Source organism: Amblyraja radiata, chromosome 10 (genome assembly GCF_010909765.2).
Source record: "Amblyraja radiata isolate CabotCenter1 chromosome 10, sAmbRad1.1.pri, whole genome shotgun sequence".
NCBI lineage: Eukaryota > Metazoa > Chordata > Chondrichthyes > Rajiformes > Rajidae > Amblyraja > Amblyraja radiata.
In genome coordinates this window covers 55,042,112-55,186,290 of record NC_045965.1, presented here as the reverse complement: position 1 = coordinate 55,186,290, position 144,179 = coordinate 55,042,112, and the positions used below count along the sequence as shown (strand labels likewise).

Below are 144,179 nucleotides of genomic sequence, written 5' to 3'. Positions count from 1 at the left end.
GCTGTTTAAAATGCAGAACCAATTTTCCAATTCAGTGTAGGAAGTAACTTCACTCCACCATTAAAATAAAAAATTCCCACGACTATCTTACACTCGACAATTAACCGACCATACATAATGTCTATTCAGAGCAATTCCAAAATTGGTTCTTTTCTTTTCCAAAACTGGTTATTAATATGTGCAGGCTGGTATTGCTGCAAGCTCTGTCTATTTTTAGATTTATAGCAATTCTTAAAGGGATATCTGGAAACCATAGATTTACTAGTAAACTTTTCATCTACTGCAATGTAGCTTCAAAAGGAGCAAGAGCGCTCCTTCCTTTGTTTTAGTAACAGAGGGAATTTTATTTTGAGCTCACCCTCCCCCTCTGAACTTCACCCATCCTTCCGACACTTACCTCTCTGTTTTAATTAGTTTCAACACTGAGTGAAATTCAAATACCCTTGTCAAGTAAGCCGATGAGGCTGGAAGTTAAAAGTAGGATTGTCTTCCTTGCCTCTGCACAGCATACTTTTCACCTCCATTTCTAGGGTGTAATGAATTTAGGGGTGAAATTGCTAATAGCACATTTTAAAATGATATATATCACTGAACCTTAGTGTGTCTTTACTGGGCAGATTTTTTTCTGTCATTTTAACTTCCTCTTGTTAGGGAAATCCCCAATGGTCCTGCAGTTCGTGCACAGGGAAGAATGTAGTCGTTTTATTTCCGTGCAGAAACAGGTCTGCGGATTTTCACGCACATTTAGTAAATGGATGGTGATGGCGTGTCAGTTTCTCATTCTGGGCTACAGCCCATTACCCTTTTTAATCAAATATAAATCAGTCTCGGTCTTCACTTCCATTTATCAATAAATTTATTCATCTTATGTGACCCTTGACCTACCACATGATGTTTTCCAAAACTGATCCACAATCCAAGATTCCTCGGATGCTGTTTGCAAAAATTTAAACTAATACCAAACCAAACGGGTTCCTGGATATACCATGGCTACATATCTGAGAGACATGAACTCCTAAATTTATGAATTATTAAGTGTATCTAATGGTCCTTGTGCTAAACTACATAGAAAATTACATGACTAATCCCACTGCAGGAATAAAAGGGTTAAAAAGAGCAAATGATTGTACTTTTTACTTTGCTATGATAATGCATAATTTCATTACAAACTAGAAACATCACAATCCAGTTTTTTTTATCCCTACTGACTATAATTTGCTGCCACCTCTTTCAGATGTTACAGCAATTTATTGTCTCCATGCCAACACACTCCCAGTATTACGACCGAGTCAGAATGATCAGCATCTGGACAATGTCAGTGTGAATGCTTGGCCTTCATATTGAACGTACAGCATATGAGGTTTTTGCCGCTGATCAGTCAAGTACGTCAAAAAAAAAAGTTACGCCTTGAAAATGGTATTTTTCACTACATTGCGGATCCTTTCCATTAGAGCCTAGACCCAAAGAAAATGTAACAATAAAAATGTCCTTTCTACTGAGTTGGAAAATTTCTGCCTTCTGGCTTTGTAGCCATGGAAACAAATGCCAATATGTTCCATATGTACAACATTGCCTGTGAAGTGGGAATTATTGGCACTCTCTGCCTGTGTAAAGCCTCCAGAAAACGGCTTAATATGAACCAGCCAAAGAACCATGAAAAAAAAATTACAGTAACCACTAACTCTATTTCCTTTTGATTCTTACTGTTTTAAGGCTTCTAATCAAATAAGCCTGTTATCAGCAAAGAAAATGACACAATCTTAAAAAAAAAAGTGCTATTCCTATATTTAATCTCGGATGTTTCCAATTCATTCCTTCAAAGCTTATTTTTTTAGCATGCATGCAAATCTGATATAAGGTCCCAGGGCAGTAACAGTGTCTGGACTACCGAACATACCTCAATTACATTTGTGCACAGATGTTAACTGAGGGGATTACACAGCATGGTTTAACCGAAAGTATGTTTGAGCCACCATGTCTGAGCATCCCTGCTAAAAAGAAATCACTGGCAGGATACTGCATTGAATCCAAGATTGAGCATAAAAATGGGTTTGCTTTGCATCTGTGCTTTGCCATTATATTGCGATATTGATTCGCGCTGCAGGACTGATACAAATGCAACGGCACAGCAAACCCATAGGGACTTGAGCATGTCTGGTGAAACTTGGAAATCAATAGGAGTCTATAATCACAAGCAAACTGCACTGTTCTCATTGTGAAGAAAGATGACAGGCTTCACTTGTCAAAGCTCTCGCTGTTACGTTGGGTGTTTTATGAAACCTTTATAGTTTACCCCGGGCAATACACCACCCTTAGTAAGATCTGTTACCTCATGTGCGATGCTTTGAATAATATATATGATTACCTTAAATAAATTGAATACTAAACGAAACATTGGAACAAAAGGGATTGCCATTGCAAGCAGACGCTTATGTATCAAGAGTCATGCAGTTTTAGTATCACCAAAAGACACGAAAACACAAATATTTTAATTCCGATCTCACCAGAAGCGAGCTACTCCCTGCATTTCCCACCTATGCCTCTCCCTACACCAATCTGTGGTTCCCACTGGCTTTAAGAAGACCACTATCATACTTCTGCCAAAGGGAAACAAGGCATTGTGCCTAATCTCTACTGTCCAGTGGCTCTGACATCCAACATCATGATGTACTTCTAGAGGCTGGTCATGGGATATATCAGTTCAGTCTTCCAGATAGTCTTGGTCCATTTAATTCACCTACTGCCACAGCAGGTCAATGGCAGGCATCATCCTCCTGGTCACATACTCTTTCCAGATATCACTATGTAACAAGGGTATCTAAGTCAAACTCTCACGTAGGAAGGAACTGCTGAAGATAGACACAAAAAGCTGGAGTAACTCAGCGGGTCAGGCAGCATCTTTGGAGAAAAAGAATATGTGACGTTTCGACTCGAGACTCAAAACATCACCTATTCCTTTTTCCAGAGATGCTGCCTGACCCGCTGAGATACTCCACTTTGAATGTCAAACTCCTATTTATTAACTATAGCTCTGCCTTCAACATCACAATTCCAACCAAATTGATCTCCAAGCTCCTGGATGTAAGACCCCCCTCTGCAACTGGATCCTTGAGATCCTGACCCATAGAACACAATTGGTAAGGATAGGCAACAAAACATATCCACAATATGGAGGTCTCTGACCTTGCCGGAGATGCGATTATTTTCTGGATCGTAGCTCCGGTCGTTCTGCGGCCTAACATCGATGGTGCTGGAGGCCTCCTCGGACTGACTTTGAGCCTCACCATGGGGCGTGGACTTAACATTGGAGCAGATGCCTTGCCTGGGATCGCTCCAACCGCGGCCTGCGGGCTTTACCATCGAGAACTCGCAGTCTGAGTAGAGGCCGAGTCGGGAACTCCAACGACACAGAGGTTCGTCCAGCCCCGACCCGGGGTTCGATCGCTCAGCGCAGGGGAGCTGACATCCTCCCGATGCAGGAGCTGATCGCTCCTATATGGAGGGCCCAAACACTGCCAGCAGGAGCAGGAGAGCAAAGAAGGGAAGAGATTGAACTTTTTTTCACCTTCCATCACAGTGAGGAATGTGGAAGAGTCACTGTGGTGGATGTTTATGTTAAAATGTATTTTGTGTGTTCAGTTGCTTTTTATTTGTATGACTGACTTGACAAATTAAATTCCTTGTTTGTTACAAAACATACTTGGCTAATAAAGTATTATTGTGATTATTATTGTGATTGTGATTCTCCCATTTCCTGGCAAGCAGAAGATACAAACGCTTGAAAGCACACACTATCAGATTCTGGAACATCTTCCCCACAGTTATCAGACTCTCGGATGTCAATATTCCTATCAACCTCATTGCTCCCGTTGCACTTTTATTTATCTGCCCTTCCTCTCCAGCTATAATGCTCTATTCTGCACTCTGTTTATTTTCCATTTTGGCATTACCTGAGGTACTCATGTACAGAATGATGTTCTTGGATAGCACGCAACCAGAGCTTCTCACTGTATCATCGTTTACATGAGAATAATAAACTAATACCAATAACAGACACAACCAAGTTCAGGTTTCCCATCCATACATTAAAATAACTATTCTGCCACTCTTAACTGATGACTTTGAAACTGCACTCCGACTGACATGGAGTGGTGTGGTGCGGAATTCCAAAATTCCCCAGCACTTCATCTGGAAAGTCTGACCTCTGAATGTGGCAATGGGAGTGCCATCAATAGAGCATAGGACATGGAAAAGTACAGCACAGAATAGGCCGTTCAGCCCACAATGCCTGTGCTGAACATAATGCCAAGGTAAATCTGTCTACGCAAGATCCATACCCCTCTTGTTTCTGTACCTCGGCTTTTCACTGTACCCCGATACACGTGACAATAAACTAAACGGCTCAAACAGTTCGATTCTCTGCGCACCATTCTTTGGAATGGAGAGGAACGGCTGCGGCCAAACAAGACGGGTGTTTTGAATTAATTAATGTATTTAATTTGCTTCAAGTATTCATACGCGTCAGTGTTACATTTTTAGTTTATGTTTTGAATTACTTGAGACTTTTAGAAATATCGAATAGATTTGACAGCTAGCTATTCGAGGCACTGCGGCTTAGTTATGAATTCAGATACTTCACGGGTAAGCCTGTTCTGAGCAAGGCCCTACTGTCACAGGATTTGTCCAGTACCCAATAACAGGGGGCAATATGCAAAAGGTAAGTTCAGACTTTTCCATGGAGAGTTACTACTACCACTGATGGAGTATTCAATCTCAATTTGTGTTATCTTTCTCCCTGTCTAAAATTATTTAGGGATGTTAGATTAAGAGAAAAATGACATTTTTTTCAGATTTGGTGTCTTCTCTGTAGCTTGCCTCCTGCAAGCTACAGAGGAATGCTAACCAATGATTTAATTGTGTTTGATATCCCACATGCATTGTTAAGCTATTCATTGTCACACTGCATTATGAGAAAATGCTTTAGAAACATGATACTCTTACCAAATATCAATCCATTGGCTTTTTTATAAAGTACACTAAATCCGCACAGAGTTTATATGGTGAACATTTAGGTTAATGTTTAAAGGTGAATAGAAATTGTTAAAGTATTATTAACTGTGGAGTAAATTCTGTCAAACTACAACAATACCTGAATAATGTTAAATCAAATTCTTTCAGAGTGTTATGAATTGATAAATAACAATCGTAAAGTGTAATTAATTATAGGAGACATCGGCTGGTCAGCATATTTTAAATTGGGACCTTACACTTATAAACTATTAATCTAACATTTGAAACCCTGAATTTGTGGTGATGTGTTTTTAAGGTGAATCATAATAAACCAAAATATAATAATGCAACATATTATAAATTCTGACTATACACATATAAATTATTCATCTAATATTTGAAACTCTAAATTTGTGGTAATGTGATTTTAAGGTGAATCACAATAAACCAATCCAACTAGGGTTTTGTATAGTTGTTCCCCTTTCCCCTTTTATTCTGGCCTTCTTAATATGAATGCTAATATTTTATGTTTTTTTAATTGTTTGTACTTGGCTATAAATTTCAGGCTCCATACTACCTCTGCTACCAATCAATGTCATTGGCAAACTTAGAATCATGGCGCTTCATAGTGTTATTTCCATAGTTCTTACTGTCTGTGGTCCTTCCCCAACTAGTCTCCAAACTTACTTTGTCTTCAACTATATGAGCTTAAATTTTACCCCACTGTGTTATCTTAATTAGAAATGTTTATAAATCCTTATAAACTACATTTGTAAATATTACACAGCCACGTAGAAACATAGAAACATAGAAAATAGGTGCAGGAGGACGCCATTCGGCCCCTCGAGCCAGCACCGCCATTAATTGTGATCATGGCTGATCGTCCCCTATCAATAACCCGTGCCTGCCTTCTTCCCATATCCCTTGACTCCACTAGCCCCTAGAACTCTATCTAACTCTCTCTTAAATCCATCCAGTGACTTGGCCTCCACTGCCCTCTGTGGCAGGGAATTCCATAAATTCACAACTCCCTGGGTGAAAAGTTTTTTCTCAACTCAGTCTTAAATGGCCTCCCCTTTATTCTAAGACTGTGGCCCCTGGTTCTGGACTCGCCCAACATTGGGAACATTTTTCCTGCATCTAGCTTGTCCAGTCCTTTTATAATTTTATATGTTTCTATAAGATAACCCCTCATCCTTCTAAACTCCAGTGAATACAAGCCTAGTCTTTTCAATCTTTCCTCATATGACAGTCCCGCCATCCCAGGGATCAATCTTGTGAACCTACGCTGCACTGCCTCAATCACAAGGATGTCCTTCCTCAAATTAGGAGACCAAAACTGTACACAATACTCTAGATGTGGTCTCACCAGAGCCCTATACAACTGCAGAAGAAACGTACTTCAGCTTCTGTCACAGAAGTTGCAATTAGGTTTCTTAGTCTTGATTGTTTATGATATATATAAACAACTTGGACGAAAATTTACATGGGTTGGTTAGTACGTTTGTAGATGTCACCAAAACTCGTGGAGTTGCCTACAGTGAGGAGGGCAGCCAAAGGAAACAGGATTTAAATCATTTATAGATATGGGCGGAGTGCCATCATAAATTCCAAACTTTCATTCGTTATTAGATTAGAAGATTTTTAGGGATTGGATGATTCTTAGAGATAGGAGGTACTCACATTTTGAAAGAACTTGGACTTATTGGGGATAGTTTCAATGGCTTTGTGAGTTAGAGATCATCCCTTAAGAAACTGATTGAGTATTTTGAGGAGGTGAAGAAGATGATGGATGAGAGTAGGGCAGTGGATGTTGTCTACGTGGACTTTAGTAAAGCATTCAACAAGGTGCCTCATGGTTGCCTGATTCAGAAAATGAAAGCACTTGAAACACTTTTCCTGAAATATCAGGTACATCATCCTATTGCACTATTGCAAAGAATGTCTCAAACTCTCCAAGCTTCCAGCATCTGCAGTTCCTTTTGTCTCTCCACTCCAAGGCACCTCTTTCCGCTACATTTTTCAGTATCCTGATATTATCTGAGTATTCATCTGTTATATTTCCCTCTCACATTTCTCGATTAAGTTCATTTTACTGGTTCTCTGCTCAACTATCTATATCTTCTTGAAGTTAAAAGCTTTTTGCCTTCCAATATTTTGTACCATCCACCACCTTCTTTCTCCTGCTGTGTATGTTTATATCTCAATAATTAATACATGTGAGGAAAAGCAAGAGGGAGGATATGGTAACAGCTTCTCTCATTCATAACTACTCATCACTACCTGCTTCCTTCCCCAGACAATTTTGGATTCATTTTGTAATTCTCCCTCAGATCCCAGGCAATGCTACTTTTTTTGGCCTTCCTGCCATCTTCCCTTCTAGCTTATCTGAAAAGTCTGCGACTAGGGATATTAAGTGATCAAACCTGCTGTTCTTTGAGCCGTGTTTTTGTGGCACGGAGGATAATGGGATGACTGCGGGATTTGGCAGACTGGGCTGGCAGCAACTAGTTCAAAGCGACCCCACCCCAATTTGCAGTCTATAGTGAACTCTAGCAAACCCATGCTTGGATGCTGCAGGACAACCACCTCATAAACGCCAGGACAGGCAACCTACCATTGTAAATATGTCAAATGTAGAACTACACATGCTTCACATAGCACGCTAGGCACTGAAGCTTGATACTGCAAATAGATTACCTCACTCTACGTATCCACAGAGCATGTAGGGCAAAGATAAGGATGGAAAAGTAGGTACAAGAAATTTTAAAAGTAATAGAAACTTTGGTTCAGTGAGTATTCATTCGAGGACGAGTGACTTCCCTGTTGACATCAACTTATAATAAAGAGTTTGTTCCGCAGGTATCCTCAGGCTGCGTGTGAATTCTTTCCTGGATAATTTTCATACGCCCATCCCTTATTTATATAGTTTAGTTTGGAGATACATCAGGAAACAAGGGAATTAAATGTGACATCTCCAAGTTTGCGGATGAGATGAAGCTGGGTGACAGTTGGAGATGCGAGGATGCTATGAGGCTGCAGGGTGACTTGCATAGACTGGGTGAGTGGGCAGATGCATGGCAGATGCAGTATAATGTGGATAAATGCAAGGTTATCCACTTTGGGGGCAAGAACAGGAAGGCAGGTTATTATCTGAATGGTGTCAGATTAGGAAAAGGGAAGGTGCAATGAGACCTGGGTGTGCTTGTACATCAGTCACTGAAAGTAAGCATGCAGGTACAGCAGGCAGCGAATAAAGCTAATGGCATGTTGGCCTACATTGCGAGAGGATTTGAGTTTAGGAGCAAGGAGGTCCTACTGCAGTTGTACAGGGTCCTGGTGAGACTGCACCTGGAGTATTATGTGCAATTTTGGTCTCCTAATTTGAGGAAGGACATTATTGCTATTGAAGGAGTGCACCGTATGTTCACCAGGTTAATTGCCAGGATGGCGAGGCTGACATACAGTGCATTCAGAAAGTAATCAGACCCCTTCAATTTTTCCACATTTTATTATGTTACAGCCTTATTTTACAATGGATTAAATTCATATTTTTTAATCATCAATTTACACACAATACCCCCAAATGAAGAACCGAAAACAGGTGTTTAGAAATTTTTGCAAAGTAAAAAGAAATAACTGAAATATCACTTTTACATAAGTGTTCAGACCCTTTGATATGGCACTCAAAATTGAGCTTATGTTCATCCTGTTTCCATTGATTATCCTCGAGATGTTTCTACAACTTAATTGGAGTCCACCAGTGGTAAATTAAATTGATTGTACATGATTTGGAAAGGCACACACCTGTCTATATAAGGTCCCACAGTTGACTGTGCGTGTCAGAGCAAAAACCAAGCCGTGAAGATGAAGGAATTGTCTGTAGACCTCTGAGACAGGATTGTGTCGAGACACAGATCTGGGAAAGGGTATAAAACAATTTCTGCAGCATTGCAGGTCCCGAAGAACACAGAGGCCTCCGTCATTATTAAATGGAAGAAATTTGGAACCACCAGGACTCTTCATAGAGCTGGCCGCCCGGCCAAACTGAGCAATCGGGGGTGAAGGGCCTTCGTCAGGGAGGTGACCAAGAACCCGATGGTCACTCCGACAGAGCTGCAGAGTTTCTCTGTGGAGATGGGAGAATCTTCCAGAAGGACAACTATATCTGCATCCCTCCATCAATCAGGCCTTTATGGTAGAGTGGCCAGATGGAAGCCACTCCTCAGTAAAAGGCACATGACAGCCCACTTGGAGTTTGCCAAAAGGCATAAGAAACAAGACTTTCCGGTCTGATGAAACCAAGATTGAACTCTTTGGCCTGAATGCCAAGCGTCATGTCTGGTATATCATACCTACGGTGAAGCATGGTGGTGGCAGCATCGTGCTGTGGGGATATTTTTCAGTGGCAGGAACTGAGAGACTAGTCAGGATCAAGGGAAAGATGAACAGAGCAAAGTACAGAGAGATCCTTGATGAAAACCTGCTCCAGAGCGTTCTGGACTTCAGACTAGGGCGGTGGTTCATCTCCCAACAGGACAACGACCCTAAGCACACAGCCCATACAATGCAGGAATGGCTTCATGAAAGTACTGAGTAAAGGGTCTGAATACATATGTGAATGTGATATTTCAGTTATTTCTTTTTAATTACTTTGCAAAAATTTCTAAACACCTGTTTTTGCTTTTTTATTATGGGGTATTGTGTGTAGATTGATGATTTAAAAAAAAAAGAATTTAATCCATTTTAGAATTAAGCTGTAACGTAACCAACCACCACCAACAACCATTTGCAGGGCATTATTTCGAACCAACCACCACCAACAGCCATTTGCTGTGCATTATTTCGAACCAACCACCACCAACAGCCATTTGCTGTGCTTTATTTCCAACCAACCACCACCAACAGCCGTTTGCTGTGCTTTATTTCGAACCAACCACCACCAACAACCATTTGCTGTGCTTTATTTCAAGCCAACCACATTTTCATTTTCATACCACATTAAGGGAATTCAAGGTCAGTAAAACCACATTCACAGTTTAGTAGACATGTTCAGTGTTATTCCCACCTCAGTCGTGGCCCTCTCGCTTCCCCCATCTTGCAGAGACTGACTGAGGCACTCAACACTTCCGGGTTTTATAGTCCCTCCAGAAGGGGCGTGGCCTTCAGGAGAGAGAATCTCAACATTTTTTAAACACTAATAACTCTTTTATTTTTCATCGATGGGAAAAATCCTCTTGTCCTGCACAGCGGAGGGGAGTAAGATGGCCAAAAATCACAGGCGTAAGTAGCAGTGTTTTTTCTAAAAGCAATATACAGAACAACAAGAAGTGGTCAAGATCAGACTTTTTGTAATATAGATAATAAAGTTTAGCGGGCATTTTACCTACTGGTCGGTTTTCCTTGGTCCTGAAAACTCCATGAGCCAATCCATGAGCTCGGTCAGCGAAGGAGATTGCCTACGGCTGCCCTTGACTGCCTGCAACTAAATAGCGACCCCATCCCCAAATTTTTCAACATGCTGAAATTTTTTCTGCGACCGAGCTGAGGCCACAGGTATTCGGGAACTTCCATCGAGCATGAAGGAGAGTTCCAGCGAGCTCATAGGACCTCCTAGGACCACGTGTCAACCATGCTGCGAGTTTGAAGGTCGAAGACACTCTTCTAAACTCGCAGATTAGGTCGCCCAAGTGGACAGCCCCTTTAGGGATAAAGGGATATGGGGGAAAAACAGGAATGGGGTACCGATTTTGGATGATCAGCCATGATGATATTGAATGATGGTGCAGGCTCGAAGTGCCGAATGGCCTACTCCTGCACCTATTTTTCTATGTTTCTATTGTTTTCATACCTCTAGTTTCTCTCTCCCCTGACTCTCAGTCTGAATAAGGGTTTCGACCCGAAACATCACCTATTCCCTTTCTCCAGAGATGCCGCCTGACCCATTGAGTTACCCCCGCATTTGGTGTCTATCTTCTGTGTAAACCGGCATCGGCAGTACCTTTCTGTACAACTTCTTCCCTGCTACTATCAGACTACTGAATGGACCTTTCATAAGCTAACAGTGTAACCCAATCTCCCTACCTACCCCATTGCGGCCCTTGCACTTTAAAAAAAAAATCTGACCTTTCTTTGTACCTGAAGTTGCGGTGTCCAGCACGATGTTTCTTTTTACCAACATAATATCTATGTATTTTGAAACCCACCCACTCTCAAGGGTTAAAATCCACCACATTGAATATTTCTGTTGGACAGTACCAGGGTCCACAGGATCACCTCCTCTATCTTTCACTATCCTGTTTTCAATCACCTGCTCTCACCTTCCTGTATCTAAGCTTTCCTCCGAGACCTTGCTTTGCTCGTGGTGAACACATTTAACCTTTACTCATTAATTTAATGGTCAGAATGCCTCCAACTGACATTCTGCGGCTGTGATCTAGGCTGTCTCAAGACTGCAACATTTCATACAGATATATTGCAATCCAGGCCAGCCTCACTGTACTAAGTGATAATGTTAATGCAGATCATAGTCCTTGCACACAGACCTAGAAATTCATTGGTGCCTAGAACTGCCTGAGGGTTGTGAGCATGCAAAGGGAAGATTAGATTTGGTTGAAGGATGTAGCCTGATTCTAACTAGTTGGCTTTGCGTTTTGTTGATTAGCCTTCAAATTTACTATTCCTATTTTTGCTACACTTTTTAATCCCTTTAATTTTATTACCTCTCATTTAATTAGCTATTCTGAAAATGTATATTTACTTATTTGCCTCTTGCTTTATATTGTTATATTTATATACGTCACCTTTCCCACCCATGACAAAGGTCACATCCTTGACCTGGTCTGCTCCACAAATCAACCGGTACTCGACCTCCATCCATGCCTCTTCCCCCTCTCTGATCATAAGCTTATACGGTTCACCATCCCTTCTCCGACACCTCGCCCCCGCTTCCTCCGAGAAATCACCTTCCGTAATCTAAAATCCATCGATCCCCACCATCTCTCTGACCTGCTCTCCACCACTCACCCCCTGGACTCAACCCATATCTCACCTGATGATCTCACAAACCATCTCAACTCCACCTTGTCTACCTCCCTTAACATTCTGGCCCCCCTCAAAACAAGAACCGTAACTTTTAACACATCTTCACCCTGGTACACACCTGCACTTCGTAAGCTGAAACAGACTGGTCGCCGACTTGAACGACTCACAAAGAGATAATCTCTCACAGTCCACCATGAAGCTTACAAACTCCACCTCACTGTCTACAAAGATGCCTTCATTGCTGCAAAATCTGCCTACCTCTCCTCCATATTCACCGACCCCTGCCTAAACCACAGAACCCTCTTCTCCACAGTGGGCAACCTCCTCAAGCCTCGAGCCAACACTCTCCCTACCTCTACTCCGGGTCTCTGCAACTCATTCCTCCACTTTTTCGCTGATAAAATCAGCACCATCTATCAATCTTTATCCCCTGTACCCGACAACCCAGCATCTACTCCACCACCTACCAAGGCCCCTCCTTTCAACATCTCCACTGACCTCCTTACCCCTCCTCCACACTGCTTCCTCTCCCAGTTTGACCTGGTCACCCCTACTGAAATCTCCAAACTCATCAGCTCTTCCAAACCCACTACCTGCTCCCTCGACCCTCTCCCCACTCCCCTGCTGAAGTCCTGCCTCCCCGTTCTCTGCCCCTACCTCACTAATCTCTTCAACTCCTCATTGTCCCAAGGAATTGTCCCCTCCACTTTCAAAACTGCTGCCGTTACACCAATCTTGAAGAAACCTGGTCTTGATCCCTCCTCTCTCATTAACTACCGCCCAATCTCAAACCTCCCCTTTCTTTCAAAAACCCTGGAGCGTATCGTTGCGTCATAACTTCATTCCCACCTCCTTGCGTATAACCTATTCGAACCCCTCCAATCTGGCTTTCGCCCCTTCCATAGCACAGAAACTGCTCTCCTCAAAGTCCTCAATGACCTCCTCACCTCTGCTGACACTGGTTCCCTCAACATCCTCATCCTCCTCGACCTGAGTGCAGCCTTCGATACAGTGAACCATAACATCCTGCTTACCAGACTTGGGGAACTTGGCATTGAAGGTTCTGCACTCAGCTGGCTCTGTTCCTACCTTTCCAACAGATCCCACTTCATCTCTCTCCATAACCACACCTCTGCTACAGCCACAGTCACTCAAGGCGTTCCCCAAGGCTCCGTACTCGGCCCCCTCCTCTTCATCATCTACATCCTCCCCCTTGGTCAGATACTCCGCCACTTCAACCTGGACTTCCACTGTTACGCCGATGACACCCCGATCTACCTCGGCACCAAATACCCCCACAACCCCCCCTCCTCTCCCATATCAACTCCTGTTTGCCAGCTATAAAAACCTGGATGCAACATAACTTCCTCAAACTCAACAGCGATAAAACAGAATTCCTCCTCATAGGCTCCAAATCCACACTCAGTAAAATCAATAACCCCACTCTCACCATCGACGGCACCACTGTCTCCCCATCTCCCCAGGCCCGCAACCTTGGCGTGATCTTTGATTCCACCCTCTCCCTTGAGCCTCACATCCACCATGTCATTAAAACCTCCTTCTTTCACCTCCGCAACATCGCCAAAATCAGACCCTCTCTCACACCTCCCGCTGCTGAAAGACTCATCCATGCCTTCATCTCCTCCCGACTGGACTACTGCAACTCACTTCTCCTTGGCATCAGCTCCACCTACATCAACCGACTCCAACTGGTCCAGAACGCAGCCGCCCGACTCATCACCCACACCAAATCCTGGCATCACATCACTCCAGTCCTCAAACAACTCCACTGGCTTCCCATCTCCCACCGGATCACCTACAAAATCCTGGTACTCACCTACAAAGCCCTACACCATCTGGCCCCCCCATATCTCACTGACCTCCTCTCCCCCTACCAACCCTCACGGTCCCTCAGATCCACATCAGCCGGTCTCCTCTCCATCCACAAATCCAACCTCCGCAGTTTTGGGGACAGAGCCTTCTCCAGGGCAGCTCCCAGGCTCTGGAACTCCCTCCCCCAACTGATCCGCAATTCCGTGTCCCTCACCATCTTCCAGTCCCGCCTCAAGACCCATCTCTTCACCTCTGCCTATCCTTAGCCCCACGTCCCCCTCCCTTTTCATCTGTGCTTGAATTGCCTCATATTGTGTTTTGAATTGAATTCTGTCCTTAATTTGTGTACTAATATCTCTACTATTTATTTCATTCCGCTTACATGTTTTTCCTCTACTTGCTAAATTTTTGTAAGGTGTCCTTGAGACTCTTGAAAGGCATCCATAAATAAAATTTATTATTATTATTATTATTATTATTATTGTTGAACATCCCTTTCTGTTTCTGCATTGAAATCTATTGCCACCAGGAGGAATTGTTAAATGTGTATACCATGGGTAAAACCTGGTCTTATAGCAGAGCATGGATGGAGGAAGGTACTCCATCAGTGCATGTAACAGATTCCCCCAATTCTCTAACTATGGCAGTCAGTTCAGAATACAGCTAATCCAGATGTATAGGCATGTAGTATATTTATCATGAAAACCTTCGAGAGTGATGCTCTCGTTGATGTATATCAATATATAAGACTTCACTCCCTCTTCTCCCCTCATCCATTAGGCAAGAGGTACAGAGGTTTGAAAACGCATATCTCCAGATTCAGGTACAGTTTCTTCCCAGCTGTTAACAGGCAACTGAACCAGCTAGAGAGTGGTCCTGACCTCCCATCTACCTCATTGGAGACCTTTGAATGGAGTTGATCTAGCACTAAATGTTATACACTTTATCCTGTACACTGTAGACGGCTCGATGATAATCATGTAGTCATTGAGTCATAGAGTCTGGAAACAGGCCCTTTGACCCAACATGCCCACACCGACCAACATATACCATCTACACTAGTCCTACCTGCCTGTGTTTTGCCCATATCCCTCTAAACCTATCCTATCCATGTATCTATCTAAATGTTACTTAAGTGTTGTGATAGTGTCTGCAAATATTGTAATTTTGACTGGATATCATGCTACAAAAAGCTTTTCACTGTACTTCTGTGCACCTGACAATAATAAACTAAACTAAATCATTTTAGCATCCATGTTAATTTTAAATATAGGTCCTCCCAATAGTTTTGATTAGTTTATTGGCACACGTACCGAGGTGCAGTGAAAGGCTTTTGTTGCGTGCTAGTCAGCTGAAAGTCAATACATTATTACAATCGAGCCATTTACAGTGATACATGATATGGGAATAACGCTTAGTTCAATGTAAAGTCCGCTCAAAGATTTTCCAAGGATCACCAATGAGGTAGATAGTTGTTCAGGGTTAGTTCTCTAGTTGTGGTAGGATGATTCAGTTGCCTGATATTAGCTGGGAAGAAACTGTCCCTGAATCTGGAGGTGTGCGTTTACATACTTTTATACCTTTTTGCCTGATGGGAGAAGAGGGAGTGGCCAGGTTTCAACTCATCCTTGATTATGCTGCTGGCCTTGCCGAGGCAGCATGAGGTATAAATGGAATCAATAGAAGGGAAGTAGACAAAAATGCTGGAGAAACTCAGCGGGTGCAGCAGCATCTATGGAGCGAAGGAAATAGGCAACGTTTCGGGCCGAAACCCTTCTTCAGACATTCGGCCCAAAACATTGCCTATTTCCTTCGCTTCATAGATGCTGCTGCACCCGCTGAGTTTCTCCAGCACTTTTGTCTACCTTCGATTTTCCAGCATCTGCAGTTCCTTCTTAAACATCAATAAAAGGGAGGTTGGTCTGGGCTGCATGCACAATTCACTGCAATTTCTTGCGGTCTTGGATGGAGCTGAGCCCAAACCAAGCTGTGATGCATGCTGATAAAATGCCTTCTGTGGTACAACTGTATGTGCTTTCTTGGTCATTGCTTCAATAAGGGTGGTTCAGGCGTTGTTGGTGATATTGAGTCCTAGGAACTTAAAGTTTTCAACCTTCTCTACTTCGGCGACGTCAATGCAAACTGGGGTCTGTGTACCGCTTCATTTCCTGAGGTCGATCACTATCTCCTTGGATCTTGCATGGCAAGAATATCTGCACCTTGGATCAGATGATTCAAATGAGATTCACAATAAGTGCAGTTCTGCCGAGAATGATTTGGCTGTGATTTCCCACTCTAGCATTCCGCTGTTTTCCACAATGCAAACAACCACTGTAATGATAAAATTAGCCTTCTATAACATACTACCCATCAGAATCTCAGTTATCAGCAATAAATTGTAGACATCCAGCTGTAGTGTCCACCTTGATGGCTAATTCATGGTCATGTTTAAAAATCTGCAATAATTATGTTAATATGTCATCCTTGATAAAGCAATAAGGCTAGAGTTTATGTATTCTAAATTAGAGCCTGATGTTTAGCGAAAAACAAGTAACATTGCTGCTGTAATCACTTTTGTCCTTTTAGATATTTTTATATCTATTGAAATTTAGGGGCATGGTAATCACAAATATTCATTCATTAGTCAGTCATGTTTGACAGTTTATTTCATGCATGCTTACAGCTTTTCTTGACAAGTGAATTTGCATAATGCATTATTATGTCTAAATGGAAAAATAAAAGCCTCTATGTGGTCTATAAATGGCAACTGCTTGTCAGCTTCATATAATATTCAGCAACTAATGGACCCAAATACAGTAACAAGTGAATCTTGATAATTAACCTTTTGAGCACAGAATGTTCACTGCAGTTGTATTTTATCACATCCAGAACATTTTTGTGTGTATTGCTTAGGAAGTTGGCTCCTATTGTTCTCAATGTTCAGAGCCTTGTGTGAAATCTTGCAGTTCATATCAAACGCAATTAAATTCTGTATGATTTTCAAGGTAATTGTTAACTTGCGATGGACTGCAACACAGTTTATAATTAATTACTGAAATCCTTGAGCAATTTGCAAGCCTTTTAATCCCCAAAATGAATTCCCACTATTCATTTGATATCCAATCAGTTCAGTTTGTATTATTAAAAAAGATATTATAATTTGCCAATGTTATTAATACCAAGTGTAGACATAAAATGGTGCCGGTTCTTGGTTAGATTACAATTAATATTGAAGATAGACACAAAATGCTGGAGTAACTCAGTGGGTCAAGCAGCTTCACTGGAGAAAAGGAACAGGTGATGTTTTGGTTCGAGACCCTTCTTCTGAAGAAGGGCATTTGTAGTTTCCTCCTCACATTTCATATTGACTGATTTACATAGAAACATAGAAAATATGTGCAGGAATAGTGCCATTCGGCCCTATACATGGATTTATTTTCCATTGTTCAAAACCTTGTGCTAGACAATGGAACATTTCACTCTGGATTCAAATTTCAATACCAAGTAACTCCAAATGGAATTTGCGGCACGGTGACGCAGGGGTAGAGTTGCAGCCTTACAACGCCAGGAACCCGGGTTTGATCCTGAATACAGGTTCTGCCTGTACAGAGTTTGTATGTTGGCCGCGTGTGTTTTCTCCGGGTGCTCCGGTTCCCATCCACATTCCAAGGACATAGTCTTGTAGGTTAATTTTGTTTGGTATAGATTATAAATTGCCCCTGGTGTGTAGAATAGTGGTGGCGTATTGGGATCACTCGCCGGCGTGAATTCAGTGGGCCAAAGGATCTATTTCCACATTGTATCTCTAAACTAAAATAAACTAACAACATGTTTAAATCCAGAGTACACCACCATTAATTTCATTCTAAACCTATACATTGATCCATGCCTCAGAGGATGATCTCTTGGTGCAGAAGGGTGATGTTTTAAATATATATTTATAGTACTGTGAAAGGCAGCGTTCACCTGGTTTTGGTCAGTGCCGAAACAGATTCTGCATAGGATATGCTCAGTCAGCTGAGTACTGTCACTATCTCTGCAGTGAATTCAAATCCAGACACATAAAATAGATTACAGGTTGTGATATTAAAAATAAATTCATTACCCTTGCCACAGTATGAGGTAATTCCATTCAAATGTCATTTTACTATTCATATTCAATGGATCACAGGTAATTCCAGGCTATAATAAAAGTGTAAAACTTAATTTGGTCCTCAGCTTACAATGAGTTAAAGTCTTAAAATTCATGTAACAGTTCACTTGACATTGAGATGCAGTACATCTCGAAAGGATTCACTATAGCTTGCTATTAAATTGTTCCTATTCTCTGAGAAGAGCCATTTCTCTTCATTACCTGGCAATTCCCCATAGAGCTTTCATTTTCCAATATGTCATTTCAAAGTAACAGCTTCCCACTAATTTTTTTTGTTGTTGTTATTTTAATTCCAGTCTTTCAAAGGTCCTCGTGTTTCCCTAGAAACTGAAAGCCTTGTGAAATTTTTGTCATGGAAAATGTACTGCCAGGGACTGAGGTCGGTCGTGGGATGGTACAGGAAGCGAGAACTGGTGGTTGTAGTCCATAGATCATGAGCTTGAGTCAGGTCAACACGCCATGTAAGTGTCTGGGTGAGAAGGGTCATCGCAAGAAACATCAGTACATGACAAGAATAAACCTAAACCTAATGTCTAGAGTATACTTTCTGTTATCTTACACAATAGAGTCATAGGGTCATACAGTGTGGAAACAGGCCCCATCCGCCCAACTTACCCACAACGGCTAACATGCCCCATCTACACTGGTCCCACCTGCCTGCATTTGGTCCACATCCCTCTAAACCTGTCCTATCCATGTACCTGTCTATATGTTTCTTAAACATTGCGATAGTATATGCCTCAACTACCGCCTCCAGCAGTTCGTTCCATGCAGCGACCGCCCTTTGCATGTAAAAGTAACCACTCGGGCTACTATTAAATCTTTCCCCCCTCACTTAAACCTATGTCCTCTGGTTCTTGATTCCCCTAACCTGGGCAAGAAACGCTGAGCATCTACCCGATCTATTCCTCTCATGACTTTGTACACCTCAAGAAGTTCACCCCTCATCCTCCTGCGCTCCAAGGAACAGAGTCCTAGCCCGCTCAACCTCTCCCCATAGCTCAATTCCTCGAGTCCTAGCAACATCCATGCAAATCCTTTCTGCACCCTTTCCAGCTTAGGTTTCGATTTATTATTGTCACATGGATTCAATGGATATTTAAGGCAGAGATAGACAGATTCTATCTGTTTGTACTTTGCTTCGTCAGTATTGGCCTCGCTCATGTTGCTTCATTTTCTCCTTCACTTGCCACAAAATCCACGGTTAGATCTGTATGCAGGGCATTTTTTCTCTTGTCGATTCTTGTAGTTGAACTGAAAGTGCTAATAGTCAAATCTAATAGTCAAATCTAAAATGGTCGTTCTTCTACAAAAGCATGGACTAGTAGAACAAAAGAATGGCTCGGTGCCAAGTCTGAATTACATCTATATAATTAAAAGTGTCATCTTGACCACTTCCTGTCTGCGCTGTATATTGATTTTAGAAAAAACGCTGACGTGACTCAGTCACTCTGCAAGATCACGAGGGAGAGGCCACGACTCTCATTCTAAGCTGTGAATCAACTGAACTGTGAGTCTGCAATGTACTTGCAATAATGATTTGTTAGCCCTTAATGAAAACGAGATGAGTTGTTTGGCCTGCCCTGTGCTTGCAACTGAGATGGAAATGGAAATGAAATGAAATGCAAATTAGGTGTGTTGTTTAGCCTCACCTGTGCTTGAAACTGAAATGGCAATGGAAACAAAATGAAATGCAAATGAGATGAGTTGTTTGGCCTGCCCTGTGCTTAAAACTGAAATGGCAATGGAAATGAAATTAAATGCAAATGAGATGAGTTGTTTGGCCTGCCCTGTGCTTGAAACTGAAATAGCAAAGGAAATGAAATGAAATGCAAATGAGGTGAGTTGTTTGACTTGCCCTGTGCTTGAAACTGAAATGGCAATGGAAATTAAATGAAATACAAATGAGATGAGTTGTTTGGCCTGCCCTGTGCTTGAAACTGAAATGGCAATGGAAATGAAATGAGTTGTTTAGCCTGAATGAGATGAGTTGTCTGAAACTACTCATTTTGGCCCACAAGGCCCCTATTAGCCAAGAAACCAGTCCTTTTTGCCCAAAATGCCCGTATTAGCCCAGGAAGAGCATTTTGGCCCAAAAGGCCCATACCAGGCCAGGAAAAGTCCAGAAAAAGGGCCTTTCACTGAGATTTCATTAAGATTGGGGTTTTTTTTTTTAAACAGTCCCTTCAGCCCATCAGGCCTGTACTAGCCTAGGATAAGTCCCTTCGGCCCATCAGTAAGTATTCCCCCTTTAAGTATTAAACCTCACCCCAGTATTTTCCCCCTCCCTTCATTGACTCCCTGTGAGATCCAGGCCAGGATAGACTTTCTTCCTTCATTTCTATGATCTGCAGCGTTGAGGGACCAGCCTCCCATGTGAACATGGGACCCAATGGGTCCCACTTAGTCTAGTTGTAAATTATATGGAACACAATATGGAGGACAGGTTGTCTTTTCAATAAAGACATTAAGATGGCAGCCTGCAGTAATAACATGTGCTTCTTTTCATGGCCATAAAGAAGCCAAGATTGAAAAAAATAGCTGACGCTCCAGAGATACGTAATAACTTGTTATTGGATGAGCTTGATTTGGACCCAGCTTTTCTTATATTCTGAAAGGTTGCAGAATCTTTCAGTCATGCCTTATTCAGACTCGATAGAAGTGTTTAATGATAAGAAAAATTTATAATTGTGCTAACTGAGTGGGAGCCCGAGAAGCACCGAGCAACGTTTGTGCTCATTGTAGATCGCCACTCCCATCTGATGAGTCAATTAACGATTGCCATGGTCTACCTTTAACAGTTTTTGTTGCTAACTGCTTTTAAGAAACAAACTTTCACAGAACACAGTTGCTACAATAAGATAATTATGGTCTGGTTCTCCTATTTTTGTTGCTGGTGTCCAACTGCATTGATCACGTTCATCTTCCTGGATTGAAACAAGACTGTTTGATTATTCCAAATTTTGGCCTGCCTATTTGTAGCCTCCTGTACTCTGGCTGAACTGCAGTAACGGGCACACTCCTGATCAAAGTCATTCCTATTTTCATTATGTTGATCCCAAATGGATTGGTTCACTCATCTTTCGTTAAATCTATACTTACCAGTTTTATTTCTAAACTCTGTAAAGAAATCTTCACCCGTCTCACTTGTTTCCTGCCATTGACTTTGGAATTTGTCTCAGTGGATATAATGACTTGTTTTCTGCTACATGTATCCTGACTTTTCCAAGGACTTTTACTTTCATTCTCACATATCACTGTTAAAAAAGATTCAATCCTTTCTCACTTCTCCACAAAAGGATTTTATGGAGGTTTGCTATATTGTGTGTCTTCCAGGAACCAACAATGTTTGTTTACTTTCTGTTTACTTTTTCTACATGTCTTTGGACTGTCACATTCTGTTCACCATGAGCTGAAACCGTGCAGTGGCCATGTTCCTCACACTGAGGCAAACAATCACTTCAAGCTAAGATAGACACAAAATGCTGGAGTAACTCAGCGGGACAGGCAGCATCTCTGGAGAGAAGGAATGGGTGATGTTTCGGGTCGAGTCCCTTCTTCAGACCTACTAATCACTTCAAGCTAACTGAGAAACAAACTGCTGGAGGAACTCAGAAGACCAGGGTAGCATCTGTGGAGGGAAATAGAAAGACAACATTTCGTGTCAGGACATTTCGTCAGACATTCAGATCTTCAATTGTCTCCACAGATGCTGCCTCATCCACTGAGTTCCCCCAGTAGTTTGATTTTTACTCTGGATTCCTACATCTGCAGTATCTTGTGTCTCCATCATGTCAAGCTCATGGCTTTCTTTACATATTCACTACTTGCACCTTAAAATAACATAGCTCTTGTTTCACCTAATTAATTGCTGACACCATGTTATGCTTTGTTTGTTTTCCAGAGCATTCTTTATTAATTAGACCCATGGACTATGTTCTGTGGCTCAACAACGTGTTATTCTTACAGATAGGACTTCTCATAAGTAATAGTGTTCTCTATATACAGAATCTAGTACACTGGTAAGAAATATGTAAATGAAAATGGTATAATCACAAAATAGTTCTCCCATTATTCTTACAATTTGTAATACTAGGTCTAAAACAGGTTAAGGTAGAAAAATAATTGGTGACAGAAATGGAGAACAGCTAGTATAAGAGGAGCTATGAGTTTTTAGGAGTTGTAGACAGACAATATCCCAGAGCAGATGTAATGGTTGCTCATAATTGCTTGGCCTTGGACTTCATACTGATGAAATATAAAGCACAGAGGGTGGTGAGTGCCTGGAACATGCTGCCGAGATTGGTGGTTGATGCAGTTATGATAGTGGCATTTAAGAGGCTTTTGAATAGGTTTATAGATATGCAGAGTGGAGGAATATGGATTATACACAGGTCGATGAGAGATGGTCTTGGCATCATGTTTGGCACAGACATTGTGGGCCGAAGGGCCTGTTCTTGTGCTGTACTGTTCTATGCATCTGAGAACCAATGGCATTTTCTTTTTATCACAAGGTATTCTATGTCACTCTGCACATCCACAGCTGGAGAGAGTGGAATAGTCCTCACTTTAGCAAACAATTTGTAGATAAAAAATTCTCTTATCCCTTTATAAATTGCAAGAGATTACCATATGACAGAACTAAGATATGGGAATGCTCAATGAATAATTCTTCAAAAGCACTCAATAAAAAAGTCACTGTTTTGAGGGAGGGAAGAATGCAAGTGGAACTGTTTGGACCCCTGGAGCGGGAGAAAACGGAATTTAATCCTGATTTGGATGTTGTCATTATGGAGTTTGCACGTTCTCCATGTGACTGCATGGGTTTCCCCTGGGTGCTCCAGCATCATCCCATGTCCCAAACATGTACAGGTTGGTAGGTTAATTGGCTGCTGCAAATTGCCCTTAATGATAGTGAGTGGTCGGATTTGGGGGGAGAATAAAAATGGGATCAATGTAATGGGCTGTTGATGGTTGGCATGGACTCAGTGGATCGAAAGGCCTGTTTCTGTGTTCTGAGTATGTTCCCAAAGAACTAATTAATTAACAAAACTCGATAGTCTGTAATATCAGGATGCCAACATTCAAAGTTGCATGTGTTATTCAAACTATGTATTTTGTTACGATTGGCACAGTGGCACAGTGATACAACGAGTGGGACGCTGAGCTGGTAACCCAGTTAACTGGAATATAAGCCTGAGAATGATTGGGGCAATCTCTCTCCTAATATGCTATATTTACCAATACAGGTCTAATATTAGAATTGCTAATAATTAGATAAACTGATTCAAACATTTTGGATAATTAAAATGATATATTGTGTTAAACTCTTAACTACACTGTACTTCATTTTATTCCAGATTGCTTGAACCCCTAAAAGTAAATGTGCTACGCTGTTATCAAGGATAAAATTAAATTTGATGTCTACAATCTAGCATCTAGTTGCTGTTTAGTAGAACTTCGAATTATATTATATCAGTAAAAATAAATTATCTTGATAGTTGGAGTTTGCAGTGTTTTATTTTACCTTTTATGATTTGTGCTAGCTTTTTGCTTGCGTTTGGAAGGAAATGGGTTCGGTACCAACAATCGGGAGAGTGCACCTGAACACCAGCCATGAAAGTACGTGTCCATTGCTGCCAACAGCCTGGTTTCCATGCAGTCAGCATTTCTGAGATCCTGTTCGCCAGCCAAGTACTGGCTGATGACAAGTAGCTTTTTAAGAATTCATCCAACAGCATTTCACGCTGAGCTGAAACGGAATGCACCAACTATCAGCCAGAAAAAAAACAGCAAGAAGATGGTGTGTAGCAGCTTGCAGCTATGGCAGTACCTGGAGCGCACGATTACACACCTGCCAGCCATCAGCGTGATGCGTTTGAGCCAGCTATACCTTGTTAGCATTCACTGACTGAAGCCAATGCAAAATGTAAGCTTGTCACACCCAGCTTATGTGCAACATGCATCTCAACAGAGCTTTATTGTGTTGCGTTGGTGGTTTGAACAATATTAACACACATCACAAACTGAGTTTAAGTAGGAGTAGTTTCAGTTGCAAGTTGTGTCTCCCTTAGTAATCCAACAATGAAGAATTCATTTTAATATTAAAATATTAGGATCCTCATTGAGTCATCAAGCATAGAAACAGGCCCTTTGGCCCAACTTGCCCAGGCTGACCAACATGACCCATCTACACTAGTCCCACCTGACCACATTTGCCCATATCCCTCTAACCTGTCCTACCCATGTACCCGCCTAAACCTATATTACTAAAAGTCTGATCTTGACCACTTCCTTTTGTTCTGTATATTGATTTTAGAAAACCTATGGCTGTGATTTTTGGCCATCTTACTCAGAGTCCCCCTCCGCTGTGCAGCAAAAGAGGATTTTTCCCATTGATGAAAAATAAAAGAGTTATTAGTGTTTAAAAAATGTTGAGATTCTCTCTCCTGAAGGCCACGCCCTTTCCGGAGGGACTACAAAACCCAGAAATGTTGAGTGCCTCAGTCAGCCTCTGCAAGATGGGGGAGCGAGAGGGTCACGTCTCTCAGTCTCAGCTGTGAATAACACTGAACACATGTCTACTGAACTGTGAGTGTGGTTTACTGACCTTGAGTGCTCTTAATGGGGTTTGAAAATGAAAATGTGGTTGGTTTGAAATAAAGCAAAGCAAATGGTGGTTGGTGGTGGAGTGATTGATATTGATTTTAGATAAAACGCTACCACTTACGGTAGTGATTTTTGGCCATCTTACTCAGTCCCCCTCCGTCCATCAGGTGCAGCAGATTCTTCCCATCAATGAAAAATAAAGGTGTTATTAGTGTTTAAAAAATGTTGAGAATCTCGTTCCTGTCAATCACGCCATGAAGGCCACGCCTCTTCTGGTGGGAGGGGGGAGGGATTATAAAACCCAGAAGTGTGGGTGTGGCTCACTCTCTGCAAGATGGGGGAGGGAGAGGTCACTCCTCTCTCTGAGCTGTGAATCAACTGAAAATACTGAATGTCTACTGAAATGTGAGTGTGGTGTTTATGTGGTGTTTTGTGTAGTGGTGGTTTTATGGTGCTTTCACTCTGCTTGAAATGGTATGAAACTGCATTTGAATGTGGTGGCCTTGCACCCTGCATGAAATGGTATGAAACTGCATTTGAATTAGGTGGCCTTGCACCCTGCTTGAAATGGTATGAAACTGCATTTGAATTTGGTGGCCTTGCACCCTGCATGAAATGGTATGAAACTGCATTTGAATTAGGTGGCCTTGCACCCTGCTTGAAATGGTATGAAACTGCACTTGAATTTGGTGGCCCTGCACCCTGCTTGAAGTGGTAGGAAACTGCACTTGAATTTGGTGGACTTTAACACTGCTTGAAGTGGTATGAAACTGCACTTGAGTTTGGTAGACTTGCACCCTGCTTGAAGTGGTATGAATGCACTTGAATTTGGTGGCCTTGCACCCTGCTTGAAATGGTAGGAAACTGCATTTGAATTTGGTGGCCTTGCACCCTGCTTGAAATGGAATTTCAAGGAATAGCCGTGAGTCAACCGCCAGCCCACCAGCCGTGAGTGAGCTGCCAGCACATCAGGCTTGAGTGACTGAGCTGCCACCCCAAGAATCCATTTGGCCCACAATGTCCCTACTAGCCCTCTGGAAACCAGTCCGTTCAGCCCACAACACCCATACTAGCTCTCCAGAAAGCCCCCACTGGCCACCAATATTGGAGTTGGCGGAGACGTGGAATATTGCTTTGGGGGACCAGCCCTCCCGTGTGAACATAGGACCCAACGGGTCCCACTTAGTCTAGTATCTCTTAAATGTTATAGAAACATGGAAAATAGGTGCAGGAGTAGGCCATTCGGCCCTTCGAGCCTGATCATGATGATGTGATCATGGCTGATCATCCAACTCAGTATCCTGTACCTGCCTTCTCTCCATACCCCCTGATCCCTTTAGCCACAAGGGCCACATCTAACTCCCTCTTAAATATAGCCAATGAACTGGCCTCAACTACCTTCTGTGGCAGAGAATTCCAGAGATTCACCACTCTCTGTGTGAAAAATGTTTTTCTCATCTCGGTGCTAAAAGATTTCCCCCTTATCCTTAAACTGTGACCCCTTGTTCTGGACTTCCCCGACATCGGGAACAATTTTCCTGCATCTAGGTACCATTATGATGGTACCTGCCTCAAGTATCTCATCCAGCACCACCCTTTGTGTAAAAGAAGGTATCGCTCGGGCACCTATTAAATCTTTTTTACCTCACCTTATTCTCTTCCAAAATTACGTGTCATTATTCATACCTGTAATCATGATATGCTTTATCCATTTTGCATATGTTTGAATATGACAATAAACTCGATTTGACACATTCTTGAAGCCCTCTATGGTTGCCAAGTAACCTACAGAGTGAAAAACACATTTCTCCTGCTGTGGCATGGATGCTCGAAGACCAGAAATACATCAAAGACTGGTCAGGGATTTAATCTTTAAAGAACCATCATGGTATGAGAGGGCTCATTCCTTTACTAGTGAAATAAAATAGGAAATGTTCCAGGGTTGTATGGGGATGAATGAGGCTGGGATTAGTGATTAGCTCAGTTCAAACCAATTATAGCCAGTCCAAAGGCAACCCAAGCCTGAGGACATATAATTGATTTTGATACCCAACCAGAAATTGATACATGTAGTTTGGTTGTGTTGTTATAATCATTGAGAAATACAGCACGGTATCAGACCCTTTGGCCTATTGAGTCTGCACCAACCATCGACTACCCTAAACTTAACTAAACACCTATTTTACACTAATTGCACATTAATCACTTTTTTATTTTTTATTCAATCTCTTCAACATTTCCATGAATCTAAAATTCCCCCACTTTCTTGGGGCAACTTATAGCGACCAGTTAAACTACCGACATGCACAACTGGAATGTGGGAAGAGACTGGAGTACTCAGTGGAGACCCATTCAGTCACAAAGAAAGCATGCAAACTCCACACCTGAGGTCAGGATTGAAGCTGAGTCTATGGCACTGCTATTCTTCCTATCTGCTCCATTATGCCACCCGTTACTCAGGTCAGGAAGGCAGATTGAGAAACTAAAAGGCTAATTTATCCAAATCTTTCAATTAAGATGTGACAATCAACTTTCATCTAAGACACAAAGTGCTGGTGTAACTCAGTGGGTCAGGCAGCATCTCTGTAGAAGATGGATAGGTGACATTTCGGGTCGGTACCCTTCTCCAGACTGATTACGGAGGGGTTGGGGGGGGAAAAAGCTGGAAAAGAGGTGGGAGGCAGGACAAAGCCTGGCTGATAGGAGTAGCAAGGAACAGCAGATGCTGGTTTAAACAAAAGATAGACACAAAATGCTGGAGTAAATCAGCAGGACCAGGCAGCATCTCTGGAGAGAAGGAATGGGTGACATTTCGGGTTGAGACCCTTCTTCAGACTGAAAGTCAGGGGATTGGGAGACATATAGATATGGAAGGGTAGGTTGTAGAAAAACAGATCAAAGCAGACGGCGATCAAGGAAATATATAATGGTTCATTGTTAGCTGAGGGGAAGGTGACAAAGGGACATACAATCAGTAAAATATAATCAGGACAGTGAAACTAGTCAGAGAACTAGGATGGTTGCTAAACACTTTAACTTCCCCTCCCATTCTGACCTTTCTGTCCTGGGCCACCTCCACAGTCAGAGTGAGGCCCAATGCAAATTGGAGGAACAGCACCTAATATTTCGCTTGGGCAGCTCAGCCCAGCGGCATGAATTTTGATTTCTCTAACTTCAAGTAACCCTTGCTCTCCCTCTTTCACCGTCCCACCCCCAACCTAGTTCTCCTCGTTTCACTGTTTGGATCTGGATCTGGATGTAGTACGCTGAAAAGCTCTAGGTAGAGCATAACTCAGCATTATGATGGTGGTGGATGTGCTAGTGGAGGTGGAGATGCTTTTGGAGTGCATCCTTGTATGTGTTGATGCTTTGGAGATCTCTGATGCTGGCTGGTAGGGTATTCCAATCCCTTGCTGTCTTGAAGAAAAACGAGTTAGAAAGTGCTAATGAAGTGCCGTGCGGAAGAAATAATTTCCAGATTGATAGCTTCTGGTTGACATGCCCATGGGTGCTTGGGTTAACTGGATGTGGTCCTCCATTTTTAAATCAATAGTGGTATTCTTGATCTTGTGGAATGTTGTCACTCTGATGAACTTGCAACGAGTAATAGGTGGATGGAGTTTAAGGTCCTTTATCATGCTGGAGACTGAGCTCTGCCATTTGTAGTTGTTAGATATGAACCTTGCTGCTCTGTTTTGCATTGTCTGGATCTTATTGATGTTCCCTTGAGTGAAAGGATTCCACACTGAGCAGCAATATCCAACATGTGGACATACAAGGCTTTTATATGCTTGGATCTTAACGTCCTCCTGATTAGGCCAGGAGAGGCCAAATCCCAGTAACTGCTGGGTCCAATTAGCTAATATTGGTTTAGCCACCTGAACCGACTCTTTATAAAACCCAGACCGCAGTTTCCAAAGTCCAAGGCCCCGCTGGACGGAGCTCCAACACTGGCCATTCTCCGCAAAAGATCCCAGGCCTCTGCGATTTAAAGCCAGCGTCGCGCCGGCAGCTAGAAGCTCCGCAGACCACAGCTCCATGATGTTACATTCAGCAAGCTCCACTGGACGAAGCTCTGGCGATCCTCGACAGGATCCCAGGCTCCGCGATGATAATTCAGTGGTGTGCCTGCTGCTGAAGCTCTGAGCTCTGGGCCGGTCTCCGGTCGGAAAGGCTGCGCCAGTCCAGTTGGTTGGCCTCAAGGGGGGGTGAAGATGCGACATGGAGAAAAGACGCATCTCCGTCCAGGTAAGTGACTGAAAAATGGTTTCCGCCTATTTCCCCCCCCCCCCCCCCCCCACCACTCCCCACATAAGACATACTGAGAAACATTGAAACATACATTTAGATGCACTAAAAATAGCGCAAAAAAAGGCGCTACCCGATGGAGAGGGAGGGGGAGGGGGAAATGGAAAGAGGGGAGCCTCACTGCTAGCTGTGTTTCCCTGTTGCAGGTTTGAGGATGTCTGAACCAATGGGACAAACCTGAGACCACCAGCGCCACTGTGTGGTCAAGACCGGGCTGCCAGGAAGAAGCCCAAGAGCACCAGAGCCTCAACTAAGGCCAAGACTGAGTGTCTGGGGTAAGCCTGAGACGCCAGTGCCTATTCATGCCCACGAACAATGAGGGACTGCGCCCACACACAGAGGCAAAGATTGAGCTGCCAGGATAATCCAGAGACCGCCGGTGCCACCTCTGTAAGACCCAAAGCTGAGCCGACAGGGTAAACCTGAGACTGCTAGATGCTCTTCTCAAGGCAAAGGTGAACTGCAAGGTGAAGCCTGAGATTGACACATCTCCTCCTTGGAAGACCAGGACTGAGCTTCCAGGATAAATATGAGACCACCGCACATGTTGCTTGATGACGAAGGACAGCACCCCCCCCCCCCCCAACCGGTCCTGGACTTTCTTACCACTGTAAATAAAATATATAGATGAGTTCACCCTACCGTGAGTGTCCGTGTGGTCACTGATGTACCCAGTTCATCCCCGACGCCGCAGTTGTCACCTTTTATTTTATCATAGAGATTCGGATGGCACAACAGAATGCGGCAGAATAAAGGCAACATAACTTCAGCCAGGATTCAGGGCATTAACTGTGTGATGTTTGTTGCTTGGCTGCTCACCAGCTGGATAATAAGGGACTGAAATCTCTTTAGGTTGCAGTACATTTGCAATACAATAAGCATGCAATTATGGGTCCCTTGCACTACGAGAAAGCTCACAAATCCTCATGCTTACCCAACTTCCTGCTGCTTAGTCAGGGAAAATGGTATGCATTCATCTTTCTTGGAATGGATTTTTCTTGCGAAACATTAAAGCAGGATATGCTGAAGATATTTTCAAGTCTGGAGGGAGCCTGGTATGTAATGGTTTATAGTCTTCATGCCCTTGATAGTCATGAGCAAAGTGATCCTCTACTGTTAGAATGCTGACAAAAGTTTTATGACATGACTCAGTGAGAAAATCTTTACTGAGTCATAGAAACATAGAAAATAATGCAGGACTAAGCCATTCGGCCCTTCGTGCCAGCACCGTCATTCAATATGATCAAGGCTGATCATCCAAAATCAGGACCCCGTTCCTGCTTTCTCCCCATATCCCTTGATTCCGTTAGCCCTAAGAGCTATATCTAACTCTCTCTTGAAAATATCCAATGAATTGGCCTCCACTGCCTTCTGTGGCAGAGAATTCCACAGATTCACAACTCTCTGTGTGAAAAAGTATTTCCTCATCTCAGTCCTAAATGGCCTACCCCTTATTCTTGAACTCTGACTCCTGGTTTTGGACTCCCCCAAAATCGGGAACATTTTTCCTGCAATTGTCACAGACAATGTGCTATCCCTTGATGAGGTGCACGAGGATGTGTATCTTGTGATGCCCTTTTCCTCCTCCCTCTTTCAGAGGCTCATGCTGCCCTGCATGTCATCATTCTTCCTCTGCATACACCTAACTGAGGCTGCTGAAGGACTCGTATGGTCACCTTATAGGAGCAGAACTATCAAGTCTACTCTGCCATTCAATCATGGCTAATCTATCTTTCCCCCTTGACCTCATTCTCCTGCCTTCTTCCCATAACCCCTGACACCTGTACTAATCAAGAATCTGTCAATTTCTGCCTTAAAAATATCCATTGACTTGGCCTCCACAGCCTTTTGTGGCAATAAATTCCACAGATGCACCACCCTCTGACTAAAGAAATTCCTCCTCATCTCTTTTTTAAAGGTACGTCCTTATATTCTGAGGCTATGGCCTTTGGTCCTGCACACTCTCACTCGTGGAAACATCCTCTCCACATCCACTCTACCCAGGCCTTTCACTATTTGGTAAGTTGCAATGAAGTCCCCCCTCATTCTTCTAAACTCCAGCGAGTGCGGGGCCCAGTGCTCGGGATTATTGCCCCTATCATGGGGTTTTGCAGAAACCTTGAATTAAAGCAAAACTCTTTAGTTCCTGGCACTCCAAGCAAACTATAATGAGTTGAAAGAAATCTAATAGCACCATCACTAGTTGATTTTATAGAGTGTTTTCTTGATTTAGTAATCTGTGAACTGGCAAGCAGATGATCACTTTAAATAGCGCTGGGTGGGTTGAGTTCCTTATGGTTGCTGAACATGTGCTCAACTATGCAAAATGTTTACTACACACGGCATATAGCTGAGGTACAATTTGCCAGTTCTGGCGTTTAATCAGTGTTAGAGCTCCTATCACTTTTCTTCAGCAGCTATTAGTATTGCACCTGATATCAGCTTCCCCAAAGACGTGTGGGTTTGTAGATATAGTTTTTTAGTTTTAGAGATGCAGCGCGCAAACAGGCCCTTCGGTCCACCCACACCAACCAGCGATCCCCGCACATTAACACTATCCTGAACAGGTGATCAAGGGTCAGCACGGACTCAATGGGCCAAAAGGCCTGTTTCCAAGCTGCATCTCTAAACTAAAAATACGGTGGGCAAAGGGGACAAATGTGCACACATGCATTGAATGCCATATTAGCAAGAAATCATAAATCATGGTGCTTAACATTGGTCTTGCGGATATTCAAGAACTTGCATTTGTGGAATTCTGTGGAATTCTCTGCCACAGAAGGTAGTTGAGGCCAGTTCATTGGCTATATTTACGAGGGAGTTAGATGTGGCCCTTGTGGCTAAAGGGATCAGGGGGTATGGAGAGAAGGCAGGTACAGGATACTGAGTTGGATGATCAGCCATGATCATATTGAATGGCGGTGCAGGCTCGAAGAGCCGAATGGCCTACTCCTGCACCTATTTTCTATGTTTCTATGTATGTATAGGAAAAAAGGCTCTTTTCTCCAACCACTTCCTTGTCAGCTCTTTTCCATGCTACCCTAGGAGATGTGACACGTTCTTTTGTCTCATTCTTTGGCACCATCCAGGGACCACATTCAGTGCCCTCAATGTGGCCTCCTATACACTGGAGACACCAAATACAAATTGGGTAATTATTTTATGGGGCACCACTGTCAAGTCAGTATAGTTGCCTGTTACTTTAATTCTGACCTATGTTGTGGCTTCTTGCACAGTTCTAACGAGGTCCACTAAGTTTCGAACAGCACCTCATTTTCCATCTGACCACAAGACAGACTCCGGGTTTCAATACTGAATTCAACAATTTGCGTTTGTCAAATGTATCAAAACTGAACAATTCTATAGGGTTGCTGATCTGTAATATAGATATTTCCAGAAGTCTTCTATTGGTTTCAACTTCAACATTACCTCTAACTTGCCACTTTCACGGAACTGCATACATGTAGCCCCTAGATCCCTACAACATTCTCTGGGACCCCAACATTGACTGTGTATTGCTGTGCCATTAATTATGAAATGCTGCTGTGCCCACACACAAAATCCCAAGCATATTGGCTACTTGTTGCTAATTATGTCCTGATAGCATGCCATTGTTGGATTTCTCATGGTTATCACTGCACCATCAGGAGAGTGTCTGCAATTTGTTCTGATGATTTGTTTTGACAATCAATTTCTTTGCTTTATGGTGCGATTTTTTTCTCTTCATGGCATTAATGTTAAAGTAGCTAAAAAGATAGTGTCATAGGATGAGAAGACATTCATCAGGAATAAGAATACAAAGTATTTTGGTCCATTTCGTTCCAAAGCACTTTACCTGCAGTCCCCATTGATCCTTCATTGCATCAGTATCAGCGCTGGGTGGCACCAGCAAGCCGGTTTGTTTACATAACCCAAGGGAATATGGCCCGAGGAGTTTTTTCAGTGGGTCTTTCATGTTAGATTCAGATCAAGCAGTGAACCTTTGAAGTTGTCGAATCTTGCTATAAATAGATATTATGATTTACCATTAATGCTGATTGTGTCAGATAGATATTAAAATAAAATGTAAAATGACCAAAAAGGTAACGATTTCAACCAACTTTACAATTTACATGAAATTATTATATTTGTAATTCAAAAGGTGTTTGAAATCTTTGTTGCTTTAGTCCAAAGAGATGACCCGTGTATTGTAATCAGAACATGTGATACACGAGTGGCTGTGTTAAAAAATGGTATGTTTAATTTCAATTTTGAAACTAATTAAAGGAAGTAAAAGGTATTTGTTCTTGTTTAGATCAGCTTTGAAATATGCACTGCTAAAGACAGCATAATATTGTTGCTTTATGAAGAGCAAAATTTTAAATGAAGCCTAATGTGGTGGCAACAAGATTAATTTACCTATACAATCACTCCCAGATGAATTATGCCACAAATCATTTTACAAGTGGATAATTCCTAATTAACAACTCACACATTTTTGTATCTACATGCAAACTGGAGGTATTATTGCCAGAACTTAATCAAATTGGTCTTTAAATGTTGTCAGTGTTTAAACTACTTGCTGCAGGTTGGGATGTCCTAGGTTGCAGTTTGGATCTAACAGTCCAAAAGCATTCAAAGGCTTCATGAATACCTTCCCAGGTTTCCATATTTAGAACTGTTTTTGCTTGGTGTTTCTAATATTCAGGAAAAGAGTCAAGAGTGTTTTATTGTCATATAATATGACAATAAAACACTCTTGACTCTTTTCATATTGTCCCAGATAGAACAATGAAATTCTTATGGGCCTGTCCCACTTAGGCGACTTTTTAGGCGACTGCAGGAGACTATGCAGTCGTCACATATTCGCGGGTGGTTGCCGGGGAGTCGCCTTCATAGTCGTGAGGAGTTCCTGCATTCTGGGAACTAGTTGCGGCCTAATTATGGTCGCGACTGTTTCAACATGTTGAAGAATTAGCGGCGACTAGAATGAAGCTGCCATGGAGAGTAGCGAGAATTTTCGTACGGTAGGTGGGTCGCCAGGAGTTCCTAGTGGGTTGCCACGAGGTCGAATGTTCTCATACGTTCTTCTAGATTGTAGCCGCTGGTGACCGGTGAATTGGGGGGAAAAAACTTGATAGTCGCCGGCAGTCACCTGAAAAATCGCCTAAGTGGGACAGGCCCATTACTTCAGCAGCACAACATCAAACACTGTAAACAATATAATAAACGAGAAAACAACATCAACACATATATATATGAGTGCAGTTTCAAAGCAAACAGATCAACAGACTTGATGAGGATGGAATGAATATTCCACGTCACATCTATGTACACTGAATGAAACAAATGTGGACAAAATGCTTTGTTGGTATTTTTATTTGCTCTGCTGGCTTATCATATATTTCTTTCATTTTTCCCCCCCAGATGGCTTTGTTTTTCCATTTCATTCCTTTTAATCTTTGAGTTGCAGGTGATGTTTTTGAATTTCTTGCACGGAGTCAAATTTTAGTTTGTCAAGTTGGATTCTTATCTAATGGCCAGAATGACTTTTATAATGGCCAAGAAACTGCTGTGTGCCCAATCCAAGCGTGCCAATGCCCGAAGCAGAGTAGAGAAAGCAGGAGCACTCTGTGGACTGAAATGGTGTAAGCACACCAAACAGTCTTAGAAATTGATGTGTTTGAAGACCTGTTGCAGAGTAGTGATTGTAGAAACTAAAATATATGGTTATTTTGTAAGGGTAGCACGTGACATGGTTGCAGATCACTCATTGATGGGCCATAACTCGTATAAGTAGTTGCTCCGTGAGACTCCATTGGTAAGCTGCAGCACTATTTTGGGGGTTTGTTCCAGGGAGATCAAGCAGAGACTTGGTGAATTGTCAAGCATTATCCAGGAAAAAGACATGCTGGGAAAGCTGCAATTTAAAATTGATGGGAAAGGAATGGGTAGATGCAATGCATGTTCTTGGATGGAGGGCTGAGGTACTGGGAAGTTTGGGATCCACCGAGCGTGGCCCCGAAGACAAGGGGGTTGAGGAGGATGGAGCCGCTAATGACAATAGACGGATGGAGTGGATCGTTCTTAGAAGGGCCAAGGTATTGCCTCCAGCGCCTAATAGGTTGGCTGTAGGAAGCGTCCCCGGCAGTCAGGTGAGGAGAGGGACATTGGTTCACAGGCCAAGCCGGTCAAGGGCGACGAGGAGGCCCTGCAGCAGCCAGGGGCTCACCAAGATTGGGAGCCATCCAGCACATCGAGTCAGTAGTGTGTAAATGGTGCCAAAATATGGCGACTTACTCATGCGTGATCAATGCAAAAAGAATTTCACTGTGCAGTGCACATGGGATAATAAAGCACCATTGAACCACTTAAGTAGATAAAAACTGGCATGACGGTAGGAAACAGATTGTGGTGCGGCACTTGTTATAGGCCAGATGGTAATAATGTGACTAACATGTTGAGCTATCTCATTGTGACATCTGGATTATTCCATTGAGTCTATTGTGAGATTCATCACAGCTTAGTATGACAACTGTTCTTCCCAAGAACGCAAGAAATTGCAGAGTTGTGGTAACAGATCAGTATATCACCGTAAACCAACCTCCTCAACCCCCCCCCATCCCCATCCCATTGACTCCATCTATACATTACTGTGCTATGGGAATGCAGCCAACATTATCAAGGACTACACATTGTTTCTTCTTGCCTCTTCTTCCCTTGAGTCTGAAGAAGGCTTCCGACCAGAGTTATCTTCTCTTTCAGAATTAGATTTTTCCTAATAAATCTATATGGTGCAATACTCCAAAAGGCTGCAATATGTAATAGTAATTCCAAGTCTAACGCTTTTCCTTAAAACAAATTACAAGGCCAGACCAGATTATGCCTCGAAGATGCTGCTTGCATACATTGTCATTCCAAGCACAACTAAATTATCAATAGGAGAATAAATCCGATACTCAGTTAGGGTCTCATGTACAAACTGGTAATATGCTCAAAATGATACACTTTAGTCCCAATATATCTATAACGGCAATCATTATGCAACCAAATGTATAACGCTCCAGTACCAAGTAAAATAAATGACAAAAGAATCGTATTCAATTGGCCAAATTACTTATCTGAATTTCTTTACATCTCCCTATCTAACCCAAAAATTAGACTGTTTGCAGGTGTTTTCTGTGTTGCTAAAACATGTTTGGCAATAGATTATATTGGCAATACATGCTAGGTTAATTTGATTTACCAATTAATGCAACATTTTGATTTCTAAACACAAAAGTGTGTTTAGAAAAACCTTGTGAATCACACAATCTACACCATGTTCTTGAAAACAGCTAACATTTTATCTAACCTTATAAAAGCATCTAGTGAACCTTTCAAGATTCCACAGCAGACTCTTCACACCATCCACCACTGATTGTCCTGAGTGTCTGAAAATTACTTTCGCATAGCATTCAACGCTTTCACTATTCCTTTACTTATTTATAATATAGATTCAACCTTGCCTCTGAACCAAAATCAAACTGCACTGCAATGTCGTTAGATATCACATTATTGCTTGTGCTTTTTATTTGGAAACAAATTTCATAGGGAACATAAAGCTAATCTATCCTACGGATGCAGAGAGAGTTAGAATTCCATCTGTTTTCCCTTAACATTTGCAATGTAATCATACCCAAGTTGATTTAAAAGCTCCTTCTATGCATTCTCAGCATTCAACCTTCTAGTCATCTTCACTAATTCAATCAACTGAGTCTGAAATATATTTACTTGTCATTATGTACCTGGTTACTTTTTAAGTGACAAAATTTCCAAAAAGGGTGTTACAGCTAATACTTTAATAGCAATTATGTAATTTTTCCACTGTAATCTTTTTAAGCAATGCTTTCTGTTAAAACATTCATTCATTCACCATTCATCCATTAACTCTCCATGTTGATAGGAATCGAGTGTCTACACAACAGGGAGTCTAGGACTTTATTCCGAGCAGCATAGGAGGCTCAAGGGTAACCTAACAGAAGTATATAAAATCAAGAGGGGAAAAGATAGGGAGAATCCAGAGTCTTTTCCCCAGGATAAGGGAATCACGCACTAGAGGGCATATATTTAAGGTCGGAGGGGAAAGATTTAATGGGACCCCTAGGGGCAACATTTTCATACAGAGGATGGTAGGTAAATGGAGTGACATGCCAGAGGAAGTAGTTGAGACAGGTACAATAACAACATTTTAAAGACATTTGTACAAGTACATGCATTGGATAGGTATAGGTGGATATGGTCCAAATGTGGGCAAATGGTCCAAGCTTAGATAAGTAATTTTGGCCAGCTGCAATGGGTGGAAGAATGGCAAACGGAATTTAATCCAAGCAAATGTGAGGTGTTGCACTTTTGGAGATTGAATGTAAGGGGAATGTAATTAATGGCAAGACCCTTCACCGCATTGATATACAGATAGATCTTGGGGTCCAAGTCCAGTTCCTTGAAAGTGGCAAAACAAGTAGGTAGAGTGGTAAGGAAGGCATATGCAGAGCTGCCAAGTTTTGTCAGAGCATTTCAATATTCTATTACCTGAAAATCAGTATTTTGCTGAGTAAATCAGTATTTTTACGCGGTGCCATTCTGCTGAAAAAAATGTGCAGACATACCCATGTAAGAGTACAAGAATGCATAACTTTACTACCAATTGACATGTCTTCTACGCACCTTACTTGACAATGCATTCATTGCCATCTCCTTGTATACTTCTGTTTGAACGGCTGCTTCCTGCTTTTAGCACCAGATGATGATGTAGAAGCCATTTTGGAAGCCTCCCTCTCCCTCCCTCGCTCTCTCTCCCTCCTTCCTCTCTTTCCCTCCCTCCCTCCCGCTCTCTATCTCCCTCCCCGTTTCCCTCCCTCTCCCCTTCCTTTTTTTCTCCCTCCCTCTCTTATTCCCTTCCTCCCTCTCCGCGAACAGTCTCTGACCCATAGTGCTGTGGCTATAGTGCTATGTGTAGAGCCCATAGTGCTATGTGTAAAGGCAATAGCGCTCCAGCTGGTGGCGCTATAATTAGAACCCATAGCGCTGTTCATTTAAATTACCACGCGCTAAACTGACAGCGCTGTTTAAACCTGTAGTGGGACAGGCAGATCACAGCTTATAAAAATAATCATCAGATCTTGAAATTTAAAATACTAATAGATTTAATCTGCTATAATTTTTAGAGGTACAGTATGACTTTTTATATCCTTGCATTTTTTAAGCAGCAAGATGAAACAGGAAGTCGGGCCGATTTTTAAAAAATCCGTATTTTACAAAGCAAAATCGTACATCTGTATTCTTATCGCATTTCCGTACAAAATACGGAAATTCCGTACTACTTGGCAGCTCTGCATATGGTATGCTTGCCTTCATCAGTGGGGGAATTGAGTATGTCAGTAAGCCAAACAATTTTCTCATATGTTGCAAAACATACTTGGCGAATGAAGTGTGATTCGGATTCGGATTCTAAGTCATCTAGCAGCTTTATTGGGCTGCATTTAGAGAATAGTGTGCAACTCTGGTCTCCCCATTACAGGAAGGATAGTTGCAGACGTTTACCAGAATGCTAGCTGGACTGGAGGGTTTTAGCTCTAAGAAGAGGTTGGACAAACTTGGATTGGGATTTCTGAAACATCAGAGACTGAGGTGAGATCTGATAGAAGTTTGTAAAATTTTGAGAGGCAATCAGTCACAATCTTTTTTTTCTCCAGGGTGGAAATGTCAAAGACTAAAAGGTATAGCTTTACGAAGAGAGGGGCAAGGTTTAATTGACCTGCTTTTTATTTGCAATGTTATTTTTTTTTAATTGTCTACATTCATCCTTTTTTTTCTTTAATCCATAGAATTGATCAGGCATGCCTATAATGCATAAGCAGCATGCAACAATGGGATAGAATAGAATCGAATAGAATCTTTAATTGCCACGCAACCAGGATAGGATCCATACCTCTATGACATATTCAAAGTCTCTGAAGAAGGAGGTACAGTTTTTTAACTCGTTTTTCTGCCTCTTCATAAGCATTGAGAATAACCAGGAACTCTATTAGGTGTGCAACATTATGGAAGAATACATCACCTGCAGTGCAGCAAGCTTCCTTTTAAAAATGAATCACTAACTTGCTGTGCTGTATTCATTTCTACAGTAGTACCCTGATTACCCTAACTGGAGAAAGTGTTAAATTGAGCATGCTATTCATATCACACAAGTTTATTTGAAGTTTTCTTGTATTAACATGATTTTCTTATGACTTTTGTGCCACTTCCGTAGCTAATCATTGTTTTCTTGTTATCGCAGCGCAGGATTACCTGGTCAAACATCATGCAGGCAGACTTCCAGCGCGTCCGGTTCCTTGTCCAAGCTGTCTACGATGCCCTGCCTAGCCCAGCAAACCTCCACGTCTGGGGCAAGAGCGAGACACCTTCCTGCCCACTTTGCTCTGGAAGAGGATCATTAGATCATCTCCTCAGCAGCTCCCCAATCTCTTGGGGAAGGTCGCTATCGGTGGCGCCATGAACAGGTGCTCAAGGTAGTTGCTGAGAGCATAGCCACTGCCATCGGTAACATCAAACACCACCACGCTACAAAGAAATCAATCACTTTTGTCAAAGCTGGAGAGAAGCCCCGACCACAACCAAAAACAAGGACGGGCCTCCTCTACACAGCCACTGACTGGAAGCTGCACGTCGATCTGGGCAAACAGCTGAAATTTCCACAGCACATCACTCCGGCCAGACATGATCATCACCTCCGAAGTGACAAAACAGCTGATCATTCTGGAGCTGACAGTGCCCTGGGAAGAGCATATTAAGAGGAAACGCGCGAAGTACCAGGAACTGGTGGAGATGTGCCAGGACAGAGGCTGGAAGACATACTATGAGCCCATAGAGGTGGGCTGTAGAGGCTTTGCAGGATGCTCACTCTGCAAAGTCCTCAACCAGTTGGGTATTATGGGGCTGGCAAAGAAGAGGACCATTCAATCCGCAAGCGAAGCCGCAGAGAAAGCCACTAGGTGGCTTTGGATTAAGAGGGCTGATCCGTGGCAGTTGCTACTGGGACGCAAGTCGGGGCTTGATCAACCCCGGCTGGGTCACCTGGGCGAGGGTGTCTGATGTTGTGAGACCCGAAACACCCGATGACCCCAGGTCACATCACTGAGGATGCATCCCAACGCATCTAGAAGATGTATCTTTCACACACTGCATCCCTAGTGATGGCATTTCATTAATAATTAATGGAATGGGCTGGGAAACATTAAAATATTTCTTATTTTGCAAGCTGGTAGATGATTGTCAGGTGATTATTTAATAATTTGGACATATAAAAAAAGTTACAGGCCAATTAAAATGTTTTTAAACAATTTACTGAGCAATCCTTCAAGCTTTACTAAAGACTATCCTTAATCAGACTTTACTGGCTTTATCGTGAATTAAATGTTATTCCCTTATCGTGTATCTGTACACTGTAAATGGCTCGATTCTAATCATGCATTGTCTTTCCGCTGACAGGTTAGCAACAAAAGCTTTTCACTGTACCTCAGCACATGTGACAATAAACTGAACTGACATCAAAAGCAGTAAATATACAAGGGAACCGATATTTAGAAATAATTAACAACTATCAGACGTTAGATGAAGAATATGTACTTTACCATCCTGTAGCCATTGCTGCAATCTCCATGATGAGAAAATCTTAATTAGTCAGTCCTCATTATGGAGTTTACAGTGTGAGTATAGAAAACATAGCTTCTTTGATATCAGAAGGATGCATAATTTGCATTGTCTTAATCACTGCCCCTCGAATTGTGAATTAATGTTGGCGGGATTTCAATAAACAGAACAGCTGTGTGAATTGCAGGAATGTTGCCAGAAGAAGACTGGACAAGAAGTTGTTTTGCACCAGGAATATTAAGCTGCCAGAAACCTTAGCACATTTGCATAATTTAAAATTTTATCAGGGTTTCTAAATATTCAGATTGTAATTATTCAGCGATGCAGGAAAAAGAGAACAATGATGCACAACTTAAGAATTTATTGGACTCCTCAGCAAAGAAGTTTCATAAAATGGGGAAAAAAACTGTTTGAAAGGCCACACTTAGAACAGATTTGCTTTGATGCTTTCACTGTAACTTGACATGGATGAAGAACATGATTTATTTTCAATAAAATAAATCCATTTGGTTTCTGGAATACATCATGTAACTGTCATCAACAATTGATACACAATACTCAAAATAGTTCAGTATTCTGTGCTTTTCTCTGTCTTGGTTAAGATTCAACTATCTAGTCTCACCGTGGAATAAAAAGCCTTTGTATCTTTGATTAAAATCAATAAGGAGGTTATAAAAATAGCTTGAAATACATGAATTCAGTGCAGTAAGTGAGGAACAAAAGCAAAGGTGTTCAGTTGTGTAGGGAAATTACAGCAGGCCAACATTGGAAAGAAAGACTGTTTATCAGGTGGAAGCAAATGCACACATATAAATATATATATGCCTATATCCATAAAATGTGACCTCTCAAGAGTACTGTTGCAGCTTTTACCAAACATCTCTTTTGCTCACAGTTACAGTTCAATTCCATAAACAAAACACGCTCCTTATAAATCAAAAGGTTTATCTTCACACTCTGCATGCCAGATCTGAATTGCAATAAGTTGCTTAATGGAAAATACATGCAATGTAAACCATGCCCACCTTTCATCTAAAAGAATTGGGGAAACAATCCAGTATAACAAAACAAATTAAAATTACCTCCCCAGAGAAAAAAATTAGGGCCTTTTTGGGAGGTTTAACTAAAAAGGCAAAACACCTTTCAAAGATCTAGTTAGAAATTATTTTCTATTTTTATCACTGACATAACACTGCATTGACAATATATTTTATAATGTCAAGCACATATTGTGTTTGATGAATACAGCTTTCAAAGTGCAGATATTAACAAATCACATTTGTCTGTGGATATGTAATCAAACATACTGATCAATGGTATGACTGAATAACTGGGTTCTTAATAGCAAAAACACAGGCAGCGATGAATGACTGTGAATGTGTGGGATTATCATTTTCATTTCCAACGTGATTGCAATTTATTATAGAAATAGAAAGTTGGTGTATTTGCCTGGAGTTTGATTTTAATAATAAAAAATACCCGACCTTACCAACCAATGACAACAAGCAAAATAGCATTCTGAATGGAACTATAAACAAAAAGAATTCAAGACCCAAATATAATTTATAGAAAATATGCTTCTAGTATATCCATTTTAAAACACTTGTAAACAAATGTATTGCCCATAAATGTTTTACCTGGTCTGAGAAAAACAAGAAATTATTTGAGCTATCAGGCAAGTGGCCAGCTGTGGCAAGAAAAACTAGCTGATAAATCCCTCTGCAGTATGCTTATTCCACTTTATGTGTGACCTCAATGTTCCAGTGATAAACTGCACACCTCAAATTTCCCATTCCAGATCCTTAATTGCAGGCAAGTACAATAACAAACAGCCAGCAGGCAATTTGGTCTTTGACCTGAAATATATAACTTCCATTTCTCATTCTATTGGCACTGTTTGATCTTCCTAATGTATCAAGGATTTTCTGTCTTGTTTTTCAGATTTTCAGCATATGCAGATTTTTGATTTTTCTCAACTGAATCGGTAGATCCATTAAATAGTGCCTTAACATATTCAAATATTTTGACATCAACATTGCTGCTCTGAGTGAGATATAAGAGCAGGAGATTTTCTGTCGAAAGAGCAAAGTAGTGGCATCACCTTCTCTGAAGTGGTGAACATGAAAAGCAATGCTATCTTCATGGAGAATGAACTAGTCTGAAGTCTCAATGATTCCCCTCATGGAATTAATTAATAATTTCTACTTATTTTAATATGGAATAGGCACACCACAGTCATCAGCAATGATAAACCAGCTCATAAAATTATGGATACAATCACGAAGGACTTCCATTCCAACCATTTTGGGGGTGGATGGGGAGAAACAGGCGTGGGAGAAACAAACCTCCTCCTGAAACATTTTGCATGTGTGGAAAAAAGTGTAACTCTCTGGTAAGTCGTGATAGGCAATGACAATGTAGTGAAGACCAACTCCAGGAGGTTTCTTTGTACAAAGTGCTTGGAGAAGTGCAATAGTGAATATGTTGCTCTATCAGAGGGGCAAGAACAAGAGCTTGTGACAAGAATCCCTATTCAAGAAATGGCACCTATCATAATATACCATTATCAAGGAAGGGACTACAAAGATATGCATCGGTTACAAAGATATGCATGTTGTGTGTGCCATGATAAGATCAATAATTCCCAAACTGATCACTGCTTAATCCATTCCATTATCCACTCCAACCTGGCCCCAAAAATCAGCACCATTAAAAATACTACCACAGGAGAGATCCATGTTAAATATTTTAAGGACCACACAAAGGCAGCTTTTCTCCAAAAACTCCTTATAGATGACCTAGTCGTTCCCAGCAAATAAGAGTTGCAGGGCGCAGACTTGCAATCTGCCATAATTCACACCTGTGAAAAGGCCTTTGACTTCTCCACCAAAACATATCAGGACTGGTTTGCTGAGAATAACCAGGAGATCAAGGGCCTAATTAATCGCAGCTCCACTATTCTTCAAGGGAAAATAAGCAAACAGCACAGCAGTCACATGAAGTCAGAGGTCCAAGAGGAAACCCACCAAAATTAATAAATAAAGGATGGAAAGAGTGCAGGAGGCTGTCGTGATTATATATCTTCAATCTATCTGCAGCTCAGATATATGAGGCTACACCCCACTGAGAGTCAAAGATGAATTTATGGGTGAATGTATCAAGGACGAGGAAACAGGAAACAGGAAACTCCTGCTAAAGGAACCTTTGGAAGGTGTCCACTACCATGACCCTGTCTTTGACATGTGTACCCTTTAATCTATCCCACCAAAATTTAGCACTTGCCACCATTCCTGACCGCGTGGTCCTTCCCAACGCACCATAACAGGTGCCTCATTGACAGAGATCACACACCCGCCCCCATTCCCCCAAATCCCCCCCAATTCGGCTTGAAGCCTGCGATATGCATAGATGGCAATTCTTTATTTTCTTCAATGCACCAGCACAGCATTTGGTTAAATGGTGAAAGACATTTTGAATATCAAGATATTGCAAACCTCGTGGGCTATCAGGCAACAGTGATTCCTATCCTTCCATATGATTCTGAAACTTGGACTCTCTACAGCAAGCACCACCTGGCACTGGAAAGTTAACTCCCACCAATATTATCTCCACAAATTCCTACACATTTACGGGAAAGTTAGGTGATCAATGTCATGTTTTCTCCCAGGTCAACATCTCCAGTACTTAGAACATAATTTTTGTCAATCAACTCAATCAGATCTGCTTGATGTCAAAAGTCCCAAATAAAGTCTATTCAGACCAATTTCATGGAAATAAATTACCTGGTGGAGAAAGGTAATGATTCCCGAGAGTATAGCAAGGACATGGTGGCCCATGTAGGCAAGTTGGGCTGAAGGGCCTATTTCCACACTGTATGATTCTATGACTCTCTATGACTCTATGCTGCCTGCCCCGCTGAGTTACTCCAGCACTCTGTGTCTCTCTTTATTATTTTAAAGATCCTGAAATTTGCTGCCTTTTGCTGACTTATTTCAAAATGAAGCTGAAATAGAACGGCCACCATTTTGACCTTGGTTACTTAACCAAGTAATCAAAACTGAAAATCTGATGTTCATGCCAGACATTACACCTCATAATCTACTCTGAAGAAAAAAAATCAGGTGTAAAAATCACCGTCTGCTGTTAATTACTGATTGATTGAAGTGTCTCATTGACTAAATGTAATCAGAAATCACTTCCATTCACTGGAAGAGTGAGGAAGACTAATAGCAATGAGCAAAAGCAGGAGACTACTTCATCAAATCCATTTTTTTTCAAACTCAGTCATCAAGAATGAACAACTATCCCCAATTAATTTTAGAAAGTCTTCAGTTTTTGAAATTGTTTTTCTTTCTTTATCACCCATTGGCATTTGGTAACAACAAGAAATTTTAAAAAAGTGATATCAAAATGTATTTTTTAAAAAACAGTGTTCTGATAAGAAAATGCCTGCAAGATGTTTGCCCTCCGTAGACTAATCCTTCATATGGGTCCTAGGGTGTGAGTTTTCTTTACATCCCAAAGCTGGAGATTTTACCTGTGTCTTGGGTTGGTCAATATCAGTAATAAATGTTGTTACAGAGAGGGAGAAAATATGTTTAAGTCATAAAGGATTTAATTTCTCACACTGCTTCCAAACAGCCAAAACCCATGAGTAGTTTTGTTGATTACTACCACTAAGACAGACATAATAGCAATTGAATTTACCATCTCAGTTGAAAGTCAGTTTCCACATCCCTTTCAACAACCATGCCACCTCTCACTCAAGCCTTCACAACTAAGCCATTCATGGCTATTTCAAAATGTTCTTTGTGTGGTGAATCTCTGGAACTCTCTGCCACAGAAGGTAGTTGAGGCCAGTTCATTGGCTATATTTAAGAGGGAGTTAGATGTGGCCCTTGTGGCTGAAGGGATCAGGGGGTATGGAGAGAAGGCAGGTATGGGATACTAAGTTGGATGATCAGCCATGATCATATTGAATGGCGGTGCAGGCTCGAAGGGCCGAATAGCCTACTCCTGCACCTATTTTCTATGTACCTGTATCTATGTATCTATGTGTGAATAAAATTGTAACACAACATCTCTGTTGCTTTTGTTCTCTAGATCAATTGCTAATTTCTTCTGTAAAATCAAGCCGTTAGCAGTTCACAGGATGAAGTTAATTCCTAAAACTTCTGACCGCAAAAATAATTCTCCCGACTACAAAGAAAAATACAGGAGTGACCCTGAGGCGCTGGCATTTTAAATTAATAATACAATTCAATTTTATTTGGTTGTTTGTCATGTGACTGGAGCCAGTACGAAGTAGAGGCAAAGCTTAAATCAACTTGAAATGTCTGAGTTTACCAAGGCAATGTAATGGCTTCTGAAGCAGAAGATTTCAAATTCTGCTTCTATGGTATAGATTTGACACTTCATATTTGAAAGCAAGCATTAGCAGAGTTCAATTCTGCGGCTGAATATCTGTCAGAGAAAAGACTTGGGTTGAATCAGAGCTAGATGACAGACTCAAAACAATAATCTGATGATACTTGGAAAATCACCAAATACATCAGATAAAAATACAATTCACCCACATAACTTGGAAATAAATGTTCCACTTTGCAGAGGAACAAATCACACAACATCAGCTTTGAAAGTTTTGTATACTTTGAGTAGACTGTTTGATTTGTTCTATCATAAAATTCAAAGATAAATAGACTGCCAATGTTTTTTTGTGGGTGGTAGCAGGATATATACATTACTGAAATAACATCTAGAGGTCTATTTATTTTGATACATTAATTAAAATCCTGCCATTATAGAATTAAAAAAATAGTAGCAAAAATAGACAGCACTAAACCACTGCTCCATTCAAGATAGGAAATCTGTCCACATCTAGTTTTAGCCCATGGTGACACCATACCCATCAAGTCTGTGAAAGGATCCTGTAAGCCCCTAAATTCAGCAGACAAATAAGAATAGATCATGTAGCTAGGCCACATTCCACAAGAGAATTAAAAGCCTACCTCATCGGATTTTTCTCCGGATCTGTAATGCTACAAAAGCTGCAAAACTATAGTCTGTCCTCTGGTATTTTTCTCTTTGCACCATCTGTTGCACTTGTGCATGACTTGGTGGTACCCTGGTGTAGTATTATCTGATTTAATTGGAGAACACACTAATAAAAGCTTTTCACTGAATCTCTGTACATGTAACAATAGTAAACCAATACTAGAACCAAGCCATGTAGCTGATAATTTTCATTTCCCTCACTCCCAGGACAATGGCATATTATTGATTCAATGTTTGTGCCACATATTCCCTTGCCCCATCACTGCAATATTATCTTAATTGTAACTTAACTGGTTAGCTAAGACGTCTCTGGAAATAGGTGGGAATCTCATTATTCAAAGATAGTACAGTAGGTGAATTGGTTCATGTAAATCAGTTACATAGAAACATAGAAAATAGGTGCAGGAGGAGGCCATTCGGCCCTTCGAGCCAGCACCGCCATTCATTGTGATCATGGCTGATCGTCCCCTATCAATAACCCGTGCCTGCCTTCTCCCCATATCCCTTGACTCCACTAGCCCCTAGAACTCTATATGTTAATTGAGTTAATTGAGTTAATTTACTAGATTGGTTTTACCCCACAATTATTTTAGCTTAGATAGACGCAGGAGTATCAGTAGTAGCTGATAAGGCATGTGAGAGAGAATAGGTTACAGCAAAATAAGTGGGAATTGACAATGTTTAAAGGAGATGCGTGGGCAAGTTTTTTTTAGAGTGGTGGAAGCAGTGGCATTTAAGCACATAAAATGTGTAAAGAATGGAGAGATATGGATCATGTGCACGCAGATGCGATGAGTTTATCTTGGTATTATGTTCAACACAGACTTTGTGGGCCGAAGTGCCTGTTCCTGTGCTGTACAATTCTATGTTCTATGATGGGATAATTCTGGAAACCTTAGACTAGCCATACCTAATGGCTTCCTCTATATTGTAAAATAAAAGTCAGAATAATTCAGTACAAGAATCTCACAAAGGTTACAACATGAAATTAGAACTTTTGCCCCATCAAATCTGTGTCGGCTTTGTGTAAAAGCTATTGAACTGAACACACTCCTCCACCTTCTCCCTACAATCCACAAATGATTTCCTTTTGGATATTTATCCAGTTGTCTTTTGAATGCTGGTACCGATAGTTCTATTGATTCACTAAGAGCTGCGGGTCTTTTGTGAAATCAGGGAAGGTCGAGGTTTTCATGAATAATTTTATTCCTGGGTTGGAACACCAACTTTACGCCAATGTATTGTTATAGAGCCAAACAAAGGCCTCCATGGTATTATTATTTACTCATAGTGATACGGCATGGAAACCAGCTATGCAGATGAAATACCTATCTGTATTATTTGCAGTTGCCAGCATTTAGTTTGTAGTCTCATGTGCATTTAGTGCAAGTGCACTTGCAGATACTTTGGTCTTCTGTTTGATCCCTTTACACTCTTGATGACGGTGCTTATCTTACTATAAAAGACACAGCAAAATTTTAGCTCTCCCCAATTGTTATTTCAATGATTGAATAGAAAATCAACTGGCAATTTTAAAATGACGTGTTCTCTCCCATTTTCCATATGTGACAATGAGTCCCAACTAACCAGAGCTATGCATTTGTTTGATATATGGAAGCACTTCCTTCCCCAGGCTTCAAGAATGTGAATATAAGGAGGATACGGTATATGTATCTGCAAATAATAAAATGAGAATTGCAGAAAATAGTCTATTGAGGCATTGGGGAAATGGGCTTGTGACTAGTGAATGATCTTTATTAACAAATGTAGTGTTATATAAAATGGACAAGGGGAAAGATGAGCATAAATTCTTCAATGAAAATATTAATGGTTAGAATATGAAGGCTTTGGTCTTTCAAATGATAGGTAATATTGAAACTTTGAGAAAGGATGGAGCGATGACCTGATAAGCTAATTTCCAAACTGGAGAGTCTTAGTGCCCAAAGAAAGCCACAGCTCTATATTGTGGAGAACCAAAGTGATTTGATCAAAACTTAGGAGATGATGAAGGAAATGGATTGTAGTTAGGTGGAAAGTTAACTTCATCTAAAAAAGTTTAAGATGTGCCATGGGTCACAATTGCAAGTTGTATAAAACCAAAATTAAGTTAGATGTTACATGGCAGTTCTTTTCCAAGAATACAGTGGATATGCGAAACAGGTTGCTGGCTTGTGATAAATGCTGGTTTGCTAAATTTCTTCAAATGAGGTCTGATACTATTTCTGCCTGGTGATTACTTTGTAGAAAAGATGTGTGCTGCATGACATTAATCTGAGCCAGACTGATGATCTGGTCTAGTTTTGATAATCTAAGAGGGTTGTTGAAGAATTTTGTCAATTTCTTTTCTCCAATCGGGCCTGAGTTTATGGTTTTTGCCTTCCTAAGATTGCATGCCTTTCAGAGACAAAGAACAAATATATATTACGATGCACAGGATATAGCCATTGTGAAGAGCAGGATGAATGAACCAGTAATTCCTTTCTTGCCCACCATTGTTCATTTGTTACAATCAGCAAAAAATAATGGCACACGTTTTATAAACCCTAATCTGATCTGGTTTAATATTAAGACTATCAATAATGTTGGTTTAAATATATTAAAGCTTTTCCAAATTAGTTAGTAATGGATTCCTGTTAACAAACTGCCTCTATCCTGCTGGAATTACTGTGTGTGTCCTTGCTTTGTGTATTCTAAGTACATAAAACGAAGAATGGTACAGCTCAGAAGCAGACCCTTCGGCCAACTAGTCTGTGCCGAAAATTAGGACAAGTTAAACTAATCTCCTCTGTTTGTACATGATCCATATCTCTTCATTTCCAGCATGACAAGATGCCTATCTAAAAAGCTCTTAAATGCTACTGTGGTATCAGCCTCCACCACCCGCTCTCAGTGTAAAATGTTTGCCCTGTGTATCTCCTTTAAACTTTGCTCCTCTCAACTTAAAGCTATCCCTCTAGTCTTTGAGACTAACCCGTGGAAAGGGTTCTAATTAGTTTTTTCACTATTTTCTATACTTCTATCAGATCCCTCAACATCCAATGCTCAAGGGAAGATCCAGGTTGGTCCAACCTCTTCAAATAGCTAATATCCTCGATTCCAGGCAACATTCTGGTAAACCTCTCCTGCACCTTCCCCATAGCCTCCACATCCCAGAGCACATTCAGGTGAAATTTCGTATGCAGGAATATGAATTTGTGAATGGGTAAGGTATCTGAGGACACCACAAGAGAGGAAAATCAAGTTGGGGAAAATCAAGGGTGGGAGGGGGAGTGAATAGTGGAGGATGTGAAAAAGAAAATTTGTCGTATCTCCGGTGACACTTACCAATTTCTACAGATACACCAAAGTATCCTATGCGGATGCTTCACAGTTTGGTATGGCGATTGTTGTGCCCAAGACTACAAAAAATTGCGGAATCGTGAAGTAGCCCACAACCGACCTCCTCCCTATCGACTCCCTCCATACTTCACACTGCCTCGGGAAAGCCGCTAACATAATCAAGGACTACTCACATCACGTTCATTCTCTCTTCACCCCTCTCCCGTTGGGCAGAAGATAAAAAAGCTTGAAATCACATTCCGCCAGATTCTTCCCTGCTTCTTCCCCACTGTTATCCAACTCTTGAGCAGGCCTCTCATATACAATAAATGATTTCCTGATCTTCCTATCTATCTGGTTGCATTCCTTACAAGTTTTTTGTTCATCTGCACTTTCTCCGTAGCTGCAACACTATTTTCTGTACACTATTTATTTTCTCTTTTAGCATGCAAAACAAAGTTAATCACTATACTTAGGTACATGTGACAATAATAAACCAATATTAATATATGAGCAATACCTTGGAGAGAGGTGTGTTGCCAATTTCAATATGCTAATTTTGGACACTTCTTTTGCAAATTAAGAGTGTGTTCACAGACTTCTGGTTTTCCTGAAACTCATCTGTGGAAGCAAGGTGAGAACATAGCAGAAATTGAGGGAGATGCGAGAATGAAATGCAAGACTAAGTAAGTACTGATATCACACAGCTGTTTTAATGGCTGGTTCTGTTATAGATTGCATTCAAGGTACTTCTGCTGAGATATTACCTTGACAATTCTTTAAGTTATATCAAGAACATTGGAGGTTTGTATATCTGATCTCCATTTACACACTTGTACTGTATTTGTTCAAGTCTCAAATATGAACGGCATTGACCAATAGCAGTCGGGGCAACTCCAGTACTAATAGTACAGCCACCAGGAGGAGCATGAACAGTGGGAGCACCATTAGCCTGATTATCACAGATCACCATTATGTGGGAAAGAAGGGATCGACTGCATTGCATCTCCCATTTACTTTACAGAAGGCTCATATATTGGAACATCCGTGTCTTGGGTGATTCAAGGTCTTTATTAAGTGTTAGTAAACATTACTAGCACACTGGAACAAGACTTGCGGCCAAGTGAACATTATGGCCAGGCTTTATTATTGGCTCTCAAAGTCATCGCTGCCGTCAACGTTCATGCATCTGGACCCTTCGAAGTCACTGCCCAGAATTGTGCATTATCTCATGGTCAACAATTCACAAATATGTAAGGCAGGTGAATAGAGAATTATTTGCTTGGTACCCAATCATATACACTTCTCCTGCAAACCCACTAGAATTATTTGCAGCTTTAGTTGTCTTCCCATGGGTGCAGGATGCCATCAGCTATCCACATAATCTAATGAAGCATTCTCTGCCCCACCCAAATACCCAGGATTATTGACTAACATCAAATACAGACACTTAATCAATTCATATTGAACACTTAGCTGAAAGTGTAAAAAATTCGGCAGTGAGGGTCAAACATTTAATCTGACCTTTACTGTTGGCCACACAAAGTTAATCATCATAGTGTTAAATAGTTCATTGCACAAAATCAAACATTAACTTTTGTTACCTCTTTCGATGTAGGGTAGGGATTGTGTATGCAGTGATGTTTATCAAAATTGCATTTTGCAAATGCATTCTGACTGACCCAGCAAGCATTCACTTCTTTTATATGAGATTAAGCTTGGCTTCAATCTACACGGAGACCTTCGGAGAACAGCAGATTGCTTTCATTCATAACTACAATAAAAGTAAAATTTCTACTGATAATTTAACATTTTGCTGAAATAAGCTAAATAATTGAAAATATGTTTATTCCCACAATTCAAATAAACATGATTATATCATATATATATTTTTGTCAATAATTTTCCTCACTCATTCTGTAAAAAACATGTATTGTATAGCTGGGTCTTTGCTATGAATACATTCCTTATCTGCCTGTCGCCGCAAGCAGTCTTATTCTCACAACCTTCAATCCAAAGTCTGAACATTTTCGGTTTTAGACTCTTTTCCCGTTATTCCTTTTAGCAGTTTGCCATTTGTGGCCATATGATTCTAGCTTGCAGGGATATTCTTATAAAGACCATTGGTGACTGTATAGATGGCGATATGAGACCTTCCAGGGAGAGCCAGGAATACCTGCAAGGTAAACTGAAGATTGATATGCTGAACTAACCTTGAGAGAGCAGAGCAGAGTGAAAGGGATAATGCAACAGGATGTTGCAGTCAACCTGGGCCTGCACTTCGTCCTCCAGCATCTAGACCGCCAGGGGACCTATGCGAGGATTTTGTTTGCTGATTTTAGCTGTGCATTCAACACCATTGTGCCAGAGCTACTACACTCCAAACTTTCCGAGTAGACTGTGCCTGAACCCCTCTGTCAGTGGATCACCAGCTTCCTGACAGACAGGAAGCAGCATGTGAGGCTGGGAAAGCACATCTCGGACTCTCAAACCCTCAGTATAGAAGCACCGTAAGGCTGTGTACTCTCCCCTCTCCTCTACACCAATGACTGCACCTCTACAGACCCCTCTGTCAAGCTTCTCAAGTTTACGGACGACACAACCCTGATTTTACTGATTCAGGATGGGGAAGAATCTGCCTACAGACAGGAAGTGTCACAGCTGGTGTCTTGGTTTCATCGCAACAACCTGAAGCTCAATGCTCTTAAGACAGTGAAATTGATAGTAGACTTTAAGAGAGCTCCCCCTCACCTCACCCCACTCACCATTAACAATACCACAATCACATCTGTGGAGTCTTTTAAGTTCCTGGGAACCATCATCTCCAGGGACCTTAGACCTAGGTATTATTCCAGGCTACCATCGACTCCACAGTCAAAAAGGCACAACAGAGGATGTACTTCCTGCTGCAGCTGAGGAAGCACAATCTACCACAGGCAATGATGGTCCAATTCTATACGGCCATTGTCGTCTGTCCTTCTCCATCATGGTCTGGTTTGGCTCAGCCACCAAGCACGACAGCTGGAGGCTGCAGCGAATTGTCCGATCAACTGAGAAGGTTATTAGCTGCAACCTTCCCTCCATTGACGAGATGTGCACCGCAAGGGCCAAGAAGCGAGCGGGTAAGATCATCTCTGACCCCTCTCACCCTGGCCACAATCTCTTTGAATCACTTCCCTCTGGAATGTGACTCCGGACTGTCATAGCTGCCACAGCCAGACATAAAAACAGCTTTTTTCCACGAGTAGTAACTCTACTCAATAACCAAAAATCTGTAGCTTCCTTTTGCTCTGGTATTTTATTTAAGTCACATGTTTAATCTATGTTTTATTATTAATGTTTAATGTTTTGTGTGTCGTTGTCACTTGTGTGCGGAGCACCAAGGCAAACTCCTTGTATGTGAATACTTGGCCAATAAACTTATTAATTATTTCATGTAGGTGACCATGCTACTGCATTCACTCTACTTTGTTTGTCTCAATAAATAGCTGTAAACATTAGATTCATAAGAGTAGTACTATGTTGACCCCATTGGCAAACTCAAACCATAGCGCCTTTATTTCACCTGTAGAATTTTCCCCTGGCCAGAGGAAAGGGCTATCTTTCTGATATCCAACAGGTATCCTCTCGAGTGGCTTTATTGAATCGAAGTCTGTGAATCGAAGATAAACACAAAATGCTGGAGTAACTCAGCCGACAGGCAGCATCTCTGGAGAGAAGGAATGGGTGACATTTTGGGTCGAGATCCTTCTTCAGATCAGTTAGATGAGTTACTCCAGCGTTTTGTGTCTATCTTCGATTTAAAACAGCATCTGCAGTTCTTTCCTACACATATGGTCTAACATAACCAAATCTGCACACAAAATGCCAAACGTAGCTGAAGCAAGGTTTTATGCAGCTGCCACATTATTTGCCACTTTTATACAATGCACTAACTGATTGAAATATACTACATGCCTTCTTTACTGCACTGTCTACTTGTGTTGCCATTTTTGCTGAGCTTTAGGTAAAATGCTGATTTTAAGAATTAATGAATTTCTCTGGTCTCTCGGAATAATTATTTGCTCTGGGAAATGAATCAGGGAGCCATTAGGATTATCAGATCAAAGATGATAGTTATTGATCATGCCACAACATTAGCCTTTAGCAATCATCGCTAAAGTCTGCATTTTTAGGCCATGGTTTGCTGAGCATGGAGATCAAAGCTTATAACCTGTGAACATTATTAATTGTAATAGATAACATATGATTGTCAGTATTGAATTCATAAACTACAGAATCATGCTTTTCATCTTATAAAATGCTTAAAGGAATTTACTGTGAAAAACATCATTAGAATTTGTTATATTAATGTTAGTGTTAGTTTATTTTAGATACAGTGTGGAAACAGGCCCTTCGGCCTATCGAGTCCGCACCGACCAGTGATCCCCGCACACTAACACTATCTGCACACACTAGGGACAATTTTCGCTTATACCAAGTAGCCAATTAACCTACAAACCTGTACGTCTTTGCAGTGTGGGAGGAAACCAAAGATCTCAGAGAAAGCCCACGTGGTCATGGAGAGAACGTACAAACTCGGTACCCACAGCACCCATAGTCGGGGTCAAACCCTCGTCTCTGGCGCGGCAAGCGCTGTACGGCATCAGCTCTACCGCTGCTCCACCGTGCCACCCAATGCTTTATGGTATTGTAGTTAATTTGTGATGGTCAAGCTGAATGCAAAGAAAATGGACACCGGGAAATATATCAGCACTGCAGCTTCAGCAGACCTCAATATCTTAAGTCTGTGTTTATGCTGTCCAATTAACTTTAAAAAACATATATCTGGGATATGCGAGGAAACCAGAGCATGTGGAGGAACCCCAAGCTATCACAAGGAGAACGTGCAAACTCCACACAGACAGCACCTGATGTCTGGATCAAACCCGGATTTCTAGCGCTGTGTGGCAGCAGCACTACCAGCTAAACCACTGTGCGCAATGTCCAAATGCTCTTATGTATCAGCCAACTTGTGTAAACACTTCCATTTGGGCTGGGCACTGTTTTGGCAGGAACTTGGTTGAAATCGCTGCATCTAAGTTGATGTATGCTGATGTGGCAGTAACCTTCTTAACAATAACCTAGAAGATAGCAAAAGATGCACTTCAGCATTTGTACATGAGGGGTTCACTTAAGCTTCATAGTTCTGCAATAACTTGTGTCCTGCCCATATGTGAATGTCCAGTGGCTCAATATGACGTTAGCAATGCTTCTCAGAGCACCAATTTATTTACCATGCACAGCCATTATCAGATCTAATGATACTTTATTGCATAATCAAATGAAAATCCCATGAGAATAATTGAAATAGCATGCAACAAAATGTAATATATTAAGTAGGTATGTTGCAAAGCGTACCTGAAGCGTCGCTGAAAATCTGTCCCAGCCCGTGTGCGCGATTTTGGCGCCGTTTAGAGGGGGGCGGGTTTAAAACGCAATTTTCACTAGGCTGTTCAAATCGAGGATGTTCAGCCTAGTTAATTATTAACGAAAAATCGCTGGAAGATTCCGTCGCTTTAGCTATTATTAGTTTTAAGGGCTTTATCAAATTGTTATAGTAGTTTAAAAATTAACCTCTAAACCCCCGACCACCGGCAACCGGCCGGATCTCATACAGGGGACAACAGAAGGTAGGCTGTTTATTTTTACATTAAAAAGGGCTTCTTAAGATCCCTTTATACAAAGTTTTATGTTGCGAGTAGCTAATTTTGGGCCCATTATATCCCGCAGTATTTTTCTGGGCATTTGAGGGCACAAATCTACCGCAATGTGAACGTTCTAAACCAGTGCGTTCACAGGATCCCACTAGAAAGCTGATTTAAATGGACTTTAATTTACAGCAATTAAACACTAAATTCCTTTCATTTGGCCTATAAATTAATGTAAATGAGATTTAAAAATCATGTTTTATTGTGAATTATTTGTGAATATTATTTGGACACTTAGGCTATTTAAAAATGTTAATCATTTATTAAGAAATGGATAGATGTTTAGATCTAGTAATTGAAGTTTGAAATTAGCTACAATTGGGTAACTAACTAATTATATGCTTTAATTTCAGGTCATCCAAGTAAGATTATTTTATATTTGTTTCAGAATGCTTCAATCTATGATAACTGAAAATTTCATTCAGTTCTCTTTTTTTTTAAAGAAAGTTATGTGCTTTTGACTGTCCACGATCACAGCTTTTTTGTTATGTCCATAGAAAATCAATAGGGAACAAGATGCTAATTTCCGAGTATGAAAATCAATAGGGAACAAGATGCTAATTTCCGAGTATGAAACTTTTTAAATACTTGAGATATGAAAGTGAATTGGGTGTCAAATTAAACTTATTTTTATGCTTTATCTGATGGGATAAATTGCAGACTTGATTTTTAAAATCTCAAAATTTTGTAACATTGCTATCTTAAGGGCCTGACAGCATATATTATTCCTATGCTATTTATTCTCCTTGCTATATCTTTTCTTGAACTTGGTGACCTCAAAATTGTACTACGTTGGAAAAATGTGTGATAAAATGATGCTCTGCAGAGTCATTGAAGGAGTCCATGGCTCAGTAAGCACACAGGTTCAGTCGAAAATAGGCTGTGAGGAGAAACAGTTTAATGGATGTGTACTTTGACTATCTACATTGCATAATAATTTAATCGTTACAGTAGAATGCTGAGGGATTACAGTGGTATGCTGGTTTAGGTTTAAGTTTATTATTATTGTTACATGTAACAAGGTACAACTTCAACATATCCAAGGAAGTGATTGTTGATTTGATGACTGTTGAATCATGGCCTTGCATGGCAATTCCAACGCACAGGTGCGCAAGAGGCTGCAAACAATGGTGCACCCTTTAGACTCGAAACTTCATCAATCCATGTCTTCCAGAGATGCTGCCTGACCCGCTGAGTTACTCCAGCACTTTATTGTTTTGTAACTAGCATCTACAGTTCCTTGTGTCTACATATTACTGTACAACCTTAATCCTACCTCAACAACTAAACACTACGGACCATCCCTTCCACTGCCGATAGACACAAAATAGCAATGTTACAACATTTTGAGATTTTAAAAATCAAGTCTGCAATTTATCCCATCAGATAAAGCATAAAAATAAGTTTAATTTGACACCTAATTCACTTTCATATCTCAAGTATTTAAAAAGTTATGGCCATTTTCATACTCGGAAATGAGCATCTTGTTCCCTATTGATTTTCCATGGACATAACAAAAAAGCTGTGATCGTGAACAGTCAAAAGCCCATAACTTTCTTAAAAATTGAGAGAACTGAATGAAATTTTCAGTTATCATAGATTGAAGCATTCTGAAACAAATATAAAATAATCTTACTTGGATGACCTGAAATTAAAGCATATAATTAGTTAGTTACCTAATTGTAGCTAATTTCAGACTTCAATTACTAGATCTAAACATCTATCCATTTCTTAATAAATGATTAACATTTTTAAATAGCCTAAATGTCCAAATAATATTCATAAATAATTCACAATGAAACATGATTTTAAAATCTCATTTACATTAATTTATAGGCCAAATGGAAGGAATTCAGTGTTCAATTGCTGTAAATAAATGCCCATTTTAAATCAGCTTTCCAGTGGGTCCCTGTGGAACGCGCTGGTTTAGAACGTTCACATTGCGGTAGATTTGTGCCCCCAAATGCCCAGAAAAATACTGCGGGATATAATGGGCCCAAAATGAGCTACTCGCAATATTAAACTTTGTATAAAGGATCTTAAGAAGCCCTTTTTAATGTAAAAATATACAGGTTACCTTCAATTGTCTGCTTTATGAGACCCTGCGGTTGCTGGTGGTCGCGGGTTTAGAGATTGATTTTTAAACTACTATAACTATTATACGAGGCCTTTAAAACTAATAATAGCTTTTGCGACGGGGTCTTCCAGCGATTTTTCGTTAATAATTAACTAGGCTGAACATCTTTGATTTGAACAGCCTAGAGAAAATCGCGTTTTAAACCCGCCCCCCTCTAAACGGCGCCAAAATCGCGCACACCCGCAGCGACAGATTTTCAGCGACGCTTCAGGTAGGCTTTGCAACATACCTACACAAAAGGCTGGAGTAACACAGCGGCGTCTGGAGGGAAGGATTGGGTGAAATTTCGAGTCGAGACCCTTCTTCAAACTGGATGGGTCTGGAGAAGGGTCTCGACCCGAAAAGTCACCCATCCATTCTCTCCAAAGATGCTGCTACTTTTTGTGTCTGGCCTCAGTTTAAACCAGCATCTGTAGTTCCTTCCTACACATCTCTTCCACTGCCATGGACGTGTTCTAATTATCTTTTGAAGATAGACACAAAATCCTGGATTAAATCAGTGGGTCAGGCAGCATCTTATTCCAGTATTTTTGTGTCTATCTTCGGTGTAAACCAGCATCTGCAGTTCCTTCTTACACATGTAATCATGTATTGTTTTTTAACACGCAACAAAAGCTTTTCACTGTGCCTCGGTAGACATGACAATAAACTAAACTGAACTATTGATAAGGTTCACTTCTTAATAAACAGACAATTCACAAAAACGTTAGGTAGACCAACTCAAGCTTTTACTTATCATCTGCCGGCGGTAGTGACGGGGATGCGCCTGTCCAGTAAGCTACAGACACTGACTTCCCCGCGCCACGACTTCCATGAACAAAGCTTTGAATGGTGTTTTTATACAGTGTGTCACTTAATCATATTCCAAAGAGGTTAGTCATCGTCACAAGACTTAATCACATTCCAAAGAGCTTACAAGATTCAGTCAATACACATCACTACACGATGAGTCTGAGCCTGTCTCTCTTATCAATTGGTAGACACATTTCAACGGCACCGGTCATTGTCTCAATACACATCAACCTGAGGGCTTGTCTCTCTCTCTCTTATCAATCCACTGGAGAAGGCCTGCTTGAGACGAAATATAAGTTACAACCTAGTCAAGTATTCCACTATGTATATTTTATATATTTAAAAGCATTTAAACTTTTCATTCCTTCCTCTTTATCGTTTTAATGTTAACAATTACAGTCCACGCCGAGTACATAGAAAAGACCATAAGCATCGCAACAGACAAATTAAAGTACAATTAGTAATACAATCAATCCATGGTGGACAATAATTTGCCACGTCCTTCCAAACATATTAAATGGCCACCAACTGCCCCCGGAGCTATAATCATGGAATTCAGCTCCTACCTTCTTTATTTTAGCCACTTCTGATATGGGCGGCCAAGTCGGTAATGTTGGAGGAAGCATCGGGGATAAAAGTACAACATTCCCGGCCAATTATGGCGCACGTCCCTCCTTTTACTGCTTGGATAAGATATAGGGCCATTCTGTTCTGTAATACTACAGTTCTCATAGCTACTATCTCAGCTGTTACCCCATCTATCTCATTTTGGGTTGCACTCAAGGAGGCGGCAAAGGCATTCGCAATCGTCTCCATAACGGAGGCCATGTTAACGAGTTCCCGTGAGACTACGATACAACCATAGGACGGGAAGAGGATCATAGAAAATTGCTCTTCGTTAGGCTTCGCTTGGAAATCCCCGTGTGCTGGTGTAACTGGTTCATGGTTCTCATGTGTGGGACCACATATGCTACATAACAGTACCCTGTCCAGTGATGGGGTCCTTTTAGTCGTTCCCAAGTTGCCCTGTCTGCCGGCGGCATTCCTGGTAACCATGGGTAGGCCCAGGACCCAAATACAAAATATGTGCCATTAACCGGTCGGGGTAGGCCAGCAATGGTGCCTGACATTGCCATTGTCATACACATACTGTTTCCCAAAAATACACCAGTGCCTTGGTTGTGGCAAAAACAGGTAGTATTAACTGGTCTGTGCGGATCTCTTACTATCTGCAGTCGGGGTATATCTGCTGTGCTAGTCATGTTTAATTTCCGATCTTGTTTAAAGGGAGTGGTGTACCATCCTTTATATATGGGTTAGTCCTCATATTAACCATATGAGTTTGCCATTCTGAAGGCACCCATTAGTTACTGTTTTATTGCGAAAACAATGCAGGCCAGAATCTCAATTTAGTGCAAGGCCAGAATCTCAATAAGATAAAGAGATATTGTTAAGAGGGGTATTCCACCTTCATCATTATATGGGATGTGCGTACACACCCAGCATACACTTATATTATCGAGAAGGGCAAATTCAAAACTCATAGAAAGAAACAAGTTCTTTCCCCAAGTCCAGTCCATCTGGGCCGATCCCAGATTAAAAGGAGGGTCAATAGCCCCATTGTCCTTTCTTGGTTCTCTGAACCGTTTACAGTCAATGAGATGTATCCAACGGGGGTGATCTTCAATCTTCACGGCGGTTGATGTTGTTGGTAGCACTTGGTACAGTTCCTTTCAACACAGTATCAATTTCTTCTGGTCCCAGTACCTTATCAGTACGTAGTCAGACAGTATGGACTTGTCCCTGTGTTCAACTGGTAGTGGCTTCTGTGCCTCTCGTACCTGGGAATGCAGATTGCTGTGCATACATAATTAGTTAATCACTGAGGGCCTGTAGGTGTAACTTTCACAACTTCTGGTAGGTTCATAGCTTATCCTGTTATCAATTCACGAGGCTTTAATCCTGTCTTTCGAGCTGGGGTTGTTCTGAATCATCAGAATGACTGGGAATACCTTAACCTGTTCCTGTCCCGTCTCGGTCAAGGCTATACTTAAACTCTTTAGTGTCCTATTCATTCCCTCCACTAATCCAACACTTTGCAGGTGGTTTGGAAATGTGAAATCAGTCTTTAACTACTGACAGGACAGAAGCCTCCTTCATCACCTTCCCTATGAATGTGTTCCCTGATCTATCTGAACAGGGACCCCCGCCTAAAAATTATCTCTTCAATAGTCCAAATATGTTTCTCCTCCCCAATCTACTTTATCTCTCACCTTTTACCCCTCATAGTAAGGTCCCTCAAACCCCCTTTTGTAAGCTACGGTCTGATGTAATCAACTAACACAATACTGCATGGACCTTCATTTGTCCCTTACACAGCGCATGCTTCAAGCCTCCACACATTTACTTCCCTGTAAACAGGAACCTGGCTGCTCATTTGCATTCTAAAAGACAAAAACCATTATCACATCAAAACAAGCTTTCCCAAAAGAACTCAAAAACTCAAAATCAGTAATCCATAACTTCGCCAATATCCTTAAACCCGTTAAAAAAAAAGATCATTATTAAGAAAATACAATTTAAAAAAATTATTTCCATTTGTTCCAATCTAACTTCGCAAATTCACAATTTCAAATTCCTAGTATAAATGTATGCTAAACACAATTTTCCCAAATCAATATTTTATTTTTCTTTGCGATATTGGCATTTCCAATTTCATCTAACACTTTAAGCAGGATGCCAAAAGCATCCAGGTCTCTTTTGAACTCAGCTCAAAAGATTAGAAATAGGGAAAAAACAACTTAAAACATCGATAAGACAACACAAACAGCGATTTTTGCATCTCTCCTCTGTTTAAGTCAAAAGAAAACAAAGAATAAGCAGTTAATTTCCACATAAATGGATAAGCATATCCAAAGAACAAAGGAAAAGAAAATAACTGTGTGCGGCTCAACCCCTTTATCCAGATTATTCCCCGTAGCCGCGAGTCTCTTCTCAGCCCGGCTACTTTTAGTTTGCGGAGCCAATTGCCAACTACTTTCCCAGTAGCAAAATACACATTTGCGCCAAACCTTTTCAGTTTGCCATGCCCAATCGCCGACTACTCTCCTAGTAGCAAAACCCCTTACCAACTACTTTCCTAGTAACACAAATCTCTTAACAACTACTTTCCTAGTAGCAAAAATACATTAATTTACGACAAACCTTTTTAGTTTGCTCTATCCAATCGCCGACTACTCTCTTAGTAGCAAAATACATACACAATTGGTCCTACCATTGTCTGTATTAAGGATCTCGGCGGAGAACCAGATCAACCTCTGACGAAGGACCACAGATGTTCCCGGGAGTTTCTACGGGAGTCGGTCTCAAGGGGTCTGATTAGAGCTCAGTTTTCTCCCTGTCCGATCCCGGTCACTCTGTAGCCTCTTGCACAGTCATCAGTTGACGGTTCCAGCGATATCCTGCCGACTATATGCCAATGATAGGGTTCACTTCTTAATAAGTGTGTGTATAAAATATGTGTATTTGCGGGTATGTGACACACACTAAGTTTTTTTTCTAATTTATTACATAGTGTACTATGTTTACATATTCTGTTGCGCTGCTGCAAATAAGAATTTGATTGTTCAACCTGGAACATATGACAGCTCACGGAACTGGGCCTCTGCGCATCCCTCTGCAATTGGATCCTCGACTTCCTCATCCACAGGCCAGTCTGTCCGATTTGACGGAAATTCCTCATCCTCAGTAACAATCAGTACGAGTGCACCTCAAGGTTGCGTGCTCTGCCCCCTGCTTCACTCACTATACTCATGACTATGTAGCCAGACATAGGGCGAACTCCATCATCATTTTCGCCGGCAACACCACTGTTGTTGGACGAATTACAGATGGTGCTGAATCAAAGGATAGAAGTGAGATCGACCGATTGACCGGTGCCACACAACAACCTGGCTCTCAAGACCAGTAAAACTAATGAACTGATTGTGGACTTTGGGTGAGGAAGGATGAGGACCCTTAACCCTGTTTATATCAATGGAACGATGGTGGAGAAGGTCAAAAACTTTAAATTCCTGGGTGTGCATATTTCCGAAGATCTTTCCTGGACCCAGCACACCTCAGCGCCTCTACTTTCTGAGAAGATTACGGAGAGTCGGTATGTCAAGGAGGATTCTCTTGAACTTCTACAGGTGCACAGTAGAGAGCATATTGACTGGCTGCATTGTGGCCTGGATCGGCAACTTGAATGTCCAGGAGCAGAAGACTGCAAAAAGTTGTGACCATTGCCCAGTCCATCACCGGCTCTGACCTCCCCACCATCGAAGGGATCTATCGAAGTCGCTGCCTCAAAAAGGCGGCCAACATCATCAAAGACCCACACCATTCTGTCCACACACTAATTTCACCGTTGACATCAGGAAGAAGGTACAGGAGCCTGAAAACTGTAACGACCAGGTTCAGGAACAGCTACTTCCCTACAGCCATCAGGCTATTAAACATGACAGCAAAAAAGCTCTGAACTATAACAGTCTATTATTATTATTGCACTATATTTGTGTATTTATTGAGTATGTGTGAATGTATATATATACACACTGTACTTTTTTTTCTCCCGTTATGTAGCGATGTTACAAAACTTACCTTCAGGAGCGCTGCAGATCTGCCACTGGCCGTGTGCACGACTTTGGCGCCTTTGAAGGGGGGGCGGGATTAAAATCCAGGTTTTGTACTGCTTGTCGGAGGCAGATTTCCTCGGGCTGGTAGCTGCTGAAGAAAAATCGATTGGACTTCCGTTCCCGTTTTTTTTTTTTTTTTTTTTTAAATCGCAAGACAATTTAATAATTGGATTAAAATAAAAAGCGACTTCTAACGCCCTCAATGCCTATGTTGCAAAACTTACCTTCAGCTGCGCTGCAGATTTGTCACTGCCCGTGTGCGCGACTTTGGCGCCTTTGAGAGGGGGGCGGGTTTAAAATGCCGTTTCCTCCAGGCTGTTTAAATCGATGTTCATCAGCCTGTTTAATTGTTCAAGAGAAATCGCTGCGACTGCCATTCTCTGCACTTATTTTTAAGTTAAGTTAGATAATTTAATTGTTATAGTAAATTAAAAATCATCTTCTAAAGCCGTGAACGCCGACAACGGGACGATCTCACGTAGGGGACAAGGCAAGGTAGGCTGTTTATTTTTACATTAAAAAGTGCTTCTTAAGTTCCCTTTAATCAAAATTTTAAGTTGCGAGAAGGTGACTTGGAGCCCCTCCGAACCGGCAGTATTTTTCCTGCCGATATGGGGCTCAACGTTCCAAATGATCGCGTTCCAGAATCACCCATTCGCAAGATGATTTAAATGGCCATTAATTTGCAGGTACCTGTATTAAACACTAGATTCCTCCCGTTTGGCCTATAAATCCATGACAGTTAGATTAAAAAATCATGTTATATTGTGAATTCTTGTGTGTATGTTATTTGGACACTTAGGCTATTTAAAAATGTTGATCTTTTCTTAAGGAATGGATAGATGTTTAGGTCTAGTAATTAAATTATGTAATTAGCTACAATTGGGTAACTAACTAATTATATGCTTTAATTTCAGGTCATCCAAGTAAGATTGTTTCATATTTGTTTCAGAATGCTTCAATCTATAATAACTGAAAATTTCTTTCAGTTTTCTTAATTCTTAATAAAGTTATGGGCTTTTGACTGTCCTCGATCACAGCTTTTGTGTTAAGTCAATGGAAAAGCAATAGGGTGATTTCACGAAAGGTCACTGGAGCGTAGATCCGCACCCACGTGACCGCAAAATTTAGCTGGGGGACAAGCGTCACTTCCGGTACATGTTAGTGAATGGGAAAACACGCACTTTCACACCCGTTAAAAACATCGAAAACGGCCAGTTTTTGAGCTGCAATATACTGTACCAGTCGGGGTGACCGTGAGGCACAGCTACCTAAATTTACAGTTTAAAAAAAAGATAGAAACCAAGGTAAATTCAAGAGGGAGCTGAAGGTGCAAAAACAGCGGAAGTTGTTAGCGGACATTTGTCGTGGAGATTTAAAGATCCAAAATATCGGGAATTATCGTGTTTGCTCGCTGCATTTCATCAAAAGTAAGGCATTATTGGCTTTGTTATCTTTATTCATTTGTTAGATGAAAAGTATTAAAAGTTAGAAATCCTTCAGTAAAATTGCAAAATCGCCCATTGTTCTCAAGTGAGTTTTGACATGCAAAATGAAAACGCTTCTGAAGCTCCATTTACCATTTAAATAATCGTAGACTCTCAATGCGTTTGGAAATAAATTTGACTCAGATGCAAGCTAAGGAATGGGATAATTGTCAGCTGTTAGTTGGACAAAATCAGGAGATTTTTTATTTGCCAAAATATATTTCTCAATGTTTCTTGTTTAAAGCCTGCACAATCACCCAAACTACTTATTTATTTATCATCTAATAACAGACAAGCCTGCAGCATGGAATGATGTCAACAATCCTGATTGGGCACCCACTGTGAGCAGGATAGACAATGTGCACAAGAACGCCATGCACGTGCAACAAGAAGAGAGTATTAAAGCAGATTTGGTCGCAGCTCAAGCATCTATAGCTCTGCAAGTTGATGCTGAACTTTGAAAGATTATTTAAATGGTAAATGGAGCTTCAGAAGCGTTTTCATTTTGCATGTTAAAACCCACCTGAGAACCATGGGCGATTTTGCAATTTTACTGACGGATTTTTCACTTTTAAAACTTTTCATCTAACAAATGAATAAAGATAACAAAGCCAATAATGCCTTACTTTTGATGAAATGCAGCGAGCAAACGCGATAATTCCCGATATTTTGGATCTTTAAATCTCCACGACAAATGTCCGCTAACAACTTCCGCTGTTTTTGCACCTTCAGCTCCCTCTTGAATTTACCTTAGTTTCTATCTTTTTTTTTAACTGTAAATTTAGGTAGCTGTGCCTCACGGTCACCCCGACTGGTACAGTAAATTGCAGCTCAAAAACTGGCCGTTTTCGATGTTTTTAACGGGTGTGAAAGTGCGTGTTTTCCCATTCACTAACATGTACCGGAAGTGACGCTTGTCCCCCAGTTAAATTTTGCAATCACGTGGGTGCGGATCTACGCTCCAGTGACCTTTCGTGAAATCACCCTATAGGGAACAAGATGCTAATTTCCGAGTATGAAAATGGCCATAACTTTTTTAATACTGAAGATATGAAAATGAATTAGGTGTCAAATTAAACTTTTTATGCTTTATCTGATGGGATAAATTGCAGACCTGATTTTTAAAATCTCAAAATTTTGTAACACTGCTATACAACGTGACGGATCGCAGGAACGGGACAAAACAAAGGGTAAGTCGTCTATTTTACATTTAATCTTGCTTCTTGAGATGGATTTAATCTAATTTTACGTTGCGAAGTATTTCCGAGTATGAAAATGGCCACAACCTTTATAATACTGAAGATATGAAAGTGAATTAGGTGTCAAATTAAACTTTTTATGCTCTATCTGATGGGATAAATTGCAGACTTGATTTTTTTAAATCTCAAAATGTTGTAACATTGCTACGTTATGTACTATGTTCACATATTCTGTTGTGCTGCAGCAAGTAAGAATTCCATTGTCCTATCTGGGACATATGACAATAAAACACTCTTGTCTTGACTCTTATAAGACTATAAGTTACTCTAGCATTTTTGTGGCTCTTCCGTGTAAACCAGCATGTGCATGTCCTTCCTACACATTTAGGACAAGACAAGTCATGGTTTGCACATCTGAATGACAACAAAAAAAGCACGTTTTTGTTTTTTTGTTTTTTTATCATTTGTCAAAGAAGTAGTGCAGAGATGTTTCCGGCGATTGAGGATTTAATATCTCACCCACCACTCCTCTCGCTTCTTCTCCGCCGCCTCTTTCACAATCAAAAAGCTCCTCTAGTATCTTTAAGATAAGATATAAGATCTTTGCTCACAACGACACGACGCCGTCTGGAAATTTCCACGCCGCCCACCCACCCTCCCCAGGGGAACGAAGCTTCGGCCGGCGGTTCGGCCGCACTCGGCTGTTTCCGGATGATCTCGCTCCCCTCCCCTCCTCCGGAGAACGAAGCTTCGGCCGGCGGTTCGGCTGTTTCCGGAGGATCCCGGCGACGGAGCGAGCGGGGCCGGGGAGGGGAAGGAGAGCCAGCGGCACACGGCGCCATTTTGCGTGTTCCCGGTCGGCGGCGGTTCGCTCGCAAACCTCTGCTAATTCGGCAATGGACGGGTAAGTTCAGGTGATATCGGCCGGGGGGGGGAAATCGATTGCACCAGAACGGGAGTGCTTATTCCTTTAACCCGGGGCGGATCTTGAGGCGTCCAGACCGCCCGCAAGACACAGACACACTTAAACACAGAGTGTATGTATGTCATGGGCGCTCTCACGTCAGACGCGAGCGGTCAGTTGAAGCTGGCCGTGGGGTTACAGCTACCGCGGATCTCACCCGGCCTAGTTCCACGTGGGGAAGACCTCGGCTTTTCCGGGGAGTTGTTATCAGTCCGACTCCGAGCTGGTTGACCGGGGGTGGGGAGATTGTGCAGCGGACCCTGCAATGGGGAAAAGTGGGCAGAGAGGCATCGCGTTTCATTGTTTAGCTTGGGCTTGGGTCCCGGGAGGGCTCACATTTACATTCATTCAGCTGCTCGCCCCCTCCCCTTTTTCCTAATCTCCCTTTCCCTTTTCCCACTCCCCCTTTCACTCTCCTCATCTTCCCCTTTCCCACCTCCCTCTCCCTACTACTTTCCCTCTCACCACTACTTTCCCTCTCACCACTACTTTCTCTCTCCCCACTACTTTCTCTCTTCACACTGCCTCTTTTCCCACTCTCCCTTTCCCTCCCACTTTCCTTCCTCCCACTTTCCCTCCTCCCACTACCCCTTTCCCTCCCAATCCCGCACGTCTCCAGTTTCACCTGTTCCCTCCAGCCTACTCTCAGCCTCTGGCTGCCTGATCACTTTAGCCCACCCACTTCCCTTATCAGCTGCCTGTTCCATCCATGCCACCCTTTGCCCTCCAGTTACCTGCTCCCTCCAGCATGCCCTCTTTCCTCCTGTCTTTCATTTCCTCTGTTTTCAAGAGAGTTGGAGGCTAAAGGAATTAAGGGATATGAGAAAAAGTAGGAACAAGGTACTGATGTTAGATGATCAGCCATGATCATATTGAATGGCGAATGGCCTACTCCTGCACCTATTGTTCTATGTCTTTATGTCTGCCTGCTCCCTCAGCTTTCCTCTGCCTCCTTGGGTACCAGTTCTCTCCAATCTGCCCCACAACCTTTCTTTCTTTCCAGCCTGCTCCCCTTCCTTCCCCACTCTCCCTTCATCCTTCCTTCCCACTCTCCCTTCATCCCTTGTTGCTCAAGCCAACTCCTATCCACCTCCTCACCCAGAATCCCTTTTCCATAAACCTCCAAAATAAAGTTTACCACCTCTGCTTCTCGGAAGACTTGAACCTTTCATTGTGTTTAGATTCAATAACAAAATGCTAGACGTAAGATGAATTACTAGAAAATGAAAACAAGCATGGGTGCAGCTACTTCAGCAGTGGCACTGTGCCAAATTTTGTGATTAGCAGACAGCTTGCTGATATTTTATGTAGCACCTTTTAAAAGAACAATATACTCATTGCAGATAGACACAAAAAGCTGGAGTAACTCAGCGGGACAGGCAGCATCTCTGGAGAGAAGGAATGGGTGACGATTTAGGTCGAGACCCTTCAGACTGCAATGGTCATTGCAGATACCGATTATGTGGTGAATTTATGAAAGTACTTATGATCGTTTCCTTATGTTTTTTTATTTCCTTTCCTAGCATTCTCACTGAGGTTGCAGTTGGCATTAAGGTAGGTCTTATGCCTCCATTGGATGCAGTTTGGTTGCAGTTGGATGTAGTTTGGTATGTGCTTGATGCAGGGAGCAGAAATCCCGGAGGGACCAGGGTGGACACGTCCCCCCTTCCTGTTTTGAGAGGTGGGGGTCGATCCCCCCCATTTTTTGTAATCCGGATTATAAAACCCGATGAAATCTCCGCTTTCCACGAGACGGTGGGGGTGGGACTGAGGATACAGCGCGGTAATTGGAGGAGGGAGACATCCTGGTGGAGCAAAGATCATAGAGCGGAGCTTGAATTGCATGCCCAGGTCATAGGGTCACAAGCGAAAAACACTCGGCAGCCCTGGACACAGACCTGTCCCTCATCCGCAGCCAGAATCGATCCCGGGTCTCAGGCGCTGCAATCGCTGCCGAACTGCCACTGGACCATCGCCGTGCCCACCCGAGTACCCCCCACACTCACGGGGGTGGACAGAGACGTCGGGAGTCAGACGGGAGCGGTGCCCCCAGGCCCACAGCCAGCGCAGAGAAGCAGCGCAACTCCACGGTTCCGGGCTGGTCTCCCGTCAATCCAGGCAGGGCTGTAGGTTATCCCGGCGAGACAGGCAGAGTTGAGTTGGATTTAGCGCTGCTTCTCCGTGCTGGCCGTTAGCCAGGGTCGCCGTTCCCGTAATTACCGTCCGCAGGGCCCACTTCTGAGCCTCCGAAGCCTCGTGTATGAGTGTGCGCTTGCGCCGCGGCCCCCAAGAAATTGTGTCGTCCCCCCCCCCCCCCCCCCCCCCCCCCATGTTTTGATAGCGATTTCCGTGCTACAAAATACTGTAATACATTTCCGTGCTACAAAATACTGTAATACAAAACTTTGTATTGAAAGGCTTGATTTTTCTGAAGTTATTGATGTTTGTTTATTTCAAAATAAGTATTGTTAAAACATCTATTTTCTACTTCATTCCATACTCAAATAATTATAAATGTCATTTTTGTATAATTGAGCATAAAGAATGACTCGCAATAGATTTGGCATTAAAATGAAAAGATGCAGATCAATTTATTTGTGACAAGCTTCAAACACTATGTGTTGTAGGTAGACAAAATTGCTGGAGAAACTCAGCGGGTGCAGCAGCATCTATGGAGCGAAGGAAATAGGCGACGTTTTGGGCCGAAACCCTTCTTCAGAAGGGTTTGAAGAAGGGTTTTGGCCCGAAACGTCGCCTATTTCCTTCGCTCCATAGATGCAGCTGCACCCGCTGAGTTTCTCCAGCAATTTTGTGTACCTTCGATCTTCCAGCATCTGCAGTTCCTTCTTGAAAACAACGTGTTGTAGGTAGAGCCTGGGGATCCACCAAGTCATTCTTTTGTCGTCAAAAACTTGAAGAAAACTTGGTGTATGTTTAAATTGCTGGTGATGGAATTGAGTGGTTTCGACAAAGGCTAAAGTATATAATTGGGGTAATATTGCTGTTGTTTATGCAAATACTTTAGAATTTGTAGGAATAGATCAACGTGTGCTATTGGGTTAAAATTTAGGGATATTACAGTAAAGAGTAAATGCAGACATGTAAAAGAAAACCTGGATGAACCTATGTGCCAAAAGGCTTATATCTGCCCTGACTACAGTATGAAATATTACAAAAAGAGTTAATAAATTGAACTCTGAAAGTTTAGGTGATCTAGGCTTTGATTTGCATCATGGCCTTTCAATGAAAATTGGAAATTCTGAACATTTAATTAACACCGTGTACATTGCTGTACCTTTTTTATCCTATCATTCCACAGCAAACTGTATTGTGAGCAAGAAAAAACATCTTATGATAACTGTTTCACCTCTTTTACCATACTAGACTAAAGCTAGAGCAGTGTAAAAACAATATGGCAAATATGGCATTAAATCCTACATCATTTATTTTTCACACGACTCTATGGGAACTGGAAGAACAAACTTTGATTGGAATTAGGTTGCAGTGGAATGGCGAGACGAAATGTTCAGGGAAATTATTGTGTCATTTGAAGTGAGTGACTTATTGACAATTCCTTGAAAACAATCCCAAACGTATGGAAAATTTGTGATTTAGCCTCCAGTGATACATATTAAAAGATGATATATAAACGTTACCACTGAATTGTAGCTGTTTTTCATTACTTTCATTTTGAGGGACTATTATGTCTGTATGGAGATCAATTCAATTAACAATTTGCAGCTGTTTTCAGCAATTCAAAAATTTTGGCAATTACTAGAATCTATACATAACTAAAACTCTGATCTTGTTATCTCTGGTTTGGCTGTCTTTCTATTTGCGCAAAAACGGTTTGCGATAGCGCTATGATTTTTCACCAGTTCACTCACCGTTCTCCTGTGCTGTGAATCCACCAAGTTTCGTTCCAATTGGTTGAATGTCGTAAAAGTTAGCGAGGTTTAAAAATCTTAAAAACCGCGCGTGCGCAGATAGAAACATAGAAAATAAGTGCAGGAGTAGGCCATTCGGCCCTTCGAGCCTGCACCGCCATTCAATATGATCATGGCTGATCATCCAACTCAGTATCCTGTACCTGCCTTCTCTCCATACCCCCTGACACAATACAGCTGTGGTCTCACCAATACCCTGTACAACTGCAGTAGAACCTCCCTGCTCCTATACTCAAATGCTTTTGCTATGAATGCTAACATACCATTTGCTTTCTTCACTGCCTGCTGCACCTGCATGCCTACTTTCAATGACTGGTGTACCATGACACCCAGGTCTCGTTGATTCTCCCCTTTTCCTAATCGGCCACCATTCAGATAATAATCTACTTTCCTGTTTTTGCCAGCAAAGTGGATAGCCTCACATTTATCCAAATTATACTGCATCTGCCATGCATTTGCCCACTCACCCAGCCTATCCAAGTCACATTGCAGCCTCCTAGCATCCTCCTCACAGCTAACACTGCCCCCCCAGCTTCGTGTCATCCGCAAACTTGGAGATGTTGCATTCAATTCCCTCGTCCAAATCGATCTCTTCTGCCAGTCGGCGCCGCGTGGATTAGTCGCATCCCCTGTCACTCCCCGGGACAGTCTGCCCCTTCCTGCGCCACCTCGTCTTTACTGGAGCTGAGGATGGCCGGTGGAGGTTTCCAACCGGACCTTTGGAGGGAACGCATGCAGCCCAGCCCCAAGCAGCAGCCCAGTGTCAGAGACCCGACCCAGCCCAGCGTGGGAGACCCAGCCCAGCCCAGAGTCGAAGATGCCGCCAAACGGAAAGAGGAGACTCTGATCCCGGCGGAGGAGAACGACCAGCAACCAGCGTCCGCTGTGAGTCCCCATCGCACTGACAATTCCAGCCACTACCCCTCTGGTCCCCCTCGCTGGCTCCTCCCCCGTGATTCCCACCTCTCCCCCATGGGTCTTCCCCTGTCTTTTCTCCGAGCTCACTCCACCCTTCCCCCGCCCACACACCCCTCTCCCCCCACGCCCCCCCTGCCCACCCCCCCTGCCCACACACACCCGCCCAGACACATCCCTGCCCACACAGACCCATTGCCCCACCCACATACACCCTGCCGCTCAACAACCCCCAGCCCACACACCCCCTCCAGCCCACAACCACCCCCTATCCCCCACACAACCACCCCCTATCCCCCACACACACCCCTCCCCCACGAGCCCCCTCCGCAACCCCCCTCCCCCACAACCCTCCCCCACAACCCCTCCCCTCCCCCACAACCCCCCCTCCCCCACAACCCCCCCTCCCCCACAACCCCCCCTCCCCCACAAGCCTCCTCCTCCCATAAGCCCCCCCCCCTCCTTGTGGGGGAAGAGGGGAGCATGTGGGGGAGGGGGGCTATCAACAGCGTGGTGGAATATTGCGTTGGGGAATGGTTTGCGTTGGGGGATCAGGCCTCCCATGTGACAGATATAGACGTGGTGGGGGGGGGGTAGGGGGAAGATGGAGCAAGTTTAACGTTTCAGTCTAAAGTACTATGCATTAAACGTCTGATATTTCAGCGCTGTACCTAAAGTGTTTAGGATAAGATATTGAAGCCATTCCAATATGACAAGGATGCAATGGATCCTTGATCTTTTTGAGTAAAATAGCTTTTCTTTTAATATGCAGGCTAAGTTCGATCTTAATCAGCTTTGCTTCTTTTAAAACAAAGCACTTATGAATAATTGTACTCTGAATAATTGGGGAATAGTTTTCAAGTGTTTATTTTTGTATGGACATTTTCCAAAAACTGAATTGGCTTTGATTGGTGTTCATTGTCCTTAGCTGTACTTGAACGGTTTACCATCTATGTGCAGGTCATCTCGATGCAGGAGTCATTCTTGGTTCCTCTTGTATTGAGCAAAACTTTCAAATACAGCTCGCCTTCCTTGACTTGAACTAGGGAGATGCCACATGGATGATTTCGTTTTAACTTACAATGTTACATTCTGTAAAGAAATGGCATTTTATTCAGGTTATTGAATTTAACTTATCCATGCCATATTTTGTTATATTTGAGTGGTTATTAATTTTGTTTATTATTGTCACGTGTACCAAGGTACAGTGAAAAGATTTTCCAGTCAGCGAAAAGACTATACATGATAATAACTTTACAGACACTGGATAAAGGGTATAATATTTAGTGCAAGACAAAGTCCGATTAAAGGTAGTTCAGAGGTCTCCAATGAGGTAGATGGGAGGTCAGAACACTCTCTTTGGTGAATGGATGCTTCAGTGGCCTGATAACAGCTGGGAAGAAACTGTCCCTGAATCTGTTTTCAAACTTCTGTAGAAGATGGTGAGGGTTGTTGGGGACATACCAAACTTCCTAATCCTTCTAAGCAAAAGCATTGGTGTGCTTTCTTGACCAGCGCTTCGATGTAGCTGGTACAGGACAAAGTGCTATTGATATTTACTCCTAAGAGATTGATGTCTTGGCACTAGATTACGAGGTTCTCAATCTCCTTCCTGCACTTCATCTTGTCATTATTTTATATTTTGTCCTATATATGGTGTTGTCTGCAAACTTGTAATTGGGTTGGTAATTGGCTGCACAGTCCTGAGTGTATAAGGAGTATAGTAGGGGGCTGAGAACACAGCCAGGGTTGAGAATTATCATAGAGGGTGATATATCGAGGGGATCTATCGCAGTCGCTGCCTCAAAAAGGCTGGCAGTATCATGAAAGACCCACACCATCCTGGCCACACACTCATCTCCCTGCTACCTTCAGGTAGAAGGTACAGGAGCCTGAAGACTGCAACAACCAGGTTCAGGAATAGTTACTTCCCCTCAGCCATCAGGCTATTAAACCTGGCTCGGACAAAACTCTGATTATTACCAACCACTTTCTGTTATTTGCACTATCAGTTTATTTATTCATGTGTGTATATATTTATATCATGGTATATGGACACATTTATCTGTTTTGTAGTAAATGCCTACTATTTTCTGTGTGCTTAAGCAAAGCAAGAATTTCATTGTCCTATACAGGGACACATGACAATAAACTAACTTGAACTTGAACTTGAACTTGAATATCCCCTATTCTCACTGATTTTGGTTAGGTGGTCGAGGATCCAGTTGCAGAGGGGAGTGCTTACTCCCAAGTCCCACGGGTTTGCAGATGAGCCTGGTTGGGATAATGGTATTGAAAGCAGAGCTGTAGTCTTTAAATAGGAGTCTGACATAGATGTCCTTATCCAGGTGTTCCAGGGATGAGGCATCAGTCGTGGACCTGTTGTGATGGTAGGCGAACTGCAATGGATCAAGTTTGCTTGGTCAGCTGGAATTAATATGTGCCATAATCAGCCTCTTGAAGCAATTCATGTTGGTGAATATCAAGACAACTGCACAGTAGTCATCTAGGCATGAGATCTTGTTTTTCTTTGACATTGGGATGATAGTAGTCTTGAAGCAGCTGGGTACTTCTGAACGGAGGAGAGAGAAATTAAAGAAGTCCGTGAACACTCTCGCTAGTTGATCTGTGCTGTTCCAACGAACGCGCCTGGTGCTTCCCGTAGGTTCACCCTGAGGAACTGATGTCATCACAACATATTAATTGGAAAAGTGGCACTGGACTGACATGATGAGCAAATAAGGTAGCACTCTGAATCATTGGTTCTTAATGATAGGGGGCGCCGTTGAGTATGCAGCCTCACCTGCAGCTGTTGTTCCTACGAGCCGCATCTTCGCCTCTTCCTGGCGGCCTACTATCTGTATTGGCGCGGCCTTTCCTGCCGGAGACCGGCCAGAGCTTCAGCTTCAGCGGCGGCGCAGCACTGAAGTACCATCGCGGAGCGGGCGATGCCTTACTGGGGTCGCCGAGTGGAGTTCCAGAGTGTTGGGACTGCCGACTTTAACACCGTGGAGCTGTGGTCTACGGAGCTTCCAGCCGCGGGCGGCACTGACTTTAACATCGCGGAGTCCTGAGCCGAGGGTCGCCAGTGTTGAATCTCCGCCCAGCTCGGCCTGTAGACATCGGGAGCCGCGGTCTCCGGTAAGAATTGGCCGATTCGGAAACTCCAAGCCGCTGAGAATGTTCTGACGTCGGAGTTTCGATCATCCCGGCGAGAGGGCCTGAACATCGGGCCGCTGTAGCGGCGACTGCGGAAGGTACAAAGGCCCGACCATGGGTGAACAAAGAGGAAGTTGACTGAACTTTATTGCCTTCCTTCACAGTGGGAAACGGTGATTCCGCTGTGTGGGGATATTCAGGTTAAATTCTATCGTGTGTTGTGTTCTTTTTATTCGTATGGTAACTCAAATTTCACTGTACCAATTGGTGCATTTGACAATAAATGTAATGTAAAAGAGACAATGTGATATGCTGGACTTTATGGCCCAAAGGACTTGCTCGGCCGGTTTGGATACTGCTGCTGGCCCTGTTCCCTCTGGACTATGGCAGGAAACTTGTAATCTGCCTAGTCATGATAAATATCCAGGATGTCTTGAAAATCATATGAGGAAAGGACAGACAATCATATGGCCAAGTAGTGTAATAATATTATTTTGGGTTGCCAATGCACAGTGAAACCAGAGCATTTCAGAACATTGGAAACAAAGATATTGGAAAAATACATAAATGTACTACAAGACAACACAATTGGAGCTTCCATAATTTCAATGAAAACATCAATGAATTAGCAAAATAATATGGATATTTAATGTCTGTAGTTTTGCCCTAATGATTTCGAAGGTCTGTTTAAAATTGAAATAAAAGATCAAGATATTGGAATATATAAAACATTTCTCAGGTTGTAGATGTGGTTTATTGAAAATTCATTTTTTTTCATGTCCCTTAAATACGTTTTCATTTGCATATTCTCCAGTCACGTTTTCTCTTCCCATTATCACTTTTTTATGATGTTCCATGGCTATGAAATGAAGTTTTAGATGACAGGTTAGAATCATAAAATGATTACAATTCGATTACATAGTGGATTTAATGCTATACCACTGCATTAGTGTAAATCTGACATGCCTGTCTTTCTGTAGGAGCAATGGTTATTGTAAGATTTGTTTGACATTGGGCTTTTATTTATGTTAAGGTGTATTTTACAATAATTAAACAATAACATGTACAGGTACACAACCTTTTATCCGAAAGCCTTGGGACCAGACACTTCTCGGATTTCGGAATTTTTCGGATTTCGGAATGGAAGATTTTTAGCGTAGATTAGGTAGGTAGCGCAGGCGGCTTGGAAAGTTTGGAGCAGCTGCCTCCTCCCCGGAGACCGGGGAATCATTGTAAATCATTGCTTAAATGTTAGTCAGTTAGTTTGGAGGGCTTTTATGTGGTGGGGGGGGGGGGGGGTGAAGGGGGAAACTTTAATTCTTAGTCCCCTACCTGGTCGGAGAGGCGGGGAGCGGGCAATGCCTTACCGGGTCGCTGTGCGGTAAGCTCCGGAGCGCTGTGGCCGCCGACTCCCAACATCGCGGAGCTGGAGCTGCGGGCCTCCGGCCGCGGGCGGTACCGGTTGGAGCTCCGACCCCGGCGAACTCGATCCCTGACTCCGCGGCCGGACGCCCGCAGCCACAGCTCCGCGATGTTGGGAGTTGGCGGCGGCACAGCGCTGGGATACCTGCGGGGAGCGGGCAATGCCTTACCGGGTTGCCGTGCGGTGAGCTCTGGAGCGCTGTGGCCGCCGACTCCCAACATCGCGGAGCTGTGGCTGCGGGCGGGCGGCGCTGGATTTGGAGGGCCGCGGAGCCAGGGATCGAGTTCGCCGAGGTCGGAGCTTCAACCGACGCCGCCCGCAGCCCCAGCTCAGCGATGTTGGGAGTCGGCGGCCACAGCGCTCCGGAGCTTACCGCACGGCGACCCGGTAAGGCATTGCCTGCTCCCCGCCTCTCCGACCAGGTAAGGGACTAAGAATTAAGGTTTTCCCCCTTCACCCCCCCCCCCCCCCCCCCTTCACATAAAAGCCCTCCAAACTAACTGACTAACATTTAAGCAATGATTTACAGATGTTTAAGTGTCTCCCCGGTCTCCGGGGAGGAGGCTGCCGCTACAGTAGTACAGACCTGGGTTGACCGTGGGTTGTTTCGGGTCAAGTTTGGCGCCAAACGCGAGCTTTGGTGTGCAAACGACATCCTTGAAAAAATGTCCGGTTTTCGGAGCTTTTCGTTTTCCGGAATTTCGGATAAAAGGTTGTGCACCTGTATAATAGTTAATAGGTCAATTAGTTTTTTTTCTAAAATTTGATTAATGCCTCAAGATTTTTTTTGTTAAGCTTGGGTTGAAGACATGCTCCAGAATCTTATTATCAGGCACCAGTGTATTTATCTTCAATAACTTTCCAATGTTGGTTTTCTATTTGTCTGACAATTACCAATTGAACATTTCTTAAAAACTTAAACTTGCACCATCTATTTTTGGAATGGTTGGCTTATACTTTTAAACAACATTTCCCTCGTAATTTTATTGTTGGGTTAACTAAAAATGAAAGCACTTTTTACTTAAGAATTTTCAAGTAACATGGTGTTTTTATTGTCAATTGCATTTTATGTATCTGTTTTCAGTACAATTTTGATATTTGAATATTCATTATACAGATCATTTCTGAGGTTCTTAGATTTTCACTTGAATTTATCCATTTATAATTAAAAGTAACACTGTTACACCTCCTGGAAACATAAGAGACTAGATGCTGGAATCTCAAGCTAAAAGCAAACATATATATACGGATGATTATGAATTCAGCTTGTGGCATTGGTTGTTTTAAAAAGTATATGATAAATGCCGGTGATTTTTAGTTGATCTTTATGAAGAAAAGCAGTTAACGTTTCATTTAGACTATTTGACAGGAATTGGAAACTCGACTTCACCCTTGCAGTCAACTTGGGAGGTGATGACCTATTTTATTTAATTTTAATATTCCTCCTTGCTCCTATTTTGACCTTTATTTTTGATCTCCTACACTTTAAACAAGGCTCTTTGAACCTTGGTTCTTGGTTTCTTGGTCCTCCAAAATATTCCAAATGGAATTTAAACTGGAGGTGGAATTTAACCTGAAGGAGCAGCTGATTATTTTACAACTTGGGATATTATTTTTCCGGATTCAACATTAAATTCAATCATTTTGCATAGTACGACGTTATTGTAAAATGTCGCTTTTCCAATATTCAATGTTTTCTCTCTTTGGTATTTCAGATTCCATACACACACCTTCTCCAGTTAGAGCTTTGACAAACATTTTTGGCCAGTGCTCCCACCACTTTTGTCCAATCTCCTGGTCTTCAACCTATCATAGAACATCCTGTTTGTTTCTTTGCATCCTACAGCCATGTCCTTTTCTCTGCACTTATAAATATAATTGATTGTTTACTCTTCCTATTACAGATAGAAAATCATTAGATGAATGTCAATTTAATTTATTGTCTGCACATGCTAATGATATGCTGAGCATTTTCATCATTTTCTGCTTCTATTTTTCATTTCCAACATCCTAGATCAGTGAAGCATAGGAACAGGCCCATCGACCCAGAAAATCCCATAGTGCTTGCTTTTGGATTTCTCCTTTAGTTGATATAGGCCTGTTTATTCATGTTTTGTATGCCAGCCTAGTGCTTTTAAAAAACAATATTAGTTTTCTTGCATGCACAGAATTGAAATTGTTCAGTGACACCTTTTTAGTGATAACATACGAATACCACTACGAAAATGTAAACATATTGCACAACATAGCGTTTTCTATAATTTTTGCTGAATATCCATTGAATATAGTATAACTTCATGTTTTTCAGTCTTTTAATGATAATCAATATTGAATGCAAATGCATTCTCAGTGCCACATTATATAATGAAGTCTGTTCTTGCTTTAGTTGCTAAAGAGGTCAAGCAACATGAAAGCAATAGCTCTAGCTATTACCAGATCATTAGGCAAGTTCAGGTATAGGGAAGATTTGCGCAGCAAACTTGCGTAACCCAATGAATGAGGCAACCAGATGTCTTAGAGCAGTGGTTCTCAACCTTTTTTCAGTGATGTACCCCCTGTGAAATATTTTTTCAGCCAAGTACCCCCTAACCAGCGCGAAAATATAGGCCTACATATATGTAGGCCTATATTTTAAAATCTCACGTACCCCCTGGAGTGCCTTCACGTACCCCCAAGGGTACGCGTACCCCCATTTGAGAACCACTGCCTTAGAGTAACTTCAATATTCTAGTCAGCAAAGAAAAAAGCCTTGACACTGGAGATGAAGTTGGATGTTGGAAGAAGGAAGGCATGGATTATTGTGGAGAATAACATTTCGGAAAGTAAAAAGCTGATTAAGAAGGTGGTATCAATTTTAGTGACAGTTCCTTCCTGTAATATCGTGTTAGAGATTTGATCATAGAGATATTGAATATATGACTAAAGGATGAAAATGTTTGCTGTTGCCTCCTCTCGCGTCATTAAATGTGCTGTATGGCAGAGCTAAACAAGCTGCCTTTTGGCAAGAGGATAAAGCACCTACATTTACTGAACAAAAGCCTCCAGCTGAAACATTTGTTGCTAGCCAATGATGGTGTGATTGTTTTTGCAAGTATATTTTACAATATGGCAGGAAAAGCTGCTGTTACAGATATTGTTGCTGCCCAATGCTAACTGAAAAGCTGCAACATGCATAAAGGATGGCAACTCTGTCTGAACAAGTGTTTAATTTTGAGATGGGATTTAATTGAAAGTAATTATCAGAACATACCTTATTGGCTGCACTGGGAGTGCCACAGTTTTAAAACATCCATGAAGCATTTGAAGCATGTTCTTGTTGGGGGCAATACCATTGCCAGCTTACTACGGCTAGGAATAAGGCTTGTATAATAACAGGCATATGCTACGACTACATGGAATATGTTGAACATGCAATTCAACAATATCTTAAGAGAAGATTGAATAATAAAGCTTTGACTTCAATGTCCCTGATCAATTGGAAGTCCAGGGTCAATTCATTCTGGTCAATTGGTGTCCATCACATATGCATGTTGCGGCACAAAGGCAAGATTTTTTTCCACCCAACACAATAAGTATCTACAGCCGATGTGTCGTGGTGTCATTTCAACAGTCAAGGCATATTACTTGCATTCTATGATGTACAAGTGATTGGGAAAACTGAGAAAGATAAGTTACGATTATGCATAAACATTGCTGTCAACAGTAGAACAGACACTTGGTATGCAGCAAAGATGAACGATGACTGGCAGAAGTTATAGCCTGAAGAGCCTGTCCCACGAGCATGCGACTCCATGCGGTAAGCGCGACCTAAAGGGCTTGTCCCACGAGAATGCAACTCCATGCAGCAAGCGCGACCTAACGTGGTCGCTTGAGCCGTACGACTTCGTGGGGCCGGTCCCACTTCGATTGCCGGAGCCGTATGGAGTTGTGCAGAGCTGGTCCCGACATCAAGCGGGGCTCCAAAAAACTGACCGTGTTCAAAAATTCTGCGCGGCAACGGCCTGCCGGCCCGCAGCCGCCTCGACGCCGTACGCACGTCTTGACGCTGTACACACCTGTCGGACTTAGCTCGAACTTCACGTCACTCACTCGACCTCCGCGTGGTCCCCGCTTCCGGTTTGGTCGCGCTTGCCGCATGCAGGTCGCATGCTCGTGGAACAGGCCCTTCAGGCATAAAGATTCCAAAACCTGAACTTGACCTCACTTCAAAGATTCCCTTGACATAGCCAGCACCAAGCGTAACATTGTTTTCCTTGTGAATGAGGCAGGGATTGATGCCCTTGAAATGAATGGAGGCAGGGAGGTTTTTCAGTCATGTGCTGCAGACCTTACAACTGGAAACATTTGAGCTAATAAAGGAGAAGCCAACAGCAAAATTATAAGGTAGCACAGAGGTAGAGTGGAAGCCTTACAATGCCAAATACCTGGGTTCCATCCTTGCCTCGGTTGCTGACTGTTCATAAGGTCATAAGTGATAGGCCCATCAAGTCTACTCTACCATTCAATCATAGCTGATTTTTATCTCCTAACCCAATCTCCTGCCGTCTCCCCATAACCCTTGATACCCGTACTAATCAAGAATCTATCTCTGCCGATGCATAGGCTGTAGATGCATATGGTGTTGGGTGGAAAAAAATATTGCCTTTGTGCTGCAACATGCATATGTAATGGACACCAATTGACCAGGAAGAATTGACCCTGGACTTCAATATCCATGGACTTGGCCTCCATAGCCTTTTGTGGCAAAAAATTTCACAGATTACCACCCTCATCTCCTTCCTAAAGGAACATCTAATTGTGAGGCTATGACCCCCCCAGTCCTAGACTCACGCACTAGTGGAAACATTCTCTTCACATCCATTCTATCCAAGCCTTTCACTGTTTGGTAAGTTTCAATGAGGATTCCCCCTCATCCTTCTGGCCCAGTGCCTTCAAGCACTCATCATATGCTAACCCACTCATTCCTGGAGTCATTCTTGTAAACCTACTCTGGACCCACTCCAGAGCCAGCACATCCTTCCTCAGGTGCCCAAAATTGTTTACAATACAATTACAAATGCGGCCTGACCAGTGCCTTATAGTAGGTATGTTGCAAAGCCTACCTGAAGCGTCTTTGAAAATCTGCCGGTGCGGGTGTGCGCGATTTTGGCGCCGTTTAGAGGGGGCGGGTTTAAAACGCGATTTTCTCTAGGCTGTTCAAATCGCAGATGTTCAGCCTAGTTAATTATTAACGAAAAATCGCTGGAAGACCCCGTCGCAAAAGCTATTATTAGTTTTAAAGGCCTTGAATAATAGTTATAGTAGTTTAAAAATCAATCTCTAAACCCGCAATCGCCAGCAACCGCAGGGTCTCATAAAGCAGACAGCTGAAGGTAGGCTGTATATTTTTACATTAAAAAGGGCTTCTAAAGATCTCTTTATACAAAGTTTACTATTGCGAGTAGCTCATTTTGGCCCCATTATATCGCGCAGTATTTTTCTGGGCATTTGGGGCACAAATCTACCGCAATGTGAACGTTCTAAACCAGCGCGTTCCACAGGGACCCACTGGAAAGCTGATTTAAATGGGCATTTATTTACAGCAATTGAACACTGAATTCCTTCCATTTGGCCTATAAATTAATGTAAATGAGATTTAAAAATCATGTTTTATTGTGAATTATTTGTGAATATTATTTGGACATTTAGGCTATTTAAAAATGTTAATCATTTATTAAGAAATGGATAGATGTTTAGATCTAGTAATTGAAGTCTGAAATTAGCTACAATTAGGTAACTAACTAATTATATGCTTTAATTTCAGGTCATCCAAGTAAGATTATTTTATATTTGTTTCAGAATGCTTCAATCTATGATAACTGAAAATTTCATTCAGTTCTCTTAATTTTTAAGAAAGTTATGGGCTTTTGACTGTTCACGATCACAACTTTTTTGTTATGTCCATAGAAAATCAATAGGGAACAAGATGCTCATTTCCGAGTATGAAAATGGCCATAACTTTTTAAATACTTGAGATATGAAAGTGAATTAGGTGTCAAATTAAACTTATTTTTATGCTTTATCTGATGGGATAAATTACAGACTTGATTTTTAAAATCTCAAAATTTTGTAACATTGCTACTTATAGAGCCTCAGCATTACATCCCTGTTTTAGTATTCTAGCCCTCTTGAAGTAAATGCTAGCATTGCGTCTGACTTTTTACCGATTCGACTTGCAAATTAACTTTTGGGGAATCCTGCACCAGCACTCCCAAATCCCTTTGCACCTCCGAATTCTGGATTGTACTTTCTCTCTGTGACCGTGTGGGCTTTCTCCAGGTGCTCCAGTTTCTTCCTACATTCCAAAGATGCGCAAATTTGGCAGTTCATTAGCTGCAGTTAATTGTCCCAAGTGTGTACGTTAGCATTAGTGTACACTAGAACTAGTGTAGTTGGTTGGCATGGACTTGGTAACCAAAGAGTCTGTTTCCATGCTTTATCTCAACAAATGAGCCACAAGTCTACAAGGCATCATAGGGTGAAAGGGTTAGAATAATTTATTTTCTAGTAATTATTTTGAAATTTGCAAAGAGTGAGTTCTGATCTTAATAAAACATAGGATATTGAGAGACAAGACAGGGTCGATTTTGAATGTTTCCACTAACAAGAGAGCCTTTGACAAGGAGGCATAGAGGATTCAGGGCATCCATTTAAAACTATGGCACGTGGAAATTTATTTAGGTTTTTTTAGCCTGGAAGATTGTGGAGGATTATTAGAAGTACTTAATACAGAGAAAACTGAATCACCATTATGGTAAGAACTGATTGCTATGTCTTCTGGTGCTAAATGCTGTCATTGGATCATTAAGCTTTGCACATCTTCGGACGATCAGCTGCCTGGACGAGTTCAACATGTAGCTGATAATTTGTTGCTTCAATATATTACAGTAATAAATCTGGGGGTTTTTTGCGTACAAAAACATTATAATTGATCACTTAAATATTTGTCTGTCTGTTTGCTCGACATTTGCTGCTGAAGTAACAGAAATTTACTCCCAATAGAAGAAATTAGGACTGGACCCACTATTGAGGCCCATTGAAAATTCATTGCATCCTACCATAAGCTAATCACAAAGTACTGGAGTAACTCAGCGGACCAGGCAGCATCTCTGGAGGAAATGAACAGACAATGTTTCAAGTTGGTTCCCTTCTCCAGTCTAATGGGTTCCAACCTGGAATGTCGCCTGTCCATTTCCTCCACAGATGCTGCCTGAACTGCCCCTGAGTCAAGTTCAAGTGAGTTTATTGTCAATGTGTCCCTGATAGGACAATGACATTCTTGCTTTGCTTCAGCACACAGAACACAGTAGGCATTTACTACAAAACAGATCAGTGTGTCCATATACCATTGTTTTTTATTACTCCAGTACTTTGTATAAATCACTCCAGTACTTTGTAATTCACTCAAGATTCCAGCATCTGCAGTTCCAGTGCCTACCATAAGCTAAACTAGTTTCTGTGCAAAGTGACAAAATATTTGATCTCGAAACATCATCTGTTTATTCACTGGGGAGATGCTGCCTCATCCGTTGAGTTACTCCAGCACTTTGTGTTTAGCTTATGGTAGGATGTAAGGAATTTTCAATGTGCATATTTGTCACATTTAAGATCACTAGGTTTATTTTCATAATGTCTTTCATTTGCACCTACCTCTGCCTGTAAAAGCCCTCAACTATGCATTTGTTTCATTCTTGTATTTTTCCAATGAACTGCTCACATTTCATCTCTTGTCAATTTGAGAATATTCAAAACAGCCCATGTCCTAATTTGGTTTCCTCCATTGACCCAATTAAGTTATGCCTTTATTTGAAAATTCTTAACTTCATTTTTAATCTTATCTCTTTGTGTAACTTAAATTCTAATTGGCAGAGTTTAGGGAATCTGCGGTTAAATTTATTTTAGTCCTGTTTGTGATCTTTGTTTTGGTTGAGGCCAATATTATAAAAATATTTTAATCGATAAATTGTTTTGGAAAATATGTTCATGATAGAATTCAACATGGTAATGAAATCATAAATTTTGTATTTAAACACAGAGGGGATCTGACGAACTTTCTGGTGCCATTCTCAGCAGCCCCAACTCTACGATGAGCAGCGTGGTTGTTACTGGTAAGTTTTATTTTCAAATTAAGATAGTAATTCTTAACTCTCATGTATTTCAATGTTACTGTATTGCTGACTTACAATTTGAGCCATTGGTATATTTGTGGTATGATTCAGAATGGCTTAAATGCGAGTATTTTTTATAAAATCTCGTCAACATGTTTGATGTGAGACAAAGAAGAATAATTGTAGAATTTTTGCTTTCTCATAACAGTTTCAGCAATTTTAAGCCCCCCGTTCTTGGACGCTTTCTTTTTTGTAATGTTCTTTTTTTTTAACCTAGAATAATTCCTGAACTTTCTTCAGATTTTCATGCTTCTCTACTGCTAAGAGAAGCTAAGGGAAGCTACTGCTAAGGCCAGCTTGCTATTCCGTTCAATGAGCCTCTGAGGGTGTATAAAGACAGATAATAGTACTAATTGTGACTTTGGTGTTTTAAACCTGTACCACTACATAGGAGTAATGCAAAATTAAGTTTGTGTTTTGCTGTATTGATCACATAGGTCACCATATTACCCCAGTCACATGTGTCTCTTAATTTTTCTGATTTATACTACACCCAAAATTACAGCGAGTATTTCATGGCCCATTCATAGCTCCTATTTGTGTTTTCTGTCCTTTGCTATTTTAATCCCATATTTATTCTAGTTCTACATCGTGATGCCTAAATCGGCTATCCAGTAGTACATTTTTCAATACATTGAGACTTCAGTCTAATTCTCCAAAATAAGTATACCACTTTCAAGTTTGATGTAAAACTGGGGCCTTAAATCAAAACAAAGAAAACTATAAAAACAGGAGAGTTAGTTGTGGTTGATTTGGGAGAGTACATTGTGAGATGGTCAACGGGCAGCGATTAGCGTAATGGAAAAATTGCAAAACAGACATACCACGCAAAGTGACTTTTCAGTGGGTGACAGGGAGGGTAAAATTATTAAACCCAAGGGGATTGTCAGGAAAGCAGTAGACCTCAGGATGGGGAGAATTGTCGAACTTGGCAACGGATAGTCCAAGTTAGACACTAGACTTGGCAGCTGTTTCACCAAACACTTGAGCTTGGTCTATCAAGGTGCACTAGATCTCCTGGTTGCTACCCAATTTAATTCCTCATCCCTTTCTGGCCTGGGCCACCTCCATTGCCACAGTGAGACCACAGGCAAAGTGGAGGAACAGCACCGTATATACCACTTGGGCAGCTAACAACCCAATATCATGAACATTAAAATAAATCAAATTTTAGGTAATTAAACCCCCCCACACCCTTCTTTTCCCTCCCCTGTGACCCACCTCGACTTGCCTATTTCTCTCTTTCCCCTCCTCTTCCACCTGTATTCCTTTCTCTAGCTTCACAGTTCACAACTCTTAGATCCTTTGTCTCACACCTTCTGTCTTTTCATCTCTGTCTATTGTCCAAAAATCTACCCATCAAAAATCCCCCCCCCCCCCCAACAATCAGTCTGAAGAAGGGTCCCGACCCAAACCATATGTTGAAGACACTGTTCTGCTTAAAATTGTGCTAATGCACCTGAACGTTAACATTTTTGTCAGGGAAATGTTGCCCCCCCTTAATATCATAGAATACCAGCTTCTGCGTTCATTAATCATGCAAATTTGAAATTATTTGGTTTGTTATTTCTATTCTTTTTTGAACAGTCCTCAAAGTGATGTACATGCATACCCTCAGCAAATTGCTTGTTGATTTCTAGATCACTGATTTGCCTGAGGCATAATGGCTGCAAGGTTTGCTCTTGTTGAATCCTTTCATCTTGGAACGTCAATTAACCACTTTGTCCCTTGAGATTCATATTTAATTCCTGACTTTATAGGTGGTTTACTTTTCCAAGAATGCTAGTCTTCAATTTTGGAAACAAAATTGCCTCTTGAGTAATCTGACCCAGCTGGAATCTTTGACATCAATAATAATAATAATAAGGGATGGGATTTATATAGCGCCTTTCTAATACTCGAGGCGCTTTACATCGCATTATTCATTCACTCCTCAGTCACACTCGGTGGTGGTAAGCTACTTCTGTAGCCACAGCTGCCCTGGGGCAGACTGACGGAAGCGTGGCTGCCAATCTGCGCCTACGGCCCCTCCGACAACCACCAATCACTCACACACATTCACACACAGGCAAAGGTGGGTGAAGTGTCTTGCCCAAGGACACAACGACAGTATGCACTCCAAGCGGGATTCGAACCGGCTACCTTCCGGTTGCCAGCCGAACACTTAGCCCATTGTGCCATCTGTCGTCCCATCAATGGACAAACAAACCTACCTGAAGGTTGCATTGTAATGTGGTTACCTGATTGTTTGTTTAAATACTTTCTGCTAATAAGATTTAAACTATTTGAATAAGAAAATATATGTCATTAAGATTTGACATAGGCTGCAATATTGAACAATTGAACAATAATTTTGGAGGGACTGCACAAATTGAGGACTTTAATGCCAAAAGTCTGTTCTTGTTTATCTTCTGTTTTGGATTTTCATTTTCTATATCTTCATAATATTATAAATATATATTTTTTTGCATTTCTACAATCTTTCCACTTTTTTAATCAATATTTTTAGAAAAATAAGCTGTAAGGGTGGAGAGAAGGTTTATCGGGGTGTTGCCAGGGCACGAGGGCTTGAACTATGTAGAGATTGAGAAGGCTAGGATTTTATTCCTTGGAGCATAGGAAGAAGGTTGAGGGGTGATCTTATAGAGGTATATAAAATTGTGAGGGGAATAGATAGGATGAACACACAGAGTCATTTCCCCAGGATAAGGGAATCGATAATTAGAAAGTATAGGTTTGACACAGGTACAATACCATTTAAAATACATTGGAGATGCACATGTATAAGAAAGGTTTAGAATGATATGGGCCAGTATGGATCAGTTGGAGTAAATTTTATTTTCAGAATTATTAATGGAGACTAGACCATCATTTTCACATGCAAAGAAATATGTTTCAGTGTTGTTTATTAACTTAATGTGTATTAATGTTATTCAGCAAATGGGAATGACAGCAAGAAATTTAAAGTTGACGATAAGATGCTTGGTGCTCCATCCCGTGTTCTCCATATTAGGAAGCTACCCACGGAAGTGATGGAAACTGAGGTCATAGCCCTAGGCTTGCCATTTGGAAAAGTTACCAATATTTTGATGCTGAAGGGGAAAAATCAGGTGTGTACCTTCTAAAATGCTTTTGGCATGTGCTTAATTTAAATCATATGTAGCTAGCACAACAGTGACTGCTTCAATAATCTAGTAATGCCTAGCTATTTCTAAGGTATATCATTATTTTCATAAAAGCTTTTAATAATTTAAACACAATGAAGTACATTCTTAATACACTAGAATTCTGATAATCTCACACCCTCAGGACTTTTGTGCTTGACTATAAGATCTTTCAAACTATTGGATGTTATTCTATTACCACTATTTCCCTTTTTTTAAAACACACATTACATATTAATGTACATTTTTTCAGTGAACCCTGTGAGTTTGAAGAGAGTGGTAAATAGTTAAATATGAATTTCATCTTGTATGTTTCAGTTTGTCAAAATAAACTGAAACATACTAGCACTTTGGACCCCGCCTCAAGGGTCCAACAAATTTCTGGTATACTTGGTGTGTTGATATTTAAACAATTGTAAAAAAAACATGAAGGACTGCAAATCTTAAATTATAATTTACCTGTTCGAACATTATTGTTCCTTTGTGGTGAGTGAGTGTTTTAGAAGATTGTAGAATTGTACATGCTCATTAATAAAAAGCGATAAAATTAGCTCCTGTGTAATTATTTTTTTCTTTAGCTCTCATTTCTTGAACCATGTGCGCAGACACCAAAATGGAGCTGGTAATCCGCGAACGCGGTTGCTCATTCATCGAGAAAATTAATAAATTAAAGTTGCAATTTATACTAATGTAATTTTAAAATAAAATATCAGGACTACACTGTTGTTGTAAAATATGCTCAATTGTACAGTCAGAGTTTGAAAGCCTGTCTCAACACTTGCTCATCATCGCTAATGTTCCTTTATGATCCCCCAGGCTTTTTTGGAAATGGCTTCTGAAGAGGCAGCTGTCACCATGGTGAATTACTATACTGCTATAACACCTCACCTTCGGAACCAGCCTATCTACATTCAGTATTCTAATCATAAAGAGTTGAAGACGGACAGTGCTTTAAATCAGGTTGGTTTTTCATTTTACTGTAAAGTTGCTGCATCTGTGCATTTTATGGTTTTATTTTATTTTGGGAAATTTAAGTTGAATAAATGCCATGAACCTATGTTCTCAAGTTTGCAAGTAAAATGAATTCAAATACCTGAATACAGAGCTTGAAAAATGTATTACTCCATCCACAAAAAAAACTAAAGTATGAATGTGAAATGCCAAATTTTAAGATTTTGGAAGAAAAGTCTCCATTAAACTTCTCCAAACACGGATACAAATTTTATTTTGCTATTTTTGGCAGAAGTGTGAACTTAGGTTATAGATCAGTACTTTTACATAGAAGACATGCATAGATTATCAAGTGCAGGAAAAAACTGCAGATGCTGGTTTAAATCGAAAATAGACACAAAATGCTGGAGTTACTCAGCGGGACAGGTAGTGTCTGGAGAGAACGTGACCCATTCCTTCTCTCCAGAGATGCTGCCTGTCCCGCTGAGTTACTCCAGCATTTTGTGTCTGTTGGATAGATTATCATTTGTTTTTTGTCAAAATCATTATTTTGTGTTTCAGTGAGGGTGGAGTTGTGTAAAGAGAGGAAAAAAACCCATTATATAGATCAGCTGGAGGGCATCGTAGGGCATTTAGCATATATCAATCCTTTTGGAGGGGAAATGATAAAGTACTTTAACACCAATTGGAATTTTAACACCGAACTCTTAAAGCCATGCGATAGAAGTAGATTTGGCCCATGAAGTCTACTCTGCCATTTAATCGTGGCTGATCTAGCTCTGCCTCCTAACCCCATTCTCCTGCCTTCTCCCCTTAACCTCTGACACCTGTCCTAATCAAGAATCTATCTCTGCCATAAAATATCCACTGACGACCTCCACAGCCTTCTGTGGCAAAGAATTTCACAAATTTCACAAATTCACCATCTTCTGACTAAAGAAATTTCTCCTCATCTCCTTCCTAAAAGAATGTCCTTTCATTCTGAGGCTATGACCTCTAGTCCTAGGCTCTCCCACTAGTGGAAACACCCTATTCACATCCAAGCCTTTCACTATTCGGTATGTTTTAATGAGGTCCCCCCTCATTCTTCTAAACTCCAGCGAGTACAGGCCCAGTGCCAATAAACGCTCACCATAGGTTAACCTACCCATTCCTAGGATCATTCTTGTAACGCTCCTCTGGACAAAGGCAAATCTGTTATGATCTGTAAGGTAACTATATAAAAAAAGATAGGAAATTGGTGTGAAAAGCTGAAAAGCAGAAGAATGAATTGAATGTCATTGGCCCATGAATAGATCTGTTCAAGATATTCATGCTGCTGGCGGTGAAGTGTTTTGGAAAAGATCTGAGAAGGTAAACTCTGAACAATTTACTGGTTTGTAAATCATTGACAAGTATATATGTTGAAATAGCACAGAAAATGGGGAATTTATATGCATTTGTTGGAATATGTTATACTGGCTCATTTTCAATTCACTTGAAGTACTCAAGGGAAATATAACAACAGAAAGCAAAGAAATGTTGATATAAACAAAGACATGGTCAAATAAATATGATTGTGGCATTGTGCCTCAATGCGAGCAAGTGTTGATATATGATATTATACAGATAAGTTTGGGCTGAAATTGTAGCATGTTGATTGCATATTAGAAACTGGTGAAGGAACCACATTATTAATTTCCTTTTCCCTGTTGGTTGAACTGCATTTGTCATTTAATATTGCTGTTTATAATTGATCTCGAGAGACCTGATTCATTGTGCAAGCTGTAGAATCTGTTTATGTCGCTCTGCCTATATCAAGTGACCCATCATGAATTGCCTTATGGTTTTGTTCTACCACTTGCAATATTGAGCTGATATTCAGAAGAAAGCTTTAATTCCAATCATGAATTGCTTTTGAAAAAAACTGATTTAGGAATGATTATGTATCCTATTTTTAAGCTATTAAATTGCATTATCTGGTACGTTGAATAAAGACTACCAAATGTTCAAATTATGTGCTCAAATTTGTGTGAAACTTTTATGCAATTTGAGAGCACTGCCATTTTCCCTCATTCCCTCCACCTTTCAAACAAAACTTGCCCCCAATTTGTCAAAGTAAAAACAGATTAACACAAATGTTTGAAATAATGGAGACAAAAGAGACTGCAGATGGTGGTAACTGGAGCATTTTAAAATAATGCTTTAACGTAAAATCTTTCTAAGAAGTAAGCCATGATTTTTATTTTCTTGGTTATAGCGTGCTCAAGCAGTTCTTCAGGCTGTAACTGCTGTGCAAACTGCGAGCACACCCTTGACTGGTACTACAGCCAGTGAAAGTGCAGTGACACCAGCTCAAAGCCCAGTACTCAGAGTGATTATTGACAACATGTACTATCCCGTCACACTGGATGTACTTTATCAGGTATGTTTGTATTTTACCTGATATTTATATGGATTGTTTGGATATCAATGTTTGGATGCTAATTGTATTCTCTTTCAAAAGATTTTTTCCAAGTTTGGGCCGGTACTGAAAATTATTACTTTTACAAAGAATAACCAATTCCAAGCCCTGCTGCAATACTCAGATCCTATGAATGCACAACAAGCAAAACTGGTAAGGGGACACAACCTAAACTTTCCATTAGGCGTGCATTCATTCCTCTTCACTCCCACATTTGCAGAAAAGCATATTGTAGAAAGACGTGTGTTCCTGTGGGTTTGCTGGCTTTTATCCTTAATTGGCAGCCTTACTTAGTCCGCTTCAGATATGCCCTTTATAGATGTAGTATTTTTGCATTCTCATTCTTGAAGATAAAATGTTACACCCAAAACACTGCCATGTACAATTTCTATGAAACAAAAATACTGCTTACAAGTACTAACATTGTTGGAATTGATTTTAAATCATCTTATCTTGGTTGACTGTAACTTAATGATTTGTGACGTGTGAAATCACAGGGAATAATTGAACTGATGTTATTACAGAATCTTAATAATTAAGCTAAAAAAATTGACCCACTCTCTGTTTTTACATATTTCTAGGGTTTATCTTTAAATAGCCTAAATGGTAAAACTTACTTAGATCTCCACGTTAACTATGAACTAATGCTTTTGTAGACAATAACCCACACATTTACTCAATAATTTTGTGCTGCGCGTCATTTTTTCTATTACAGCCTCCCTTGTAAGAAATTGAGTTTTTCATTTCTTGCTAGCATTAACTTTGCAATAATGCATGGGAACATGTTGCATGGTACAATATGTTCCCATACGTCATAGCAAGCTGATGTTAGTGAAACCCAAAATGCCTTGCTGTACAGTAGTAGAAATAGAAACATAGAAACATAGAAGATAGGTGCAGGAGTAGGCCATTCGGCCCTTCGAGCCTGCACCGCCATTCAATATGATCATGGCTGATCATCCAACTCAGTATCCTGTACCTGCCTTCTCTCCATATCACCTGATCCCTTTAGCCACAAGGGCCACATCTAACTCCCTCTTAAATATAGCCAGTGAACTGGCCTCAACCACCTTCTGTGGCAGAGAGTTCCAGAGAATCATCACTCTCTGTGTGAAAAATGTTTTTCTCATCTCAGTCCTAAAGGATTTCCCCTTTATCCTTAAACTGTGACCCCCTTGCCCTGGACTTCCCCAACATCGGGAACAATCTTCCTGCATCTAGCCTGTACAACCCCCTAAGAATTATGTAAGTTTCTATAAGAACACCCCTCAATCTTCTAAATTCTAGCGAGTACAAGCCGAGTCTATCCAGTCTTTCTTCATATGAAAGTCCTGACATATAACCATATAACCATATAACAATTACAGCACGGAAACAGGCCATCTCGGCCCTACAAGTCCGTGCTGAACAACTTTTTTCCCTTAGTCCCACCTGCCTGCACTCATACCATAACCCTCCATTCCCTTCTCATCCATATGCCTATCCAATTTATTTTTAAATGATACCAACGAACCTGCCGCCACCACTTCCACTGGAAGCTCATTCCACACCGCTACCACTCTCTGAGTAAAGAAGTTCCCCCTCATGTTACCCCTAAACTTCTGTCCCTTAATTCTGAAGTCATGTCCTCTTGTTTGAATCTTCCCTATTCTCAAAGGGAAAAGCTTGATCACATCAACTCTGTCTATCCCTCTCATCATTTTAAAGACCTCTATCAAGTCCACCCTTAACCTTCTGCGCTCCAGAGAATAAAGACCTAACTTATTCAACCTATCTCTGTAACTTAGTTGTTGAAACCCAGGCAACATTCTAGTAAATCTCCTCTGTACTCTCTCTATTTTGTTGACATCCTTCCTATAATTGGGCGACCAAAATTGTACACCATACTCCAGATTTGGTCTCACCAATGCCTTGTACAATTTTAACATTACATCCCAGCTTCTATACTCAATGCTCTGATTTATAAAGGCTAGCATACCAAAAGCTTTCTTTACCACCCTATCTATATGAGATTCCACCTTCAAGGAACTATGCACGGTTATTGCCAGATCCCTCTGTTCAACTGTATTCTTCAATTCCCTACCATTTATCATGTACGTCCTATTTTGATTTGTCCTGCCAAGGTGTAACACCTCACATTTATCAGCATTAAACTCCATCTGCCATCTTTCAGCCCATTTTTCCAAATGGCCTAAATCACTCTAGACTTTGGAAATCCTCTTCATTATCCACAACACCCCCTATCTTGGTATCATCTGCATACTTACTAATCCAATTTACCACCCCTTCATCCAGATCATTGATGTACATGACAAACAACAAAGGACCCAACACAGATCCCTGAGGCACCCCACTAGTCACCTGCCTCCAACCCGACAAACAGCCATCCACCATTACCCTCTGGCTTCTCCCATTCAGCCACTGCTGAATCCATCTTGCTATTCCTGCATTTATACCCAACAGTTTAACCTTCTTAACCAACCTTACATGAGGAACCTTGTCAAAGGCCTTACTAAAGTCCATATAGACAACATTACAACAATTGTTAACTCGGACCATTTTTGAAGATTTAGGACAACACAGCAGCTATTACTAATAGTCTTTGACATCCCAGGAATCAGTCTGGTGAACCTTCTCTGTACTCTGTACTCCCTCTATGGCAAGAATGCCTTTCCTCAGATTTGGAGACCAAAACTGTACACAATACTCCAGGTGTGGTCTCACCAATACCCTGTACAACTGCAGTAGAACCTCCCTGCTCCTATACTCAAATCCTTTTGCTATGAATGCTAACATACCATTCGCTTTTTTCACTGCCTGCTGCACCTGCATGCCTACTTTCAATGACTGGTGTACCATGACACACAGGTCTCGTTGCATCTCCCCTTTTCCTAATCGGCCACCATTCAGATAATAGTCTACTTTCCTGTTTTTGCCACCAAAGTGGATAACCTCACATTTATCCACATTATACTGCATCTGCCATGCATTTGCCCACTGACCCAGCCTATCCAAGTCACCTTGCAGCCTCCTCACAGCTAACACTGCCCCCCAGCTTCATGTCATCCGCAAACTTGGAGATGTTGCATTCAATTCCCTCGTCCAAATCATTAATATATATTGTAAATAGCTGGGGTCCCAGCACTGAGCCTTGCGGTACCCCACTAGTCACTCCCTGCCATTCTGAAAAGGACCAGTTTACTCCTACTCTTTGCTTCCTGTTTGCTAGCCAGTTCTCAATCCACATCAATACTGAACCCCCAATACCGTGTGCTTTAAGTTTGTATACTAATCTCTTATGTGGGACCTTGTCGAAAGCCTTCTGAAAGTCCAGATATAACACATCCACTGGTTCTCCCTTATCCACTCTACTAGTTACATCCTCGAAAAAAGATTCGTCAGACATGATTTACCTTTCGTAAATCCATGTTGACTTTGTCCAATGATTTCACCACTTTCCAAATGTGCTGCTATCCCATCTTTAATAACTGACTCTAGCAGTTTCCCCACTACCAATGTTAGACTAACTAGTCTGTAATTCCCCGTTTTCTCTCTCCCTCCCTTTTTAAAAAGTGGGGTTACATTAGCTACCCTCCAATCCTCAGGAACTACTCCAGAATCTAAAGAGTTTTGAAAAATTATCACTAATGCATCCACTATTTCTGGGGCTAATTCCTTAAGTACTCTGGGATGCAGCCTATCCGGCCCTGGGGATTTATCGGCCTTTAATCCATTCAATTTACCTAACACCACTTTCCCGGCTAACCTGGATTTCACTCAGTTCCTCCATCTCATTTGACCCGCGGTCCCCTGCTATTTCCGGCAGATTATTTATGTCTTCTTTAGTGAAGACGGAACCAAAGTAGTTATTCAATTGGTCTGCCATGTCCTTGTTCCCCATGATCAATTCACCTGTTTCTGACTGCAAGGGACCTACATTTGTTTTAACTAATCTCTTTCTCTTCACATATCTATAAAAACTTTTACAGTCAGTTTTTATGTTCCCTGCCAGTTTTCTTTCATAGTCTATTTTCCATTTCCTAATTAAGCCCTTTGTCCTCCTCTGCTGGATTCTGAATTTCTCCCAGTCCTCTGGTAGGCTGCTTTTTCTGGCTAATTTGTATGCTTCATCTTTTGTTTTGATACTATCCCTGATTTCCCTTGTCATCCACGGATGCACTACCTTCCCTGATTTATTCTTTTGCCAAATTGGGATGAACAATTGTTGTAGTTCATCCATGCAGTCTTTAAATGCCTTCCATTGCATATCCACCGTCAACCCTTTAAGAATCAATATCCAGTCAATCTTGGCCAATTCACATCTCATACCCTCAAAGTTACCTTTCTTTAAGTTCAAGCCCCTTGTTTCTGAATTAACAACTCCATCCAAATGAGGAACTCAACCATATTATGGTCACTCTTGCCCAAGGGGCCACGCACAACAAAACTGCTAACTAACCCTTCCTCTTTGTGGAAAATTTGCTTCTTATTCTGATAATGGGAACAAGGGTGCAGATTTATAAGAGTATACTGTATTTCCCAGCGACGAAGACGCACCCCCATTTTAAGTTGCTAACTTTTGAGAGAAAAAACAGACATTTGACATGGTGACGGCCATTTGCATTGCGTATTGTTTACACTGCTGCAGACCACATCTGATCTGTGCGCTCAGCCTCGGAGCAGCTCCCGATCCTATAGAGTCCCAGGCTGCTGCGGGGCCTGCAGCAGCCCACTCCACCAACATCTCGACTTTCGACGTGCTGTTTCCTTGCCTCCCACGGCCTCCGTGACCCAGGTCACCAAATCACTTTTAAAACATGGGGGGGGGGGGGGGGGGGGGGACAATGAGGCCTAACCTCTAGGATAGGGGGTCCTTAACCCCAAATCATCCAGTCTGCAGGCGTATTTTTTACCATTTAGTTTTCGCGACCTGGGAGTTATAGCCATTCCGGGGGCGTTGCTGCAATGTGTTTCACGAAACATGGGGGGGGGGGGGGGGGGGTTTGTCCCCCCCCTCTCAAAACATGGGGAGGACAGCCCCCCCCGAGGATTTCCGCCCACGCTGGCTCCCGCCCACCCCCCAGGATTTCCGCCCACGCTGGCTCCCGCAGCTGACCATGGAACCCCCAGAGCGCCTCCAACCCCACAGCGCACTCACCTGCACCGTTCCTCCCCTCCGTCCACCACCGAATAGAAATAATTTTGAAAGAAAGATTTCATTTACAACTACCTCACTGTCTATTCCACCTTCTCCCCACCATCAATTTCCTTTATTGCACGAGTCAAGAGTTTTTTAATTGTCATACTATACTGGCAATGGAACAATGAAATTCTTACTTGCTGCAGCTATAAGCCTATGAACAACCTAACCTTCGGCCTCCAAGACCCAGGTAATTTTTCGAGCCTTATTTTAGGGTAACAAATAGCGTCTTCGACGCCGGGAAATACGGTACATCAAAGCCACAAGACGTCACTTGCCTGATTTTCCAAATGCATTAGTGCAAAGTATTATCTCAAGAACTTTTGGTTTCCCTCTCTGGTTTTGAAAAACTAAAATGATGTAGAGGGAATATTTGAAATTATTAGTAATTCACATGAACAGCGATCTCTGTTGCACAGACTGCAACTTGGACGGACAGTTGTCCTAATACAGATTATTGTTAACTAATCATTCTGAATTAAAGAAATCTTGGAATTTCACCAAAAATTGTGGAACATTTCTCATTGCATAGCATGGGAATCAGCAGTAATAAATCTGCATTCAAGCCTTTTAAAAAAAGTACTAAATCATTAATTTGTGTATTTGACTTGCTACCTTAGGCTATATAAAAACATCATATAAAGTATGATGTAGATAGATCAAAAATGGTAGTACTATTGACCAGAGAAAATGTTTAGATTGCTGGAAGATGCAGACGGCCTACTCAAATGGGCAAATAAATGGCATGTAGAATTTAATCCCGAGAAATGAGATTTGGGGAGGTGCAACAAGACAAAGGAATCCAGTAAATGCTATTTTTGTATGGTGCAGTAAAGCAAACGGAGCTTGGAGTGTATGTTCACAGTTCTTTAAAAGATAGCATGTCAGATCAATAAGTGCTTTATTGTTTAAAAAAACATGCATGATGCTTTCTTTTTATTAGTTGAAGGACCAAAATTGAGTTATTGTAGATGTGTATACAACTCTAACAGACCACAGTTTAAGTACAATGTGCAGTCCTATGCACCACAGCAAAGAACTGGAGAGGGTGAAGAGGAGATTAAGAAGAATGTTTCCTGAAGTGGAAAATTGTAACTGAGGGAAGATCGGATTAGCTGCAGTTGATTTCATTTAATGGGTAAAGTTAACAAAAAAGGTTAAAATTGTGGGGACCTGGCTAGAGAAGATAGGAATGCCAGTTTGCTGCTGATACAACACTGGGTGGCACACTGAGATGCAAAGAGAATACAGAGAGGCTTCACGGAGATGGGTGAAATGAAAGAATGAGGTCATGGTAGATTATGAAAACATTTAAGAAAAATATGATGTCAATTTAGTGGAAAAAATATACATGTGGAAATTTATTTTTAAATCATGGGATTTAAAAATCATTGTTCAGAAAGACCAGAGTGGCATCCTACAAGATTTATTGAATTAGGAAGCAGGTATGAACAATGATAAGTAAAAAAAATGGTGCTGGAAGAAAGGGAGGGAATGTTACTTGTAATCGGCAAATTCAATCATCATACCAGTGGGTTGTGAGCTCCCCAAGGAAATTGAAGTGTTGTTTCTCCAGTTTGCATATCGTTTCACACTGGGAATGTAGGAGGCCAAGGATAGAAAGATAAGAATGGCAAAGGAGATACAATGGTTAGAAACTGAGAGCTCCAGTAGGCCTTGGCAGACAGAGTGCAACTGTTCGGTGAAACAGTTGCCTGGTCTACACTCAGTCCCAGCAATGCAAAGGAGATTACTGGGAGCATCAACCACAGTAGACAAGTTGAAAGAGGGGCATGTGAACCTTTGTCTCAACTAGAAGGGCTGCTGGAGTCACTGGATGGAAGTGAGAGAGGAGGTGCATGGACAGTATTACATCTTCTGCGGTGGGTTGTGTGGGAAAGGATGAGTGAGCCGAAGATTTGTGGAAGGATTGGTCTCTACCGAAAGATGGCGGTGTGATGTGATTATGCTGGGATCGTGTTGAAGGGGCAGGAGCATCAGAATAATGTAGACACAAAATGCTGGAGTAACTCAGAGTGATGTGTTGGATATGGCTGGTGGGGGTCAAAGGTAAGAATCAGGAGAGCTCTATCCTTATTCCATCTAGGGGGAGGGAGAGTGAGAGAAGAACTGCAGGACATCGAGGAGTCATGTGAGGGTTCATTTCATAACAGTAAGGGGAATGATGTTTATTGAAGAACGGGATCTCAAATGTCTGTGAGTGGAAAGTCTCATTTTGATGCTGCAGAGACTGAAAAGGCAAGGTGGGAGGAGTGATCATACAGATTATTACGTTCTTGAATATCTTCACCTCATGTCACTGAAAGTAATTAATTGTGAAACCTGAATAAATTTTAATGTCATTAAATTGAAATGGAAAAAATAAATCATTTTCCTCTCCATTTAATTGCAAAATTGTTGGTTTGTTTCTTAAAATCTACACTCTACATCAACTATTAGAAAATAGTTGACTAATAATTGTATTCTTTCTGTCTTAAATATTTGTGTGAAAAATATTTGCATGTTTCTGACCCTTCATTCTCTAATTTGCCCATCGTAATTAATTTTTCCAGGCTCTGGATGGCCAGAACATTTATAATGCTTGCTGTACTCTAAGGATTGATTTTTCTAAGTTGGTCAATTTGAATGTTAAATACAACAATGATAAAAGCCGTGACTATACCCGTCCAGAGCTTCCTTCAGGAGATGGTCAGCCAGCAATGGATCCTGCTATCGCTGCAGCATTTGCTAAGGAGAGCTCCCTTCTTGGTAAGATAATTGTGTTTTCCAGAATTTATTTTCCAGACTAAGTTATTTATCCAGACAAAAAAGTATTTGGGTAACTTTTTACCTTTACATATGCACATTTTTAACTCAAAGAATGAATGTTAGGTTATTTTGTGACAGCTTGGAGCTATAAATCTAGTTTTTTTTTTTTAATATGGATGGGATGTTGTCATACCATATTTCTCTTATTTAGGGATATTGTGTAATTTGCCATGTATACTTTATCCAAATACAAATTCAACAAACAATAAAACTGAAAATACTTTACACTGTCTTAACTTAAGAGATTTGGATAATAAAGCCTAATTTCTCACACAGTATATAGTTGTGATGCTTCTGCTGCATATGAGTTGATTTAGGATTGCAACTTCCTATTTCATCATATAAGATATATTTTAGCTTCCTCATTTTCTTCCAACACAAATCATTCTAGTACACCTAGTTATTATTTCAGCATTTCCTCTCAAAGCTGTGACCGCTACTTCCTCGATGGCCAAGGGCTAAGCCGGATGGGAACACTACAACTTGCATGTTCCTGTCCAAATCATACATACATCCTGACATCGAGAACTGTGTGGTGGTACATTTGAGGTGCTGAGTAAGGTCATCACCCCTGTACACTCTCAGTCCTGATGCAGGGCCTCAATCCGCTGAGTTCCTCCAGCAGTTTGTTTTTGCTCCCTGAGGAACGTCTTCACCTGGAATGTATTGAATGTTTGGAATTCTCTACCTGAATGAATTTTTTAATCCTCGGTTGCGGAGTAATTTCAAGAAAGGGATCGAGATGTTTTTAGATGTTAAGGGAATTGTAGATTTTGGGGCTACTGTAGTATTGAGGTGCTGAAGTGAAAAGAAGCCATGAAGTTATTAGTAAGTGCAATTTTGCTAAGATTGTTAAATTAATCCTTCTAAGATGGGTTATTATAACCCCTACTGGGAAGTTCTACTTAGTGGTAAATGTAGGCACATGAAAATCAGGTTACTTTATACATGTTTGTGTTTACGCCCACTTAAATATGAAGGAAGACAAAGCACTCATGATGTCATGCTTCTCGTACTTAATCATTATATATAAGTAAAGCACATTAGCCAATTGTTTTAAGTTTATGTTGCCTTTCAATTGTTAGGTACTCCAGGAATGATGTCTGGGCCATACAGTGGTGGGTCTGGGTTTCCATCTTCACTCAGCTTTACACAGTCTGCAGGTTAGAATTGCATTAGTATTGTTTAAATATATTTATCCATATCTTTGAAAAAAGCATTTCCCCCCCACAAATGCAATAGATAGTTGCAACTCATGTAATGATGGACAGGACCCCTGCTAGTTACAGTTAATATATGACTTGCATGTAAGATGTTGACTTTGCATTTGTGTCATCAGCATTAAGCTGCTGATGATACAAAGCTAGTTGAAAATAAGTAGTAAAGAGTCAGCAAAGGGATGTAGACAAAAGTTGAGTAAGCAAGAAAGTGGCAGCCGCGCATTATGTTGGAAAATGGGTTTGTGCAGTTTTAATGGGTAGAATGTTGCAAGTTTAAAATGTTGGACAGAAGGATTTAGCTGTTTCCATGATGCAGAAAATAAACATTTGGGTACATCAAATAACCATTGTTTGCCTTGCATTGGAGGAGGTTTGGAGTACTAAAAAGCAAGGAAGATTTGCTGAGATTGCCTCGGGCTTTGGTGAGACTACATTTAGATGCAATTGGCGATTGAGAACCTCGTGTCCTGGTGACGAGTCAACAACTTTTCTCTCCATGTCAGCAAGATAGGCGATATTAATCGATTTCAGGAAGCGAAGCTGTACACATACTCAGTTTACATTGACGATGCTGAAGTAGAGATGGTTAAAAACCTCAAATTCCTGGGAGTAAATAATTACCAACAACGTCTCCTGGACCACCCATATTGAAGCAACGACCTAGCAAGCACATCAACGCCTGTACTTGCTCAGTAGGCTTAGGAAGTTCGGCATATACCCAACCACCTTCACTAATTCTATAGGTGCGCCATAGAATGCATTTTATTGGGGTGCATCGCAGCTTGGTTTGGGAACAACTCCATCCATGACCTCAAAAAATCACAGCAAATTGTGGATGTTGCCCAGACCATTATGCAAACCAACCTCCCTTCCATTGCTTCCATTTAAACTTCACACTGCCTTGGCAAGGCCAGCAGCATAATCAAGGATGAGTCGCATACTGGCCACTCCCTGTTCTCCCCTCTCCCTTGGGGAAAAGGTACAGAAAACACACACCTCCAGATTCAGAGACAGTTTCTTCCCAGCTGTTATCAGGCAACTGCATCATCCTACTGCAACTAGAGTGCAGTCATCAACTACTATCTACCTCATTGGTAACCCCTGGACTCTTTTTGATCTGGTTTTACTTTGCACTAAACGTTATTCTTTTATGTGGCTACGCTGAATGGCTCGATTGTAATCATATATTGTCTTTCCGCGAACTGGTTCGTGCGCAACAAAACCTTTTCACTGTCCCATAAACTGAGCTGAACAATTTGGTGTCTCACCAAGGAAGGGTGCATTTGACTTGCTGTCTGCAGTGTAGGTTCAATCGTAGGGTGGAGGCTCTCTAGTTAAAGGATAGAGGAACATTAGCCAATAATCTGGTATTTAGAAGAATTAAAGTTGAGACATAGAATTTTGTGGCGAGATTGCTGGTATAGATTTGTATTACCGACTTGGGTGGATTAGGATTGAGGTTTAATTTCCTTTTCTTGACTAAAATACTTTCTTATTAGAGAGATAACATTCCATTAGTATCTCCAATCCCATCTGAGCACCTTTATTTACCAAGGAACCTTATGAGATCGTTCACCTATTAAACACTTGAGAGGTAAAACCAACCCTATTGTTATCTAGCATCTACAAGATACCACATTTATTAGCGATCCTTGATAATTTTACATTGGCTTATTGTGTGGTTCATCAAACATGTGGATACCATGGAATCAATTTATAATTTCTCGCCAAAGCAGAGTGCCTTTTGAGAATACCTGTTGTTAAATAGAGTAGTTCCTTCCAGATGTTATTATAATTGTGGTCAACACAAAATTAATATTAGTTTATTTTTAAATAGTTGTTTTTCTATTGCAGCTGTTCCAGGATCGCTGAGCCCATTGGCTATGCCTGGTGCTGCAGCAGCTGTCGGCCGAGTGGCAATGTCTGGAATTGTTTCTGCCAACCACAGTGTCCTTCTGGTTAGCAATCTGAATGATGAGGTAGCTTGTTTCTCACAGATTTTGTTCTTTGCACTTTGTCCATAGTAAATTGTTTTAATTCATTTGTCTTATATCTGTTGTTCAATTCATTCATTGTCTTGGTGCTTTTTGCTGAGTACACATGTAGATCACAACAAACAGCAAAGATTGTTTGTGGTGCCAGTTTTTGCAGTTGAAATATCACGTACCAGTGTGGCCTCCAGGATATAAATGGAAGGATAAACTTGGAATAGAGGGAGTGCAGTGATGAGGAGAAATTAAAAAGATGGCACCTATACATTTGTGTTTCGATGAATGAGCAGTAATCTTATTGCTGCATACAAAATTTTTAAAGGGCGGATGGGGTGTTGATGCTCTCCCTGATTAAGGGGGTAATGGTTAAGAAGCTTAAGGTAGACACAAAATGCTGGAGTAACTCAGCGGGACAGACAGCATCTCCGGGGAGAAAGAATGGGTGACGTTTCGGTTCGAGACCCTTCAGACTGATTAAGAAGCTTAATCAGGTTAAGTGCAGTTAGTCAGAAAATACGGGGTTCACTTTTCAGGGTTGCAAAGGAAATTCTTTACCCAAAGGGTCATGAATTTTTGGAATTATTTACCCCAAGAGGGAATTTAGAGGTTCACTTACTGTTTATTTCTATGATAATCAAATTCATTGATATCATCTCCATATTAACAATAGAATAAAGAGCATGAAAGAATGTGAAAATGATTTCCGAAGATGCCACCGGAACTGAGGGGACACTTAACATCAGGAAAGATCTTTTTGAAAAAAGGGTCTCCATGAGAGGGCCTGCTCATGAGTTAATTGTATAGTTATTAGAATCTTTCCAAATTATGCACAAGTCCAGTAGAGTGGACACTGAATAGCGCAGGAACTAATCTTTAGTAAAAATGGGGGGGAAAATCTCACCTACTACCAGATGAAATATTTGAGGTGTTAGTATAAATTTATTTTAATGGGAAAGGAAGTAAAATGGGGGAAGAAGGAATGGCAGGATGCATTGGAATGAGATGATGTAAGCTGGAAGGAGATTGTTGATCCATAAACAAGGGAATCAATTTGTGAAGTCAGATGGCCTTTCTCAATTTGTAAAATTTGATGTCTTGTCAAACTTTGTTGTGCTTGCATATGTTTGTCATGCAATTGTGTTTCATATAAACTTTGCTTTAATGCCTTTTCTTAAAAGGTAATCTCCAAAGGATTTGAGATTCTTTCCAGTTTTCAGTGCATTTTTCCTTTACAAACCTTTGCAGAAACCTAGTTCTTTGGTTATACAGGTGCACAACCTTTTATCCGAAGATCCAAATAACGAAAAGCTCCGAATAGCGGACATTTTTTCGGTCCTTGAAGAAAGGTCCTTGAAGACGTTCACCAAGGGTGGCCCGCAGAGGTGACAGCGGAACCTCCGGTCGGTCCTCGAAGAAAGGGGAACTAAATCCCCATTCATAAAAGAGAAGGTGAGGGTATATTGCGCGGGAGGGTTAATAATTGACAATCTGCAGCTGCCTGCCCGCTGAGTTAAAAAGTTCCCACGGTAAAGAACTTTTAAAGTTCTCCCGTCTTGCGTGGGAACTTTTTAACTCAGCGGGCAGGCAGCAGCAGATTGTCGCTCCCTTCAGTTTCACCACACCTACACCCCTCTACTTCCCGGCCATGTGTGTGACCCCTTTCCTCCCCTCTCCAGCTCCCCGCCCATTGCACCGGCGCGGGGGCTTTGCACTGTCTTCACGTCGGCGATGCCAGCAGGTCAGTGCCAGTCACCGGAGACGTCAGGACCAACGGGACACCGACCTCCAGGCCCACTGCAAGCACGGAGATCTCAGAGACCCACAGCCAGCAGCAGCCCAGCCCCGTTCCAACTCCAGAGGAAAACTGCAAACTGGCCGGAGACTTCAGGACCACCAGAAGCCGCTCCCCGATGGGCCGCTACGGCGACAAGTGGCAGTCGCTCACAGCCCGAGCTGCGCCCGCTCATCGGGACACCGACCCCCAGGCCCACTGCAAGCACGGAGTTCCCAGATCAGCAACTCCAGCCCCGCTCCAACTCCAAAGGAACACGCTCCCCGTAGGGGCAGAAGCTGATGGTGTGCAAAGTACGTATTGTTCTTGGGGTGGCGGATGAGGGGGCGCAGCTCGGGCTGTGGGCGAACTGCCACTTGTCGCCGTAGCGGGCCGTCGTGGAGCGGATTCCTTTGGAGGGGGAGGGGGGTATTGTGCTATTTGATCGCCCCCTGCTATCCCAGGGACAGGGAGACACAGCGGCTTTTGAGACTGGTGGGCAATCACTTCCAAAGTTCTGCCCACACAGTCAGTACACCTCTCCTACACTGCATTTCATACAAACATTTATTCTGCAAGAAAAAACTACATTGAAGACTCAAACTCGCGACCGAGTAACTGCCAGGATCGAGGCGCAAACTCGCGACCTAGCTCGGGGATTCAAGAATCCCCGAGCTAGGCCGCCTAAGGGCATGTAGCCCCGCTAGGGTGACATGAGTGCGAGAGGTGATTCAATGCTGCGGTCACATTTACAAATTCAGGAATTCATTCAACACACTGCATTTCATACAAACATTTATTCTGCAAGAAAAAACTACATTGAAGACTCAAACTCGCAACCGAGTAACTGCCGGGATCGAGGCGCAAACTCGCAACCTTGCGGATATGAGCCGAGCACTCTACCACTGAGCTAGCCGTTAAAATCTACGCTAAAAATCTTCCATTCCGAAGGCAGAAAAATTCCGAATTACAAAAAGTGTCTGGTCCCAAGGCTTTCGGATAAAAGGTTGTGCACCTGTATCCTCAAATGATTTAGTTGTATTCTATTTTCATTTGGCTTTAGCAAAAGCTGGTATGAAATGTGGCTTGATTCTGAGAAGTTGTCCATGGTCTGTTTTCATTTCTAAAATTCAAATTAACATACAGATTTTAATGCTGAAAAATAATTTGTGATTTTTTTTGAGCTACATGTCTGCAGGTGTACTGTTTAAGTGCCTCTTAAATATTTATTTGCCCTCATTTCATACCTAGCCATGATTATGCAGTTCTAAATTCATTTTTTGCATGATTTGTTTTTACTTTCTCATATAATATGAAATATTGTAATGCTTTGATTATAAATGTACTTTACCCATGTTTATTTTTGTCTTGGGTGACTACATTCAGCACTATTTTCTTGTAAAGTACATGAGCCTGCCATTTTCTGACCAAATCCTGCATTTCCTATGTACTGACCTGTATATTATTTTTGTTTTGTTCCCCAATTCCTTGTTTTCTTCTGCATTGCTCCACCCCTACCCATCCCATCCCTTTATCTTACCCTGTGTGTTTCTTTCATGATTCCCCAACCCTTCCCAATACCAACCCTCTATCTGCTCCTTCCCTGCTTCATTCCTTGTGTTCATGCTTCTGTGCTTGAACAAAATGTTCCTCGGACCAACTTGCCCCAATTAACTGCCTTGAACCATGATCCATGACCACCTCACCATTCTACGGAAACCACCCTTCGTTATGGATGATCTGTTCATCTCCGCTCTTCCTCGATTCTTCTCTCTTCCTGTCTTACGCTGCTTGCTCTTCTCTCCTTCTAAAGATGGTTTCGCCCCAAAGTCTGTTTACCCTCTTCGGTATGTTATCGTTAGCACTATACTTTTATTATTGATTTAAAATTTTTCACCTTAATTCTCGTTTGTAGCTAGCATTTCAGCTTATTAAATAAATAGATAATCTGCTACTTTTTCTTTTGCTATAATTCTTTCGATAGATGCTATTTTATTTATGGTAATGCATGCTGTGAATTATTTTGCATGTTCTATAATTTAGTATCACTTCACGTTAGCTTTGAGGGATTTTACCAGGATTTTTTTTCTTCAGATAATCACTGCTAAATCTTGATTTGTTGTACTCATTTTGGATGTCAAATTCGTTCACATTGATGTCTGATCTGAATGTTTCATCAATCTGTTTGACATTTTGTCAAATTATGTGCATAACTTTTATTTCTCTTCACTTTTCCACTCTGCAAAGGTGTTTATGGTGATGTGCAGCGTGTGAAGATTTTGTACAATAAAAAAGACAGTGCTCTGGTGCAAATGGCTGATGTTAACCAGGCACAGCTGGGTAAGAGTTCATTTGCATTTGACTGCAGTCTTTTTGTCCCTTTGTTTTAAATGGACTATAAACTGACTTTTTATTTGTTAGCCATGAGCCATTTGAATGGGCAGAAAATGTATGGAAAGATTATTCGTGTTACACTGTCCAAACACCAGACAGTGCAGTTACCTCGTGAAGGCCTAGATGACCAGGGATTGACAAAAGATTTCACCAATTCTCCACTCCATCGTTTCAAAAAACCTGGTTCAAAGAATTTCCAGAATATATTTCCTCCCTCTGCAACTCTTCATCTTTCAAATATTCCGTAAGTAATTTACATATGTAATGAATGTAGCAAATAGTCTCTATAATTCACAAATTGAGCCTGAACTGTTTTTGGCAGGACATTGTTGTTAATTCTGCTTGATTGCATTTTCACAGACCTTCTATTATTGAAGACGATCTCAAGACACTTTTTATAAAATCTGGAGGCAAAGTGAGAGGTTTCAAGTTTTTCCAGTAAGTATTTTTAACAATGGGATTGGTATATACATACTTTCCTCGGTCAACATTTTCTTCCAGTCTGTATATGTTTTCTTCTATTTACATGCATTCCCTGCTAAATGAGTGAAAGTACATTTAGTTCGTGAAGTTTGGAAACTGCAATTATTATGATCCTAAGTTTTTAAATTATGTCTAAAGTTAAATTCTGAAATTACAACCTAAAACATATTGTTGTCAATACTTTAGAAAGCTTCACTTACTTTAAAATTGCACGTTTTAAAGGTTACGGCCGCCAAGTTTCATTTCCATTTATTTTGGTATAGATCTATTTTTGTATAGATCGATAACGTTTAATTGAAATCACATGGGCAAAATATATTTAATTCCATTGATGAGGCATAACTTTTAAAATAAAACTTAAGTTCTATTCTATATGCGAACATGGCACAGTGCAACACGGGATTGTTTTTTGGCCAAACATGAAGCCAATCCAATTCCAGTTGCATGCACATGGTCTCAATTCCTCTAAAAGTATGATGAGCCATCTTGTTTCTGACTCTCTCACTCTGAGGAAAAGACAAGATCACCTTATCTATGCCCCATGATTTTTAATATACCTGTCAGGTCAACCCTTGGTCGCCTACGTCCGGAGAAAAGGTCAAAGCCAATCCAATATATTCTTTATAACTCGATCCTTCCAATCCCAGTGACCTCATAAATCTGTATTGCACCCTTTCCATTTTAATGACATCCTTCCTATAGCAGCTTGACCAGAACTCGAATTGTAGCCCTACAAACGTACAGCCGTAGTATGACGCCACAACTCCTGTACTCAATCTCCCCTGCTAAACTAAGGCAAGCATGTAAAATGCATTCTTCACTGCACTATGTACCAGTGTCGCCACCTTCATGGGACGTTATACCTGTACCCTTAAGTGTCTCATGTCAAAATTCTGGGACTTCCCAGGCGAGCAGAGAAAAGTAAGAGATTGTATTTAGAAGAATTATTTATATTTCATCCAATGCCAAAGCCAGTGGCAAATGATGATTAAAACCTAGAGCAAAAAGGTTATTTTTGCCGAGAATGAGCATTTCAGTCGGGGGGAGAGTTTGTTTCTTTGGAGTGTAGGAAGCTGCGAGAAGATCTGATAAAGATATACAAACGTATGAGGAGCTTAGATACGGTAAATAGTAGAACACTTTCCCCAAAGCAGAGATCTTGAACACTAGAAAAAATGGGATTAAGCAGTTTTGGGGATCAAAGAAGGACTTTTTTCACGTAGAGGGTGGTTTGAATCAGAAACATTGCCTGCATGGACAGTGGAGATAGATACCCTCAATTTTTAAGTATCATCTGAGATGAGCACTTAAATCCCAAGACACAAAAGTCGTTGGACCGTGTGCTGGTATAAATGAAATTATTATAAATGCATATTTAATTATCGGCATGAACTTGATTTGCTGAAGGGCCCGATTCAGTGATGCATGGCTCTGATTTAATTTGCCTGGTTTTTGAAGTTTAAATGAGAATAGATTTATCGTGAATTAAAAGTGAATATTATTTCTTGGGCAGGTCATACCTGTTTTATTAAGCTATTTCCCTAATTCCATATTTTTGTTCCAGAAGAGATCACAAGATGGCATTGCTGCAAATGTGTTCTGTGGAGGAAGCCATCCAGGCACTGATTGATCTACACAACTATGATCTTGGAGAAAACCACCATCTGAGAGTTTCCTTTTCCAAATCAACCATCTGAGAATGGCCAGAGAGTTGAATTAATTGGTTTTGATTGTGGTTATACACTTATTTCAAGGAGTTGGGACCAGAGTTTAACAATTCCAGCTGTTGTCATTCCTTCGTATATACATTTGTGATACTAAAATTGGAGGATGAACATTCAATAGAAGGAGTAGAGGAAATTTATTCAGCTGCTAATTGGGATGAAAATTAAAACATTCTTTATGTTGAAGCTTTATAGAGATCTCATTCATTTTTACTTTGGGGAGATTTGAATAATCTCTATTTTTCTTTAGTAGAGAAAGTCTGAAGAGAAATGTGCCTTACCTTTAAAAGTTGAAAAACTTCTATTAATACAATTGAATATACTATGGAAGTAACGCTGGGGCCTTCTTTTAGGCATATGGTTGAAGAACTTCAGTAATAGAGTATTGTGTAAATGGTAGCACTAAGTTACAGTTTTGCTTGATGCTGATTATACATTTTGTAGATGTTTGAAGTTGACATAGCAAATTGCTTATGTGCATTTATATTATCATCTTTTAGTTTGTAATTAAGGACTGAAAATGGCTGTGGACTTTTGAGCATGTGCCGTCAAGTTTAGTTCATGAAATTGGTGCATGTTATAGAAAGGCAGAAGAGGAATGCTTCAATGGGAGCAAGAAGAAGTTTTGTGGCTGTTTTCTAGAATGGGCAACCAGGTGGGACCAAAGTTTATGTGCCTTTAGTCTTAATTTACCTTGCATTGTAATATTCAGTTTTAATAAATCTCTTCAAGCAATTTTGTATTTGAACGGAGACAGGCTTTATAAACAGTTCTGTATCCTCAAAATAGAGGAATTGTATGAGTGGAGTTCATCACTTGAAGAGAAGTCCAACAATTGCAGTTGTCAAATTTAAGTAGTTTACTGGCCAGGAACGTTTTAGATCTATGTATTAGCATTCATATACATAGACTCTGGACTATGTAGCAAAAAAGTCATATATATTTTCTATATTAGTTATGTTTTTACATCTTGATCTGTAGCTATGTAAATCACTATAGTTTGAAAGAGGCACAATTAAAGTTAATTTTCTAACAAAATTGGGATGTTTGATGGTTGTGTTGACTTCAATTTTCTTTCCCTGTGTACTCTGTTTGCTTGCTTGTAGCATGCCTAATAAATACTTCTGTAGCTCTATCCACTTCTTCTGTCTTTCTGTACTGCTTTTCCCCACTTCCCTTGTTTGTCTTCACCTCATTAAGCTTCTGACTTCATGGTTAATACTCTTAATAGATTGGGAATGTTTGATACTCCCTGCTGTAACTTAACTATTGTTCACTTGGAATACAAACGTGCTTCTTCCGCCTGCCAAATGGCATTCAAAACCTGGTGCAAAACAGTTTTGATAAGGAATCTCATAATTAAGTATCAATGTGAATTTTTTTGACAAATTGATACATTTTTTACTAAAATAAATCTTATGAAGTTTTCCTATATTGAAAAAACATTAACTGGGTTCTGATAAACATTAACTGGTCTCAAACTTTCAGTTATTTTTGTAACTGCTAATGCCTCATTATTAAAGAGTTAAAATAATTACGAAGATTTATAATTTTGCAAATATTCTAACTTGTTCTCGATTTAACATGTCATTGGCTTCACCGGGAATGGGGAAAATTCATGTTTGTTCAAAAGTAATGTAGGTTTGCATCTGTTTAATTTAAAAAATGTAATTAGCGCCTATTCGATAATTAGCTACATACTAAAATTCTGGAGATATTTTCACTGGAATTAAATTCCACATGAAATATAGGTTTTCTAGATTTTAAATAAAAACATCTCTATTTTTACATTTTTTGTATAGTATTTAAAATTGATTATTGTACTTTTTGCATTAAGGACTATGTCATTTGATTGGGATGAGTTAGCGTTTTTCCAGAATAAAAACCTAAATATGTGCAGGTAAGTTTCCTCTAAGAAAATGGTTACCTTTTGTTGAGGTATGGTATTTTTGCAATTCATAATTTGTCCTTTAAAATAGCTGCAGGCTTTTATTTATGAAACAACATTAATATTAATGTGAACATTATTTTATCCAAAAAGCACTGCAGCATTTTCCTTGTATCTTTGACAAATAAATTAATAGATACAGAAATCTGACAGTGAAAGCTAGTGACTTCATATTCTCTCTCGAAAATCAAATTTAAATAAAACAGTTGTTTAAGAAAGAACTGCAGATGCTGGAAAAATCAAAGGTAGACAAAAATGCTGGAGAAACTCAGCGGGTGAGGCAGCATTTATGGAGCGATGGAATAGGTGACTTTTCGGGTCGAGACCCTTCTTCAGTCTGAAGAAGGGTCGAGACCCGAAATGTTACCTATTCCTTCGCTCCATAGATGCTGCCTCACCTGCTGAGTTTCTCCAGCATTTTAGTCTACCTTTAAATAAATCAGTATTCAGAATATTATTTGAGAGAATATTTGGCAGGTATTTTTATGTCTAAAGAAGATGCAGGTTTACTGAAACTCAATTGGTACTGATAGTGATAAATACAATCCATTTGAGGGATATCAGTCAATTATAGTGTGCCAAAACCTGATTTTTACCCATAATTATTTGCCCACAGTGAAAATAGTTGGGGTTCATTAATTTAGTCAAAGTAGACAGTAATCTAAAATGTCCATGTACATTCTGCGAGGAAAAAAACTTAGATGTAAACTTAAACTTAAATTAGTTCTCCCAGTGTCACTAACCAATTGATTCAACCAAATAAGGGCTGGCACACTGAATTCAGAATTTCACATGACCAAATGTATATTTATACTAAAAGTATTTGGACTCACAATTGAACTTTGTTTTCAGCTTGTAGATGCCACTTTATATGCTTCTGGCTTATCATTTATTTGTATAAGTCAAGTTTACAAAATGCCCATTTTTCCCCGGCCAATTTACTTGATACAGCATGGCTCTGGCATAAAAACCTTTCTTACTTGATGACGTACCCAAATTAAAAACAAATTTGGTGTGAACTTATATCAAACCCTAAGATTTCACTATTTTTTACTGAGCTTTATTTGCCATCCGTTCAATTTGGTTTTGAAATAATAACATGGTATGTCTAAGATTGTTTGGTGAAGTTGAGCCATTTATTCTATATCAGGCTAAATTTGTTTGTTAATCTTAATAACCTGATGAACAAGACCTTGTAATACGCATTTCTGATTATATTGCCATACGTTATGAAAGCTTTTCCATGTATTATAAGCTGAACTTAAAGTTAACATGACAAGAGATCTTATTTTGGCAAACAACCTTCAAATTGAAACAATGCATTTCCTTGTGAAATTCAATTTTATCATCACATTTAATGCCTCATTTGTGAGTAATCATCTTAATTTCATGTCCTCTTGCTGTTCTATTTCATCTATAAATGCAGTCTTCAAAATCTTGCCTATTTCTTATTTCCAACTGTTTCGCTACTCACTACACTGTTCTTGATGATTGTGCTACCAAAATAATTTATAACTGAATATGCTGAAAATCTCCCTATGGAAGATCGAATTTACAGTAAGTGAAATCTAAGAGCAGCAGAAGTAAACATATATTTTTGTAGAAAATATATTCTTTAATATTCAATTACATACTCTTGAATGGAAAATTACTCAGGGTACTGTGTCGAGTTTTGATTTGTGACTCACAATTTTAAGTCAAAGCTATTGCTTTCTCATTGGCCTTTGCTGTTTATTCTGTCACAACTGACTGACATACCGGTATATCCAATTGTCACAATGAATTTTTATTCACTTTGCATGCATTCCTAGAATTGTTGATTCCACCATCCCCTCCTCCTATTTCAGGAGCTTTAGTTTAGAGATGCATCGCGGAAACAGGCCCTTCGGCCCACCGAGTCAGCACTGACCAGCGATCCTCGAACACTAACACCATCCTACACACACTAGGGAGAATTTACAATTTTACTGAAGCTAATTAACCTACTAACCTGTACGTCATTAGAATGTGGGAGGAAACCGGAGATCCAAGAGAAAACCTGCACAGGTCTTGGAGAGAACGTACAGACAAGCACCCGTAGTCAGGATCGAAGCCGGGTCTCTGGCGCTCTAAGGCAGTAGCTCTACTGCTACGCCATCGTGCCGCCAAATCTTTTATTAGTAATGCCAGTGAAAGGAAATGTTGTAAGATTGTCTAGCTTTTATGAGAAAGTATATTGATTACATTAAAAATTTACAAAGAAAATTACTCTTGCTATTTCACAGATATAATTTCTGATAAATTAGTATCTGAGCATTACTCTTGATCTAGCAGAAGTACAATTCTAGGCTACTTGATTGAATCAGACAACTACACCCTGGGGTGATTTCAATCTTTCACAATTGTCAGCTTTTTCAACTGCATTTTGTCATTTTTACGTTATATTTAGTATGCGGGTGTTGGCTTGTCATTTTTCTGCCCATCCCCAATTCTCATCAGCAGGTGGTGATGAGCCTTCACCTTAAATGGAAGCAGAAGTAGGCTATTTGATCCTTTTGTGTCTGCTCTGCCATTTAGTAAGACCTTTGACCTCTGCCACTTTGTGCACTCATCCCATACCTCTGGATCGTCTTTAAGTATATGCAGCAACAAAGCTTCCATAGTTCATTCAGGTAGTGAATTACAAAGATCTATAGGTGAAGTTTCTTCACAGCTCTGGCTGGATTGGCCCATATGGAAAATAATCTTGTGTGTCATCCCAGGAATCAATCTGGAGAACCTTAGCTGTGCTTCTTCTTTGTAAGTATATTCTTCCTTCAGATTTCCTTCTACTCGTATGCAACATTTTCAAGTATCAAGTCAGACCATAACCTATTTGCATCTCTGTAACTAGGTAAGTTCAGGATATAGATTTCACAACCCTGTGCATTTGGAAATAGATTGTAAATAGTTAGCTTGTGGCCAGCCACTTACATTTTCATGGCTAGACGATTGGCAGCATTCAATGTTTCTAGATGTAGGGATTCACAATTGAGTCTTTATGAATAAATATTTCTGTTTAGTATGTAAGAATACTTCTCGAGTAAGTGAATCCAGAATAGTATATGAATGTATCCAAAATATATAGTGCGTATGAGATTATTGAAGTGTGTGACTATATACACTGACAGCTCTAACAGTATAACTATCTAAAACATTTTACTACATGGTGAACAATAATATATCAGACAATGCTGCCCTTCGAAGGTAGACAAAAGTGCTGGAGAAACTCATCGGGTGCAGCAGCATCTATGGAGCGAAGGAGATATGCAACGTTTCGGGCCAAAACCCTTCTTCAGACTGATGTAGGGTGGGGGGGGCAGGGAGAAGAAAGGAGAAAAGAAGAGGAGGAGCCAGAGGGCTGAGGGAGAGCTGAGAAGGGGAAGAGACAGCACGTTAATGTCTGCCCATATGAACCAATGTGTTTAGTTTATTGTCAAGTGTACAGAGGTACAGTGAAAAGCTTTTTGTTGCACGCTAACCAGTCAGCGGAAAGACAATCCATGATTATAATCGAGCCGTCCACTGTGGACTAATACATGATAGAGGGAATAACGTTTAGTGCAAGATACGGTCTAATAATGTCTGATTAAAGATAGTTCCAGTTTTACTTTTACAGATTTGATAAAAACAATTGTCAGCAATTGGTCTTGAATCAAAAGCATTCTGTAAATAAAGAGTGTGGTTAAACAATTTGAAAGAGTAAAATAAATGTATAATTTTAGTAATGTTACCTGTAACTTCATGCTCCCTATACAAATAGCAAGAATGCTTAGGAAAGAAAATCCAGAAAATATATGCAAGAATCTGTTTGCTGTCTGAGTGCATTTTCCATACAGTAGAAATAATGTAACTCGTTGTCTTAAGTTTTCCATCTAATAAAATGCCCTGTTAGTTAAATTACTGGGATAAAAATAAAAGAGTGTTTGAACAGAGGGAAGAAATAAGAAAGGGAAGTGGAAACAATGGGATTTAAGTATGAAACAGCAGTGAACTTGCCTGTCAGCTGATGTAGGGTAAGCTCAGTACATAGAAATAGTTACATAGTGGTTGCATGTATATTGATGTAAATCGAGGAAAATCACATAAAAAAGAAAGTGTGTTTGAAGTCCTAGGTAAAATAGGTGCTGTAGTTCGTTGATAGCACCATGTGCCAAGAATACTGACACACATGATATCAAAATCTTTCGGATTAATCAAAACTTTGTGGTAACAGCCCCATTCACATAACCATGAAATAGAATAAAAGTCATTTAAATAGAACAAGTGCTATTGCTTCTTATTAATCAGCAACTGTAATAAATTATGAATCCAATAGTTTTTATGATTAAAGAGGTTCTGCAGCTGTCACTGTCGGTAAATCACAAGCCATGGTTCCAACTTCTGCTTTCTCAGCTGCAGTTTTGCAAAGCTGTCAGGGCCAGATTCTGGGTTGATCGAGTGGTTAGGCGGCCTGATACTACGGAGCAACTCCTTTCCTAGTATTTTCATGTATATTGCTCACCAAAGGCCGAAAGTGACCAGAGCTGTGAAGTTCAAGGTTGCTGATAAACTGCTGGAGGAAACAGAAATAGAAATCTTGGAAGACGTCAGCTGGTCAAACAGATTCTATGGAGGGAGAAAGCAGTTAATGTTTTAGGTCAGTGACACTTTCTCAGAACTGTGCATGTGGAGCTGGTGCAAACAGCTGATGGCTCCAATCAGCACCTTGCTTGAAAGGCCTAAGATGAATGAGTCAGCTTTTAAACATGGTGAGATTTCAGTCGTCCTCTAAAAATAACCCAAGCACTGAAGGAAGACTGGGAAGATGACCCCTGTGTCAGTATCATTGAGTGCCTTAATAATTAAAGAACCTTGCACTACAGAAGGAAAGCAAATTACCCCTATGTTACATGCACAAGCTTTTTGTCAGAACAACCTGATGTACAGTGGGTTGCTGCTACTGACATCCTCAAGTATTCATCCAATTCACCCTTGAAAGGCATGATCACATTTTTTCAGCAATGTCCTCTCGAGCAATGCTTTCTAATTCATAATATGTTACTATGTAAAATATATCTGCTCATCTCTGGCTTCATGGCCAATTATTTTGAATCTCTAAACTCAGGTTAGCATCTCAGCAATGCACATTTAAATCTCCTATTTCCCTGTTTTAAGGAAAATATTAGCAGTTTCTCAATTATCTATACGTATCTGATATTCTAATACATCTCCCCAGTTCTCTAAACCTTGCTGTTCTCTCTAAAGTATGCTGCGTAGAATTGCACACTAACTGAAAACTAATCAGTGATTTGTACAAGTTGTGCAATCCTTCCTTGCTTCTGTGATCTGTACTGTTTGTAAAGTTAATAATTCTGTATTCTTTAATATTTAATGTTAAGCGTCTTTAATGTGCACCTACATCCCCTGCTTCCGTCTCACTCCCTACCTTCCTTTTAAAATGAAGCTATTTTAGTTTATATTCAAGTTTCAAAATCTTTTTGAAAACGAGGAAAGCATACAGGCTGATTTTTCTTTTAAAACCCAGAAGAAAACAAGAAATTACAGCAAGATAATGTTTCCTAAATTTATTATGATGGAAGGTGGGCCATGGAAGGAGGGTGGCAGTTTTGAGCTAGGACTGAGGTGGGAAGGCAAAACTTATCATTAACGGACATGCGAAATGGAAAAAGTTAGGCAGATGCCCCCCCCCCCCCCCCCCCACTTTTTTTCTTCTGTACTATGCTATAACTATATTCTGCTTTGTCAAAGACCCGTTTGAACTCGATAGAACATAGAAAAGTACAGTACAGGATCAGGTCCTCAGCTCACAATGTCTGCTGAACATGATGCCAAGATAAACTAATCTCTTGTGCCTGCTCATGATCCATATCCCTCCAATTCCGTGCATATCCATGTGTCTATTTAAAAGCCTATTAATTGCCCACGACTGTATCTGCCTTCACCACCACCACCGTTGGCAGTGCATTCTAGGCACCCACCACCCTCTGTAAAAACAAACCTGCACATCTCCTTTAAACTTTGCCTCTGTCACCTTAAAGTTATCCTGTGAAGATAGACTATAATAATAGCTGATAAACACCAATTTTTGTGAAAGCAGTCAAAAGAATTGGAGGGTAGGAAATATTTTTACTATGGTACACAAAAATGCTGGAGAAACTCAGTGGGTGCAGCAGCATCTATGGAGCGAAGGAAATAGACAACGTTTCGGACCAAAACCCTTCTTCAGACTGATGGGTGGGGGGAGGCGGGGAGAAGAAAGGAAAAACGAGGAGGAGGAGATTGAGGGCTTAGGGAGAGCTAGGAAGGGGAGGAGACAGCAAGGGCTAACAGAATTGTGAGAATTCAATGTTCATGCCACCAAGATGCAGACTCCCCAAGCGGAATATGAGATGCTGTTCCTCCAATTTCCGGTGTTGCTCACTCTGGCCGTGGAGGAGGCCCAGGACAGAGAGGTCGGATACGGAATGGGAGGGAAAGTTGAAGTGCTGAGCCACCGGGAGGTCAGGTTGGTTAATGCGGACCAAGCGGAGGTGTTCGGCGAAACGATCGCCAAGCCTACGCTTGGTCTCACCGATGTAGTTCAGCTGACATCTAGAGCAGCAGATGCAATAGATGAGGTTGGAGGAGATGCAGGTGAACCTCTGTCGCACCTGGAACGACTGCTTGGGTCCTTGAATGGAGTCGAGGGGGGAGGTAAAGCGACAAGTGTAGCGTCTCTTGCGGTTGCAAGGGAAAGCTCCCGGGGAAGGGGTGGTGCGGGAGGAAAGGAAAGAATTGACCAGGAAGTTACGGAGGGAGCGGTCTTTGCGGAAGGCAGTCGGGGGGAGATGGGAAGATATGGCGAGTGGTAGGGTCACGTTGGAGGTGGCGAAACTGACGGAGGACTATTTGTTGTATGTGACGGCTAGTGGGGTGAAAGGTGAGGACCAGGGGGACCCTGCCCTTGTTGCGAGTGGGGGGGGGTGGGGAGAGAGAGCAGTGTTACGAGGTATGGAAGAGACCCTGGTGCGAGCCTCATCTATAGTAGGAGAGGGGAACCCTCTTCAGGGAACGGCACCTCTTCAGGGAACCGCTCCATCCGTAACTCCCTTGTCAATTCTTCCCTTCACGGCCAGAGTGAGCATTGGAGGAGTCTGCATCCTGGTGGCATGAACATTGAATTCTCCCAATTCTGTTAGCCCTTGCTGTCTCCTCCTCCTTCCTAGCTTTCCCTCGGCCCTCGGGCTCCTCCTCCTCCTCCTCTTTCCTTCTCCCCGCCTCCCCCCACCCCCCATCAGTCTGAAGAAGGGTTTTGGCCCGAAACGTTGCCTATTTCCTTCGCTCCCTAGATGCTGCTGCACCCGCTGAGTTTCTCCAGCATTTTTGTGTACCTTCAATTTTCCAGCATCTGCAGTTCCTTCTTAAATATTTTTACTATATTGGGTTAGCCAATAAAACATCACTCATCTTTTTTAAATTAATTTCCTCTTGAAAGCGGAATCTGACATAGCGCTGAACTAATTGTTGGAAGGTTATTTCTCTGAGGCTTTTCATTCATGTATTTTTTGGTGAGCCATACAGATAAAGTTCTCCATTATTAAGGCCGTAAATACTGGTGGTGTCTTGCACAATGATTATTCTGGGATTTACCATCATTTGTATGAAATATTTCAGATTGTTGTTGCAGAAACATTATTACATAACTGCCATAGAGATTCCCTTATTGCTCCAATTCGAACGTTGTCAACTGGCTTTATCATTATTGCCAAAATCAGCCATGGTTTACCACAAATTGACAGTGTCATCACTGCTTTCAAGTGATTATACCTCATAGTATTGAGAAAATCTAAAGACAACAAACAGAACTGTACATTTTCCCTAGGTAATCGTTAAAATAGCTAATAGAGCACAAGATCGTCTTAAAAACTTACAAACAATCATTTTTTCAGGAGTACATTTCAATTATTGCTTGTTCTTCCACCCTCTCTTTATACATTTGGCATCTCATTGTTTTGTGTATATTCAAAATAAATGCCTTTTAGTCTGACGTTCTCCCATAATACATTGTTTCGTTAACACAGAAATCATTGTAAATTGTTGTATATTAAAAAAAACATTTTGTTCATTTGAATGCTAATTAGTCCCCAGAAACAATATTCCAAATTGATTTTGTACAGTTGCTACCCCATTACTGATAAATTCTTCATGCTTTGATTTAAATAACATTCTTCAATTCCATTGATTCTGTTAACACGAGGCTGCCTTCAAACATTTGAAAATTATGGGAGTGTTTTCATTGAATTCCTGTTAGGCAGTATTCTTGTATAATTTAACTTGCCTGTAAATTCTATTTTTTATGTTAGATTCTCACATTGCTGCCATATTTGTCTTGCTTAATTTGATTTATTGAAATGTTGAATTTTTTTTTTTACAATCAAGAATTTGGAATGATCACAAATAGAATTTGGTAAGTTTTCTTCGTTCTTGCTAAAATTGTATGTTGTTGATAAAATATAAATCTTTAGTAAATTGCAGTCAGCACCTAAGCACTTATCCCTAACCTACTCCACACTCTGAGCTCTTCTATCTGTCAGGAAAAAGGGAATGGTCAAAACTGAACTCCAACCCATAATTATTATTGTGTAGGAAGGAACTGCAGATGCTGGTTTAAATCGAAGATAGACACAAAATGTTGGAGTAACTCAGCGGGACAGGCACCATCTCTGGAGAGGAAGGAATGGGTGATGTTTTGGGTCGAGGCCCTTCTTCAGACTGAAGTCTGATGCCAGATTGAAGACTTAAGTCTGAAGAAGGGTCTCGACCAAAAATGTCACCCATTCCATCTCTCCAGAGATTCTGCATGCAGATTCTGAGTTACTCCAGCATTTTGTGTTTATCCATAATTATTATTATTGGTTACTGATTTATTATTGTCACATGTACCAAGATACTGTGGAAAAACCTTTGCATGCTATCCAGTCAAATCATACTATGCATGAGTACATTTAATCCATACACAAGTTTGGCATTTAGTGCAAAGAGAAGAATACCAATGTGCAGAGTATAATGTTACAGCACTACAGAAGCAGAGAATGTAGTCCTATCCAATTCTATTTCAGAAGCACATTTGTGTGACAGGGATAAAGAAATCAAATAATTACATTTTGGTTGAGCATTTAAATGTGTTAAATGAAAACCACTGCCGTTTTCCACCTTTAAAACTGAGTTGTATAATTAGTTTTAATGTATTGTATTCAAACTGAGTTGCTGTACAGCCATGCATCCATTGTGTCTAGGTTAGATGGTCACTGAATATCTCCTTCCTAATTTTTATTCCATTCAGAACATTTTCTATTTGTAAGATGGAAAATATTGCCCTATTGCATGCAGGCATTAGGTCATGTCAGTTTATCCTGACACAGCAAAAAACAGATTGTGGAACCTTTTTAATAAGTTATTACCAAAATGTAAATGTAATTCGGAAATTAATGATAATTCAATTTAGCCTCCACAATGGAAAGTAACCTCCGTTTAATCATTTTCTAGTGCTGCCTGGTACATTGAATTTATTCCATGCAGACTTTGGAGGTCAATGCGACTTACAATTAAGTGCGATTAAATCCGTTTTCACACAAGGTAAAATACAACTTTTGGAGAGCTGCTGCCGTACAATGCCAGAGACCTGGGTTCGATCCTGACTGCGGGTGCTGTCTGTAAGGAGTTTGTATGTTCTTCCCGTGACCGCATGGGTTTTCTCCGGATTCTGCGGTTTCCTCCCACACAACAAAGACGTACAGGTTTGTAGGCTAATTGGCAGACCAATTTTCTGCCGGGGATGTATAAAGTTTATTGTATCGTAAAATTGTCTTTGGTGTGTGTAGGGTAGTGTTAGTGTACTGTCTAATCGCTTGACGGCACGGAAGTTTGGGTAAGGGTACTTACCTTCGGTGGAAGGGTATCAGTTTAGTTTATAGTCACGTGTCCTGACGTACAGTGAAAACTTATTGTTGCATGCTATCCAGTCAGCAGAAAGACAATACATGATTACAATCAATGAAGGGCCTGTTTCCACACTGTATCACAAAAGTCTAAAGTAAAGTGATGGTTGATTTTCTCCAGGCCAGGATGAAATTAGCCTCCACCTTTCCTGTATGTTAAGATATAATAGAAAGAAAAAAAGTTAATGTTTCAGATTGATTATCTTGGAGCATGCTTCCAGTTTAGTGCTGATTATTTCATTGTTCTAATTGTCATGAAATAGGAACCAAAATGCTGGAAAGTCTAAGACCTAAAAGTATAACGGCCCTTAATCAATCAATATGTGGTCAGGTTCTATTTCTGCTTTCGGCCCCAGGTCCTTACCAAAGCTTTCTTGGTCTTTCTAAAATGTATTGTTGGAGTCAACCAGTGTCACAGACATTCTGGTTCCTACATCAAAGAGCTATTGTTGTTTGTAAGTACAATCTCTGAAACCAATCGAAAGCTGCAGACAGTGTTGCTCCTGACTCAAACCTCTGCCATCCTTTCTTTCGTAACTTTTCTTTTAAATGTGGCATGAACATTTGTGCGAGACGCCTGCAGCGTGATGATATATTGTATAGGAAGGAACAGCAGATGCTGGTTTAACCTGAAGATAGACACAAAATGCTGGAGTAACTCAGCGGGTCAGGCAGCATCTCTGGAGAGACCCTTCTTCACTCGACCTGAAACATCACCTATTCCGTTTCTGCAGAGGTGCTGCCTGACCTGCTGAATTACTCCAGCATTTTGTGTCTATCTTCGGTTTAAACCAGCATCTGCAATTCCTTCCTGCACAATGAAGGACGGTGATATTTATCGGAGTGAGGTTGGTGCATAATGGAGAGGGATTTTGCAAGTGGTGATGTCTCCATGTACACATGCCTTTGTCCTTCTTGCTGGTGGAGGTGAATGATTTGTGGGGTACAATTGAAGAGACACAGAAAAACATAGCAAATAGGTTAGGGGTAGGCCATTCAGCTCTTCGAGCCAGCACTACCATTCAATATGATATGGGCTGATCATCCAAATTCAGTACATTGTTCCTGCTTTTTCCCCATATCCCTTGATTCCGTTAGCCCCAAGAGCTATATCTAACTCTCTCTCTCTCTCTTGAAGATTGGGAAGATATTGTGGTGTATGTTTTTGGGTGGGGCACATGGTAGCAAAGGATGTGAATATTTTTGGTGGTGGGTGGGTGCCGATCAAAGTCCTTTCCTGCTGGATAATGTAGGATCAATTATTTAAGTTGGAAGTTATTGAGTTCATTGTGCAGCCAAGACTATAAAATGACATTGGAAGATGGAGGGCTGTTTCTTCACCTTAAATTGAGTTCCTTCCGATTAATACAGAAGTCCAAGGTCAGTGATGACAGAATGGGTAGCGATGAATAGTTAAAATGACTGCTGTACACAAAAGCTCCCAATGGAATTTCTAATTTTGTTGCAGAACTTAAAAGGTGAGCTGAGTTTCTGTTAAATATCTCATGTTTCCACACTGTTCTTTGTAGGCGTCTTTATTAGATCGGCAACTTAATTATTTAGAACATAATAGGGCAGATCGGGAAACACACTGTACCAATGACAGTGAAAGACAGGTAATTCTCATCCTCATTCCTTGTTTCATTTTAATGCGAAAAGCCTTCTGAGTGAGGATTGTTGACACTGTTGGTAATTTGGATTGCAGGATGAGTAAGAATTATGTTGCAATGATTTGCAGGCAGAGGTTCAGTGATGCTTCTCACTCCACTCTCCAAGGTACAATATTAAGGTCCATCTAAAAGTGGATTGCTATAAAGAAAACTACTCCTGCACCTAATTTCTATGTTTCTATGTTTCTATGTTTCAAGGATTTTCTAAACTGGGTGGTCGTTACTGAGCATTCTTATAAATTCAGTACAGCAGTATTTCCATCAGGGAATGTTTGTCTCCAATAAGCGAGTTTGGTATTCCGAAAAACGTACGTAATAATGGGATTTGTCAAAGGTCACTCGCGATAAACATTCTCGGCAACTGCGCTGCTACATGTATACAGACCTGCGTTTCATCCTTAGTCAGGATCAAACCCGGGCCTCCAGTGTCGATTAACCTGGTGGGGCAGGCAGAGTTGAGCTGGAGTTAGCGCTTCTTCTCCACACTGGCTGTAAGCCTGGGCCGCCACTGCTCCGGGCCGGTGTCCCGTCAGTCCAGGATTACCCCGGACATCTCCGGCCGCCACCAGACAGGGAAGGGATACTCGGGAGGGGATGGGGACGGTCCAATAGTAATTCAACAGCGCTTGCAGTGCCGGAGACCCGGGTAAGATCCTGACTACGGATGAACGCAGGTCTGTATACATGCAGCAGCACAGGGGCCGAGAATGTTTATCGCGAGTGACCTATGACCTGGGCATGCAAGGTCGGAATACCAAACTTGCTTATTCATTCTCTAATAAGTTGGGGCAGCAATTTTAAAGGCAGTTTGCAGGAGCCAGGAAAAGATGAAGTAGTTTATACTTTTGCCGAGTTGTGAAGTGGCATCAGTTTTAATGGTGACTTTCATGCGTACATGGCACCCTCGCAGCCAGCCTGTCTAGTCCCTTACGTCTTTTGTTTTTAGTCTGTTTTTACTTGTATGTTTTAGTGTATGTGGTGGGGGACGGTCGGGGGAAACTTTTTTAACTCTTCCCTCGACGGAGATGCAACTTTTTCCGTATCGCATCTCTCTCCGCACTACGGCCTTAACATCGTGGAGCTGGCGGTCCCTTTGTTAGGGATTGACTGCGGGAGCAAAACCGCAGGAGCTTCGACGGCTCCTATCGCGAGTGCCTCGATCGCCCCAATGCAGGGGTTTCGACTGCTGACTGCGGGAGCTTCGATCACCCTGACTACGGAAGTTTCAATTGCTCCCACTGCGGGAGAAAAGGAGGAGAGAAGGTACAAATTATTTGCCTTCCATCAAACTGGGGAATGTGAGGTCGCCGAAAAACAAGATGGACGTGCTGCCTGCACTGGTGAGGACTCGGAGGGAGTGCCGTGAATGCAGTGATCTTGGTGAGGGGACATCGCTCCATGAGGACATCCCGGAGTCTGGTGTGAGTGTGGACGGCTTTCTGACTGTTCGGGCGGACAGGGACTGTAGAGAGAGAGTGACAGCTCTGGTCACATCACGGTGAAGGAGAGTGTGTGTGGCCTGGACATTGAACTGATGTCTGTGGGTTTCAATGTACCTCAGAACACGTGACAATAAAGAACCATTGCACCATTAAATGCAGTGCAGTGAAGTGTCACGTGAACGCAAGTTGCCAAACTTCACTAGATTTGCAGGTGATGCTGCTTTTGCTGCAATGATGCATGTATGCAGGTTCAACAAGCCAGGGTGAAATCTAGTGACACGTCATGAAACATGACATCTTGAAGGTCATACCATTTACCTGTTACAGATGCCTTCACAGTGGCTGGAGTGTGGGTCTGCTGTAAGTACAATTTCCTCAAAAGCAGAATTATCACCGTCAATGAATTATCATCACTTGAGATCTGCAGTCAAGATTTCTGTGATGAGGACAGTTATGCATAGATTAAGACAGAAACCTAAATGAGTCAAAATTGATTTTAGCTAATATTTGTGACAGATTTAAAATAAAACAATCGAGCTATCAAATAAGACTGGCCCTTTTAAAATATGCAAATTTATCTTATTTTTATAATTGATGACAATCACATCCTGAGATCTATCATACATGCATAGCGTCATTGTCTACATGAAGACTTCTTATAAACATAGATTATCTCCTCTAGTTACTTTGTTATAAATGTCCAATTGCACCTATTGTTTTGAAACTGATATTGTTGAATAGGCTTCAACTGATTCAAATGGCTGTTTACGCAGTGTACCATTAGTGCTTCAGATAGATTTTGTTTGTGCAATATTTGCTGATCGGCGCAATTCAATTAAATGTTGCTTTTATAAATTACTCGTTGACTTGGAGCAATGTGACATGGCGGGATTTGAAAGTAGGTGTAATAATTTTACAATTTTTGTTTTATGTTTTGCAAGAAATTAACCCAAACATTAATATTGATTAAATTGACTCCATTAAAAATGCATGATCACAAACCTGAATGTCCTTGTGGGATGCATAATGATTGCTATAACTCAGTGGCTTCCGATAATTTGCCTCCGGAACGTAATACAATAATATCTATGTTGCACGAGCAACATATAAAACACAGGCTCTGATTGATGTAAAGGGATTTTAGACAATTATGTTTCATAAATGAAAGAATTTATCCTAGTCAGTCCTGACTTCATTACAGAATAATGCTCATTTCAAATTTGAATAATTAACTGATATATCAAACATTTGCTTGAAATCATTTAAAAATATGATTCATATATGTTACAACTACATTTTCATGTTACAAAGCATGCAATAAAATATGAAATTACTTTCATTTACTGCGGTAAACTTTTATTTGCCGATGAATTCATAGTATCAGATTCTTGGAGAATTGTAGATATCAATCACATACATATTAAAAGCAGAGCTGAAGAATAACTAATTCACTATACTGATGAGAACATAAAAATATTTGCCGCAATTTAATGAAGACCATAAATTTTAATAAAGTTTTATTTTGCAACCTATTAATACTCCTTTAAAAATATTGCATGGTTACATTTCTGTGATCTCAGCCATAAAGCAAATATCCTGTAAACCTCGCCCTCATTTCATGTAAACTACTTTCTTTACTATTGACTTCCATGCTAAAATAATACCATCGTTCTCTCACTTGGAAAAGCCCAGCCTTGACGTTTCCATCCTTGTTAACTATCCATCTTCAACCCATATTTGCTAGTGGTTCTTATCATTAGGCTGGAGGCATAAGGTGTAAGCCTGCATGCATGGGGCATCAATGATATCAGCACTACCTGTAACAGCAACAGCTATACTCACATTCACGCTCAAATTGATCCTGCAAAGTTGAAATCAATCTTTTGTTTTGCACAGATGAAGAGGAGGAAGTGAACCAGGAACCATCCCGTGACTTTGTCCCTTTAGACAATCAACAGCAACAGATAACCAAGTGTCTGAAGAAGGCTCTCGACCCGAAACGTCACCCATTCCTTCTCTCCAGACATGCTGCCTGATCCGCTGAGTTACTCAGGATTTTGTCTACCTTCGATTTAACCAGCATCTGCAGTTTCTTTCCTACACAAGTGTCCTAATCTCGCCACCTCCAGTTCAAATTCCCTCTGCTTATTTCTGTAGCTAGACTGGTTTCTATCTTTAAAGTTCAAAGTATCATCACAGTGTAAGATACGCTTAAGATAAGTTTTTTTTTTGGAATATTCAGTGAAATTCATGAGAAATCTAGAGATAATTGCGTTTTATTTTCTCTGAGGCCTGTGCGTCACTGGCAAACATTGCTCAGCCCTAATTGCCCTGGAGATTGCGCTGACGAGCTGTCTCTTGTACCACTGCAGTCCTTCTAATGAAGGTACAGTGCTGCTGAGAAGGGGGTTCCAGGTTTCACACCAAATGACAATGTAAGATGGAATGCAACTTGCGGGGTAACCTGCAAGTGGTGATGTTCTTGTTGCTAGAGATCACAGATTTTGAGAGGTTCTTTCAGAGCGGCTGAGGTGAGTCACTGACGTCCATTTGTAGATGGAGTGCTGTACATCGTTGATCTCCTTATTTAAGGAAGAATGTAGATACTTTGGATACAGTTCATAGAAAACTCACTTGACCAATACCCAGAATGGATGCCTGGTATTGTGAGGAAAAGCTGCAAAGGCTAGGCTTGTTCCTGCTGCTGGACCTTAGAACAATGAGATGTGGCTTGATTGAAGCAGATAGGATCCTGACGAGTCTTGATGTATATCTAAATCATCACAGGTATTTTAGAAAGTCGTTTTGCAGGGATTAGGTGAAATTTTTGCTCTCTGAAGATCACTCTTTGGAACACTGCCCCTCAAGTTTAGTTTTAGTTTAGAGGTATGGCGTGGAAACAGGCCCTTCAGCCCACCAAGTCCGCGCTGACCAGCGATCACCTGTACAGTATCACTATCCTACAGACTAGGGACAATTTATAATTCTTACCAAAGCCAATTAACCTATAAACATGTATGCCTCTGGCGTCTGGGAGGAAATTGGAGCTACTCGGTTACAGAGAGAATGTACAAACTCCGTACAGACAGCACCTGTAGTCAGGATTGAACCTGGGTCTCTGGCGCTATTAGGCAGCAACTCTACCACTGTGCCACCATGTCACTCTAAGAGCAGTGGAATTAGGGATCACTGAATACCCAGGAATGAATAGGTTAACCTATGACGTGCGTTTGTCGGCATTGGGCCTATACTCGCTGGAGTTTAGTAGAATGAGGGGGGGGCCTCATTGAAACATACAGAATATAGAAGTCAGGACTTTCATATGAAGATAGACTGGATAGACTCGGCTTGGACTCGCTAGAATTTAGAAGATTGAGGGGGGATCTTATAGAAACTTACAAAATTCTTAAGGGGTTGGACAGGCCAGATGCAGGAAGATTGTTCCCGATGTTGGGGAAGTCCAGAACAAGGGGGTCACAGTTTAAGGATAAGGGGGAAATCTTTTAGGACCGAGATGAGAAAAACATTTTTCACACAGAGAGTGGTGAATCTCTGGAATTCTCTGCCACAGAAGGTAGTTGAGGCCAGTTCATTGGCTATATTTAAGAGGGAGTTAGATGTGGGCCTTGTGGCTAAAGGGAGAAGGCAGGTACAGGATACTGAGTTGGATGATCAGCCATGATCATATTGAATGGTAGTGCAGGCTCGAAGGGCTGAATGGCCTACTGCACCTATTTTCTATGTTTATGTTTTCTAATAGTGAAAGGTCTGGATAGAGTGGATGTGGAGAGGATGTTTTTGCTCGTGGGAGAGTAGGACTAGAGGTCATAGCCTTAGAATTAAAGGATGTTCTTTTCGGAAGGAGTTGAGAAATTTCTCTAATCCGAGGGCAGTGAATCTAGAATTTGTTGCCACAGAAGGCCGTCAGTGGATATTTTCAAGGCCGAGGTAGATTCTTGATTAGTACAGGTGTCGGAGGTTATGGGGACGAGGGAGGAGGATTGGGTTATTAGGTGTCCTCCTCCCTCGTGTCCTTGAGACTCTTGAAAGGCGCCCATAAATAAAATGTATTATTATTATTATTATTATGAGGGAGAGAGAGCCATGATTAAATGGGAGAGTAGAATTGATGATCTGAATGGCCTAATTCTACTACAGGTGCACAACCTTTTATCCGAAAGCCTTGGGACCAGACACTTCTCGGATTTCGGAATTTTTCGGATGTCGGAATGGAAGATTTTTAGCGTAGATTAGGTAGGTAGCGTGGGCGGCTTGGAAACTCTGGAGCGGCTGCCTCCTCCCCGGAGACCGGGGAATCATTGTAAATCATTGCTTAAATGTTAGTCAGTTAGTTTGGAGGGATTTTATGTGGTGAAGAGGGGGGGGGGGGGGGTGAAGGGGGAAACTTTAATTCTTAGTCCCCTACCTGGTCGGAGAGGCGGGGAGCGGGCAATGCCTTTCCGGGTTGCCGTGCCGTAAGCTCCGGAGCGCTGTGGCCGCCGACTCCCAACATCGCGAAGCTGGGGCTGCGGGCGTCTGGCCGAGAGCGGCGCCGGTTGGAGCTCGGACCCCGGCGAAATCGATCCCTGGCCCCGCAGCCCCAGCTCCGCGATGTTGGGAGTCGGTGGTGGCGCAGCGCTGGGATACCAGCGGGGAGCGGGCAATGCCTTTCTGGGTCGCCGTGCGGTAAGCTTCGGAGCGCTGTGGCCACCGACTCCCAACATCGCGGAGCTGGGGCTGCGTGCATCCGGCCGCGGGCGGCACTGGATTTCGAGCGCCGCGGAGCCAGGGGTCGAGTATTAAAGTTCTCTGGAGAATTAAAGTTTCCCCCTTCACCCCCCCCCCCCCTCCCCCCCACCACATAAAAGCCCTCCAAACTAACTGACTAACATTTAAGCAATGATTTACAGATGTTTAAGTGTCCCCCCCGGTCTCCAGGGAGGAGGCAGCCGCTACAGTAGTACAGACCTGGGTTGACCGTGGGTCATTTCGGGTCAAGTTTGGCGCCAAACGCTAGATTTGGTGTGCAGACGACATCCTGGAAAAAATGTCCGGGTTTCGGAGCTTTTCGGTTTCCAGAATTTCGGATAAAAGGTTGTACACCTGTATCCCTTATGACCTAATACTTTGAAGACAGAGATAGATAGATTCCTGTTTAGTTTAGAGGTACAGTGGTTAAGTAGGCCCTTCGGCCCACCGAGTCCGTGCTGACCAGCAATCACCTGTACACTAACACTATCCTACATAATGAGACAATTTACAATTCTCACCAAGGCGACTTAACCTACACACCTGTACATCTTTAGAGTGTGGGAGGAAACCGGAGCACCCAGATTCACGCGGTCACGGGGAGAACGTACAAGCTCCATACAGTCACCGCCCGTCGTCAGGATCGAACCAGGGCCTCTGGCGCAGTAAGGCCGCAACCCTACCTCTGCGCCGCCGTGTTACTCAAAGAGCAGTGGAATCAGGGGTCACTGAAGGCAGAGGTAGATAGATTCCTGATTACTATTTGTGGTCAAATTTAAAGACAACTAACTACATTTTATTTTTTGTAGCAAAAGTGGAGAGATTTTGCTTGGACTTAAGGTTTCTTCATTGGTTGGGGTTAGAACTAACCATAAGGATCCCGCTTTCTGGATAATGCATGTCATAGAGTGATATGACATGGAAACAAGCCCTTCGGCCAAACTTGCCCACACCGGCCAACATGTTCCATCTACACTAGTAGTCCCATCTGCCTACATTTGGCCCATATCCCTCTAAACCTGCCCAATTCATATACCTGTCTAAATGTTTATCAAATGTTGCAATAGTCCCTGCCTCAACTACCGTAATTCCCGGTGTCCAAGACGCCTAAAATTTACCTGTTTCTTTGAGGTCGAAGGTTAGGCCGAAAAATGCCACTCTCGTAGCGATTGTTCCGCGGAACCTGCCACGCCTTTGACCCTCGAACTGTGTGAAGTGGGAAGCGGCTGTAAAAGGACAGCGCCGCTGGTGGGGGGATGGGAGAGAGAATTCCTTTCCACAGCGTGTGGGGAGTCTTGCCCGGGTCAGCACGGCTTGGGCTGCACAAAGTAGCAAACTTGGCTGGGTCGCCAGGGGTAAAGTTGCAGGGAGGGCAGGAGTGTTGAGAAGGAGGGGGTCGGGGATCATTCCAGCAATTCACTCACTCACCGCGGCATCCGGGTGCGGAGCCACCGCATTGTGACCGGGGAGGGAAGCAGCTCGGGGGCTGCGAGCGGCCACCGGGACCGGACAGCGGAACCGGCCGCCACCGCGCCTTCTCCCTGCCCGCCCGCCAGCCACGGTGTACATCGGCACAGCCACAGGCACAACCGGTGGAGATGGTCGTCGTTCCCCCTCCCCCTCCCCCTTCCCTCTATTCCTCTCCCCCCCTCCTTCCTCTTCCCCGTTATGTGATCTCCCTGAGCCAGGAAGTCCCCGTCCCTCAGACCTGAACCGTACAGTGCATTGTGGGACAGACGAAGATGGAGTCTCCCTGGTCCTCATTGCCTCCTTGAAGGAATTTCACATCTTCCTTCCTACTGACTAAATCAAACCCTTGATCCTGTCCCGCCAACCTTTTTTCAAAATTCAGCAACTCAAAATGGGGATGCATCTTCGAAGCCAGGAAATATGGTACCTGTACCTCCTCCGGCAGCTCTTTCCGTACACTCACCACCCTTTGTGTGAAAAAGTTACACCCCAGGTTCCTATTAAATCTTTCACCCCTCACCTTAAGCCTCTGTTTCTCGATTCCCCTACTCTGGGGCGTTTCTCTGTGCATCTACCCGATCTATTCCTCTTATGATTTTGTACACTCAGTTTTGAGAAGTGCTGTGAGCCAGAAAGATTCTGTTATTTCTCTATTTGGCAATTGTCTAATTATACATAGTGTATCAAGCAGGTCAATGGCAGCAGTCAAAAGCATAATTGAGATATAATAAAATATGCCGACTGCCAAGGTTTGACAAGGAGATTAATCTTGGAACTCAGCTTAAGTCTTAATTTTCATATTACAATTTTCATATTATAATTTGCTTTATCATTCATTGATCTCCTTTTAGAATAAACACAACCAGAGACAGCTGTAAGAAGGATAGATGTCACATAAATTGGACACAATTACGTTGCTGGAGCAGAGGACCATTTTGAGAAATTATGCTTTGTCATGAAGAGAATGCTCCAGAAATTCTGACAACTGGTGTTCGTTCTGTTTTTGCTAAATCTCTACAGTTATTTCTTTTGGCTATTTTATTTCCATGGTGAACGGTAGACTACGTGTTAGAAGACGGGTCTTTGTTCATTGCAATCAAAAACCTTTTGCACTCCTTGAATTCCGAGTCCTTGTAATTACATGGCCAGCATTAATTAATGTATTTGTTACAGGTTTTTATTATAGGTTTGCATAACAAAACCAAGGTTTCGCTGTGAGATTAATGAAAATGTGCAAACAAATAACGTTGTATTACACAAAAAAACATCGACAAAATGTACACAAGTTGCTATTTGTGAGAAAGACTTTCACCCACATTTAGTCACAATAAAGTCAGTTCAACCTTCTATTCTTTACTACTCAATTATCTTTTAAGGGTTAGTTATTAATCACAAGATTTCCTGTGATGTCTCAATGCTGCTGCTTTTCAATCTGTAATTTTCAAGATCATGCTTGTGCATAGCATTTACAGTGCTCTCCATAATGTTTGGGACAAAGACCCATCATTTATTTATTTGCTTCTGTACTCAACAATTTGAGATTTGTAATAGAAAAAAAATCACATGTGGTTAAAGTGCACATTGACAGGTTTTATTAAAGGCCATTTGTATACATTTTGGTTTCACCATGTAGAAATTACAGCAGTGTTTATACATGGTCCCCCCATTCCAGGGCACCATAATGTTTGGGTCACAGGCGTTTGTAATTGCTCAGGTGTGTTTAATTGTCTCCTTAATGCAGATATAAGAGAGTTCTCAGCACTGAACCTTCCAGCCTTTCCATCACCTTTGGAAACTTTTATTGCTGTTTATCAACATGAGAACCAAAGTTCTGCCAATGGAATTCAAATAAGCCATTATGAGACTGAGAAACAAGAATAAAACAGTCAGAGACATCAGCCAAACCTTAGGCTTACCAAAATCAACTGTTTGGAACATCATTAAGAAGAAAGAGCACTGGGTGAGCTTACTAATCGCAAAGGGACTGGCAGGCCAAGGAAGACCTCCACATCTGATGACAGAAGAATTCTCTATAATAAAGAAAAATCACCAAACACCTGTCCGACAGATCAGAAACACTCTTCAGTCGCCGCATCTGCTCCCAGGATGAGGTGTTCCACACCAGGGCATCGAAAATGTCCTCATTCTTCAGGGAACGGGGGTTCCCCTCCCCTACTATAGATGAGGCTCTCACCAGGGTCTCTTCCATACCCCGTAGCACTGCTCTCTCTCCCCATCCCCCCCACTCAGAACAAGGGCAGAGTCCCCCTAGTCCTCACCTTCCACCCCACTAGCCGTCACATACAACAAATAGTCCTCCGTCATTTTCGCCACCTCCAAAGTGACCCCACTACTCGCCACATCTTCCCATCTTCCCCCCCCCCCCCCCCGTCTGCTTGCCGCAAAGACCGCTCCCTCCGTAACTCCCTGGTCAATTCTTCCCTTCCCACACGCACCACCCCCTCCCCGGGGACTTTCCCTTGCAACCGCAAGAGATGTTATACTTGTCGTTTTACCTCCCCCCTCGACTCCATTCAAGGACCCAAGCAGTCGTTCCAGGTGCGACAGAGGTTCACCTGCATCTCCTCCAACCTCATCTATTGCATCCGCTGCTCTAGATGTCAGCTGGTCTACATCGGTGAGACCAAACGTATGCTTGGTGATCGTTTCGCCGAACACCTCCGCTCGGTCCGCATTAACCAACCTGATCTTCCGGTGCCTCAGCACTTCAACTCCCCCTCCCATTCTGAATCCGACCTCTCTGTCCTGGGCCTCCTCCATGGCCAGAGTGAGCACCACTGGAAATTGGAGGAGCAGCACCTCATATTCCGCTTGGGCAGTTTGCACCCTAGCGGCATAAACATTGACCTCCAATTTCAGGTAGCCTTTGCTGTCTCCTCCCCTTCTCAGCTCTCCCTCAGCCCTCGGGCTCCTCCTCTTCCTTTCTCCTTTCTTCTCCCCGCCCCCCCCCCCCCCCCCCCCCCCACCCTACATCAGTCTGAAGAAGGGTTTCGGCCCGAAACGTTGCTTATTTCCTTCGCTCCATAGATGCTGCTGCACCCGCTGAGTTTCTCCAGCACTTTTGTCTACCTTCGATTTTCCAGCATCTACAGTTCCTTCTTAAACACTCTTCAGGAGTCAGGTCTGGATTTGTCAATGACCACTGTTCGCTGAAGACTTCATGAACAGAAATACAGAGACTACACTGCAAGATGCAAACCACCGGTTAGCCGCAAAAATAGGATGGCCAGGTTACAGTTTGCCAAGAAGTACTTAAAAGAGCAACCACAGTTCTGGAACATCGTCTTGTGGACAGATGAGATGACGATTAACTTATATCAGAGTGGTGGCAAGAGCAACGTCTGGAGGAGAGAAGGAACTGCCCAAGATCCAAAGCATACCACCTCATCTGTGAAGCATGGTGGTGGGGGTGTTATGGCCTGGGCTAAAGGTACCGGCTTACTTATCGTCATTGATGATACAACTGCTGAGGGTAGTAGCATAATTAATTCTGAAGTGCATAGACACATCTTATCTGCTCAAATTCAAATAAATGCCTCAAAACTCATTGGACAGCAGTTCATTCTACAGCAAGACAATGATCCCAAACATACTGCTAAAGGAACAAAGGAGTTTTTTAAAGCTAAAAAATGGTCAATTCTTGAGTGGCCAAGTCAATCACCCGATCTGAACCCTATTGAGCATGCTTTTTATATGCTAAAGAGAAAACTGAAGGGTACTAGCCCCCAAAACAAGCATGAGCTAAAAGATGGCTGCAATATAGGCCTGGCAGAGCATCACCAGAGAAGACACCCAGCAACTGGTGATGTCCATGAATTGCAGACTTCAAGCTGTTATTGCATGCAAAGGATATGTAACAAAATACTAAACATGACTACTTTGATTTGCTTGACATTGCTGTGTCCCAAACATTATGCTGCCCTGAAATGGGGGGACTATAAACACTGCTGTAATTTCTACATGATGGTCAAAATGTTTAAAAATTACCTTTATTAAAATCTGACAATGTGCACCTTAACCACATGTGATTTTTTTCTATTACAAATCTCAAATTGCGGAGAACAGAGTCTGAAGAAGGGTTTCGGCCCGAAACGTTGCCTATCTCCTTCGCTCCATAGATGCTGCTGCACCCGCTGAGTTTCTCCAGCATTTTTGTGTACCTTCGATTTTCCAGCATCTGCAGTTCCTTCTTAAACACTAATAAATAAATGATGGGTCTTTGTCCCAAACATTATGGAGGGCACTGTCGGTGTTCTTCTTCCTCTCATCTAATGAGAAAGCATTCTCATGCAGCCCTTTGATTAGTTTGATATTACGGCAGCAATGCCTTCGCACTTCAATCCAATTAAGCAGAGGATATAAACTTTCCAAAACACAGAGGTTGATTTACAGGATGTCAAATGCAAGATAGAACCACTTTATGTCAAACATACTTGTTTTTATGATGAACTATCACCTGCTAACTAAATCAATGACCCAGTGAGATCTAAGATCAAAGACACCATTTGAGCATAACAGTCAAAAAGATAAATGATGTGGTGATGACACCAAAGGACAGTCTTTCAAGTGAGTTACAATCTTCAGTGGATTGAACTTCTTGTTTTCATACAAGAACTTTTTTTGAAAACTTTTTTGAGATTGTTATTTTATGATTCATAGTAATGAAAATTGCTGAAATATTCATTACATTTATTTTACTTGCCCACGCATAAGACATAAAATGAATTTTAATATTTTATACTGTGTTATACACCTGCACTGGTTGATGCTGGAACAATCAGCAATGACCTATTATGGGAAATGTATTCATTATAAATCATGTTTTTTTTCTGTTCATTTGTTACATCATTCATTTCCCTCAAAAATAATTGTCATTATAAATTGCTGATTACTATCATGAACAAATCCTTGGCAGCTCACTCCATTTAAGTGCCAAGAAAATTCCAACTATTCTCGTATGCCCCAAGGAAGTTCACCCTAGATGTTGCAGATGTTAACAGGAGTAGCCCATTATAGAAGAAATTCAACTGTCTACTAATGGGTGGTCAGCTTTTGGACATACAGTGTTGAAACAGGCCCTTCAGCCCACCACGTCCATGCTGACCAACAATCCCGGTACACTAGCATTATCCTACACACTAGGGACAATTTACAATTTTACCAAAATCAATTAACTACAAACCTGTACGTCTTTAGATTGTGGGTGCAAACTGGAGCACCCACAGAAAATCCACGGGGAGAACGTATAAACTCCGTATAGACAGCATCCGTAGTCAGGATTGAACCCAGTCTCTGGCACTGTGAGGCAGCAACTCTACCGCTGCGCCACCGTGCTCGCAGTCTATGACCCTATTGTCCCAGTTTATCGAGGTACAAAGACTCAGTATTAATTGGCCTTGATGGTCTTTGAGTCCACAGTTCCTTCATAGTCATCACCTGGACTCCTCAATGATTCTGTCAAGCATACATGAATCGAACTTGTGATCGTTCAAAATTTAAGGGGATTATTCCTACTTGCAACAATGCAGAGGTGCTGGAAGAACTCAGCAGGCCAGGCAGCAAAAATACATCAGTCAGCATTTCAGGTCGAAGACACTTCATTAGAAAAGTTTCCAATCCAAAGACCTACAGGTTTGTAGGTTAATTGTCTTGGTTTAATTGTAAATTGTCCCTAGTATGTGTAGGATAGTGTTGGTGTGTGGGCTCGGTGGACCGAAAGGCCTGTTTCCACGCTGTAACTCTCTAAACTAATTGCTTTTATTTGCTTGTTTGGTGAGTGCCTGAACCTGAGGCTGTAGCATTGCATTTAGCCTCGGTTACCAGTTGCCTTCCTCTGACAAATAATATCTGTTAATATTTCTGAGCTTATAATGTACTGCAGTGTGGTTTAGCTGCGCCGAAGTTCTTCCCTTTTAATACATTATTTAGCTTTCCCATATCCAAGAAGCTTTGTTCAATTATTAAAGACCTCTTTGTTACCTGTGATTAAAGTTGTTTTCCCATCAATGCCCATATCTCATGTGATAAGACATTGACATTATTGTAAGTGGAGGAGTGATATAAGTGGCTGAAACAACAAAGTAAGCTTATTTTGCCCACTAAATTCTCTTAATGGGTAAATAGGATTGCACAAAATGCAACACTGAAAGAGAATGGGCTAGGGGAGGCACCATGGCTCAGCGATGGAGTTGCTGCCTTACAGCGCCAGAGACGAGGGTTTGATCCTCACTGCGGGTGCTGTCTGCGCGAAGTTTGTGTGGTCTCCCTGTGACCGCGTGGGTTTTCCTCGGCTGCTACAGTTTATTCACACACTCCAAAGATGTACAGGTTTGTAGGTTAATTTGGCTTAGGTGAAAATTGTACCATTTGCCCCGGCATTCTCTCTCTCTCTCTCTCTCTCTACTCCTCCCCCAACCAAGTCGCACCAGCTTCTCATTTTCACCCTACAAACGGCCTGAAGAAGGGTTTCGGCCCGAAAAGTTGCCTATTTCCTTCGCTCCATAGATGCTGCTGCACCCGCTGAGTTTCTCCAGCATTTTTGTGTACCAACAGCTTACAATGGCCTGTTTCCTTTATCATCTTTACTTTTTTGCATATCTTTCATTCGTTGTTCTTTATCTCTCCCAATCACCGTCTATACGTATCTCTCTTATCCCTGATCAGTCTGAAGAAGGGTCTCGACCCGAAACGTCACCCATTCCTTCTCTCCAGAGATGCAGCCTGTCCCGCAGAGTTACTCCAGCTTTTTGTGTCTATCACGCAACAAAGGCATTTCACTATACCTCGGTACATGTGACAATGAACTAAACTGAAGCTGGTGCAGAGGACTCATTGCCTTTTGGTTTCCCAGTATTGTCTTTCCAACGCCTTGTGAGTCTGGGATGGATGTGAGAATGAACTGAACAGTGTTCCACAGGATGGAGTCAAGGCTGCTTAAGTCAAGGACAGTGTTTTATTTGAGAAGTTCTGCAAATTTCTTCTTCCAGCAGACTATGAAGACCTTTCTATCCTTGATCACATTTCTTTTCTCTTTCTTTTGCTCTGAGCATGGTGCATCATTGTGTTGTAGGGCCCCGTGTATGGTTTTTAGGTTACTCTAGAATCCTTGTGTTATGGTGTCTGTGAGTATCTGGAACTTCTCATTCCATCCACCATCTCTTCTTTGGGACACTGTTGGTCTGCAAATCCCGTAGACTTGCTTCTGTTTCTCGTTAAGGCATGTTGAAGTTTCCAATCCTAGACAGGCTTACGGATCTTTAGCACTTAGATCTCTGGATTGGTCTCATCAAGTCTGTGTTTCCACTTTGAAGGAAATTACCCGAAATTTGGGAAATTCTGGTTGTCTTCGGGTAATTTTAGGGAAAGGAAATAATTTTGGGGAATTTCCCGGCCCGGTAAACCATCCCCAACTTCACATGAGCGACTGCCGCCCCAACCGCGCACACACGGGGAGATACGAAAGGGACCAATCCCGCCCACTGGTTGATTTGGTATGTATGTAGGAAATTTACGACCTTCTGCGCCTGCGCAGTTGGGGGAGGCCCGTCAGTCGCGTCACAATTGAAAATGGCGCCAGTAAAGCAGTAGGGACACAAAATGACGCTGTCTCCCCGCCTGCGCAGCGGGCCTGGTATCCGCGCGTTCACAGTTGGGGAAGGCCTACCCGGCCGGGAAATACCATAACATTCCAGGAAATTTGGGATTCTATTTCAGGAAAAAAAATTTGAGGTGTGTCAAGGAGGACTCTCTCTAACTTCTATAGGTGCACAGTAGAGCATGCTGACCGGTTGCATCGTGGTTTGGTTCGGCAACTTGAGCGCCCTGGAAAGGAAAAGACTACAAAAAGTAGTAAACACTGCCCAGTCCATCATCGGCTCTGACCTTCCTTCCATCGAGGGGATTTATCGCAGTCGCTGCCTCAAGAAGGCTGGCAGTATCATCAAAGACCCACAACATCCTGGCCACACACTCATCTCCCTGCTACCTTCAGGTAGAAGGTATAGGAGCCTGAAGACTGTAACAACCAGGTTCAGGAATAGCTACTTCCCCACAGCCATCAGGCTATTAAACCTGACTTGGGCAAAACTGATTATTAATAACCAATTATCTGTTATTTGCACTTTATCATTTTATTTATTCTTGTGTGTATATCTTTACATTATAGCATATGGACACATTGATCTGTTTTGTAGTAAATGCCTACTATGTTCTGTGTGCTGAAGCAAAGCAAGAATGTCATTGTCCTATCAGGGACACATGACAATAAACTCACTTGAACTTGAACTTGAACTTGGAAGCACTGCATCAAGTTAGCCTTGGTGCTTTCTGCTGGAGAAACCAGTCTTTGCAGGTGTTGAATACTGTGGCTACTGACGGCTGGTATTGGCCAGGTTGCCTGTGGCAGAACTGTTGACAAAGAGCTTTCCTTGTACAGTCCTTGGGACCTTCAATGTTGATTTTCTTGTTGCAGGTTTACCAATATTGTGGAGTCAGGCAGAGGTGGTCAGTTCAGCAACCATTGAATCTGCCATGGCAGAAACAATAACATAATCATAGGACCAGCAACCATGTAGATTATAGACACAAAATGCTGGAGTAACCTTTCAGGTCAGGACACTTTCTTCAGGCTAAAAGTAATCTTTCACCTTTGCAGTGGAAAGAGATCTATCTCTTCAGAGATAGTGTCTTTCTCATGGAGTCTTACATCATGGAAACAGGCCCTTCGATCCAACTTGCCTACAACGCCCAACATGAACCATCTACACTAGTTCCACCAGCCTGCATTTGGCCCATATCTCTCTAAACCTCTCCTATGCATGTTCCTGTCTAAACATTTTTAAAACAAATCTCTTCAAAAACATTCCTAATTCTCAGCTTCCAAGTGTCTCAATGCACTGCTGGGTGGCAGTCTTGCTCCATGTCTTTGTCCTTCAATCCCACAACACCCTCCCTCACCCATGAAGCCACCCATGCAACCCTCCATTCAATAAGCATCAGACCTAGTGGTCAGTGGAGTGGTTTGAGTCCTCCAGACCCATTTGACTCCAGGGTTTAAACCAGCATCACACTGTGGTAGACACAAGAAGCTGGAGTAACTCAGCGGGTCAGGCAGCATCTCTGGAGAAAAGGAATAGATGAAGTTTTGGGTAGAGACCCTTCTTCAGACTTGAGAGATAGAGACGGTGATGTAGAGAGAGATATAGAACAAATGAATGAAAGAAGCAAAAGAGTAACAATGATAAAGGAAACAGGCTATAGTTATGGGCAAGGTGAAGACAAGTACAGCCAATGAGATTCAACAAGACGACTTTGAAGGTGGTACGACATGTATCATCATCTGTACTTTTTTGCATATCTTTCATTCATTTGTTCTATATCTCTCTCTACATCACCATCTATATAGACTGTAACATCCAGGTTCAGGAACAGCTTCTTCCCTACAGCCATCAGGCTACTAAACACTACAACCTCAAATAAGCTCAGAACTTCAATAAACATTATTATTATTATCATTATATATGTGTGTGTGTGTGTACTTGTGGGTTGTGTAAATATACACACTGAACTTTTTTTCTCTCGTTTATCATATTGTTTACAGTCTACTATGTTGTGCCCATATTGTGTGGAGTTGCGATGCAGCAGGTAAGAATTTCATTGGTCCATCTGGGACACATGACAATAAAACACTCTTGGCTCTTGACTATATCTCTCGTTTCCCTTTCCCCTGACTCTCAGTCTGAAGAAGGGTGTCAACCCGAAGCGTCACCTATTTCTTTTCTCCAGAGATGCTGCCATAGAAACATAGAAAATAGGTGCAGGAGTAGGCCATTCGGCCCTTCGAGCCTGCACCGCCATTCAATATGATCATGGCTGATCATCCAACTCAGTATCCCATACCTGCCTTCTCTCCATACGCCCTTATCCCTTTAACCACCAGGGCCACATCTAACTCTCTCTTAAATATAGCCAATGAACTGGCCTCAACTACCTTCTGTGGCAGAGAATTCCAGAGATTCACCACTCTGTGTAAAAAATGATTTTCTTATCTCGGTCCTTAAAGACTTCCCTCTTATCCTTAAACTGTGACCCCTTGTTCTGGACTTCCCCAACATCGGGAATAATCTTCCTGCATCTAGCCTGTCCAACCCCTTAAGAATTTTGTAAGTTTCTATAAGATCCCCCCTCAATCTTCTAAATTCTAGCGTGTACAAGCCGTGTCTATCCAGTCTTTCTTCATATGAAAGTCCTGCCATCCCAGGAATCAGTCTGTTGAACCTTCTCTGTACTCTCTATGGCAAGAATGTCTTTCCTCAGATTAGGAGACCAAAACTGTACACAATACTCCAGGTGTGGTCTCACCAAGACCCTGTACAACTGCAGTAGAACCTCCCTGCAGTAGAATCCTTTTGCCCAATGCTGATGCTGAGTTACTCCAGCTTTTTGTGTCTATCTTCGGTTTGAACCAGCATCTGCAGTTACTTCCTACTAATCGCATTGTGGAACTGGCGGCTGAATTTGACTCGGGGCTTGAGCTGGCTTGGATGGTTGCTTGGAGCAGCTACTCCACCACCCTGCTGTCTATTTTGACCTCAAGCCAATTTCCTACAGTGTTACAAGCCGACTAGCGGGAGTCCATTATGTCTAAAGCCACATCTCTTACGCGAGTGAATCTCCATATTAACAAGAAGTGTATTTAAAAGAAAACAAAACACTTGGAAAATGCCTTGGATTGACTGCTCTTAAGGGAGCAAAATGCAAAAATCTATATTTTAAACGTTGAAGCAGCGCTGGGATTAACACAGGTGTTTCGATCAGTCCTGGATAATAAATGTAACTTCCACAGAAACATGTCTTAATAAAACAGGACAAGCAAGGTTCCACACAATATGGGCACTGTTCAATCAATAAAGCCAATAGCAAACAGTAGTCACTGCAGCAAATGTCAAATATATTGTAAATACTTCCGAGTATTCTGCTTATGGACAGAGCAATATTGTGTAGCTTTGCACAGGAAAGCTAACACATTGTGTAATTGAGGACGGCTGCAGTGAAAATAATGTAACATAATACATTATTATAGATCAGGAGATGTAGAGATTCTTTTGTGTGGAGTGTGTATTACCTAGCAACCGCTGGGGAGAAAGAGCTGGTCACAGTAACTACTTTAAATTGTCTTTTGGTGCAGGCAGCAAGCAATTCAATTAAAATCCATTAAGCTATCAGGTCGCAATCATTTTGTTACTTCGCGTCCATACTCCACATCACATGAAATATGGCAATATGAAATTGATAAAGGGATTTCTAGCACATTCCTAAGTATCCCTTTCTCTTATGTTCTGTAGCTCAAAGGTTCGGCTGGTCACGTGGTACCACCGGATGAAATCTGAGGTGGGTTTTTCTCCTGCAAGCAGATAAAGTAAAACCATCAATGCAAAATTGAAAATCCAGCTTTATCAATATCTTCATAAAAATTAATCAATAAGAGGGATACTCAATGGGAAGCAATTTTTCACAATCAAAATTTAAATGTTGCAAATATTCTGATCCATTAGGATGTCAAACAACAGAGAATTTATAGGAGGACACAACACACATGGTGAGTCGAAGTGAACTGCATGTACGTGGAACTGCTGTGAGATATAAAGACTGGGGAGATTATTATTACTTCCATTAATGCAAAATGTTCAAATAACATCCCTGTCTGATAGTCCAAGCAAAGTGTTAACCTATTTATTATAAATGTGCTAAAGCGCACAGTGCTGTATAGGACACAATGGAATTCTGTAGGAGGCTTTAAAATAATCTCATCAAAGTTATCATTTATAGCCTGTGATTCTGTGTGGAAAGAGATCACTGGCTGAACCCTTTGAGCATAGCAGTTATACAACCGTATCACAATAAAAAAATATACCACTTCAACTTGGTCCCTATTCCCGGATGACCAGGGATTTAACAATGCCTTGTGCATTTAATGCCATTTCATAATAGTCAACGCTATATATTTAGCAAAATCTGAAATAAAAGAAGGAAATGTGTTCAAAATGAAATTGAACCATGTTGCTCAAATTTTGGGAGTTTTGATCATGGAACACAAACTTCAGCTAGAGGCAAGTGGTGGAAATATTCATGTGATAGACACAAAATGCTGGAGTAACTCAGCAGGACAGGCAGCATCTCTGGAGAGAAGGAATGGGTGATGTTTCGGGTTGAGACCCTTCTTCAGACTGAATCAAGAAGGGGATACAGAGATAAGGAAATGTAAGGTGGTGTGAAAACAAGACAAAGGGGATCAAGGAAGATGTAGAATAGATCATTGTTAGCTAGAAGGTAACAACAAAGCAAACAGATAAATATAACAAGGACAGTCAGACTAGTCGGAGAACTGAAAATGGGGAGGGATGGAGAGAGAGGGAAGGCAAAGGTTACTTGAAGTTAGAGAAGTCAATATTCATACCGCTGGGGTGTAAGTTGCCCAAGTGAAATATGAGTTGTTCCTCCTCCAATTTGTGCTGGGCCTCACTCTCACAATGGAGGAGACCCAGGACAGAAAGGTCAGTGTTGGAATGGGAGGGGGAATTAAAGTGTTTAGCAACCGGGAGATCAAGAATAGGTGACGTTTCAGATCGAGACCCTTCTTCAGACCCGATTTCACGTTCTTATCACAAGCTATCTCTTGACTGTGCAGCCAACAGGGTCGGATTTAGATGAAAAGAGGCCCTAGGCTATTCCACTTTTGAGGCCCCTCCCAAACCCCCACCCCCACGACGAGAGGAAGATGGAAGAGCCCACCAGATTGACACCGATGTGCAGCCGAGCATGGCCAATGAGATAAGGGCTGGAAAGCTGCACTTTTTATTTATTGCCAGTGCTAGTGTCGAGTTATTGGCTTAAAACATTATTATTCTGAAAATTACTGAAGTGTTTAGAGACTACAGTGCGTAGTGACAGCATATGTAAGAAAAACCTATGACAGTGTCAAAAATATATACCAGGCCCATACGAAGCTTTTCAAAAAGGGGGATGGCATGGCAGGATTACAAACATTTTATGTGAAATAAGTGCACACAACACATATCACAAACGTGAAGCTCAAAGACCCTTAAGCGGGCCCTGGAAGCTCTGGGGTTTTAGATGCTCTCTGGTGCATTGTGAGCCTTATTTTGGAGATTTTTGCACCAAATTTATGACCAATATTTCAGAAATAATTTTGGTTGAGTCAAGAGTAATGAGTGGTTGGAATGGGATGATTGGGGTCATTGTTGTATACATTTTTTTAAATCAAGATTTGAAGCTGTCCTTGTTTTAATAATCAAGTTGTATTGTAAAATGTTAAGTAAAATGTTATAAAGGAAGCGTCACCGGCTTCCCCCAACTGCGCAGGCGCGGATGGTCGCAATTTTTTCCCCCAAAACTTCCAGCTGGCCGGAACCAGAATTTTGGGTAATTTCCGTCAAAGTGGAAACCCTGATAGCACTCCAATTATATTTTTCTCATGATTTTTTTCATTCTGCGGCAAAAAACACCTTGGCCAGAGGCCCCCTAGATTTTGAGGCCCCAGGCTTCAGCCTATGAAGCCTATAGATAAATCTGGCCCTGCCGAGGCCCCCCTGGATCTCGAGGCCCTAGGCTTAAGCCTATGAAGCTTATACGTAAATCCGGCCCTGGCAACCAAACACAACTGCAAACCCATCTTTAAATTCTATGGCCATTCCCTTTGCACCTGACAGTTTTATTTACAAACACAGGATATTGCCTGTTTTTTTCTGTACCTGGGAAGTCATGAGGTTGTGCAAGGTGTGCCAAGCCATAGGATTTCCCTCTCGCCGAAGTAAACCGCGAATGAAGAGCGTAAAACCAGTTAAAAATGAAAACCCGCAAAATAAAACTGCTCTAAATGCTTTTCATAAGCTATACATGGATGACCATATTGCAACATACTTTATTGAAGTCACTTCATACTGGAACCACTGTTGCCTGAGCATTTGGAAAACTGATCCTACAAAATAAGATGAGTGCACAACAAATCAGTTTGTTCATTAGTTGTTCACAAGCTATG

General features: G+C 41.5%; 1 protein-coding gene and 3 long non-coding RNA genes across 8 annotated transcripts; 2 read left to right on the top strand and 2 right to left on the bottom strand.

The window, feature by feature from the left end:
- Positions 1-46,641: 46,641 nt before the first annotated feature.
- LOC116977966 lies at positions 46,642-66,756 on the bottom strand. Its single transcript, XR_004413346.1, has 3 exons — positions 66,564-66,756; positions 50,520-50,620; positions 46,642-46,766 (listed from the first exon to the last, which is right to left on the bottom strand). It is a non-coding gene; the product is annotated as an uncharacterized LOC116977966 (long non-coding RNA).
- A 54-nt stretch (positions 66,757-66,810) lies between these two features.
- On the top strand, positions 66,811-109,960 carry ptbp2 (polypyrimidine tract binding protein 2). Of its 5 annotated transcripts, none has more exons than XM_033028891.1 (15): positions 66,811-66,944; positions 68,528-68,558; positions 84,523-84,595; positions 87,593-87,765; positions 88,636-88,779; positions 91,010-91,174; positions 91,256-91,366; positions 98,987-99,182; positions 100,328-100,405; positions 102,317-102,441; positions 106,038-106,071; positions 106,472-106,564; positions 106,646-106,862; positions 106,979-107,056; positions 108,669-109,960. In XM_033028891.1, exons 1-15 carry the CDS (start codon positions 66,937-66,939, stop codon positions 108,796-108,798), a joined length of 1,656 nt encoding a protein of 551 aa, XP_032884782.1. In that variant the 5' UTR covers positions 66,811-66,936; the 3' UTR covers positions 108,799-109,960. The 5 variants fall into 5 exon arrangements, with proteins under 5 accessions (XP_032884782.1, XP_032884781.1, XP_032884783.1 ...); XM_033028890.1 differs by having other exon boundaries at positions 108,666-109,960; XM_033028893.1 differs by having other exon boundaries at positions 66,912-66,944; positions 87,669-87,765; positions 108,666-109,960.
- On the top strand, positions 69,429-70,659 carry LOC116977965. Its single transcript, XR_004413345.1, has 2 exons — positions 69,429-69,631; positions 69,872-70,659. It is a non-coding gene; the product is annotated as an uncharacterized LOC116977965 (long non-coding RNA).
- A 10,610-nt stretch (positions 109,961-120,570) lies between the features above and the next one.
- LOC116977963 lies at positions 120,571-143,957 on the bottom strand. Its single transcript, XR_004413344.1, has 3 exons — positions 143,893-143,957; positions 124,202-124,304; positions 120,571-120,920 (listed from the first exon to the last, which is right to left on the bottom strand). It is a non-coding gene; the product is annotated as an uncharacterized LOC116977963 (long non-coding RNA).
- Positions 143,958-144,179: the final 222 nt, after the last annotated feature.

Bases quoted from the DNA above. Each gene is read 5' to 3' on its own strand.
- ptbp2 (XM_033028890.1), top strand. The intron at 87,766-88,635 runs GTGTGTACCTTC...ATGATCCCCCAG, and splicing joins TGCTGAAGGGGAAAAATCAG to GCTTTTTTGGAAATGGCTTC. The intron at 107,057-108,665 runs GTAAGTATTTTT...TTTTTGTTCCAG, and splicing joins AGAGGTTTCAAGTTTTTCCA to AAGAGATCACAAGATGGCAT.